The sequence below is a fragment of the Oryza brachyantha genome, chromosome 4, assembly GCF_000231095.2.
Source record: "Oryza brachyantha chromosome 4, ObraRS2, whole genome shotgun sequence".
Taxonomy (NCBI): Eukaryota; Viridiplantae; Streptophyta; class Magnoliopsida; order Poales; family Poaceae; genus Oryza; species Oryza brachyantha.
The window spans coordinates 14,897,722-15,036,217 of record NC_023166.2 but is presented as its reverse complement, the minus strand read 5'-3'; the positions used below and the strand labels follow the sequence as shown (position 1 = coordinate 15,036,217).

The 138,496-nt window shown below is 42.2% G+C and overlaps 17 protein-coding genes across 24 annotated transcripts; 8 read left to right on the top strand and 9 right to left on the bottom strand.

Moving 5' to 3' along the window:
* Window positions 1-2,564: 2,564 nt before the first annotated feature.
* Window positions 2,565-5,121, top strand: LOC102702463 (protein YABBY 5). Its single transcript, XM_015836345.1, has 7 exons — window positions 2,565-2,860; window positions 2,992-3,165; window positions 3,241-3,427; window positions 4,094-4,142; window positions 4,248-4,323; window positions 4,437-4,511; window positions 4,631-5,121. The coding sequence occupies exons 1-7, from the start codon at window positions 2,726-2,728 to the stop codon at window positions 4,745-4,747; spliced, it is 813 nt and encodes a 270-aa protein (XP_015691831.1). The 5' UTR covers window positions 2,565-2,725; the 3' UTR covers window positions 4,748-5,121.
* A 12,610-nt stretch (window positions 5,122-17,731) lies between these two features.
* Window positions 17,732-24,069, bottom strand: LOC102717150 (beta-fructofuranosidase 1). Its single transcript, XM_040523100.1, has 7 exons — window positions 23,385-24,069; window positions 23,190-23,198; window positions 22,171-23,045; window positions 18,923-19,084; window positions 18,537-18,781; window positions 18,118-18,205; window positions 17,732-18,011 (listed from the first exon to the last, which is right to left on the bottom strand). The coding sequence occupies exons 1-7, from the start codon at window positions 23,794-23,796 to the stop codon at window positions 17,817-17,819; spliced, it is 1,986 nt and encodes a 661-aa protein (XP_040379034.1). The 5' UTR covers window positions 23,797-24,069; the 3' UTR covers window positions 17,732-17,816.
* A 7,378-nt stretch (window positions 24,070-31,447) lies between these two features.
* LOC102702185 (bifunctional adenosine 5'-phosphosulfate phosphorylase/adenylylsulfatase HINT4) lies at window positions 31,448-35,646 on the top strand. Of its 2 annotated transcripts, none has more exons than XR_001550040.2 (6): window positions 31,448-31,815; window positions 31,934-31,980; window positions 33,041-33,117; window positions 33,226-33,292; window positions 35,012-35,089; window positions 35,180-35,646. XR_001550040.2 is itself a non-coding variant. In XM_006652515.3 (6 exons), the coding sequence occupies exons 1-6, from the start codon at window positions 31,673-31,675 to the stop codon at window positions 35,262-35,264; spliced, it is 492 nt and encodes a 163-aa protein (XP_006652578.1). In that variant the 5' UTR covers window positions 31,448-31,672; the 3' UTR covers window positions 35,265-35,646. The 2 variants fall into 2 exon arrangements, 1 of the variants encoding a protein (XP_006652578.1); XM_006652515.3 differs by having other exon boundaries at window positions 31,448-31,810.
* Window positions 35,647-41,505: 5,859 nt separating this feature from the next.
* LOC102716867 (probable aspartyl protease At4g16563) lies at window positions 41,506-43,234 on the top strand. The gene has a single exon (XM_015836283.2). It carries the CDS (start codon window positions 41,551-41,553, stop codon window positions 43,024-43,026), a length of 1,476 nt encoding a protein of 491 aa, XP_015691769.2. The 5' UTR covers window positions 41,506-41,550; the 3' UTR covers window positions 43,027-43,234.
* Window positions 43,235-50,067: 6,833 nt separating this feature from the next.
* LOC102701908 (peroxisomal membrane protein 11-4) lies at window positions 50,068-51,302 on the bottom strand. The gene has a single exon (XM_006652514.3). The coding sequence runs from the start codon at window positions 51,183-51,185 to the stop codon at window positions 50,517-50,519; it is 669 nt and encodes a 222-aa protein (XP_006652577.1). The 5' UTR covers window positions 51,186-51,302; the 3' UTR covers window positions 50,068-50,516.
* On the top strand, window positions 51,239-54,475 carry LOC102701628. The gene is made up of 3 exons (XM_040523227.1): window positions 51,239-51,441; window positions 51,856-51,965; window positions 53,186-54,475. Exons 1-3 carry the CDS (start codon window positions 51,239-51,241, stop codon window positions 54,208-54,210), a joined length of 1,338 nt encoding a protein of 445 aa, XP_040379161.1. The 3' UTR covers window positions 54,211-54,475.
* Window positions 54,476-55,157: 682 nt separating this feature from the next.
* Window positions 55,158-58,258, top strand: LOC102701349 (vesicle-associated protein 1-2-like). The gene is made up of 8 exons (XM_006652512.3): window positions 55,158-55,486; window positions 55,566-55,636; window positions 55,766-55,847; window positions 55,950-56,065; window positions 56,159-56,314; window positions 56,487-56,534; window positions 57,384-57,461; window positions 57,818-58,258. The coding sequence occupies exons 1-8, from the start codon at window positions 55,402-55,404 to the stop codon at window positions 57,923-57,925; spliced, it is 744 nt and encodes a 247-aa protein (XP_006652575.1). The 5' UTR covers window positions 55,158-55,401; the 3' UTR covers window positions 57,926-58,258.
* An 862-nt stretch (window positions 58,259-59,120) lies between these two features.
* LOC102701073 lies at window positions 59,121-62,932 on the bottom strand. The gene is made up of 6 exons (XM_006652511.3): window positions 62,555-62,932; window positions 61,994-62,098; window positions 61,708-61,869; window positions 61,565-61,625; window positions 60,730-60,854; window positions 59,121-59,675 (listed from the first exon to the last, which is right to left on the bottom strand). The coding sequence occupies exons 1-6, from the start codon at window positions 62,894-62,896 to the stop codon at window positions 59,610-59,612; spliced, it is 861 nt and encodes a 286-aa protein (XP_006652574.1). The 5' UTR covers window positions 62,897-62,932; the 3' UTR covers window positions 59,121-59,609.
* A 201-nt stretch (window positions 62,933-63,133) lies between these two features.
* Window positions 63,134-68,688, bottom strand: LOC102700794 (probable LRR receptor-like serine/threonine-protein kinase At1g63430). Of its 2 annotated transcripts, XM_006652510.3 has the most exons (13): window positions 68,405-68,688; window positions 68,146-68,284; window positions 67,290-67,361; window positions 67,053-67,196; window positions 66,843-66,971; window positions 66,380-66,499; window positions 66,242-66,303; window positions 64,977-65,210; window positions 64,693-64,898; window positions 64,474-64,606; window positions 64,220-64,377; window positions 63,831-64,043; window positions 63,134-63,700 (listed from the first exon to the last, which is right to left on the bottom strand). In XM_006652510.3, the coding sequence occupies exons 1-13, from the start codon at window positions 68,496-68,498 to the stop codon at window positions 63,452-63,454; spliced, it is 1,953 nt and encodes a 650-aa protein (XP_006652573.2). In that variant the 5' UTR covers window positions 68,499-68,688; the 3' UTR covers window positions 63,134-63,451. The 2 variants fall into 2 exon arrangements, with proteins under 2 accessions (XP_006652573.2, XP_015691317.1); XM_015835831.2 differs by lacking the exons at window positions 68,146-68,284; window positions 68,405-68,688 and adding an exon at window positions 67,437-67,792.
* Window positions 68,689-70,999: 2,311 nt separating this feature from the next.
* On the bottom strand, window positions 71,000-77,628 carry LOC102700517 (O-glucosyltransferase rumi homolog). Of its 5 annotated transcripts, none has more exons than XM_015836257.2 (8): window positions 77,405-77,628; window positions 74,374-75,020; window positions 73,868-74,060; window positions 73,726-73,790; window positions 73,419-73,629; window positions 71,678-72,464; window positions 71,234-71,568; window positions 71,000-71,100 (listed from the first exon to the last, which is right to left on the bottom strand). In XM_015836257.2, exons 1-6 carry the CDS (start codon window positions 77,537-77,539, stop codon window positions 72,117-72,119), a joined length of 1,599 nt encoding a protein of 532 aa, XP_015691743.2. In that variant the 5' UTR covers window positions 77,540-77,628; the 3' UTR covers window positions 71,000-71,100; window positions 71,234-71,568; window positions 71,678-72,116. The 5 variants fall into 5 exon arrangements, with proteins under 5 accessions (XP_015691743.2, XP_015691742.2, XP_040379252.1 ...); XM_015836256.2 differs by having other exon boundaries at window positions 71,000-71,289; window positions 71,481-71,568; XM_040523318.1 differs by having other exon boundaries at window positions 71,000-71,568; window positions 73,419-73,518; window positions 73,600-73,629.
* A 2,397-nt stretch (window positions 77,629-80,025) lies between these two features.
* On the bottom strand, window positions 80,026-82,784 carry LOC102700231 (O-glucosyltransferase rumi-like). 2 transcript variants are annotated; one of them, XM_015836777.2, is made up of 6 exons: window positions 82,462-82,784; window positions 81,706-82,286; window positions 81,396-81,588; window positions 81,231-81,295; window positions 80,926-81,139; window positions 80,026-80,838 (listed from the first exon to the last, which is right to left on the bottom strand). In XM_015836777.2, the coding sequence occupies exons 1-6, from the start codon at window positions 82,606-82,608 to the stop codon at window positions 80,503-80,505; spliced, it is 1,536 nt and encodes a 511-aa protein (XP_015692263.1). In that variant the 5' UTR covers window positions 82,609-82,784; the 3' UTR covers window positions 80,026-80,502. The 2 variants fall into 2 exon arrangements, with proteins under 2 accessions (XP_015692263.1, XP_006652571.1); XM_006652508.3 differs by having other exon boundaries at window positions 80,027-80,838; window positions 81,706-82,280.
* A 1,413-nt stretch (window positions 82,785-84,197) lies between these two features.
* LOC102699952 (heavy metal-associated isoprenylated plant protein 39-like) lies at window positions 84,198-85,110 on the top strand. Its single transcript, XM_006652507.3, has 3 exons — window positions 84,198-84,324; window positions 84,436-84,514; window positions 84,794-85,110. The coding sequence occupies exons 1-3, from the start codon at window positions 84,313-84,315 to the stop codon at window positions 84,961-84,963; spliced, it is 261 nt and encodes an 86-aa protein (XP_006652570.1). The 5' UTR covers window positions 84,198-84,312; the 3' UTR covers window positions 84,964-85,110.
* A 1,608-nt stretch (window positions 85,111-86,718) lies between these two features.
* On the top strand, window positions 86,719-89,270 carry LOC102699678 (probable ascorbate-specific transmembrane electron transporter 2). Its single transcript, XM_006652506.3, has 4 exons — window positions 86,719-87,201; window positions 88,086-88,134; window positions 88,223-88,425; window positions 88,755-89,270. Exons 1-4 carry the CDS (start codon window positions 87,052-87,054, stop codon window positions 89,064-89,066), a joined length of 714 nt encoding a protein of 237 aa, XP_006652569.1. The 5' UTR covers window positions 86,719-87,051; the 3' UTR covers window positions 89,067-89,270.
* A 10,872-nt stretch (window positions 89,271-100,142) lies between these two features.
* On the top strand, window positions 100,143-104,276 carry LOC102699396 (remorin-like). The gene is made up of 5 exons (XM_006652505.3): window positions 100,143-100,458; window positions 103,158-103,214; window positions 103,294-103,381; window positions 103,473-103,554; window positions 103,784-104,276. The coding sequence occupies exons 1-5, from the start codon at window positions 100,278-100,280 to the stop codon at window positions 103,982-103,984; spliced, it is 609 nt and encodes a 202-aa protein (XP_006652568.1). The 5' UTR covers window positions 100,143-100,277; the 3' UTR covers window positions 103,985-104,276.
* A 3,731-nt stretch (window positions 104,277-108,007) lies between these two features.
* On the bottom strand, window positions 108,008-109,899 carry LOC102716592 (transcription factor MYB17-like). The gene is made up of 3 exons (XM_006653558.3): window positions 109,732-109,899; window positions 109,484-109,613; window positions 108,008-109,108 (listed from the first exon to the last, which is right to left on the bottom strand). The coding sequence occupies exons 1-3, from the start codon at window positions 109,862-109,864 to the stop codon at window positions 108,466-108,468; spliced, it is 906 nt and encodes a 301-aa protein (XP_006653621.1). The 5' UTR covers window positions 109,865-109,899; the 3' UTR covers window positions 108,008-108,465.
* A 6,291-nt stretch (window positions 109,900-116,190) lies between these two features.
* LOC102722952 (DEAD-box ATP-dependent RNA helicase 6) lies at window positions 116,191-121,418 on the bottom strand. The gene is made up of 10 exons (XM_006652504.3): window positions 120,911-121,418; window positions 120,267-120,327; window positions 119,468-119,702; window positions 119,088-119,326; window positions 118,510-118,761; window positions 118,227-118,407; window positions 117,372-117,460; window positions 117,070-117,143; window positions 116,829-116,979; window positions 116,191-116,261 (listed from the first exon to the last, which is right to left on the bottom strand). The coding sequence occupies exons 1-9, from the start codon at window positions 121,204-121,206 to the stop codon at window positions 116,901-116,903; spliced, it is 1,506 nt and encodes a 501-aa protein (XP_006652567.2). The 5' UTR covers window positions 121,207-121,418; the 3' UTR covers window positions 116,191-116,261; window positions 116,829-116,900.
* Window positions 121,419-124,740: 3,322 nt separating this feature from the next.
* LOC102722668 (transcription factor LAF1-like) lies at window positions 124,741-127,353 on the bottom strand. The gene is made up of 3 exons (XM_015836429.2): window positions 127,059-127,353; window positions 126,674-126,803; window positions 124,741-125,674 (listed from the first exon to the last, which is right to left on the bottom strand). The coding sequence occupies exons 1-3, from the start codon at window positions 127,192-127,194 to the stop codon at window positions 125,047-125,049; spliced, it is 894 nt and encodes a 297-aa protein (XP_015691915.2). The 5' UTR covers window positions 127,195-127,353; the 3' UTR covers window positions 124,741-125,046.
* Window positions 127,354-138,496: the final 11,143 nt, after the last annotated feature.

Sequence of the window (138,496 nt, the reverse complement as noted above, 5' to 3'; positions counted from 1 at the left end):
AGACTTTCGGAGTACTTAACGTTTTTATCGGCTCAGGGAATCATGGTAAAGCTAGCTATAAGTTGACCTAGATAATGAGGGCGGGCTAGCTACGCATATAAGTATGTGCATGGCACATTGGCACTTGCTTTTTAGCGGATCCTCACGCATATTTCCTACCTATATCGCTATATACCTAGTAGCCCGCGTTCTACACTGCATGCGTCGACACTCGACAGCGTCGTTACCGGTCTGTAAACCATGCGGTCTTGTACGATATGAGCTTAATTATACAGGCTACAGAGAGAGAGAGAGAGAGAGAGAGAGAGAGAGAGAGAGAATTTCTGTTCACATATAACCAAAGTCCCCCACCACTGTCTTTCTCTTCGCAGGATATCTCAGGCTTAGCAGGATAGCCAGCACTAGCAGCAGCGCCACTGTATTTCCCCGACGCCAACGGCGGTATGCACATGACAAGAATGACATTAAATATAGCAGAGACGGAGACGAGCTGCAGTCCATGGCGCAGGGCAAAGCAGCTTGCTTAGCTCGGCGTAACGGGGGGCCACGCTCGCACCTGAGCTAAAGGGACGCATGCAAGCAACGCGCGCCGCTACCACATGCATGAGTGATTAGCGAGAGCTAGCTAAACCGGCGGCAAGCGACCCGCCCTGTACATTCGTGCTCCCTGACATGCGAGCAACGACACGCAGCGATAGACACTTTGGTCATTTGGATGAGCTGGTCCCGGCGGGTGTGCATGAATGATTACCTTTGCCTATCCCATTTCTCCCCTTGCGCTTTGGGGTGTTCGGCTGTGCACTGTGCTTCGTCTTTGGGTTACACCCGGCTACGGAACAGTAGGACGTCCTACTTCCTGCGCGTGGTTACGGGGACCATGCATGCAAATTTCCTCTTCTTATTTTAGGTTTTAGATGGTGGGGGGGGGGGGGGGGGCAGAGACTGAGCAATGAGGCACGCATTGACACCGACACAGGGATCGAATCTCCAAGGCGTGCAGCTTGCTCAGGCAAAGGACGACGGATTACAAACATGTTTTTACCTTGGAGAGGAGGAGGAGGAGGAAATCAATTCACCAGGTAGCTTTGCTATGTAGCCTGCCCAAGCGCAGATTCAGTTATTATGGCACGCTGAATTTTGCCTGAGCGTCCAGTCCTGAAGCCTCGCAGGCGCTAAGTAGCAACAAAACTGAAGAGGGGCTAGCTAGAGAGACGCCCCACCGGGCACCGGCCGGACACCACCGAAGCATGCAGAAGAGAGACCTCGAACAACCTAAAACAGCACGCGATCTGGATTGGTTCATTCGCCTGCGGACACGCTGTAATGACGCAGCCTGTATTTGACAGGAAAGCCCTACCATGCGGTTGACAAATTACATCCCCGTTTCAAAACAGAAGAGGGGAAACAACAGTGGCCGGGTTCTTCCAAGTTATGGGCATGGCATTAAAGAAAAGATGAGTGGCATCGAGATGGATAAGATGCCAAATAGCCAGACAGACAATAACGCTCTGATTAACAGTGCAAGCAGTTGAGGTTGAGGTCGAAAGGGATAAGGTGATCCATGACGTATTTCCGGCTACCATAAATCACAATAGTATATACGTGTCCAATCCGGTGACTATGGACGGAATGTAACGGCGGCCACACCGAGCTACAAGATTAGACAGTGATGGTCTGATGGGCAACCGATCGATCAGATGATCCCTGCGCAAAGGTTTACGCCCCATCATCCATCGCGGGTGACTGAAAATAGCACTGTGGCACTGCGCCGAACGCGTCGAATTGCGACCAGACCAGGGCCAGAGCAGACCACATCATGGAACAGGGCGCCAGGTGGGCCGGCCTACACAACACCGAGCCGGCCGGCCCACCCCCCTTCGCTCCGCTAAGCTAAGCTCTCTCGGCATCGGCCTGCCCCACAATCCCCACCACTCGTCCTGCCCCCACCCTGTCCGCTTTTCAGACGGAACAGTCCCAAGATGCTAGCTACCGGCCACTGTCGCAGCCACTGTTCCCAGCCGAGAGAGAGAGCGAGAGAGAGAGAGTCTGTGTGTGTGTACTGGACGCTTGGCTTTGTTGCCCCCATCGCGTTTCCCAATCTGCCCCGGGGCGCAGTGGAGTGTAGTGGCCTGATCAACAGTGAAGCCTGCTGCTGCGTCCATTCACCCAAGGCTCACAGATGATGGCGTTGCCTTGCTCTCTTTGTCGCTGTCACGGCTGGGGTCGCGGAGAGAAAGAAAAAAAAACGCTCTCGATCGTCCTCTCCTCGGCTGGCTGGCCGGCCGGCCATTATTTGAGTCCGGGGCTTTCAAATCAGAAGCAACAACAGATCCGAGGCTTTCTCGAATCGGGCAAGGTCCATCAAAGCATCAAATCGATCAGGAGCTACTCCTACTCCAGCAGCGAGCCACTCACTCGCGTACCCATCAAATCAAACCGACTCGATCACCTCATCACATCAACGGAAAATACTACTACCACATCCAGACCAGAGGGGACCAAGCCGCGCCACCCATATATATACCCACTTCGATCCCTCCCCCCTTCCTCCTCCCCCATCCATCCGCTTCTCCACTCCTCCTCGTCCTCCTCTTCCCTCTCCTCGTTGAACGCCGCACTATCAAATCACCCAGCAGAAAGGCCCGCTCGCTCTCCCACGCCGTGGTCTTTCGCAGCAGCGACGACCGCGCGCGCCGTCCGGGCAGGGATCACCGAGGTACGCGCCATGATGTCGTCGGCGTCGGAGACGTTCTCGCTGGACCACCTCGCGCAGCATCAGCAGCACCCGCCGCCGCCGCCGCTCGCCGAGCAGGAGCAGCTCTGCTACGTGCACTGCAACTTCTGCGACACCATCCTCGCGGTACGTATCCTACGTGCTCGCTCGCTCCCCGGGGGCCGTTGAACTTTCCGGCCGTGCTGCTAGCTCCGGCCTCCGGTACGTATTGAATAAACCCTCGTTGATCGATCCGTCCGCGTGCGCTGCGTTTGCAGGTGGGCGTGCCGTGCAGCAGCCTGTTCAAGACGGTCACCGTGCGGTGCGGCCACTGCGCCAACCTGCTCTCCGTCAACCTCCGCGGCCTCCTGCTCCCGGCTGCCGCCACCGCCGCCAACCAGCTCCCCTTCGGCCAGGCCCTCCTCTCCCCCACCTCACCCCATGGCCTCCTTGTACGTAACGTCGTCTATTTCTACTTAGTTTTTGCTCAGTGCGCCGGATGCCAGCTTAAGCATTTCATCTTGCAGGATGAGGTGCCGTCGTTCCAAGCGCCGCCGAGCCTAATGACCGAACAGGCGAGTCCCAACGTGAGCAGCATCACGAGCAGCAACAGCAGCTGTGCCAACAACGCGCCGGCGACGTCGATGGCGTCGGCGACCAAGGCTACCCAGCGAGAGCCGCAGCAGCCGAAGAACGCGTCGTCAGCCAACAGGAGTAAGTGCCTCACCTCTCCCTACATTCCTTCTTCTCCTCCGGCAACGCTGTGTAGGAGAGCTCTAGAGAGGCTGGCCAGCAAGCTGCGTGTGGCTGTGTGCGCGTGCGCTGCAGTAGTACACTGTTCTTGGTGGCACGGATACAGCATGCTCCTCTTTGAGTTTCTCCTTTTGAGAGTTCTTTTTGATGGTCAATGAAGTTTTCGAACAAGTGGAGAAAGAGTTGAATAGTTTTCTCAATAGTTCCTTGTGTCCGTGGAGGAATTCTTCCCAAATCCCAACGTTAATTATGCACAGTGCAAATATAGGAAAGATCACTTGAGTCTTGGCTAACAAAAAACAAAAAAAAAAGGAGAGAGAAATAGAGAGAAGAAGAGAAAAGGAGAATGGTTAAGAAACAAGGAACAGAACACGTACAGAATACTGGTTCAAACTCGCAGAACGTAACGTGGTAACATGTCCTAATTTCTTCTGCTAGCTCACCGGGAGCTACATCAAATGGTCAGGTTACACATCTGAAACTAATGTACCTGATCTTTCAACTGATCTGTGTCCGTGCTGCCTCGGTCTGAACTGAAGCAGTGCTGCAGTAGTGGCGTGCCTTCAAAGTACGCTGTTTTTCTGTTAACCAATTAATTACGTCCTGCTCATTCTTGTGATTCTGCAGCTTCAGAAAAACGGCAGAGGGTTCCTTCGGCGTACAACCGGTTCATCAAGTGAGTAATCATCGATGGTTCACACCGTTTAATTTGCTTTCCAGTTTTTACATCATCTGACAAAAACTAATTAATGGTGCATGACTTGGGTTGTGGCATGTATAGAGACGAGATACAACGCATCAAGGCAAGCAATCCGGACATCACCCACAGGGAGGCTTTCAGCGCAGCAGCCAAGAACGTATAAAATGTCCCCTTTAAATTCTTTACCAAACATACATGTGACGTATACAGTATAAAAACTGAATAAACCAAATTTGTATTTACTATGTCTCATCTCTGTGCATGCACCAGTGGGCCCATTTCCCACACATCCATTTTGGCCTGATGCCGGACCAGGGCCTGAAGAAGACCGGCATACAAAGCCAGGTGAAGAGCAAAGACGACCACCCTGAACTCTTAAACCCTAATCCTATTCGTCGTAGAATCGACGCAAATGCACATAAAACAGACAACTAATTAATTATAGTATCTTTGTGCTTTTGTAGGAAGGAGCGGCTGGGGAATGTATGCTCTTCAAGGACGGTCTCTACGCTGCAGCCGCCGCCGCCGCCGCTGCAGCAGCAGCCACAGCAGCATCTAGCATGGGAGTCACTCCATTCTGAAGTATCAATCAGATCAATACACGATAATATTCGATCTGGCTTCAAAAAACTCTGTGCCCCACTGTAGTTAGGGTTCTGCATGCCTCTGGATCTCGAGATATGATCTCCGGCCGGTTTCTTGTTAACTGAAATGCTCCTCTATATATGGACGATCATGGCATCGATCATGCATGGCGTCTTGGCATGCATCGATCGTATCCAAGTCCTCATCTAGCTATGTGTAATTCTAGTTTTCTCAGCTTCTTCATGTATTTTCGCCTTCAATTTTCCTATTCCTATTCGCCTGCACAGAGGCTGCTAGCTGTGCGTGCTGCCTCTTATATATCTTATGGACATAAGTAGATCAATTTGGCTTAGTTGCCGGGTGATCATTTTTAGGGTTGCAACCTTTTTCACCATGGTTTGCAATAACTGGAACCCATTGTTAGCATATGTAGTGTACGATTTGAACAATTTTACCATCCTTGAGAAGGTACCAAGGTGTACCACTGTTTTTTATATAAAATTTGATACCTCTTGGTAACTTAGGTACTAGAAGGTACCAAATTTTACATAGAAAACAGTGATACCTCATGGTACATCCTTAAAGATGGAAAAAAAAGCTTATGTTGTTTTGATCTAACTTCTAAGTGGGACCAGAAGTAAAAAATAGTTTTAAATTGTGACTATACATCCATGAAAAAAATTCGATGACTACACTATCTAGGTATCATATTTGGTTGTGTGGCTCGTGAAGTTATGGTAGATTACAAATATAAAACATTTCCATTAACGAAAGAAGCTATGTACCGCATTAATAGGAATAAGATAACGGAGTAACATATTCTTTGCCATTTTAAAACTTTTTCCATCCCTGGTCTCTGCCATGGGTTCTTTTCTGTAACTTATGCTTATATTATTCGTCGGTTTTACGCACACGTTTTTCGAACTATTATATCATGTGTGTTTTGCAAATAAAAATCTATATGGAAGTTCATTGTCTTACATTTCTAAAGTAGTTTTTTTTCTACTTTATAGTAATTATCTACATCATTTATACAATTAAATAGATATTAAAAAAATCAGATAATCTTCCATCTCTTATTTGCAAAAAGAACACAAACTAGGTACACAACCATAAAACATATTGTTGGAAACGATAAATGACTTAAAGGGATATATCCTCAGCTCTTGATCTATCTGAAGTAACAGGCTAAATTAAACGCTAAGAAAAATCACGAAAACTCTAGCAAGTATAATTCTATATATAGGCTCGTACTATGCCTCTAAAGAGTCTTACTTACCAATTCCAAAATATGCCCACAACATTAATGAACTATTCAGTCTATTTTGAACGTAGAAATATGGTACAAATCTAAATTGTTTTTGCAAATCCAAATGAACGTTTCGATGCCATCCAAAAAAAGTTAGACTGTGGCCGCGTTCGGCACTCTCACTTCTCACCCTAGATTCCCTCGTTTTCCGCGTGCACGCTCCCCGAACTATTAAACAGTGTATTTTTTACAAAAATTTTCTATAGGAAAGTTACTTTAAAATACATATTAATTTATTTTAAGATTTAATAATTAATTAATCATATACTAATCTATTACTACGTTTTTCGCGCCGGCTAACTGACCCTACCTGTACCATATGCTGAATGCGGCCTGTGTAATATTAGTACATTTGAAGAAAACATGTTAATTCTCAGTTGAACATTATTTCATTTTATGATAATTTTTTTAATAAAAAACCATAAACATTTCAATGAGACCTTACTATTCTACATGTCTATTACATGTACAGCTAGAACTAAGCTTCATGTAATAGCTAATAAGAAAAAAGGCATGCAAAAAAAAAGGGCATATATATAGGCCGTGGTCGGGGAGTTTGAGATTATCAAAAGCAGCCGGTGAGTAGACATTGTTCGCAATACAGAAATCTAGGTTTCTAGCTTCTAATTTCTAATTAAGAATATAACTGAAAATCTAAACTGTTCAGGGTGACTTCAAAAAATTGGGAGAAGTTGTATTTGTTAGAAATTTGGTGGCATCTATTAATTAATTTTGAAATTCATTCCTATTCTTTTAGGTATGGGTATAGTGAAGACTATAGTCACAAATTGAAAATTTTTAAATTAGGGGCTGCATTGTTTCGCAGATGTAACTGTTTATAAGCCAAAATTTAAATTTTAGAACTTGATTTTGGTCTTGATTTTGTGGTTTTTTTATTATGGTTTGTTTTACACATTTTGCTTTTAAGTCACTATTGTCACATATATAAAAGTTTTACTTGTAAATTATTTTTCGCTTACAAAAACGTGTTTTTCTTATTTATCTAAAAAGCGAAACGATCGAGCGTAGGACAAACTGCTATTTTGCACGACCTGCTAGGTGCGTGATCGACTCCAGGGCCCACTAATTGTGATTGATGTATTATTGGACTTGGGTATGATATTCCGGTACATTGCCCCCCGTCCATTGAAATGACTAGTGATGCAGCAGCTAGCCTGATCAACAACTCTGCCCCGGCCTGTCGCGACCTCGATCGTGCCTGCAAACGGGCCCAACATTTACACATCCGTCCGGCAACCCAACTGTTCGCTTGCGCCGACTAGCCTAGCTACCTAGGCACGTACTATACGTACGTACTTGCGTGTGCATGCTACCGTGGACACAGCAAGACACATAGGAGTAGTGCCAAATAATTGGTGGTGATACTCGTCGTAGCTCCATGCATGCCTCCATATTTACCTGTTTAGAGAGGAATGAATTTAATCCCTCAAAAATGTTTCTCGGTTTTCAATGTTATTTAAATGGTTATAAAAGGTCACCAAAATTATTTTAGATAGATTAATATGTGTGACATGTAATACTATAAACATGTAAGCTCAACTTTAACTTATACATAACAAAACAAAAAAAAAACCTCTGAGTGGTATAGACATATTCAGAATTACATTTGTTTTTTTACTTGTATGTCTGTGAAGTGATTTATCACATATTAGTCTACCGTATGATTTTTTTTTAAAAAAATGTAACTATTTAGATGATACGTAAATAATGGTCATCTGCTTAGGAGTTTAAAAAAGTTTCGCATATTTAAGATGACGCATGTGTTTGACATGAAAACTTTATAAATACATATCATTTTAAAAAAATCAAATAAATTTCTTTTTTAAGCTGTCAATTAATCATATACTGATCCTACCTCTCAGAGGAAACACAACCCTATTTGCCAAAGTAATTAGATTTGCTCGGAGGGAACACTGAAATTGCAGATTTGGAGTTGGATCAACCTTTGTCTGAAACATCCCTTGTGCTTGTTGGCTAAATGGAGGTATGGAACATTATGCATGTTTGATCCATTCACCTGGCGGGCCGGAACCGGCGTGACGAGTCTCTATCGGTAGGAAAGTACGTGCACGCATATATATGCATGCCCCACCCACGACGACAAGCAGACGGTGCTCGGCGCATGGATACAACGCCGTGCATGCAGCTAGCTAGCTAGCGCCACGCAGGCAGCGCGCGCGCATCGTTCGGCGTGCAATGGCAGGGCGCAATGCGACTGACTGTGCGAGAGGCGCGCGGCCGGGGGGGCACTGCACTGAACTGCGCTGCGCCGCGGCTGCACGCACGCAGCTACTATAGCTAGCACGCAGCTGTACGTTTCAGCGTGCGGAGCCTTAGATCCAGCGCTAGCGACGATCAGAACTGCGGCCACGCAGGAAAGACTGCCGCCGCGCATCACAGGGCCGGCCGCGGGGGAGAGACCCGCACCAAAAGCTAGGGGCGTGGTTTCGTAACACTACATATGTGTATATGTGTTTGGTTAGGGGATAAGGTAGAATGAGGTGGATCTATCCTTAGAATATAGGATTAGTTAGTTTTATTTTTCTGTTTGGTTATAGAGATAATTAGATGTGTTTTCTTTGTTTGGTTGAAAAGATGAGATGCGATGGAGTGAGCCCGTCATATGTTTAGTTCGAGGGATGGATGTGAGATGATTGGATGTGATTACCTCTCCACAATGAGTTGATAAGGTTGCCTCCATATTCAAAATAAAATATTAAATAATATGATTGATATATGAATAACTAAAATAATTAGATGTATATTTGTACAAGTAATATATTTTAAATAAATTTAATAAATGAAATGGATACTTTACAATTAATAAATGGAACGGACATTTCACTGTTAACCGGAGATGAGTCGGACTCAGATCTGTCCTAGGATGGATTGGTTTAGTTATTTTCCTGAGATGAGTTAAACCCGGGTCTGAGATGAACATGTCTTTTCAGGACCAACTTATCACACCATACACTAACAGAATCAGAAATGAGTTGGTTCTGTCGTAACCCCTTCCAACCCTAAAAACATAGGGTCTGTGTGCCTAGTGATCAAATGTCTGAAAATTTTAATTCCATCAATCAAATCTAGTCATTACCGTTAGATGATAATCTAAAGACGTACACATAAATCAAAAAGCTTATACATGTCCTCTTCCATCAATTACGTGCGTGTTTAATCGAAGAAAAAAATTCAAACGTTAGACCACTAACAAAAGTGAAAAACATATGCACCCTGCTACTGCTGCGCTGCTGGACGTACGTAGGCAGCGCAGCAGCTAGCGGGCGGATGTATGGATGGATGGATGGCACGTAGTAGTAGTCCTGGACCGAGGCAGCAGCTAGCAGAGTCATGCATGGCCGGTTGCAGATGCTGCTGCCCTCGCAATTATGGAGGGCCGGGCCGGGGAGGGGAGCTGATGTGATTGATCTATGCAGTGCGCTAGTAGCATCTACAGGGATATAACGGTGCAACCATTTCCAAATGTCTAGTGCCCCCTCCTCTTCTCTCTGTCCACGTGAGCTTTTCATCTCATCTGTCCACTCGCACGGCCGCACCACCGGCGTCAATTGGTTTGCATCGAACGGGATCGATCCATCAGGCATAGCAGCGCCTACGGGCAATTTCTTTTTTTTTTCTTTTCTCACGGGTCAATGATTGATGTTTCTCACTTGCGTTCCACAGTGCAGAAAGCTCGCATCATCTCGATCAACAGGCATGTCGGGTAGTGTTCCATCCTCAGCCCATCTCAGCAGTTCTAATTAAGCGAGATGGCGGCTGCCTGGCTACTTGTCCAGCCGGCCGCTGTTTACCATTCGACCGATTAGACGCTTGCCGGTCTGAGAATTGTATGCTCTTGATGTGACATCAAACAAAAACGTGGCATTTGTATGGCTCTAGATAAAAAAAAAAGAGTGCGCTAAAAATTTATCACTAGTAGCACTTAATTGGTGAGTCGATAAAATTATTAAATAAGATAGTGTAGCGTGTGATAAATAATTAAATGCTGCATGAAAATTGCGCATAGATACTCCGAATAAACGAGGATTAGTGCAGAATAGGCGCGCACGTTGACGTAACGTAAGAGAACGACGGGAAATGCAAGAAAGCATAACACCCATATTTTTTTCGTTTTTCTTATGTTTTAATTTTTAATTTAAAATTGGAGTAGATTTTAGAGGTTTCTTTTATTGTACTTTGTTTTCAGTCTCGTTTTTAGATCGTTAAGAACACGAATATAAAATATTTATTTATAAATTATTTTTTCTTTGTTAATAAGCTAGACTACCACCCCCCTTAGCTATTGGGTTATCATTTTGTCTCCACAAAAAATTTATGTTTCGTGGTTTTCGAGAAGCTAAAATTAAGCGTCCATTTTCGCAGTAAGCAAATTTCACAAACACCGAATTACTGTATTGATATGAAAACTGGTATGTTGAAGGTTATAGCCTTATAGGGAAGAAGATGAACAGGGAGTGAAAGACAGATATTGGGCCAAATCTGCCATAGGCCCATTTCATTGGTCCAAACACTTTATAGTGTGCCTTTTTGTGGATTCCTGGATATGAATGCAGACAGAAAATAGATGAAAAACCGGTTAATTACCCAAGTTGAGAGCAAACAAGGGGATTTCTATTTTTGGATGGAATTTTTAAATTTTAAGAATATATCTTAAATTTTGGATCCTAGACCGTCAATGATGAGAAACAATCAAGATTTTGGGAGGAAAATTTGTTAGGAAATTTGTCCTTTGAAAACAGATATCCACTTCTTTGTAATATTGCTCGTAAGAGAAATGCTTCAATTGCAGCAGCTATGAGTTTTGTTTTACTTGATGTTTCCTTCCCAGGAACTTTGGTAGGTCAAAACTGAATTGGTGGCATAATTTAGTTGCATCAGTTGTGCATATTCAGTTGAATGATGAAAATGATGTTTTTAGATGGAATAAATGGTCAATTTACATTTCACTCATGCACTGTAATTAATAATGCTTATATTGAGAGGAAAAGGTTCATATGGAAATTAAAATTGCCCATTAAAATCAAGTTTTTATATGTTATCTTTTCAAAGGAGTAATCCTAACCAAGGATAATTTAGCAAGCTGGAATTGGAATGGAAGCAAAAGATGTTGCTTTTGCATGAAAAATGAGACTATTCATCATTTATTCTTTGAGTGTCATTTTGCTAAATTTCTTACCAGAGTAGTACATATATCCTTTGGCCTAAGCCCTCCAAATACTATTCCTTGTATACATGAGAATTGGATTGGGGGTAGATTAGCTAAGAAACTTATTTTAGTAAGAGCATATGCTTCATATGTTGGGCTGCATGGTTTATCGGAATTATGCGGTTTTTGATAATTCTTCAATAAATCTTATATGCTGGTAATTTTCAGGGTAATATACTAACTCTGATTCAAGGCACAACTATAAAAGCATGAAAAGGACAAAGAAGTTGATATATACTACTTGCTGAAACTTGGACGTCACGGTATATTCACCAACTTTGAATGGAGATTTAGAAATAGGGTTGAATAATTGTTTTCTCCTTAAATGTTGGTGTTTATTAGTCTTTGCATCCTTAGTTCTTGTTTTTTTTTAGTTTCTCTTCGTTGACTCAATGATGTAATAAGAGGTTGCAATTTCTTTGATACAAAGGTCGTGATTTATTCCATTCTAAAAGAATGAATATAGGCTCGAGCAATCCGTGACCGACATAATTGTGATTAGGCACATGTCTGTGCTAATGCTACATCAATATATAGTAATTTTGTATGTGTAGGATTCCTTTTAATTTTTAATTTTAAACTAAACCATTGCAACTTTTATGTTTAAATTTATACCTTTTGGCCACGCTAACTCATCTTACGTATCCAAAAAACATTAATTGCCCCATCTGACGTAGCCATAACAAATGAATGTTGCATTACAATTTGGCTGCTTCAATTAGATTGGCATGATAAATGTTCTGTCAGTACCACGTCCACTCCTTATCGTGGCCAGAAAGGGTTGCCTATGAAGTCTACAATGCGACCGCAGACCTTACAAATAGACACATGCAGGAGCCAGAAGGGGTCTCTACTCTCTAAGAACGTTAGCTCACCCTCTTCTAGGGCCGACGAAGCTAGGCTGACCCTGGTGGCAGTGGACGTGCGTGCGTTGGCTAGCCGGTGCAGAGGAAGAAGGTGCTCGCTATTCTCATGTCTCACCGCATCAATAGGTGTCGCTCTTGGGGTGGCGTGAAGAGAGTGAAGGGGTGATGGAGGTGGCGCAAGGGCTCGGCCGGAGATGCATGACGCCATGGCTACGCGCGTGGCGAGCTCCAGAGTGTGGTGGTGTGGCCCGCGTTCCTAGTGGGGGTTGCATGAACAGAGGTAGGGTTAGGCGAGGATGCAGGGTATACCAAGAGGAGTGGAGGACGTAGGAAAAGAAGGGATGCCGATGACTCGCTAATGGTGGTGGGGGGCTCCCTTCTTGCGACCGGCGATGGGATGGGTGGGAGAATGTGGAGCAGAGCTTCCTCCCTCGACGTGCTCATGAATGGAGTGTGTTAGGAGTTGGGCGACTCTACTGGCGAGCTCCACATTCGGTGGTAAGTAACTTATCCGGCACAGAAAATATAGTATTAGATTAATATATGACTACTTAATTATTAGTTATAAAAAATTAAAAAATAGATTAATATGATTTTTAAAAGCAACTTTCCTATAGATAATTTTAGCAAAAAACACACCATTTAGCAGTTCAGAAAGTGTGCGTGTAAAAAACAAGGGAATCTGGGTTAGTAAGAAGGGGGGAAAACATGGCCTTTGAGGGCGAGAGGAGGTGAGCAGCGACAGCGCCACATACCGAACGAGTGGCAACCGCGCTTTGCAGCTGCCTGAGCTGTCCAGGGCGCCTCCCCTCGTGTTCCAGGGTGAGATAGCAACTGGGAGGGGTGGAGCGAAAAAATTAGTTCATTGGGGTCTTCGGGGGTCAAAATACACTAATCTTGCTTAATTCTTACTATGATCTTAGCTGCCCAAATAACAATGGATTCCGTCAAAGGTCATCGGGGTCGGCTGACCTTGACAATTGACTATAGCTTCGCCCTTGGTAGCTAGGGCTAGCAATAGGCAATGACAGGTGGGTCCAAAGTCGGTGTACGCTAGGTTGGCAAATAGGTCATGGTAGATAGTGCAGCAGAAGTTGATTTCCAATATTTTTCTGCAGTTTTTCTCTCACTGAGAGAAAGTAGGTGATAGAGGGGTGATAGAATTACACCAATTTGTAGGAATGAAGTCCTAGGTACCTAGATTCTATTTTTGAAAGCTGCAACCAAAATCTCCAAGTATATTAATCACATAAAAAATGTGAATCAAGCCCTGACCGGGGGCAGTCTGAATTTTATGAGGTAAGGGTTGGTAAAATTCTAGAAAATTTATATCAATTCATGGTAACTAATCTAGTATTTGAATAAAATTATTTACAATATAGTTTTCTGTAATGGTTGTTACACTTTAGATGTTGCTCAAAATTTGCCGATAAGGTTTTAATTTATTTCAGTTTGGGTTACATGAAATGATAATCCATTATTTATTTATAGGAAAAAGATGACTAAATAATTATTCAAAAAATATATATCTAACAGACGTTAATTAAAGTTGAGGATGCTACAGATATCATTGAATCCTATATAAATAAAGTGCAACTTTTAAGAAGATCTAATAACATACGTGCACCATGGCCAAATAATATTAATGTGTGACCTAAACCATGTGAATTTACAAACAAAATACTTTAATAAAATATAGATGCAAGAGGTGGTCAAGGAGGCTTGTCTTGCTTGATGCACATGCCTTCTTTCCTGAGGAACAACGTTCGAGTACTTTGCTCATTCAGTAACTAAAAATGATAAACATGACCGATAAGCAAAACATGAGGAAGAAAGGTTTAAATGGAAAACGAATAGCGTCGGGCCAAGAGCCCAAGGAGAATTTGGTATGTTTGGATTTTGGATAGAAATTTTAATTGCTAGAAGTTTTGATTCAAAGATTGTTCGATGATGACCTGGAATAGACGGGAATTGATTGATATGGGAATCATGATTTTGAGTGGCAGCCAAACATGACCTAGGGTTTTTTTATGACTAGGTGTTACACATAATAAGTTTGTCATGCGGTTAAACTAATAAACATTGCTTGATTTATCAACTATTCATTTGATAAAGCCGTCATTTGTTGTACAACAAAAGAATTAGAACGGAGCACAAACATTCCTTTTATCTAGGTGTTTTTAAATGACTGAACATAGTCAAATTAGATATTAGAGGATGCTCTATGAATAACATCTTTAGATATTGCATTAAAACATCCATACATTTCCTTCTAGCATAATATCAACAAAATACCTGGATGTTCTATTCCATGAGAGTAATAAAACCTTATCATAAAATCAACAACAACTTAGTCCATGCGTATATCTACAAATATTTCCTCTAGCTCGGACCAAGATGGTATCCCTAATTATCTTAAAGCAACAACTGCCAAGTCTGGAGCATAGTGGAAAAAATCGGACCAATAGATGACCCGGTCAACCTCTCGGTTCATTGGTTCGACGGTCTAGCCGGTGAACATGTAGTCGAACCGTGGTTCCTTAAGTTAATATACAATGTATATATGTTTATTATTTAATATAGACAATTATGAGGTAGGATGGTTAACAAACAAAGACTTTGAGTGATAAGACCACAAATCGAATCCTCACCTCATCACCTTTTCTTGCTTATTTTTCAAGGCGGCACAATGTGTTGCGGGCCTTGAGGGTTACTAGGCTAGTTGGGCCTTGATATGACCCATTTCTAGTGCTTGTCCGGTCCAAATAGACCGAATTGTTCCGGGTGTAGCAGAAAACTCGTTGATTCAAGCGTCCTGTAATAGTTTAAATGCATGTATGATCTTTGAAAAGTTCGTGGGAACCTCTAGTTCTGGTTGAACCATCGGCCCAATCCTCCTTTTTCCACTATGGTCATTGTAGGAGTATGGCACGCCTACAACATGGAAGTGTATATGCTCCTCTTGGAAGGTTTGACTAAAAGGTGAGTGAAGGTTCAATCCACTAGAACAAATGAATACAATGGATTATATCGGTTTGGGCTACACAATAGTGTAATATCCTACTCCTATGTTCTTTGGGCTAGATGGAGGTAAAGTGCATAACATATATTTTTTCTTGCCCCTGCCTTGCCTAAAGATTGACCGCTCCTTTTATACTTCAAATAGGGGCCTTACAATGTCATTATCACCTAGAGAAAAGTAACATAAAGTCTTGTCACAATCTAATGTGGTATCACTGTGAAATTACATGGTTTGCCTATCCTTGTTGTTGTTGCTAACGTACTCTAGCAGCCTAGACCAGGGGCCCTAGGGTTAGTCAATCCTTGTGCCATGACACCTGTCTGGATGTGTCCTAGGCGCTATCGACGTGTGCATAGAGCAAGAATCCCAGTTGGCTGAGGCGGGCAGCTGCACATTTCCATACTTCACCATGTTGCTAAGTTATTGACCTCTCAAGTGAGGTCGCGTCCCCGGTAGCACTAGGCATCGCCACCTCCCAACCACTTGTAGTACATCGCATTAAACTGCGGCTCCTCCTTGGGCATCTTAGTTGATGGGATATTGTTGCTCCTAAAAGGGTTATCGGGTTTACCATCTGACATGTCTCATTTGTGGTACTCCTACACCTTAACTACACATTAATCCCTTGTAGGGATTATCATAGCAACACCCTAGAGCAAAATGCATACACGTGGGCGTGGGTGGAGTGTGTGGGTCACTGGCGTTATCTCTACACCCTACCATCCATCCTTGCATCACTTTCCTTGACATCACCGTTGGTGTTATTGGGATGACGTATCAACTAAGTCCCTAGTCCCGGAGGAATGGGAACCCTTGTTTACATTTCACAACACATATGACGGACCATCAACCAAAAAGGTAGCACGACACCATTACACATCAGTAGCCGCACACCACTGGGTAAAAGTAAGAGGATCTGCTCGATGGAGAAATGGATCATGCATTAGGATCTCCCTATAGGCCTTAACCAAGATGGGCTAGAGTGAGCGGGCATAGTAAGAGATGCTCAAATTGCTAAAAATCTAATCAACGGGTGGAGGGGGTCCCGATGATGGCAAGGGGGCACGGAATGCTCGAGGCGTATGCAAGCAGAGCCTCTCACACAAAAGCTAAGAAGGTGCAGGGGGTTGAGGATACCATAGATGGTGTAGGGGTGTGGAGCACAGGAGGCATATGTGTGCATCGTCTTGATCTCCGGCATAAGCTAAGGAAGGATATTGCCCGGGAGATACCAATGACAGCGCAACACATAGCACCAGAGGTGGGCGTAGGACTCTCTCCTTTCCCACGGAAGCCGAGGTGGGATTGCAACCAGAGGTATAGTGGTTTACGATGGTTGTTGTGGTGATACCGCGGTGCGTGCACATATGGTGGTTAGATGCATGTGGCGATGCGTGACGGGTGCGACTTGGTCGACGATCTACCAATTTGAAGCGAAGTAGCACGAGGAAGGCGTGGTGGAGGTAGGGATTTGGTGGTTGTAGTTGATGATGTGAGGGAGGGGATCATATGATCCCAGGGTTGGGGGAAGGTGATCATTACGTGAGGAAGGTGGAAGCAATCTAGGGTTGTTAGATCTAAGCAGATGATTTTCAATAATTGGATTTAGCGAGGGTCACAAGGAATGACTAAAAGCAATTAGTTTATTATCAAGTAGATTGTTGTTAATTTTCGTTCAAGGTATAAAGTGTGGTATCTTAATGTTGGATTTAATATTTGTGTGATGTAGATGTATGAGATGACTAGTCTGGGTATGTCGATATGGACAGATTCAGGGCCAAGCATCCTTGCCCTAGGATCCATGGATGAATTTTCTTTAGTGCCGCAGTAGGCACAGTCACGATCTACCCAAATAAAATAAGGCCATCCAAATAAATGTGAAGGCACACGCACATATATGTTTGCTCTCTCTCTCTCTCTCACACATGCACACAATCACACATGTTAAGTATAACTCATACACACACAAATATAACACATACACACATAAATAAAAAAAGACACACGGATACAAAATGACACAAAAAGACAAATGATATAATAACCCATGTATTGTTGTAAAATGATGTGTATGAACAATTTTTAGAGGTAGTTTGAGAGAAAGATGTGAGGAAAGTAATAAATTAGCCTACAAAATACAACTGATGAGTCTAGGCAAACCAAACTACCATTGAATTTAAAAGTAATTTCATATATATATGGACCGATTGTCGATAGAGTCCAACCGCCAAATCTTTAGTAGTTTTGCAATGCACTTAGCATTTGTGTCATTGTTGAAGAGGTCTGTTATATAGATTGTTTAATTTGGTAGGATTAACCCAACACCACTGGCTTTCGACAACATTACAATCATAGTCGATAAGAACACTAGGGACAACACGATGGTACATGAGCATGCCTAAGAGGGTGCATGTGTGGGGTCGTGCCCATGCACACACAGACAATAGTATATAGTACTTTGAAAAAAACATATGGCTGATCATTATGGTGTCTTTCATTTGCATGGTTGTAAGTTATAGTTTTAATTTAAAAGAAAGAAGCAAACAAACAAAATAGCCTACACAATACAACTGATAAATATGGAAAAATCATTCATTGTTGCCATTACATTTAAAAGGATCTAGTCTACATATGGACGAATGTAAGCAGAATTCAGCTCCCAAATCTTTAGCGATTTTGCAGTGACTCCAACATTTGTGGCATTGTTGAATAGAAAGATTTTGGCGGATTCATAGATCGCTTTAGTGGGGTAAACACGCGAGGTAATGCATGTCCTCCCTCCTTGAGCAAAGCTCTCAACTATGGAGTGGTCAACCTAATGAAAGAAATGCCAGTCAATGAGTTAAATTTCAGTGTATTAGAGCATATATATATCAAGTAGCATATGAATATGGATGTAACCAGCATCAAAAAATGCTTACCAATATTCTTATTGATAGGCTTTCGCCATTCAACACAGGTACCAAGCTACCATAGACTCTGTTAACAAGATCATTTGCTTTTGATGACCTGAAAAACAAGATTTAATTAGAATGCATTAAAATTATTGCTTGGTTAAATTAATGTTGAATTTTAATCCACTTTACACACACAGAGTTTCGGTCTCGTACACACATCCTTTAGAAATTATTTTTAAAAAACACATATTTAATTCCTCACACAAATATATTCACGTGCTATCTATTTTGAAAACGGATGCCACTTCTTTAACAAATGTGCATTGTAATAAGATTTGGTTGTAAAAAGTGCTCATACTAAGAAAGATACAAACACACACACACACACACACACACACACATATATATATATATATATACCAGAAAGTGTGTAATACACATACCTGAGCTCATCTTGGCAGAAGAAGGTTGTGAGGTTGCCATCTGCTCCCTTGACCAGGTAGAAGAAGACAGCTGTCTGCTCCGTCAACTCCTGGTCAGCTAGCACAAGAAGCCCGAATGGGCCCATCAAGCCTCGACCCACCGCGCCGCCGCCTGTGCTACAGCTGTACGCTGCCGCTCCAGCGTCCACAGCGGTGACGCCATCGGTAATCAAATTGTTCACCTGGAACACAGCCTCGATGTCTAGCTGCACCACACCATAATCAATGCATGCACATGTTAGTTTTAGTATAAAAATATCGACAGTAGTTATTGTGTTTTGGGAAACACATTTTTGTAGAAGTGTACAACACATTTTGTTCGAACGCCATAGTCGCACCACACACACCTGTGTTGCTTTGCCGACATCCAATGGCACGATGGTGCCGGGAGAGATAGCAAGGCCATCAAAGCTCTTGACACGCATACGGAGGTTCTCCACCTCCACCACCGGCCACTGGAGCAGGTTGCCCCCTGTCTTCGTGTCTAGGAGAACAGTCCTCGGAATTGACTACACATGAGCCAAAAGGGATCAATGCACATGGTTAAATAACATGAAAATTTAGAACATTAGGTCATCATTTAAAGTTCTAATTGCAACATATAGTGTGAATTCACCACATAATAATCCAATTGATAGTTTAAAAGATAAAAAACTTTATAGTTTAAAAGATAAAAAAAACTTATATGATCATGAACAAACAAAAAAAGAGAAAGATGAATGCTTGTAGGAGACATGTTAAACAAAGGATACTAATCCAATCAGCAATTTAAAAGATAAAGACATAAATGATCATGAGAAAAAAATGATGAATGCTTGTAAGAGATATTTTTTAAAAGGATCTATTGTAGTTATTGTTTCTACGTTCACTCTTGAGGTAAAATATGTAATTCTAGCATGATACTTTGATGAGGGTGGGAAATGAAAAATATTTTCTAGTTAGATGAGGTGGGTAGTCATATAAAGGAAAATTTTATGACATGTTTGGTTCGATGATTAGGAAAAAAGTTTCTGGACTAATGACCAAAATACCCTTTGATACAATAAAAGCCACATTTGAGTATTATTTGATGGATGGACAATTTCATAATTTCACCTAGCACTCTATCCATTCCCTGGTCCAGCAGGAATGCACGTCCCATTCCCATCCTACCCAAACATTGGGTATCCAAAAATTGGAAATAAATCCTATTTCCCACCTTGCCTATCCCATTTCCAAACAAGCCATTTGAGAAAATGCCTCGGCATTTATTGGTTAACTTATTAACTAATTATCAGAAACCCACCTAGCGTCAATGGCAAAGACTAGAATTGTACAACTTAACGGCCCGTGTTCGAGTCATAACACACGCTCGCTCCTCACCTGAGTATTTTTTTAATACAACTCAACAATATTCCCACAACTAGCCATTTGACCAAGAAAGTGCACTTAATTTCAACCTATCAGCAATTTTTGAGAAACCCTACCTAGTGGAGTTGGCAAAGGCTAGAGTTACGCAACCTTACGGGCCATGTTGGAGTTTTAGAACGCTCACCTTTCCACCCTTATTTTTTTATCCTTTTAAAGATACGCCTCTAGCATATTTGCAACCCACCTTGCATGGCCGATGAACGGTAGAGTTTTACAACCTAAAGACCCATGCTAGATTCCTAACACACTCACCATGTTTTCATGCTAGTGTTTTTTCAACACAATTCTGAAATATTCACTTATTATATAATTGGTCACCAAGAAAGTGCATTTACTCATTAATCTAGTACCTAATTTTGACAACCCAGCTCCCAGCAGCGCAGTTGGCAAATATTAATAGTTAGGAGCACCATGTTCGAGTTTTGTAAAACACAACTCAATTATGTTTGCAACTTACGGCTGGCAAAGCCTATAGCTCTTCAGCCTAGCTGCCCAATGTTTGAGTATTGACACGTCCAAAGGTAACATGCATGGCAATATTAATTTGATAAGGACTATTAAAATAATCAATAATGAGGATTTTCTCATGGCATCCGAATTTGAATTATATTATAGTGTAGTGCAGGTAAAATGGTTGTATGCTTCTCCTTAATTTCATCTTTAGAAATAATTATAAGCGGAGTTTTTATATTCATATAAACCATTGATTTCATCAATGATTTTAATGAATTGTCGAACATTATGTTCTAAAGATAAAGGAAAAATGGTAATATGTAAAAAGAAAAAAACAAAAGCCTATTGACCTGGGGGTCGAACCCACCCATCCCTTCTTGCTTGCCAATAGAAAAAAAATGATTGCAGCGACAGATCATGCTATTGAATTTTTTTTACCCTTAAGCAAGTCATTATCCACGTGCTACTTCATTGGAACAGACCCTTTGAATAGTTCTGTTTGGAATTCGATCCGAACTAGCAAATGGAAAGTCAAATAAATCCCCCTTGCGTCAAGTAAATGTCCTAATTAATCCAGCTAAGTGCCAATGCAAAGCCACGTTATGGACGCATAAAAAACCCCTCGCAATTTGAGGATTACTTTGACCCCCAGCCTTTAGCTAAATACTACTACTTCTTCTCCGCACCAAGACGTGATGACAACAAGTTTTTGCTTAGGCGTACGGCTCTCGGCCAACCAACCGGAGACAAGTCACGGTCGGGCACCACAAAACGCCGGCTGATCCAGTCCGGTTTCATTGCGCCGCAGCAAAATCCGCGCGATTCTATTGGAAGAACGCAAATCTTGCCGGGCCCGGGCGGCCGGCTTGGGTGGTTGGGCGGTTGGGTACGTGATTTCGATGGATTAATCAAGTCAGCATCGTGAAGCTCGTTTGGATAGAAGGACTCGAGTTTGGATAGAAGGACTTGATGAGCCCGGTATAGTAGGGCCCCGCCTACACACCGTATATACATGCGAGAACATGCACGTTTTCTTTTGGATCGACCGGACGGCTCGGCAAGAAAGCTTGCACGCCTGCATGCCTCTCGTGGTGCACGGCTAAAAGACGTGTACACGTACGGTGTGATGCACGGGAGGGCAATGGTTTACATTATTTTAGTGGGCAGAATTGTGGTCTAGAATGGTGCACAAGTGTACAACTACATACTGACTGGGTCCTAGTCATCCATGGTAAGACAGATCAGAATGATCTAGCTGGCTACCTAGCTAGGGGCGTTATTTTCAGAAGGTTTTATTTTGTTGGATCTCCAAAGTTTATATCGTCCTAATCACTTTACATTTTTGCTACACTAATTCAAAATAGTATGATCTTTATGTTTCTATTAACAAAGTATCTTGTTAATGTAATTGGAAAAAATATACTAATTAATTTTGCAAAAAATATAACAAATCTATAACGCTTTTCAGATTTTATATTAGTTAGGCCTATATAAGTTTTATTTGGGATCGGATACGTATAGTATCTTCCACTATTATAGTGTATAAACTATATATAACAAAAATACTGACCGTTTTCTATCTCTATCCGGTCTCGTTCAATTCGTTGTCAAACTTAAATAAAAGAGTTTGTTTATACGTAACTACTACTAAATCCATGGCCTATCAGAAATTATTATTATAGAAATTATTAAAAACCAAAGGTTATGGGGGTTGGTGACCATTGTACGTTACCTGGACGGAGGCCCAGCCCTTGAGTATGTCAGCCCGCTCGCTGTCGGTCTCACCGATCCACCCCCACAGCACGCGCCGCCGTCCGACGGGATCGTAGAACGTCTTGGACGCGTAGAACTTGCCGTAGTCGTAGCGGAGCCCGATCCCGACGTCGATCTCGGCGTCGTCCGGCGTCCAGGTATCGGCGGCCTTGCCGTCGTAGGTGCCGATGGCGTAGTAGTCGTTCCTGTCGTCGTCGAGGCTGGCCTTAAGCACGTGCTTCACGCCGGGGCCCGGCTCGGTGGACGTCTCGAGCCCGACCTCGACGCCCGGCGTGGCGGACACCGGGTAGAAGTCCACGCACTCCCACATGCCGGTGCCCTTCACGACGTGCAGCAGCGTGGGGAGCAGGTCGTAGTGCAGGAAGTCGTCGGTCTTGTACACGAGCGCCACCCCGGCGTGGTCGCGGTTCTTGGAGCCGATGGTGATCCGCCACGCCGAGTCGGCCGGGCTGCGCCACGCCGTCGTCGGGTCACGGAAGTCGGTCAGCCCGATGCCCGGCGGCGGCACCAGCACCGGGTTCGCCTCCGCCTTGCTCCACTCCCGCAGCAGCGGGTCGTTCGGGTCGGCCGGCTCGGCCAGGTTCTGCACCTGCACCGACTCCTCCGTGGCGCCGGTGTAGAGCATGACGATCCGGCCGTCGGGCAGCTGCGTTGCCGAGCCGGTCCAGACGCCGTTGATGTCGTACCAGTGATCCGGCACCATGGCCAGAGGCAGGTGCAGCCAGTGGATGAGGTCGCGCGACACGGCATGGCCCCAGGTGATGTTCCCCCACACGGCCGAGTCCGGGTTCCATTGGTAGAACAGATGGTACCATCCCTTGTAGTATAGTGGACCTGCAGATCGATGGCCCGGTCAGTGCGTGCGAAAAAAAAAAATCCATGTCACATCCTGCGACTTCAATACGTGACAAGTACAAGATTGCGCCGTGCATTGACACGCTCGGCCATAGCAACCACCAATCAGCGCCAACAACTTACCGTTCGGATCTGGAGATGACGAGGAAACCACGAGCAGCACGGCCAGGCGCACGAGACGCCCGTGGAAAAAAGAAACGGAACAGAGAAATATTAGGGTCAGAACATAACACAATGTAAGTATGTAACCGACAAATCAGAGCCGTGCGATGGTAGATCCAACGGCATCACAGGAACGATGGCGACGTGTATACGTACCGTTCATCCAATTGTTAGGGGGCTGGAAGTGGAACGCCGTGCGCTGCCACGACAGCATCGCGTTGGTCCAGTCGTAGTCCCGGACCTTGCCGCCGCCGAGGCGGAGCGACGGGGCGTTCGACTTCTCCGACACGCCCTCCACCACGCCGCGGGACGACGACGAGGCCACAACAACCTCCACGGCGCCGGGCGCGACGACGTCGGCCCTCCCTTCATCGCGAAACCCATAGACCAGGAACAGCGCGGCGAGGCCGAGCAGGACCACGGCGGACGCGACGGCGGGGAGGACGGCGGTGATGATGGCCGGCTGCCGCTTCCTCGCCCTCGCCGGATCACGGTGCTGGCTCTCGGGGCTCGTCTCGGGAAGCAGCGGGGCGGCGCCGTCCATGATCGGGGAGATGGCCGGGATCATTGACTATCCAATCTCGCGGCCCGCTTGCGCTCTGTGCTACGTTGAGCTAATGGCGAACAAGATGCATGCGCCCCTGTGTATATATGAACGGGGGGGCTACGCCAGAGCTAGCGAGGGGACGAGGAAAATAGAAACGAACGACGTGGCTGGCAGCATTTATAGCGAGGCTGCCTTATGCGGAAGGGACAGGTGTAATCTGTCCCGGTGAAACTCTTCTCACCGGATCGCTCGCAGGCTCGCCGCCAAGCGAATCGGGAAAGGAAAAGAAGCACCGTGAATAGGGAAAGAAACAGGAAACCCTCACAAAACCGGGGGGGATTTTTATAGCGGAGCTAGCATTGGCCGCGCGAGTCGATCGGAGTCTGGGGACGGGCCCGGTTCATGTGGGCCACATAAACGACAGGTTTTGACGTAGTTAATCGTCGGCTTATATGGGTTTAATTCCGATATTTCAGGTTCCAAATTTGTGAACCGCTAATTAGCCTGCTGAATTTGCATGTTGGGGTTTAATTCACTGGTACCTGTTCACAACCGGCAAAACATGGACGATCAGTAAGGTTGAATCCTGCAAAGCTAGCTACAGCTAGAAATATTAACACTTGGCCTGTTGGCCAAATCATAAATTTTGGTTCAAGAGCGTTTCTGTCAGTAGTCCTGTCCTGGCGTCCTACTACTACAGGACAGTGTGGCACTGAAGCAATAATTTAAATTCTTGTTAACCATGAAAAATGAAGGGAGGGATGCTTAAGTTCGTTGTCCGCTTCCAGTATGTATTGGCAGCTGATTGTACAAATATATTTACATTTATTAATAAATATAGTAACTAGTTGGGGAAAACTTGAAGCTAATCTTTTGTTGGTTACAGTAATAAAAGGCAAGCTTTAAAATTGTATCCCATCAAATAACCGGTAGAGATATTCGATCAGTAACGGTGTCTCTTATATTGAGTACGACAATACGTGCGGGATGCTATTTGGCTTTTCCCTTAATGAATGTAGTAACTAGTTAGGAAAACATAGAGCTAAACTTTGGTTGGTTACCGTAAAAAAAGGAAAGCTTTAAAACAGTATCCCATCGAATTTGTTACGACATGATATAATCTATAGAGTTATTCAATCGGTAACGTTGCCTCTTATATGGATTCCGACAATGCGTGCAGGGTGATCGTTTGGTTTTTTTTCCCCTCAATGAATGAAGCAACTAGTTAGAAAAACATAGTGCTAAACTTTAGTGGTTATAGTAAGAAAAGGAAAGCTTTAAAACGGTATCCTAATGAATTTGCTCCGATGAGATATAACACGTGGAGTTATTCGACGGTAACTGTATCTCTTATATTGATTCTGACAAGACTTGGGGGTGATCGCTTGTCTTTTAGGAAAAAAGTCAAACATCATATTTGTAAATAAAAAATAGTTTATGAATAAAGCTTTCATATACGTGTTTTTAGCGATCTAAAAGCTAAAGCATAAAAATAAACTAAGATGAGAAAACTCTAAAATCAACTCCAAATCAAATGTTGAAAATTTAAATTCTGATTTATAATTATAAGCAAAAGCGAAAAGATAATGGTGATGGACTTTAGACTCTATAACAGTTCGTCGGTATCCCTAGGTCCATTCAGAGTTTTCGACAAGGTATTGACAAGGGAGCTGTAAATCTGTTGCACCAACTTTTACTATATTTTACTTTAAATTTTTCAACATTCAAGAAATATGGATTTGGAGTTTGTATCAAGCCATTTCATCCCTCGTACTTGTGCACCCCGCGAATAACTTTATTTGTTATTCTTAAATACTGCTAGGAATCTCTGCAAAAAAAAAGATGGTGATAGCCTAGGAAAAACCAAGAAAAACAAATAAATTTAATAGAAACCAAATTACATGAACAAAACGTAATAAATAAAAATAGGACTTTGCACGTTAAGAAATAGAATTAATAACAATCACAACGGACTGAAGTCCAAATCAATCGAATAAACAAAATCATCCCCATAGCCATGTTTACAAACATCCTAGTTAAAACTTAAAAGAGATTAATCAATTTGATGACATATGTGCTAATAAGTAATTTGTATCTATCTACCGATTCATGTTGTTTGAAGGAAGAGATTTACGCAACGTAGAGCTCCATGCTTCCAAGTTTCAGAGTACGTAGCTTCAGCAATCAGCATATGTACTTGTTTTTTCACGAGGATTTCACGCTTAATGCACACAAGCAATACCTATAGATCAAGTTGTTAATATATCAAAAAAAGTTGTTAATATATTTATTTCACCCATTCCAAATTGATGCATGGTGAGTTAGTGGCGTTCGGGTCCTCTACGGTAACAACAGATGGCACTGTTTGAACAGTGCTCTGAGCCTTGTGGTAACAGTGATTCGAATTAGAGAAATACGTCCTAACAGTTTGTTGGTACACTGTGTTTACTGTTTATACTGTAGCGTACTGTACTACCAAAAATATGAATAATGTAAATTAATGTAATATCTTTATATTTTGTTTTCAAATACAGAGGATCCCATTCCGAGTTAGTAACACGATCTATTAAAGCAGCCGGCAAACCGCCATCGAACAAGGGTCACAAAACATTTCCATTGTCTTAAAAAAGACATGGGCCCATCAGTAAAATAACTAAAATGTACTGCGTAAATAGCATTCTCTCCCATCATAAATATTTAACGTTTTGAATAAAATTTGATTACATTTGTAAAATTTTGACCATCAATTGTATTTTAAAACAAGTTTATAAAAAGTAATAAGTTTATAATATTATTATATCTTCTTTAAATCTAAATCCACATGTACCATTTTTAAAAACTGAGTATTTGAGAAGTGATTCATCGGTCGTTAAAGTTTCAAAAGGATTAGCTAAATTTTGTCATAATAGTTAAACATTCATAACTATAAGAATTAAAGAGATCATACAGGGAAGCAGAACCTGAGGATGCGTGTTTTTTCTTTATTTTTCCCAAAATAAAAACAGTTGGAGGTTAGCTGTTTGGCATCTCAAGTACTTCCTACGGTTTTTATAGTTGGTTGATTTTTTGACTTGGTTTAACCATATATCTTATTAAAAAATTGTGTAGATATATAAAAATTTAAGCTATTATTAAAATAACTTTAATGATAAACCAATCACAACAAATAACAAAACAAATGACAATTACGTAATTTTTCTAATAAAACAAATGATCAATCTTTTTAAAAGTTATAACAACATTATCGATTAAAAACATGAGTGGGCATTATCAATTAAAAAAAAAGAGAATATACTCCCTCTGATTTTTTTATTTGACATTGATGACTTTTAATCTATGTTTGGTTATTCATCTTATTTAATGTTTTGTGCAGATATACATTTTAAGTCATGATTAAAGTGTTTTTAGTAATAAATCAAATCACAACAAAATAATTAATAAATTACATATTTTTAAAGAAAATGAATAGTTAAACGTAGATCTATGAACTAACGTTATCAAATTTAAAAAACGGAGTATGCAGCTATATCGATACGGTTGTCCTCCTTAGTCGCTGATAGTTTCTTATATTTATTTATGCACACTAGCTTCCTCGATAGCTACCTGTTGAATTCATCTACATATGGTGTTGTTCACAAATTCGTTTGTAAGGTTAGTGTCCACCATGTTTTGGTTTTGTAATTTAATATTATATTTCCACCCGTTCAAAAAATATGTCTCCACGTGATATGCATGACGATAATTTAGGTAGATTAATTACGTTGATAATCTTGCAAGGAAAAAACGGTGTCGATGATAGAGAAATGATCCATTCATTATCTTGACTAAAAAAAGGTCCATTATTTTCCGACATAATTGACATGCTAGTGTAGGTCGTGTTCTTCCGTTGAACTGTTAACCAGCTGAATTCCTGTGCAATCGAACTAGATTACAATATCTGAAAAGTAGAATTATTGTATCTATTATACAACTCTTATGATTGTTTTCACAATGTAATTGTACTTCTCGTACTGAATGGTTGAATTGATGAATAGACGAGTGATTGTTCAGTGTAGAAATGAACAAATTAACCATTATATATTTTTAAAAGTGGATTTAAACCTGTCGTATAATACATACGCACATACAATTATATATACACACATAGGCGTATACATGTATATAAAGCACTTCATCTATTCTAAAATAGAAGCATTTAAAGGATTTAAATTGTGTAGCACAATATAACCATTTATGTATGTATTCATATTATTTCAATCATTTCAAAATGATTATATAGACAATTAAATGTTTACAAAGAGAATATAATCGATTAAAAGTTCAAAAATTTACATGGAAGTTATAAAATAGTCTTTTAACATTTTCTATGTATACTGAATAATTATTATAGTTATATTTTAGGATGAACGTAGCATTTCTTTAAAAAAAATGAAGCTCGGAAAACGTGCCTGTTATCGACTCGATCGGTTTTTGAAGAGAAAAGAGACAACGAAATTTTCACGTGTCAGATTTTGACGCAATTAAATGAATTACTGGACCAGAAAAGGACCGCCAAATACCATCTTTCCGGATCCAATGGTGTCGTCACCACCTGTGCTGTGATGCATCTCCGAGACTCCGACCCCTACTTGCTTGCTGGAACTAGCCTCTCCACCGTGGCAATTCATATAGTATTAGTCATGTGGTGTACCCGTTTGGACAAACTAACTCTGACAAATTAAGATAAATTAATCAATCCATGAGTACGTACGCACACGATCACAGACTTGCACGCACGAATCCATCGATCGAACACCTGATCGAGCATTGAACCATTCATCGCAAGAGAACCATTTACTTACCCCCTAGATCGTTTGATCGACAGAGTGGATATCGTCGAACCGGTGACTGGCAGCAGCAGCAAGCTGCCTGGCTGATCGATTGAGCTTGCACCCAATCGATCTGGACTGCCAAAATGGTAATTGAGACGTCGTCGCAGGCATACGCTAGCTACGTACGCACCTGTGTCTGCGTGGATAGACTCTGCTCCAAGCATTTTTGCAGCAGGCACAGGAGAGTTTAATACGCAGACAGAGACGCTCGCACGGACGATGTGATAGCATGCATGATGTTAGAATTAGATTATATCTCTAATATATCTCGTGTATCTCATAAATGTTTCTACTTTCTTATGCCGATCCTATCCGTATCTTTGTATCTCTCTGGGATATGACTCGTGCCTATATGTACTTCGCACCGATATCAATCTAATTATTGCGTTGAGTTCTATCGCGCTTTCACATGACACGATCCATTAATTCCGGTCGATCTCCTCTCCTCTCCTCCAACGACAGCAGACCGGCCGGTCGGTGAGCGCGAGTAACATGCGCTACCGGCACCGTTTCTGCACATACATTTGGAGCTCGGTTGATCGATCACGACCCCCATGATAGGCGCTGCACTACTTGTATTGTACGCACAGTAGTATGCTTGCTATATAGGAGTTTGACGCAGTGCATGTTACTTGCAGCTTCTCCGGGCAGGCACTGCCACATGGTTGCCGTGAATCCACGCTGCCGCCTGTTTCCTGCAATGCCTTCTTCTGCCTTTCGAGATCCGCTGAACTTTCTGGCCTGTCACAGGAAAGCCTGTACTGTTGAAGGTCAAATTTCAGGTGGTATTTACATGTAGAAAATTTTTTGGAAAAGTATCACGTCAAATGTTTGACTGGATGTCGGAAGGGGTTTTCGGACACGAATAAAAAAATGAATTTCACGGTTAGCCTAGAAACCGTGAGACGAATCTTTTGAGCTTAATTAATCCGTCATTAGCACATGTTGGTTAATGTAGCACTTATGGCTAATTATGGGCTAATTAGGCTCAAAAGATTTGTCTCAAGATTTTTTCCATAACTGTGCAATTATTTTTTAATTCATCTATGTTTAATGCTTTATTTAGATTCTAAAAATTCAATATGATGTTTTTAAAAAAAAAAATTTAAAAACTAAACACGGCCTGATCAGTTTCACTTCCATTAGGCTGTCCGAGACGCGCCTTCGAGTCTTCGAGGAAGAACATGGCAGACTGGCAGCTGCATGCGTGCGGTGTCTCGCGAGATGTCAAAGCACGTCTTTCGTGACGACGGTAATATATGTGGTGATCAGAACTAACCGGCTGTGCAGATATCGCAGGTGTTGCTTATAGGTCTTATCATCATCTGCCACTGATCGATCCTGTCCAGGGACGACGGGAGACAAAAAGCAGGGCCGTTTCCACGAATTAAAGGCCCACTAACGCTATATAAATGGAGGTTCTAAAATAGCAGCACGGTGGACGTTGGAGCGATTAAATCGCTTCAGTTATCACTTATCGGCATGGTTCAAATCTTATAAATCTAGCTCTTATTGTTTGGCTATACGTTAAAAAACCAAACAATATAGTTACAAATAAAAAATAATTTGTGAATAAAAGTTTTATATGTGTTCTTAACAATATAAAAATAAATGTTAAAAATAAACTACGATGAAAAACTCTAAACTTTTATTTACATGTTCTTGAGGTTGAAAATTTAAATTTTAACTTATAACATAAAAATAAATGAAAAAATAAGACTAGCTAACCTTATAGTAGATTTTGGGGTCCCCTAATTTAAAGGCCTAAACGGTCGCTGAGTCGGCTCATGTCCTTAGACAATCTTAGATAAAAGAGGGTGATTGTTTAGTGTTTGAAAGATAGAAATGAAACAAGATGTTTTCATATGAAAAAAAGTTGTAAGTAAAAAAATTCATGTACATGTTTAGACGCGAAAGGATGAGGGCGACGAGCAAAACCCTAGTACTCCGCTCACGTACGGATATGCACGATGCACAAGCAATAGAGGGAAACTGATTAAATAATAAAGGGAAAAAAAAACCTGATCATCCTGCGTGTGCAAGCAAGCTTGACACGAAAAAGTTCGCGGCCAAGTAACCACCCCTAGCGTGTTACGCGTGTACATGTTCGATTATCCACCACATGCTGATGTGTTTTCCGACGTGGTTGAGCCACATGTACCAACTTAAATTAACCGGCAGTCTCGCCGAGGCTCGTGCTAGACCAAACATTCAAGCAGCCTGCAGGATGTACAGTACAGCTCGGCCGGTCCAGTCAAGCGATGCTCTGGGCCTCGTGGATGGATTGCGTACGGCTCGGTTTCTTTGCGTGTCGAGCGGCCGTCGCGTTCGATCTTTGCCAGCTAAATAAAAATTCAGAATTGAATTTTACACCCACCGGCAACGTGCGTAATGGTCGAAAGAATTCCCCTTCCTCCTTTGCTTGCTTCATCACCCAGTAATCGTAATTTTTTAACAGTTGACCAATATATAAACATACCAGATAAGCTTCACTAGAAGAATTAAGTGCGCTTTTTTACCATTCCTGCAATATATCAAACTGAGGCTACGCAGGGCTGGCCTCCCATGCACGCATAAGAGGATTGTGTTGGGTTCCGATCTTTTTTTTAACAGTAGAGATAGAGATTTTGACACGGAAGAATAAGAGTGAAGCAAGAAAGGAGAAATTGCTGTGTTGAGTTGGGCTCGCGACCAAATTCATGGCCCATATAAATTTCGGGCCTGTGCTGACTTGGGCTTCTACGAGGGCCCAGTAAAACCAACGCGACCTCGCGAGATTGCGTTTGCGTTGCGTTGCGCCGTTGCCCATGGGTCGCGGAAGCGGAACCAAGCACGCGGCCATAGGCTAGTGCGCCACCGGCGGCCGGATCGATACCGGCGGCGGGGCGGCGGTATCCCGCCATTCCCACGCGCGCGCAGCAGCACGGGCTGCCGCGTCCGGGCGGAAGCGGTCCAAGTCCACGCCGCGTTGGCCCCCTCCGAATCCCAACCACCCTCAACCGCTCCACTCGGCCGCCGCGGGTGCCATGAAGAAGCTGTTCTGCTTCTGCGGCGGCACAGGCAGAGCGGCGAGGAGGCCGGAGAGGGCGTCGATGGCTGACTGGTGCGTGTTCTGCCCCATCGCCCGCCGGGACCCCGCTTGCGACACCGTCCTCCTCTACTCCGTTCTGTACCCTCCCTCCCCTCCCCTCCCCTCCCCGTCGCCGCTTCCGATCTAATCCGCGCGAGTGCGCGTTCATCTAGGTGCTGTGGTCGCTGACACTGTGTCCTTTTGGATTCGTGCTCAGGATGACAGGGTCGTCGCGTTCAGGGACATCAACCCGTCGGCGTTCAGGTACTTTGTCTTCTGTGGCTCCAGCTTGCTCACACGGCGTCGTGTTGGGGGGATTGGTCTGGATATGGCATTGCTTCTGTTACGTATAACGCCTGGATAGTTGGGTTCGTATATCGTCAAAAACACCTGGCGATAATTGGGGAGCAATACTGTTTCTAGTGAATTGGCCGTCATTCTATATTTCTATACTAATGCAAGATGGAAGGCTCTTTAACTAGATTGTGTTTGTTGTTGGAGTAATTGTTATGTTGCCCTCCTACTTACCTAATCTGTAACTAAACTAATGGTTTTTACTGTGAACAAGCTTGCTACTTAAGTGCCGGTGCAATTTTTTCGTCTTTGGGCACATTTTACCATTGTTCAAACTTCAAAGTGATCTCTTTTTCTCTGCCTCTACTCAGAGAAAGAGATTTCACCTTTTAGCAGTAACGCATTCTGTTGGCCGATCAATATTTATGATCAGCATAATAGCAGTGCTACTGATTCCTCTCTACCAATCTATTTTAACTGTTGTATGAATTTGTGTGTGTTCCTAAAACCAAAATGTAATGGAGAACCCAATCTTCTGGACCACCTATTTGGATGTTCGTGAGATGTGACTTTGCATGTACACAAGCATCATCATTATATTTTTCTATATTATGGAGGATCAGTGCAAAAACATGCTGGATATCTTCACAATTGCACATCTTCGTTCACATGTAGTGGTGCACATATGAAATATCACATAGCTTACAGTTGAAAGATATGTTGCTACCAATAATTATTTCCATATGGTTAGTTGCATCAGTCAGACAGCTTAACACCCTTGTGAACTCAATGCAAACAGAACAAGAAGTCGAGCTGAGCTAGTCATGCCGATTTATTGTTGACATGCCAGAGTGTTTTTTCGCCTGTACTCTTTTAGCACCAAGTCTCCAAATTTAATTTCAGTTTTCCACAGTGAACTATTGACCCAGAGAATGTGCTTTCAGTTTTCCAGTGAACTATTGACTCAGAGCCTGTCGGGTCTTTCTTTAAAACTTGTCTCACGGCATCCTACATTATGTTTTGTTTTTAGGCACTATCTTGTCATACCCATTGAGCATATACCTACTGTCAATGATCTCCGGAGAAACACAGAAGATCACCAGTTAGGTGGGTGATTTGTTTCTTCTTTGTTTAGTGCAACCTTGGGTCGCTACTATTCTTCATGTAATTCAAACCAACTAGTTGCTGAACTGCAGTATGTTTTGTGCTTTTCAGTTAGTCACATGGTGGCAGTAGGAAGAGATTTACTCAATCGAGATGCTCCCAATTCAGAGGAACACAGGTATTGCCAAAAAGAAATATATTTGGTATATTCATTATTTCTGTTGTACACTAGCAAAATGCTCATGCGAGTCAACAGGATAAACTATCTATGTCCTTTAAAATAATCGTATATTTATTTTGTTTTCTGAAATTGGATGCTTAGTTTATGTCCACAATATATAAATGAACACTCAGGGTTGATGAACAAAATCATCATATTCTTCACAGTTGATAGCATCACCTGCGAGATATCAGCCTTGCCCCTCATCATTCTTTAATAATCATAAGGATCCATTCCAGCAGTGCGAAAATCTGCTGCACAATGTTGAAAGAAATTATACATAATTGAGATCATTGTGTGGTACAAGATTTAATTACCATAGGGGTCAGGTAGATGATGATTTTGGGTAATGGAGCAACTTCCTGCAATCCCCTGTATACTTTGAACATTATTATGGGTAGTCAATGTCCAGTTGAGCACTTGAGCAAGCGTATGAAACAACTTGTATTTATTCTTATTTTTAGTTATAAAATTGGCTCCCATTGGTTCTCTTTTTGGAAGAAAAGACGAAACAACTTACTAGCAACTGAAAAATAATTTATGAGTAAAACTTTTATATGTGTGTTCATAGTGATTCAAAGGCAAATGATGTAAAATATACTATGATGAAAAAATCACAAAATCAACTCCAAAATTAAGTTGTAAAAATTCGAACTTTTGCTTATAGTAGAAGCGAAATGATTGGAGCCATTGTACACTTCTGTTCTGTGAGGACCTGCAACAGCAGGTTTCTGATAAGAGAAATGATGTTGACCACAAATTGTTAGTAACAACTATATACTATGATTCTTTTTTTCAGAAAATAGAAGATAGAGCATAATAAATAGTAATTAGTATTACTACTCCCTTCGTTTTATAATGCAAGACTTTCTAGTCTTGCCTAGATTTTTTATGGATACTAATGAATTTAGACACATATGAAAACGACATTGATCAATGGATGAATCTAGATAAGGTCTTACAATATGGAACCGAGTGAACATAAACCATTTTCGTCCATGTACAAGGCGTTCATATCATTGCCCTAGAGAGAAAAAATGAAGATGGCAAGAAAACTAAGCTCATTTTGTTGTGTGTGAATCTAATACACTTGATGTGTAGATCGGTATATAGATGCAATACCTTGTTGCTGCTGCTTGTTGGTTCACCATGAGGCATGAGCGGAAGAGCTGAACTGGTACCCACACCAAGCTTCCTTTCTGTCTCAAGTTAATCGAAACGCGGCCATAGTTGGATGAGTAGTAAAAAAAGAGAAAGGCATTGTCATAGTAAATTTCTCTGCTCATATGGTGATCGATCTATGGGTGCACAGCCAATATGATTTGCCTTCTCCGCTCATATGGCGATCGATCTATGGGTGCACAGCCAAATGTGATTTCCCCTGTTTTTCTCCTCGTCCGTTCGTTGATTAGTGTGTGGGACTGGGCTCCGACTCGAAGATGACCCAGAACATAAACGGGCAGGATTCCGCTTGACCGCATGCAGAAATGCAATCTCGCCAGCATGGCGTGGATTAATGATGGACGACGGAAGCACCTTTAATTATAAAAGTAGAGATGTGATTGGAAATTCTCTGATACGCTAACAGGAAGCAACATTAATTTGTTTTTCAATGTCACTAGATAGTTATTGAGCGTTATTCCTATCTGCATTCTTGTAAACTTTTGTATCTTGCAGATTTGGTTTTCACCAGCCGCCATTTAATAGTGTAGATCACCTTCATCTTCACTGCTTGGCATTGCCATTTATGCCCAGGTACTCATTTACATAGCTATGTGTTTTTCACTTCATTTGAAATGTGCATATTTTCACTTGGAAATTATTTATACCACTTCATTTTAACAGCTGGAGGCAAGTAAAATATACACCTCTTGGTCCCCTTGGAGGTTTTATTGAAGCTGAGAGTTTATTGGAAAGAATACGCCCATAGTCGACAGTTATCACAAATACCGGTACAAGCTATTCTCGCATAACTTTTTTATGGGTGCTTAACTTTTATTGTATTGTCATTTGTACGTGATCCACTGTAAACTCAACATATGGTCTGAAATTGTACCGTAAAATAATAACTCCTGCCCTTTCTGGAAGTTGAGCTGCGTTGAATTGATAGGCGCCGCTGTATAAGTTTCCTTTTAGGGCGAACAGCCTTTCCTTATAAACAAAGGAATAATTACCACCGATAGCCTTTTTATGGCATGTTGATCATCGGTGGAACATTTAGGCAGGTTCCAATCATGGTATGATATTTTTCTCGTTAGCTTTCGCTGTTGCAATTAATCATGGGGTTCATTAAGAAATGTGTTATATGGACTATCGGCTTTGGTCCCAGAGGACTAAAATATTTTATCCCAGAGCTCTTAATGATACTTTTGATAATACAACAATACAAAGTTAAAGTACCCATATAATGGCTATGACCACGGAAACCTGCGGACAGTGAACCACACGCTAGGAGAGTCGATTGCGTCATGAGCTTGTGTTTGCATCCTTTTATTATTCGTCACTTAATTATAGCTTTTTAATGCTTGTATCATCCTTCTGTTGGGGACCTGCCTGCACCGACCTGCCACAATGAATATTGTTGTGGCTTGTATGGGAATAATGCGCATCTTAGAAACAAATATATATTGGATTTGTCAAATCAAAAGTTGCTCTTGATCAAATCTCATGTACTTAGCCGTTTGCATTTGTCCCCACAACCAAGAGGCAAGCTAGCAAGAAACCGGGTCGATTGTGGTTCTTTTGCATACCAAAAAGTGACAATAAGTAGGTCACTCTCTGATTGTACGCAAACGAGTAATAATGGAATTCCTCTCGTCTTCAGTTTATTCGAAAGCATACCCAGGTCTTGCGCCTTTGTAAAATTAGTTTTGTCGCCACTCCAAACGATCAACAGTTCTGTATCATAGTGCGGATGCCATACACCAAAAAGGATCTGGCACCTGCAGACTGGAATTTATCTCGCCTGCGGCTCTTAACGCAATAGCAATGTTCCATTGCATTTGCTCGTTGCAGTGCACGCAGAGACGGGGCAATCTTTCGGTGGTCCGTCGCGTCTCTTTCCATTCGCCTCTGCCTTTGTTTCTGTTCCAGTGTAGTCCGCCCTCGTCCGCTATGGGCAAAGGCCAATCCCAGCGAGTACCTGCTCTGCACGAACCAGTAGTTCGCAGCAGCCATTTCTCATGGGGAAGTGGCGTGAAGCAACCAAGCAGCAGACGCTGGACGACAGTGATGGCTCACCCTTTAAGCCAAGACCATGCATAGAGATGCCAACGATGGTAGCAGAATCTGCCTGAACTGGAGTGCTTGCATTGCATCCACAGTACTCTTGAGCTGGGTTACGTACAGTATTTGCGACGGCCATTGGCCATTGGTCTTGACTCTTGTTAGAGTTCTTTGAGCTTCGCGTCTGCGGCTTTGTATGGACTTGTAGCCGACTAGGCGGCGCCCACCGATGGGCGGGGACCCTCGTCGCTACGGCACGTACCCGACCCCCCTCACAGCTGTTCTCCGGCCAGCCATCGTACGACGCCATGTACCTGTCAATCGTCATCACCATCATCATGACACATTCACACCAGGAGGAGTACAATAGTACATCATCATGGCGATGGAGGTTCGGATACGAGGGCACAGGAAACGCGAACGATCAATCCTTTTCACGTCTCCTCTTGTTTCTTCTGTGACTGTTCCCAAGCCAGCCGGCCAGCCTGCTGCTTCTCCCCGTTCAATTCCTGGCTGGCTGGCTGCTGCTTGCGGCTTCCACCCGTTGGCTGCGAATGGTGGTTCACTGGTGCATCATTGTGCCGCCCGTACGTAGCGTTGGCTGCTTGCACGAACAATTGTCGTGTTCCTCCCGTACCCGTAGCTAGTTTTTCCTCGCCGTTTCTCTCGGATTCATGTGGTTTGAAATTCGAATTCCTATTCACTTCCTCTCTGCAACGAGGCTCAGACCACGCATTAACCTCACGTATCGCGTAATCCCCCCGTCCCAAAAAGAATCAATTCTTCGGTTTCTGTGTCCAACGTTTGATCATTCGTTTTATTTGAAAAATTTTCAGAAAATTAGAAAAAAAATTAGTCACACGTACAGTACTATTCATGATTTATCATCTAATAAAAACAAAAATATCAATCGTAAAAAAATTTAAATAAAACAAAGAGTCAAAAATTATAGATAAAAAATAAAAAAGTTTGGTTTATTTTGGGACGAAGAGAATACGTATGAAATGGGACGCGTGAACAGAAGCTTAAAGGAAACTCTACCATTGTGGATGCCAGTGAAGCAAGAATCCCGGAACCCACAGTCAGATAGAGTAAATGTAGTAGTAACTCGCAGTCCATCAGCTAGCCCATAGTCTTTTGAGAAATTGGACTTCCAGCCAGCGGTACGTGCAAGATTGCTCACACTGGAGTGATCGCTCAGGCGTGGATGTGTGATTGCACTGATCTTCGATCACTGAACTGCATAGAAATATCGCACATAAAAAGTGCTGGGCCCTTCCCTTCTCAACGATAGTTGTTTTAGAATGCTCTCTATTGCTAATTGGACTCATCAACTATGAGTATTAAAACTCTAAATTAACTATTGAAATTCTTCCTATCACGATAATATTGATAGTGTTAGGTAGAGAGCACCGTAATCAAGCTCTATCAACAAAATGGAGCAAGTCCCTTTATGTATCTGGTTCTGTATACAGCTCACTTAACTATAGTGAGCTCATCAATCATGAATTAATGATAATGTTGCCACAGTGGCTACTGAAACTATCGTTCCCATGTTTATACCTATAATTTAAATTTAAATCTTAAATTTAGAGTTAATTTTAAATTTTTTATCGTATTTTATTTTTTAGCATTGTCTTTAAGATGGCTAAGGGCACATATAGAAAATTTGTATTCACATTTTTTTTTGTAAATATGTTATTTTTTTTCCTCAAACGATCCGCTTACGTTGAACTAACACTTCCAACAAAAAGATCTGACGAGCTAGTCCTTTTTTCATATCGCCCTTTCGGCTCTCACGGAATTATTGATCTGTTCATTTTCACGTGATTGTCTTTGCTAATGCTCCTGGCATGAACAACTCGCTGATTATCTGTACTGTTTATTGATCTATTGTTGAACGAAAAGATGGAAAAGGTAGACTAGCTAGTGTAGTGCAGTAGTAGGTTGATTTGATGATTAGTTTGATGGTGCAATCAAGAGATGGGTTCGATCATATCCACCCAGATGCAGTGATAAGCACTTTACATTTTTGTAGTGGTCCCCAACTATTGATTAGCGCGTCTTTAGTTCTTTCGTGGCAAAATAGAGTAAACCAATTTGCTTATATAAAACAAGATAAATCATTAGCATAAAAATGGGTTTATCTATGATTTTAAAACAACTTGTCTATAGAGTTTTTCTATATATACATGCTTAATCATGTGCTAATGATTTAGCTCGTTTTATGCAAATTAGTTGGTACTGATATGGGTGGTAATGGGTCCAAAGTTTTCTATATAGTCTAAAATATGGTGGCCTAAATTTTATAGGTTTTTAAGCTAAAAATATTTAAGAATTTAGTAGGGTTAATGAAAGAATCCAAGAGCTTAATATAACCCCTATGTACTGGTTTAGCTCAAAAGAAGGTTGAACAGCTATCTGCAGCTTAAATGGTGCTGTACTGAATCACAGTGGTTAATTTGCTTAATCACAGTACTTAATCTATTGATGTTTATCTTCCTAACCTAACCTATATATGGATGCAACAAGCCAAGTGCAAATTAACGAGCACACATTTTCGTGTGTATTTGGCCCAAAATGGTAAAAGTTTTGCCCGAAGCACTTTTTGGTAAAATAGATCTAAACACTAGAGTAAGAAAATGACACATTTGCATTTGGCATTTAGTAGTCTGTATTAGCAAATTTTATCAAAAAGTGCATAGGGACGCGGACGACATCTCACTTTTTTTTAAAAAAAGACAACTTTGGTATGCCTCTAAACACTAACTTGCAAAAATATAATGCTAAAACTTTTGCCACCAATACTTTTACCATTTGTCATTTGACATTTCAAATACCTCTAAACAAGGAGTGGTTTAAACAGAAGATAAAAAGGAGACGGTTATAGAAAGATGTACTGCAGTATTTTCAGGAGTAGTAGCTGTAGTTTCAGCCTTTCCTGACCATACGCGAGCCAGCCTAGCAATAGCACTTTGGGTGTTTGGTTGCTAGCTACGTCTTATCACGTCTAAATATAGGTAACTTTGATTTACTTGATAACTGTTTTTGGTTACGGTCAATAGCTGTGGCAATATTTCTTTTTAACAAACTAAATCTCACGTGTCAATGACCTAGAAAAGTATGACCCAGAAAAGTATGATAACATTCTCTTTAGACTTATCGTTGTGCGGTTGAGTCTTTAATAATCTTATAACGTATTTGGTTGACGACTAACTTTGCCATATCTAACCTTAGACAAGTTACAGTTTTAGCGGACAGTGTTTGTTTTTAAGCTATAACTTTAATTTGTCTAACTCTTAACCACTTGACCTATCATTTTTACTGTATTTCTTGCCTAAAAGTTTATCGTCTTTCTTATCATAAAAATACGACAAGACTAAAGTTGACAGACAAGATTATACGTGAATGTTAGTAGCTATCAACCACGGGGCATTTAGATTGGACTAAACTTTTTAATTCATGTCATATCGGATGTTTGAACATTTATTATAAATATCAAACATAGACTACTTATAAAACTAATTATAAATGAGAGATAATTCACGTGACAACTATTTTAAGTCTAATTAATCCATAATTAGCGCATGTTTACTGTAGCATCATATAGGCTACTCGTGAATTAATTAGGCTCAATAGATTCATCTCGTGAATTAGTCTAAGATTATGAATGAGTTTTATTAATAGTCTATGTTTAATATTTATAATAAATATCTAAATATCCGATGTGACAGGGAATAAAAAGTGTTAATCTCATCCAAACACCACCCAAGCAGGGCCTAATAAATGTAGCAACTTTTTCTCATACTCTCTCTGTCCCAAAAAAAACGAATTCTCCGGTTTCCGTGTCCAACGTTTAACTATCCGTCTTATTTAAAAAATTTTCAGGAAATTAGAAAAAAATTAGTCACACGTAAAGTATTATTCATGATTTATCATCTAATAAAAACAAAAGTATCAATCGCAAAAAATTTTGAATAAAACGAAGAGTCAAAAATTGAAGGTAAAAAGTGAAAAATTGGTTTATTTTGGGACGGAGGGAGTATTATCAAAGCAGCTAAACAGACCTTGTATATGAATGAAATTATCGGCAATTCTATTTCTATAATACTTGTTACTATATCTGTCCTAGAGAAACTTTTTTTTATTTCTGTGTTCATTATTTGACCATCTGTTTTATTTGAAAATTTTATACAAAATTTTAAAAAACTACTCACACGTAAAATATTACCCATGTTTTGTCACCTAATAAAAATAAAAATATTGATAGCTAAATACTTTCAAATAAAACAAAGAGTAAAAGATTATGTTTAAAAACTAGAAAATATACTTATTTTGGAAGGGAAGGAGTATTAACATATGGCTTTATGTACGATTATATCCGCATGTCAGTGAGCACTGATAGGACGACCTGAACCCCACGAGATGATCGATCACCGATGAACCGAAGTGCGCCTTTCGTGTTACAATCGCCGTCTCGCAAAGTCACCGGTCACCACTACCACTTTACCAGTAAAAAAACCATAGTGATCCCAAGCTCGTGGTACTTGAAAATGCAATGCAAAGCAAAAGATTAGCCATAGGCCATAGCTGTGCCGCTCTCACTCCGAGGCCACTCTCTAGCTTCCTGTGTCCCGCCTTGTCCTGCTTGGCTCTGCTACCATCTACTCCCCGTACTGCTCGTCCTCATCCTCGCCGCTCGCGGCCAAGCACTGAAGCACGCAGTAAAACTCGCCGTCCCGTGACCCCCCACAAATCCACTCGTCCTCTCGTCACGTAGCCGCGCCGCGCCCGAGCGACCGTGCGTGCGTGTCCCTCCAATCCTCCATGCGGCTCGCGGCGTCTCCCGGGTGGATTTCCGTTTTTCGTTGGACGTCCCCACGGCAGCCGGCTCGGCGCTTCAAAAACCCCTTCTAAACCCGCGGCTTGAGGCCGGCCAGAAAGAAACCCGACGATTCCATTCCACCCCGCGCAAAAGCGCCCGCGTCACCATGCGCCTCCTCTGCTTCGGCCTGCTGCTCCTCTTCGTCTCCTCCTCGCTGCGATGCCACGGGCTGCTCATCCCGCTCACCAACACCCTATCCTCGCTCCGCCCGACCGCCACCAATGACACCACCGCCATCCACCGCCTCCTCCGCTCCTCCTCCCTCCGTTCCGCCGCGCGCCACCGCGGCCGCCGCCACGGCACGCGGCGCGTGCCTCCTCCACGGCACCGCCAGCTCTCGCTGCCGCTCGCGCCGGGGAGCGACTACACGCTGTCGCTCTCGGTCGGCCCGCCTTCCACGGCCAGCTCCGTGTCGCTCTTCCTCGACACCGGCAGCGACCTCGTCTGGTTCCCCTGCGCCCCGTTCACCTGCATGCTCTGCGAAGGGAAGGCGGCGCCTGGTAACAGCTCCAGCCCGCTCCCCCCGCCGATCGACTCCCGCCGCATCTCCTGCGCGTCGCCGCTCTGCTCCGCGGCGCACTCCTCGGCGCCTACCTCCGACCTGTGCGCCGCGGCGCGGTGCCCGCTGGACGCGATCGAGACAGACTCGTGCGCGTCCCACGCGTGCCCGCCGTTTTACTATGCGTACGGGGACGGCAGCCTCGTCGCGAACCTGAGGCGCGGCCGCGTGGGTCTGGCTGCGTCCATGGCCGTGGAGAACTTCACCTTCGCCTGCGCGCACACGGCGCTCGGCGAGCCCGTCGGGGTGGCCGGGTTCGGGCGCGGCCCGCTCTCGCTCCCGGCCCAGCTCGCCCCGTCGCTCTCCGGCAGGTTCTCGTACTGCCTCGTCGCCCACTCGTTCTGCGCCGACCGGCTCATCCGGCCCAGCCCGCTGATCCTCGGCCGCAGCCCGGACGCCGCCGCGATCGGCGCCTCCGAGACGGACTTCGTGTACACGCCGCTGCTGCACAACCCGAAGCACCCTTACTTCTACTCGGTGGCGCTCGAAGCCGTCTCGGTGGGCGGGAAGAGGATCCAGGCCCAGCCGGAGCTCGGGTACGTGGACCGTGACGGCAACGGCGGGATGGTGGTGGATTCCGGCACGACGTTCACCATGCTGCCGAGCGACACGTTCGCGCGGGTGGCCGACGAGTTCGCGCGCGCGATGGCCGCGGCGCGGTTCACGCGCGCCGAGGACGCGGAGGCCCAGACAGGCCTCTCCCCGTGCTACCACTACTCCCCGACGGACCGGGCCGTGCCGCCGGTGGCGCTCCATTTCCGTGGCAACGCTACGGTGGCGCTGCCTCGGAGGAACTACTTCATGGGGTTCAAGAGCAAGGAAGGGCGGGCCGTGGGGTGCCTGATGCTGATGAACGTCGTTGGAAACGACGACGACGACGACGACGACGGAGGTGGCCCCGCAGGCACGCTTGGCAACTTCCAGCAGCAGGGGTTCGAGGTGGTGTACGACGTCGACGCGTCCCGCGTCGGCTTCGCCCGCCGGCGGTGTACGGACCTGTGGGACACGCTCTCGCGCCGGTGAGCTGGTGCGGGCCTACGTTGATCGAGTACAACTATGGTTTAACGTAGCTAGCTTGTCCCAGCTCCCAGGTGTACAGAGTACAGACCAGTAGCTGCCATGTATCTGTAGGTTTCTTCTTCTTCACGACGTTACCGATTTCTTTCTGGTGTTCTGCTTGTAAATCTTGTCTTGCTCTGCCCACATGGAAATATGTTTACCGATTAACCGATGGAAAATTGGAAACTACTCAGACGGCGAGACATGTTAATTACCGGAAGCAATACGAGCACCTATCGGCCTCACACGGGTTGCTACCATCAGAGAAACAGCAGTAAACAAACTCGAATCTTTGGCACATTTGGTGCAACGATAATATCATTGGCCGGCGGCAGCAAGCACTAATGCACGAGGGGTGCAGAGGAACTCCGGAGTTTTCAAGCTGATCCAACGAGAAATCGATGTTGTGGTGATGGGTAATCAGCTTTGCAACTGAGTTTGAGTGAGCTGTCGAGTGATGAGTGTGGCGTACAAGCGGGCCATGGGGAGCTGCGCACGTGTGGAGTGGTGAGCCGAGCATGAGCTGGCGTCTTTGTCTCCTGCAGGAAAGGCAGCGCATGGTTCAATGTGCTACAGAAATTACAGCAGTTTTGTGGTGTGGTCCACATGTGGTATAAAAACCAGGAATCATCGAGAACATGTGGTGAACATACCGTGGCTGTCGTTGTATTGCCGGATGTGTTTGGTTCGTCGGATTTTTTTAAAAAAATAATTGTTCAGTTTCTGGACATTCTTCCTGTCCTAGAAAAAAAATAATTGCTTAGTTTTTAACATGCTTTCTCTGACACTAGTAGTACCAGTGTCCATGCTAACGCTACGGTGTTAGAATATATTTAATAATAGATTATAAAATAACAATATTCAAAATATCATTTTTAAATATGAAGTGTTCAATCATAAAATATAATTTAGTATGAGTAATTGCATAGTAGTACATGATCGATTAGCAAAAGTAATATAAAGAACAATCTAGACGTGATAATAAAAAAAATAGGACCTATCATCTTTTTCAATAAAACAATATATGTCAAGAGGTGCCACAGATAATTCTCTTGCACCATATTCGATATGTCAACGATTATTACATAGTACCCACCATCGGCTCAGACTTGTTCTATAAAAATAAATGATAGCGCTTAGTTCCAAATTGATAAACAACTTTTTTTTATTATAAATTTTAAAAAATCCATTCCCAACGTACAAATAAAATCCCTAGGGGCACCCAGAAAGGGCAACAAGAAAGGGGATACAACATTGGCAGTAACTTCTTTTTCAATAATTAACATGCTAACCGAACAAAATGCTAACTGAATTTCAGGTGTACAGCTTGGATTCATCTACTTCTCTAAAACTATCTTTCATGCCAGCAAGCTCTAAGCAGAAAGAACATACTTTATATCTCTTAGGATAACAAATTAAATGAGAACTGCATTGATATTTAACACGCTGATTCATCTAATCTTAATTTAAAGTTAGCTGCCAAGAGAAAGGACAATTCAGTCAACATGCTTATCTAAGCTTAATTTGTACTAAGCTTACTTATAATCGCTAGCTGCCAAGAAAAAGAAGAGAAATAAATATGGGTAAAATGTAGATATACATGAAAAACATTACCAGCTAAATTCACTGCAACTACCTGAGTTTTCAGTCCACAGAAGGCACATATAATTGCCTACTACTGCTGACAATTTTGATAGTTCACTAAATATCTCTCTAAATTAGGACCCTCCATATATACTTCCATGATTAGATAAGGTTTGTGGTCCCTCAACAGAACTCTGATAAAATAAACCACGCCCCACATGAGAGATGGTACGAAAACTGGAAAAGGTACTGAATATACTTAGCAAAGACATTTCATATTTCAGACCTGCACTCTCCTTTACAATACAAAGCTGCCATAATTGTTCTTAAGAAACAACTTTGCAGAAACTATACAAATCATTAATAACAGGAAAAAAAGAGACACCATTCAACAAGCAATAATTGCATAGAGACTACAGAAAGCAATTTGATCCCTAGATGAACTATAGTAGAATTCAAGTTGCCTTTGGATTCTGAGATATGGTGATTTTAAGCCCGAAACAAAGATTACTTAAACAAAGTTGCAGTAGTACAAATAAATGATTTTTAATTTATTACGCCGAGCAAAGTTCAGAAAGAAGAATATGTAGTACTACTTAAAACACATGTTATATAAAAATGTTAGTAAATTGTATGCACGTAAGCAAAATAGAAAATGTGTCATGCTAACCAAACTTTTGATCCAATAAGGTTATCGTTCATATAAGATTTGTAACGTTCCTGCCCTCGAAGAATCAATGATAGGGTCATTTGATCCATTAATAATAATAAAAGAACATGCTTTAATGCAAAATCATGAAAACCACTTGTTCTTCCATGATACTTTTAAAGTTGAAAATCAATTAAACAACCAGAATGAGTGTCACCCTTGGGAAGCTAAACACAAGTGAACCTTTATCTGTCATACCATGTAGTAGTTGATAAAAGAACCACCCTTCAACTGGTCTTTGACGGATGGTTCCTCCAAATTCAGTAAACCTGAAACTTTTTTGCATATTAAAGCAATTCTATACCACTGTAAACCAACAATATATATGATGGATATGCATACAGTGATTATTTGCTTAGATCACAATGATAAGAACCACAAATCTATTATTCTGGTTAGAGCTGTTTTTCATGAAAGCTAACCTCTCCTTTGCAAAGCTCTCCATAATTCTCTCAAGGCCTTAATAATAAGGGTAAACACTGAAATCAATTCTTATTTTAATTGCTTGGGTGATTTGGAGGGAAGCAAACAAACATGCCCCTTTTTTTTCCAAATTAGGGAATCATAACTCATAAGTGATTAATCACATAATTGAAGAAATGGGGTGGTGGAGAGCAGATGTGCCAAAAATAATGCAAAATTATTGCCTTAGATCACCAGTAGTGTTGAGTGTTATATAGATATGTCCGCCCTCATCTATCATGTAGTGCACATCTTTTTTCTATTTTTAGCCTTTGGCCGTTTATTTTAATTAATCTTCTCTCATCTATCCTTTTGGGAAAAGATATATTGGGTCATAGACTTAAATAAGTTAGTAAAAAACCCCATGTGAGACAGGCCTAGCAAAGTGGCAAAATTATTTCCCCAATTATAATAATCATCTAGTTTTATGCCTTTGCATGTTTATGGGTGTTGTGTACATCGACATAGACTTAAGTAAGATTGTTTAAAAAAGCCTCAACTCATAAAAGCATAGCAAAGTGCCAAATCTTTTTATTACCTGCCACGTTTAGTTCATAGATTTTTCTCAACAAATGAAGGATATTCTGAAGATTGGTTAAGAAGTGCACTATGAAAAATACAGGTGTCAATTTGGTCATTTTAAACCTAACATCTAACAGAACAATATTACGAAGATTGGTTCATGAGCAACCAATTAATCTGTTTAAATACCCACATGTATTGCAATCACATAGATGGTGTTGAAAGTAATCATTGCAACACAAACAAATTGGACATGGTAATTAACAGATCACATACTATACAAAGGAATATACATCCGTATGACACCAACCAGTAAAAAAAAATGCACAACATCTATAGTTATAGTAACCTAGAATACAGAAAGTCAATGCACTAATTTTCAAAGAAGCAAGCAGATGGCAATTTTGTTGGTAGTTGAACAGGATTAGTAATGTACCTCAACAAATCCTGGAGGCAAGCTGAAGACGGTGGCGGGGATTCCGTAGCGACGTCACGGTGGGGATGGCGGGGGTGGCTCGCCGTTAGTGGGTATGGCCAGGCCATGTCGGGGATGGCAAGCCGACGGCGGCGGCAAGGATTCAGTGACAACGTCGCGCCGAGGATGGCGAGGAGACGGCGGTGGCGGGGATGGTGCGGCGATGGCGGTACTCACCGGTGGGGATGGCGTGGGCGATAGGCTGCGCTCGAGGGAGCACTTTCGCGACAGCGTCCGGGAGGGCGTGGGGCGATTTTGCTGGACGGCAACGTCGCTGAGGCACGATTAGGGGTGTGTCCTATTGCAAGAGAGATGTTTTGGATCATTCTGGGACATTAGATATGTACATCTAACGATAGAAAATGAATGGAGTAAATCCTGTGTACACTTATTAGTGTGGCTATAAAAAATTACAACCCCTCCTTTTTATATTAGTATAGATAAAAATTTGGGTAACTATCTAGATTTATTCTTAGGAATTGTCTTTTCAGAACGGATGGAGTAATTGACGTGTGAATAAAGCTGAATCGTCTTGATTTAAGACAAGCGTGAACTAATCATAATGGTATAATTGTTGAAAAAGGTCAAACGGTATATTTGTAAACGAAAAATAATATATAAATAAAACTTTTATGTTTGTACTTTTAGCGATCTAAAAACCGATGCCCAGCTCAGGCGCAGCTACTGCCGAGGATCCGCATATGCACTTACGGAGCACATGTATCCACACTAATTTGAAACTTCGAAAGCCCTCTTCGAATTTGAAAGGGTGAGCACCATTGCTTTTTGGATCAGCATCGGCAGCTTTGTAGCTACAGGAAACCAGCACTAGAGATGTGATGCGGGCTGCGGCCGTGCAGCCACACCCATCTGATCAGACCAGCCCTGATACTGCTGTTGAACAGTTCTCTACTTAATTCTCTCAGTGATAAGCCGTAGATTTTCACTGGGGTGCTCCACTATATACACAAATTAAATAGGGGCACTGTACAGCAATATACTATTATGAAATTGATGCCAACTTCCTTCAGGTGCACCGAACCAACTTACCAATAGTACCGAGTACCGACGTGCTCATGCGGCAGCTGTACTGGGTATGCAACATAGATTCGATGTCATTCAGTGCAGGAACGAATATCTGTCCTGGTGGCTGAAGAGTAACCAGGCACGCCGTCACTGACTTCGAAAATTATTTTACTTCAGTGATCTCGTTTCTCCATTTGCATTTAGGACTCACAAAAAAACATAAAACAGTATGTTAATCTGTTTGCGGTTTGCACAGCGCCACAGAGCTGTAGCCTAGTGCAGTTTTAATGTGTTCCTCCCATGAGCTGCAGAGGTTGGTGTTTGGATTGGATCGGCATAGATGAGTCCAGGATTCATGAGCTGTCACGGTGTACCGAAGGCCAATCAATGGAAGTACTCAGCACAGCTGCACAGTAAGGGTTGGCATAAGTGCTGAACCCTATCTCTAGCTAGGCCATTTATCACCTGACGAGTGCATAATGGTTGGATCCTGACCCCTGCTTTTCCTACTCCTGGATCCTGTCTGATGCACGCTCTCTGGATAGTTTTTTTTTTAGACGCTGGATATGTACTGTACACGTCGATGCTGTGATTGAGGAGTATTTGCAAACATGCATGCCAGCTTGGCTCTCATTTGTAGACTGTAGTACTAACAGTAGTGCATTACTCCTCGGTCCCTTTTCCGACTGCAGATTGACGCCTTGTTTAGTTTTTAAAATTTTTTTCCAAAAATATCACATTGAATTTTTGGACACCTAAATAAAACATGAAACATAGATGAACCAAAAAACTAATTGCACAGCTATATAAAAAATCTTAAGACGAATCTTTTGAGCATAATTAGTCCATGATTAGTCATAAGTGCTATAGTAACCAACATATGCTAATAACATATTAATTAGGCTCAAAAGATTCGTCTCGCGGTTTCTAGGCTAGCCATGAAATTCGTTTTTTTATTCGTGTTCGAAAACTCTTTCCGACATCCGGTCAAACATTTGATGTGACACTTATCTCATAAATTTTCTCAATCTAAACACCACCTGAACATCCGAAGTTTGAGCCCGCTGGATGGGATCCTACAGTCAACTTGGTCGAGGCAAATAAAAGTTGTAATAAAAATACGAGACTATAAAAGAGGATTGTGTTTCACATGCCAACCTATACAACAGGCATACTTGAAAATTGTGGTATATTTTTACCATCCTTAAAAAGTATCATTGAGATATTAAAAATTTTAGTGCAAATTATGGCATCTCGAGATATTAATTTTTTACACAAAAAATATAGGAAATTGATATTATTTTTTAAAGATGTTAAAAAAAGCTCATATAGATTATTGTTCATGCAGTATAACTGAGATAATAGGGTAAGTTTAATGAGCACGCACTCATACGGGTCTCTTGGGCCCGATCGCACGAATCAGCCTGCGTAGGTTTTCTGTAGCCAAACGCGAGCTAGCACGCTTGTTCTAGATCTTTATCTTTTATCTTTTAGCCTATGCTTATATCGTATAAGTTAAAATTTAATTTTTTTTAACTTTAAATTTGAAGTTAATTTTAAAATTTTTATTATAGTTTATTTTTATCCTTTGTTTTATATTACTAAGAATATATATATATATATATATTCATAAATTATTTATGGTTTACAAATATACCGTTGGCTCTTCCTGATGACCTAGGTCCCTTCTACTGTCATCTCTTCCGTTCTTGAGCATGTAACCCGAGAATGAGCTTGGTGCCATCTTTCTTCACACCGGCAAACTTTTTTTTTTGAGGGATTCACACCGGCAAACTTGAGAGTCTCGCTATGTCCTCTCCAACAAGCTCATCCACCATCAATTAGGTCAGTTGCAGCTAATCTAAATTAAGTAATTCATATTTTTATTTAGGTGATCATCTAAAATAATTTTATTCTTCATATCTATTTATACTCCAACAAATCATTCATATATAGCATCCTCTATATCTCTTCAGAGGATATAGAGAGAACACCCAAATACGGAGTTCCTCTCTTCTGATATGAATAACATCTAAAAATAGATGATGAGATAAATGTTCTATTAAAGCTTAATTTTTATCTAATCCTACGCATATTCATTTTGTTACTTCATGTAGTGGTAACATTGAACATGTATATTTATACATACATTTATATAATGATATATCACATAGTATTAATCAAGCTAACTATTTTTTTAGCTTCTTTATTATTATGTATATAGCATGCGAGAAAAAAACGATAATATCCCTGGGAAGAATTAGAATCCATTCCCGAGTCCCGACTAATGGCCTCAAGTATCGGTTTTCAAATCAAACCAATCCGTTGGGAAAATAGTAATGTAAGTACGAATGCTCATAGAGAAGTGCTTCTATTCTTCATACTGAAAAACCAGCACGAAAATTAAAATCTACACTACTAATAGGCTTTAAATTTCGTACTGGTTTTTCTACACGAAGCATAAAGCATAGAAGCACTTCTCATGGTCTTAAATTCAGACCTGACGATCATGGAAGACTGGTTTTCCCCATGGGAAGCTGTTCAGTACAGTATGAGTCTATGCAGTTATACACCGTTTGTATCTCGGCTGTAAAATTTGCGTGCCGTCATCCACGACGGATTAGCCACAGTTCAGTGCCTGCCAAAATCAACAAGATTAAAGGGGGTTGGCACAGCTCACGACGGCCAGTTTCTGTACCACCCAGCCCACGCCGACACGAGCCCACTGATCCCCAACGTGACGGCGTGGTTGCAGAACGGGTTGGGCTCGATGTCCGCGATGCCGATGATCAGGTCGGCGACGTTGGCGGCCGTCGCCATGAGCCGCATCACCCTGTCCATCCGGATCTTCTTCACCTCCTTCTCGTTGTCCTTCCCGCCGTCCCTGAGCAGCTTCCTCTCCTGCCTGAGGCCCCTCCTGATCATGATGAGGTCCATGGCGATGAAGAACACGTAGCCGACGGACTCGCCGAAGGCGGAGATGAAGCTCATGCGGCGCGCGAGCCAGGCGTCGAGGACGCCGGCGCGGGAGAGCCACGTGAAGTGGTCGAAGAAGAAGTACACCATCTCGCCGGCGTTGGCGAGCACGGCGAGCGCGCCGAACTCCCCCGGCGCGCGGCGCAGCGCGTTGAGCCCCGTGAGGAAGCGGCCCGTGCGGAAGGCCTTCCGGCTCAGCCCGGCCGACGTCTCCCAGTTCTTGGCGCGCCCGGCGAAGCCAGGGTTGGACGACTCGGCCGCCCAGTGCGCCAGCTTGGACACGTACTGGAACGTCTTGACCAGCTTGTCGATGCCATCGCGCTTCGCGAGGAAGACCACGAGCTTGTCGAGCGTGTCGCCGGCGCTCATGGTCGCTGCTGCTGCGGTGGCGGCGGCTTCGGGAAGTTCACCGGGAGAGCGGCATGGAGCGCGCGTGCATGGGAGGAAAGGGAAGAGGCGCTCTGGTTTTGGAAGCGAGAAGTGGACGCGGCGTGTGTGGCTGGCTTGGGATAAAGTGGCCGTGGCGGGTATTTGGCTGGGATGCGTTTGTCCTCTGCGCCAGAAGTGATTTTCTGGTGGTGGTGAGGATTGAGATCGAGGGCCCGGTGAGAGTTCTACCCATCTTGTTCGCTTGCTCGATTGGCTACTTGTCTTGTTCGTCTCATTTTTGGAACTCGGACTCTCCTATATTTATTTCTCCGCACAATGCATAAAATGTGTCACTCCATGAATTATCGGGAAAAAAACTAGGCAAAATCATGCCAAGTACCACGCTACACAAGGTACGAACATCGTGAACAGCTACGCAGCACTCACATCATCAAAGACATACAAGCCCCTCACTCAAATAAAAAGCAAAAAGACTCAAAAAAAGAAATAAAAAAGAGGGAAGCAAATTATCCCCTACGGAAAATGAAAAGAGACAAATTGCATGTACAATTCAAGCCCACAGATAAAATTCCGTATCTCACACGGCCCATCCATCTCATTATTGCTTATTGGGCCATGCTGCTTCTCCTCCATCTTTCCCTCGCTGAAGGCTGAAGCTGCCGTGCAGGAACAGCCGCGGCGCGACCTGCCGGCGCTGCGGGCGACTCGTTCAGAGACTCGGGGTTCCCGCCGGCGAGAGGCCGAGGGAACTCCAATCCGGTTAGCTCCCGCTCTCTCCTGTCCATGCCTCACTCGTACTCATACGCGCGCCTTAGCGGAATTGGAGTAGAGTTTCTCTTTAGTACTAGTACCTCTGGATCTGATCGGAATGGAGGCACTGGGTGTCTGGAACGCTTTTCCTACAAATGATTTTTCTATATTCTTCGCGCATGCGTCTGCGGCTCGATTTGCAGCGGTAATCGTGAGGATCAACCTGCCTTCGATGAGGGCAAAGCCTCGTGTTTGATAAAATGGACAGTTAGGGATTTGCCTAGCTAAAACTGTTTGGATAGTACAGAAAAGGCTTTTCGTAACCAAGCTGATGAATTGGCTAAGGAATTGGAACTGTTTGTGACTCTGTGGACTGTAGATTCTTTGCAAACCTTATTGGGTGTAGATTTGAGTGATTGCTTGATGTACAAACCCTGGGTAGTCTGTTGTTATGGCGATTATGTTACTATCACTCTTCTGTGTTTTTAAGCCTTTTTTTTTTAATCTTTGGTTGTCCCTTTAGCATTTTCCTAGTCTTAGCTCTAAGGATTTCGACCGCAATGGTTGTTCTGACCGGATTGTGCCTCACAATTAAAATGTTTAGTTCAATGTAAAACAACAGGTTTGCATGTTTCATTTTACAACTATTCGCGCGCTATAGTCTTGTAATGTAGAATATGCTACTTTTGCTAGGTGTACCTTAGAGGTCAGGATGAGTGTAACCTTTGTGCCAGTGTGGCCACATAATACATAGTTACAAAGCATTTGGAAGTCCGTGTTCCATTTATAACCAAGTGTCAAAGAGCTCACATAAATAGATGCACCTAGAGTCGTGATCTTGAAACTCAGTTGAATAAATATCATAAAACACTTAGTAAAGTTAACTCATCAGTTGAGTTCCTACTGTATTTTCTTCTTTTTTGCACAATTGGTTTCTGTGATGCAACTCTTTCATATATATGCATATTCATTACATGGGTTGATATCTTTGGTCCAGAGCTATCCGTCAAATGTCTGTTATATGGGAAAAACAAAACTAAGTCAATTGCTAGATTTATATGCGTCAGTTTTTTTTTTTTTGTTATTGTCAACCTTATGTCATACTGGATCTCATTTCATCGCTTCTTTTCTGTTTCTATATGACACTGTCGAGTTTTTCTTGACCAATTGTCTAGGTATTTACCATATTTGAGGCACTTGATGACTAATTTGTTTTGTTTATTTTTCAGTGTTGAAGACACAGATGTCATCTTGTACCATGGCCTCTTTGATTTGTTCACAGATAAAATTAAGTAAAGCACATATTGGGAACAGGAGGCAGATTCACAAAAATGGACAAATCAGATTGCCTAAATCTCTTAATTGGAAACCTCTACATTCGAGCCGTTTTGAAAATATTCTGCTGCAGTGCACTAAAAATTTGTCCTGGGAGGCCTCCCTTCCATATGTGTCTGCAGAGGATGATACCAGCATTATTAAGGGGACTGATGTTGTTGAACCTATTGATACAGAAGCAGCACCAGAAATTCCAATCCTCCAGAGTGATCAGGATTTTGTGGAGGTGATAAAAGAACCATCCATGCAGCTGACATCTTTTAAACTGCCAATGTGGCTTTTAGGGCCTTCGATTCTATTGGTTACGGGTATAGTTCCTACTTTATGGTTACCACTGTCTTCAGCATTTCTCGGTCCCAATATTGCCGGCCTTCTATCCCTAGTTGGACTTGACTTCATTTTTAACATGGGAGCAATGCTGTTTTTTCTTATGGCTGATGCATGTGGGCGTCTGGAGGCCAATTCATCCGACCTGATAAAGCAGATCCCGTCTTCTTACAGATTCTGGAATTTGGTTGCTAGCATAGTAGGCTTTCTTGTTCCTTTGGCCCTGTTTTTCGCATCTCGGAGGGGTACACTGCAGCCACATGTACCATTCATTCCATTCGCAGTGCTGCTTGGACCCTATCTTTTGCTCCTTTCCGTACAAGTTTTGACTGAGATGCTTACATGGCACTGGAAATCGCCAGTTTGGTTGGTGGCCCCTGTGGTTTATGAGGGTTACCGAATTCTACAGCTGATGAGGGGTCTTCAGTTGGCCGATGAGATCACTGCACCCGGATGGATGGTGCAGAGTCTTCGTGGATTGGTGTCCTGGTGGGTTCTGGTTCTGGGGATCCAACTCATGCGCGTGGCTTGGTTTGCTGGACTCAATTTTGCAAGCAATTCAAGGTATGGAGAGAATGATGATAACAAATAAATCGGACAGAATAAATGTTCAGGTGCACATCCTTTGCCCATGCTGCTGCCATCTGCATGAATTGCTCCTCTCATTTTGTTCCTTGGCTGCTGGCATCGTCTGGTCAGTTCTTCTGAGTAGATCGTATACATGAACAATTCTAGGACCTTGTGTAATCACTCTTGTACATACAAAGTTTGCTTTGAACATAGATGTTCATATCATACAGAAATATATATATGACTTTATATTTCTCGGTGAAGGTCTGAATTGTACAGATGTAACTTTCCGGTTCAAATGGTACTGTTTTTTTTTTGGGGGGGGGGGGGTTCACAATTGACAGGCGATATGCGTTTTTTTCCCCAAGCCAACACGACAGGGATGTAATACCAAATCACGCAAAAATTGTCACGCTCGACCTAACCGTGTCTCTTCACTCTCTTGATGAGAAGTTGAAATCCTTGTCATAAAATGTGACGTCTGCCTAGTGCCTACGCTCGTCAAATCTGAACGAACACCCCCCAACTGTCAGAAAGAAAAATGAGAAGTCTTAACAAGTGACCTTAGCTCATAAGACCACCAGTAAAAGCTTTATTTTAGCAAGGTTTAATAAAAAGTTCACATACAAAGCTCATATGATCATTACATCTCGTATAAATTATGATCCTCATTTGAGATGTACGTGAGATACTAAAGCTTGGTGGTAGCTACATCAACTCCAACAAGCTCCACGTTACTGTTTTGGGCCCGATCTTAATATATGTTACTGCAATTTAAGACATCACATGAGCACTTTTATTAGCGGATGTTACTGCAACTTAAGACGTCACATGGCACTCATTGCAACTCATTTCTTTTGTCTAATCTACCATGGCCTTCCACCAAACAAACATCATGTGGCCTTTTCCAGAAAAAGGAATGTAGGAGTAGTTTATACATCGCGGGGCGCACTCGTCCAGCCGTCCACCTACCCCGTCCAGCCGTGCTCTGTGCTGCTGCTGGTGGTGCTCGTCTCCGTCTCCCCCACCAAAGAATACCGGGCACACCAAAGCCCGACATTCCCTCGTGCTCCGAGAATTCACGCCCGCTCCTCCTTCGCCCGAGGCAAGCAACCACTCTCTCACCCCCCCCCCCCCAAACCCTAGCGAGCGAGCGAGCTCCTCCCTTCCCCCTGCTCCGGGCGAGCGTTCTCGGGAGGGGTTCGGGTGGCAGATGGGCTCCGACTCCAAGGAGTTGCTCGGGATCGAGCCGCTCGAGCTGCGGTTCCCCTTTGACAGCCTCTCATTCCCTGCTCGTGGTAATCAAAGTGTTCCAGAGCCACATTGCCCGCTGGTTCTGTTTGTTTTTGCTGATGTTTCCCGTTTTGGAATGAGCAGTCGAGACGAAGAAGCAGATCTCGTGCTCCATGCAGCTGACGAATAGAACAGATGACTACATCGCCTTCAAGGTAATTGGAATTTCTCGCCCTACTAAGAAATTATGTTCGTCGGGGCGTGTAGGTCTGCAGTTCTGCAGATCAATGTGGAGAGATGTGACGCACTAACGCAAATTTTGGTGAAAATGCTGAGCTTATTAGGTGAAGACAACTAGCCCAAAGAAGTACTGTGTCAGGCCGAATAGTGGCATTGTGCCGCCTCGATCCACCAGCGATGTCATCGGTAATGCTCAATTCCCATCTCCTTCGTGCAAAACATTGGGATATTTTCCCCATGTTGTTATCTTTGTGCAGAAAATTGACAGTTTTCTCTGCGCTTTCTTAGTATCAATGCAAGCCCCACGAGAGGCACCGGCAGACATGCAGTGCAAAGACAAGTTCCTCGTGCAGAGCGTTGTGGTGACTGAGAGCACAACAACCAAGGATGTGACTGCAGATATGGTAGTTCATGTTCTAATGTCTATCAGTTGGTTGATTCTTGATTATGTTGCTTGATGTCTGTTTCTATGGTGCCAACGTTTGTACCTTTTCTAGTTCAACAAAGGATCAGGCAATGTGGTGGATGAGAGGAAGCTGAAGGTTGTCTATGTGCAACCACCACGGCCACCGTCCCCCGTGCGGGAGGGATCTGAAGAAGGCTCGCCTCCTCGACCTTCATTATCAGAAGGGGGCAACTTGAATTATCAAGACGTGAGATGTCTGAATATACTGTTTCATCTTCTTGTTTTTAGATGCAGACAGCTAGAGAATATGATGAGCCACCATTGCTCTCTAAGTCTCTGTTAATATCTAACTTTTATATCCACCTACCCCTTTCTGGTCTTTTCAAAACTGAGTTAAACTGAATAGCTGTTAGTTCCAGGCTACAAGAGCACACAAGGATCCAGAAGATGTAACATCTGATTCTGAGGTGAGCTCCACCAAATAAGTTTTCTGTGTTCACCTGCAAATTTATATGGAAGTAAAGGAAACAATAGTACTTATGTTAATAGGTTTCAGTGATCTCTCAGCAAACATTGCATATTTGCATTTCAATCTTCCATTGAAGTAAATATCAAGTACCCTTGAGACTTGACTAGTGCTTTCATCAAACAACAATTGACTATTTCAACTAAAACATGCCATGGATCTGGTATTTATAATTCATTCAAAAACAATCAAACACTTGCTTTACAATTTTAAATACAAATGTTATTCAGTCAATGAGCTCAATGCAAATCTCAATGAGACCCAAGCTTGGGTAAAATTTAATTTGCACCTGTAACTTAGAAAACAAATTAGAACTGATACAGGCAAATGGAGTAAATATTGTTGTGCTGAATGATGCCTGTAAGTTGTAACTGCAGTGTGTTACTATTGTAACGTTGGTTATGTGTTTCCACAGTGGTTTGTTATCTGTATACATCTTAGATCGTTGGTCAAGCTCAACCACACACAAGATTAAAAATTCATTTCAGTTAATGTTTTTTTTTCTTTTTTGTTGTCAATTCACCTTCTTTATTTGAAATAGGACTACTCTCTATAGCAATTTTTTTTTTCTCTAGATGCAAATGCACATAAATTCCTTGTTACAGTGTTTTTCAACATTGATGTGTTCCTTTTATTGCACTAGGCTTTCAGTACATAGCAATTGGTGTGTTGTCCTTGTCAACATTTAACATGCTCAGCTTTTCAACCAAATTTACCGACAAAGCATCTTTTGCTTCCCTTGCACTATCAACCAATAATGCCTCATTAATAACTTTTATCCTATGTGTAGACATCTGCTTTGGTTTCAAGATTGACAGAAGAAAGAAACTCTGCTATTCAGCAGAACAATAAGCTTCTAGAGGAGATGGTTAGTTGATTCTCCCCATATGAGAACATTTTGTCGCATATTCTGCTATTTGATTGCATCAGTATTTTATTCATACTTTGATAAAGCTTGAGTTATTTATTAACCATTATGATTTGCTATATCATTACTGCCTTTTTTGAGAAAATATCATGCTCTCACATATATCCATACTCCTTTGTTGTTTCTCATCTTTTTTTCAATGTTGCAATTCACAAGGTTTATACTGCCTTTATGATTACAGTGTTGCTACAAGGGAAACAATTGTTATATTTTACCCCTTTTAAATGAAAATTATAGTTTACATGTGCACACAAAAAATATGTGTGTAATTAAAATTGTCTTTTAAATCTTAATAGGACCTTGTGAGGAGGGAAATCAGCAAGCAAAATGGTGGTTTCCCATTTGTGTTCGTGGTGGTCATTGCTCTTCTGGGAATTCTACTGGGGTACGTCATCAAGAGATAGACGAGCTTGTGTAGTTGTGTGTCTTCTTGTTAGGCCTTTTCCCTCTTGAATTGAGCTGCCGTCTCATTTTCTGATGCATTTGCTTACATGTTACATACTACTACCACATAGCAATTCATCCTAGGATCAGATATGTTCTGTAATTGCGTGCTTCAGATTGGCTGGCTACCATACACAGTCAATAACTGATCTCCTTAACATTTAGTTTCGAGTTAGCCTGTGCAATTAAGAAGTTTGTGCATCGATTTCTTTTGTACAACTGTGAACTTTCTTCCAATTAACTAGCGTGCCGATTGCCTGATTCTATGTTTCTGAGCAAATGAGCCCGGTTCAAGAGCTAACTTTTAAAGAAGTCAAGAGTCAGATATAGCTTTGTGCTCAACTGCTCATCAAAAGCTTGTTAGTATGTCTTGCACATAACTACATCCCCAACAACTCATCCATCCCATCCTCTATCCTAGAAACAGAGGATGAAGAGTAAAAATTAAGCTCTAGCAGAATATCTATCTTATCATCTATTTTTGGATGTCATTCATATTAGGAGAGAGAAACTCTATATTTAGATGTTCTCTCCAACTCTCATATATAGATGATCTGCTGAAGTACAAAGGGATATGAAAGTGTTTTAGATGATCATCCAAATGAAGATATGGATAACTAAATTTAGATGAGTTGTTGGAATGCTTGACAGTGTAATGTAGACAGATAATAAAATGCATCATCTTCTGCACTCGCTTTTTGATGGAACAACATGCGTGTCTCATCCAGCTTTATAACTTCATAAAGCTTGCAAGGTCCCTATCATTTTGCTTTAGCTTGTTCTTACAGACCAAAATTTAGAGTTAATTTTATTTTACCACCTTTACTTTTAGATCGTTAAGAATATATATATGAAAAAAAATTATCCTTAAACTATTTCTTAATTATTAATAAGTTAGCTCACTTATGCTTAATTTCAGTCCCAGCGAGAACATACCCACCCAGGGAGAACATACCTACGAATATATTGGTATATCCTTCAAATAGTCCTTAACAAACGTGATATTTTAGACATTCACATAGTTTCTAGCACGTTATTTTCACGATCAATTTGAATAGTATTCATGTATGCATCTAAATACTGGTATCTATACTACTATAAAAAAAGATAACGGGTAACAGTGACAACAGTGAATCTATCATTCCCCAAATATATTATATATTGTCGTATCAACTACTTTAGGTATATAAAATATTTTAAAAGTCTTATATGTTGGCTCTATGTTTTATCTCCAAAATACAAGTTCTAAATAATACTAACATGTGTATAACTCATATTTAGCTAGTAGAGCAATATTTAGAAAGGCACATCCCAAAACTATCACTCTTTCTTCACTTGAGGATGGAGTACTCAAGTAATCATCCGTCTGCACCACATGACAACGCCGAACGCAACGGTAGCTACATGTGAGAGTAAATGCGAAACAATATAAACCTTTTTAACTTGGACCTGACAAGCTCGTGCAGTTCTAAGCCACTATAAAGGATACATTCAGTCATGACACACTTTCTTTGTCCCATTTCCTTGCACATCAGCACCCCTTATAACGGCCAACTGAAGCAGCCTTCAATTGAGTTTCGGTAAAAGGCACTGTCCGCAAAAACAAAAAACACAATGGACCGATCTTGTCTCATGTTGTCATCCTCACTCCGCAGGCTCCTGCAACATGTTGCATCGTGATACAATGGCGCGGAAATCCTCGAGGTTAATCTGTTGAGAGGTAAAACAAAAATATAAGAACATGGGGATAATGAAAGATGTGGAATGGGAGCTTTGAGCTTTTCTCTACCGCTAAAAAGCGGTGTATTCCGTCCTTCGCCCCTCCTCCCACCCACCGCGCATGCAGCTTGTTCCACATCGTGTTTGTAACACCACAAGAACAAGCTAATCTTTTATCATCAACCCATTCTCCTGGTCCATCCCCAATCTTATGGGCCTAGCCCGATGCACGGGTAGATTACTATTTTTTGGCTGAAGCTCTGCCTTTCCGATTAAGAGAGAGCTGAACATAAGTGCATAGTTAATGCAGGATAAGGAGCGCTTATGAAACTTGAAAAGCCATACAAATGGTGGTGACCACCTATAATAACCTTAGGGCGTTAGGGCCCCTTTAAAATAAAACATTTTAACTATTTGTGGATAGGGCAAGACCACACGAGAGGTTCAAAAAGGTATAAGGTAATTATAGCACCTGTAAGCCATTAGCCCAAGTATTATGAACAAGCTTTTGACGAGCAGGACGAACTGGAAACCATTAAAAATGTGTGTAGGGGAGGGGGTTGTGGGACACCAATTGTAAAATGCTCACTACACTAACGATGAGATAACATGCATCCTGACACTGACAGTCACCAGTCACTCAAGTAGAGCTGGTTGACACCAGGAGGTGTATTTATATATTAACGAAATGCTGGTCCAGCAAATTCATGATGATCCAAAATAATTTCACAATACTTTGAAAGAACACACAATTTCACCTTTTATTTTTTTTTAAAAAAAAGCTATATAGCAGTGAAAAGGGTGAAAATCTGGCAGTTTTGGCTTGGCTAAAACAGGCACCAACTGAGGTTTGTCTTCATGATTGTATGATTTTGTATGTAAAATTCTCTAGATTGGGCCCAATTTCCACCATTAACTGCTTGGGAAATGCTCCCATGAGTGGACCTGAATCAGTTTTCTTCTCATTTTCCATTAAAATCAATGTTTTAAATGGTGTACGTTTCAAAGAAATGTCAATGTCTTAATTCAAGAAAAGAAGGCAAACCTTTCCATCTCTGTCACTATCAAAGCAGTGAATCATCTTTGATATCTCATAATCTGTCCAGGTGAAATCGTGCACCGTTGCCATTCGTTCAAGATCCCACGGTGTGATATATCCTTTTCCAACTTCTACAAATCAAAGTGGTAAGTAGTAACTAATTTAGAATGTTTGCAAAAGTAAAAGATAAAGAACAAAAAAATGAAGTTTTGGAAGTGAATGACACACTAGAGAATATGATAACAAACAATGGTGTAAAAATAGTTTTTCTAATACATTTTTGGTTAGTATTGCACAATTCATAGTAAATGAGGGAGAAAAGATATGAAGGCTCTGACAAAATTGCAAACAGATAATGAAGGCATAGAGAAAGTCTGCATATCTAAGGTGTATGCAGAAGCATGTCTGTATCATGGTCATAGGCTTGAGAAAAATATGCTGATGCATGCTGGGTAAGTCTTCTTGAAATAGGATGATACATGTAACTAAGAACTCTGAAAGTGCTTGCAATGCAGATGGGAACTGTGCAAATAAATTCCACGGGCAGGTAAAATAGGCATAAACTGCAAGAGGTCAGGTATAAGATTAAACAATATGTCGTGTGCACTGTAGCACGTACAGCGTTTCTACAAACATAAATAGACAAAAAAAAAACTAAGTAACCTTAACTTTAATATACTTCCTGCAAAATAAATTCTCTGAATTAACTACTGGACAAAATTGTGCAACTATAAAGATTAAAGAACCAATTTTAATGCCGTCCAAAGTTCATATGTTCTCTTTTATAAAAACTCAAGTTTTCAAATAGGCCGAAGAGAAATCCCCAACCCAGGTAGTATACCATCAAATGAGAAGAAAAATGCAATCACATCATCTTCTGTCAGTTGTATCCTGCCCTTGCCCTAAAAGTTGAGAGTGTAATTCTGTAAAACACAATTGAGATGGGGTAGGAAATTTACACAGGCCATCCTGGGAGCAACATACTTGCGTTTTTATCTTCCATGTTTTAGTTGAGTCTTGAACTGGTACACTTTTATTCTTTTTGCATGGAGTGCTATCACTTCCTTTCACTCTTGTGCCTGAAATATCTGCACTCATTGCTGGCACATAATTTTCTGAAGGCTCTGCCAAGGACAGAGCAATTGCCTGCACAATCAAGAATCAATAGCAGATAACTTATGGTGAAAAACGAGGTTAACACTTAAGAGTTTTCAAATACCATCATAGGATTACTATCAGTTTAGTGGTTGCATTTATGATCATACAATACCTGTTGCAAAGCTGCATCATCATCCACAAAATCAACGAGGGGAGCATTCTCTTTTCTAGACAAACTTTTCGAAGATTTTCCTAAGTTCAACATCTTTTTCTTTCCCTGAAAACAATTAGGAGAAAAACAAATGTGTTAATGCTAATAAAACAGCATAGCCAAAAATGCAATGCCACATTGTGATGCACGTTTCATGAGTGGATCTACAATACGTATGGAGTAAAATTTACTGAAATTATCAGTTGCGACTTGCAATGGTTTGAACTTGGGAAACACAATGAGTCATTGGTCGGATAAAGGAAAACGTTATTTTACATGAACGGATGACATGAAGTCATGAACTATGATATGCTTATTATCATTTCGCTCAATAAAAATGTCAAGGGAGATTAGTAAAATGAGAATACAAGGTCACTACAGGATGCACGTTTACACTACGTCTGACACAAAATGAGATGCCTTTCTTCCAAAAAATTTGAACCAAGGACCTCAAAAGATTCAGACCGAAAAGATGCACAATCAGTGAAGCTTGATTTCTTTCACGGGGGAGGAAAGGAGGACCTTTTTACGAGACCTAGAGGAAGACTTGAAGTCCTCCCCTTCCTCGCCATCCTGGTCGCTGGTCGACGAGCTTTCCCCGCCCTCCTCATCCTCCCCGCCGTCGGATGGGAGGTACTCCTCGTCCGCGTCGGCGGCTCGGCCCTTCCGCTTTCCCTTGCCCGCCGCCGACGGGGCCGCGCTGTGGAGGAGAGGGGAGGCGGCGAGGCGGCGGATGCCGAGGGCCTGGAGCCGCGCCTCGTTCTCCCGTATCCGCGCCAGCCGCTCCTTCTCGTAGTCGTTCATTGGCTCGCCTCGCGCGCCGCACTCGTGCTCCTCGCTCGCGCCTGTTTCTTCTCCCACCATGGCGTGGCGGCGTCCGCGACTCGGCGTGCCCCCTTCTCCTCTTCTCCTCAGAGAGAGAAACTTTCTCGGAGGTCGGGCCGCCCATGGGCCATGGGCCATGGCTGAGCAGGCCCATACATTTGGGATTTGGGCCGCCCGCGTGCCATGCGGATCCTATGGTGAAAGTGTAAAGACTGGCCAGAGGAACACGGTGTTTCTGAATTTTCTTCAGAGAAACTCAAACTTTATATTCCGTGTTTTACTCTCACCTTTATTTTATAGGAGTTGTTTCAATATGGTTTTGCCGAATAAAAAATTTTAAACAGATTTTAGAATCTTAATTACAAACTAGTAGAAGTTCGTTGGATCACATAACAAATCTGCTCTCCACAAACTATCCACAATTTTATCATGCGAACTGCGAGCTGATGGGAGAACGGGGGAGGCAAAAACGCTTGGAGGAGACGGATGGTAGTAACTAGTAAGCACGGATTAAAAAACAAAGAAGAAAAAAGCTAAGAAGCTCTTTGTCTGTGTGGTGGTTACAGTCCCAGGAGCAGCAAAGAGCGTGTCCATCTACGAGATAGCGATCTCTGACTCCGCCCATGCCAGGGAGGAGTCCCTGAGGACGGTCGCCGGCGACATGTCGATGCCTTCCTCCAGAATGGCGGTGATCATGTTCATCGAGGGTCTCCTGCACGGCTCGGCGTCGATGCAGAGGTTCACCACGTTGCAGACGATGCCCAGGTTCTCGTGGTTGGCGTTCCTCAGCTTCGGGTCGACCAGCTTGCTGAACTCTTCGGCCTGGTCCAAGTGCTTCCTCGCCTGTGACATGAACACATTTCGAGTTGGATCAACATCGCAGAGTTGAGAGTTTCAGATTAGTGTCATGGTTTTGATTTCTCTGAGAATTACATGTCTGGGATTGCTGATGTCATGATTCTAAGTCACTTACCCAGTCAACAAGGTCTCCTGTATCTTTAGAAACTGGGGCTCTTCCACTTATCAACTCCAGCAGAATCACCCCGAAAGCAAACGTGTTGGCCTGGACGTCCATGAAACGCCTGTGCCGCGAATCCGTAATGTTGTTGAGTGACCCGTTCACTATACTACCAGAGCTGAGCCCTGGTTTTGTCAGGAGAGCTCTCCATCTCTCAAAATCAATTATCTGCAAAACGCGTAATCCATTTCAGTTGCTACATGAATAGAACAATTTGTGACTGCACCGCAGCTAGGACACCATGCTCATTGCCATGCTACAAGGCACAGACAACTTTAGCGGGAAAAAAAAAACTATAGCGTTTTAGTATTTAGTAGTTTCTAGGAGTAACAGACAAGACAGACCTTTGGGGAGAAATCTTCAGTTAGATAAACTGAACTTGATGCCAATGCAGCTACTGCAAATGGGGGCTGCATCTCTGTGTGCAAGTATCTGAGGGCACGGGCGATTCTGAGGGCTATTTTCATCCGCCTGGGCCAAGATAGCTGGCATCCTTCCACATCTGCAAGAAAATAAAATACATAAGTTTTTAAGTTCTAGTCATGTGGTATCAACCTTTTAAACATAAAGGCAACAAGAAGAGAGCTCATTGGCTTACCGTGGAGATGCTCATAGAGTGTCCCATTTGGTGGGTACTGAAAGACTAGCATTCTTGAAAACGGATCAGATTCCTTGCTATATCCCACCATCTTCGCAACATTTTCATGACTCAATCTGGCCATTTCTACTACCTGAAGAATTCAAAAGTACCATGAGCTCTAACTAAAGAGCTGTAAGTTTTGAAATTTCAGGTCACGAGATGCAGAGTTGTTCTTGCCTCCTTCTGGAAGTACAGCTCAACATAGCTCGTCCAGTAATGTACTGAAGCAGATAGTGACACAACAGCAATTTCACTGCCATCATTCATAGTTCCTTTGTATACTATTGTATCGTGAGAAGATCCAATGATATTGCTGAAGTCTTCACAAGCTTCTGCAAGCTCTTGCCGACTTATTTTTGGCACATTCGCGAGCAAGTCATCATCTACACAAGCAACATTCTGTAACCAAGGAAATGCAATTTTTACTTGCCGGTAACTCGCACAAAAACGGAAATACTTACCAATTGAAATTACATTGTTTTCCTTCCAGCTTACAGCTCTTGTCCATGTACCACTGTTTCCAGAGGATCTAGCTTTGCACCTTCTGAGACCAGCTATGGTACATAGTGTTAACATAGTAAGAAATGAAATTCCTGTAATGACTTCTAGGATAAGAAGCCAAAGTGGTTGTTGAGAGCTTTTCCGCTCGTTCTTATCAACGCTGTTGTTTTCGTTTCCTCTCAGGTTGTTTTCACCTGTAATTACAGTGCATGTAAGTGCTCGCTGTTCAGTAGACTAAACCAGAATAGGGAAATAACTATAAACACTCTAGTACGATTGTTTCATAAATTATTTTGGAGGACCCATGTGATCTCATATTCCAAACATAAAAGTATGTACATGTCGTATTTGAAAATGCACAAAAACCGGTTACGGTTAAATCCTGATTAATGGCAGGGCTGTATTGAATTTAAAATATCTCACAGCACAATTCAATATTTAGAAATAAACTGCAGAGAGCACGATTCAATATTTAGAAATAAACTGCAGAGATACTGACAAAATACTAAAATGTCAGAACTAGATATCAAAACATGGAAGACAAAAGGAAGAATGTGAGAAGCAGAGTCCAAGAAGGAAGCCAACAAAGTGTCAAAGTCTAGTCTAGTTCATTATGTTAGCAAGCATAGCTGAGATTCCACTATGCCTACTAGGTCAATATGAGTTGTTTAATGAATAGAAACTAATAATGTCATTTGTAATGTGGGTCTACTTTGTTATAACCAATTAAATTGGGACTGTCTATACACCATGCCACCATATAACCCAAAAATCAACCACTGAACTTTGAATAATGAAGAATGGATGTATATCAGTTTTCATACTGGCCTAAGCAGTAATGGAAATTCCTTTACTAAGAGTCTAAGAGTTCATCTGTAATTGAGGTTGCTGTGGCTATAACCAATTAATAAGTAATACAGTACATAAATATTTTTGTTTCTTTAACATTTCAACAGCCAAAATGAACTGTTAGGTGCAGCTTACAGTATATAACATTTATATGCTCTTGTGAAATGGCAAAGAACAGCATGGCAAAAAGGCAAAAAAAAAATTGCACTAAATTTAGTGCTGAAAATAGTAAACTGTGTTAACATCTTAACAGTTAAAATGAAATTCGACATCCTGTGTCGAAAACTCCTGTAATTATCACCCCCTTTATACTTAATGATTTTGGTCGGCCATCTGCCCGACCCGGCAAAAAAGTTAAAATGAAATATAGTCATACATTGATGATCAGGACGATTCGTTGTGTCATTGTTCTTGAAACAATTTCCTACCAAGCTTGATCTGTTCAAATACTGTAAAGCAGGTAAGTTCAGAGAGACTAAAATGAAACATCCGAGCCATAGAAAGCAAGGCATACCTTTGGATTTGCTTGAAACATGTAGGAACATCTCCAACTAAATAGTTATAAGAGAGGTCCATATCAGTTAGCTGAGTTAATCGACACAATCCAATTTGGCCATCGCTGTTGGTGAATACCCTGAAAGAAGCGCGACATTGCTTATTCAAATGTCATGTCAATTGGTGTACACTAAGAATAATACTCCTATCTGACAATCGGTTGAGCATTTGGCAGCATTATAATTGGTTCCGCCTCATCAAACTTGCTTCCATATGATAATTCATAACTACCCATACTTGCTCACTGTCAATACTGCAGGATAGAGTCAATGTTGATTGATGTCGAGTTCTTAACTAAATCATTTTAATTCCTTTTAATCTATAGAAGAGAGTAATTGGTTTTTCCATGCAGTCCCAGTTTATGCATGCTGAAAACAATTATTTAACTTTGAATTTGAAGAAATCTGAAAAATATTACTTACACGCTTGAATCATTACTTCCAGGAATAGTCCCTGTAAGGCTATTATTGCTCAATCGTAACTCAGTGAGGCTTGACAATTTGCCAAGCTCGGGAGGGATAGCACCATCCAACCGATTAGCATGAAGGTCTCTAGGGCATAAGGGAACAGATGAGTTATGAATTTGAAAAAGTTCTGACAGAAAATGTTGGTCATAGCTTCTTGGTCAGTACATTTTTAACATTTTTGGCATGTCACCGATCTCACTGGGAATGGACCCTACGAGTTGATTGATGCTGAGGTCCAACACAATTAAATTTCTCAGCTTGCCGATTCCTTTCGGAATTGAACCCATGAGTGTATTTTGATCCAATATGCTGCAAGAAGTTCACCAAGATTGTTATCCATAGTTCAGTAACAGCTTGCAGGTGAAGTTTACTATTGAATTAAATGGAGACATAAGTGCATACAGTTTTTGTAAAGAACTCAGGGATTCAATCTCTAGTGCCAGGAATCCTTTGAGCGATGAATTTGACAATTCCCTGGACAATAAGACATAGTCAATAAGATACTCTTACAATAGAGAACGGGAAGTTAGATCAACAAAATGTATATACCAACTGAAATTTCTGCAATGCTGAACATTTAGTGATTTTTCGCGCTCAGAGCCTCAGACAGAACATTTCTTTTAGAAAGAGAGGCCACAACCCCTCCCATTTACACTAAAGACAGACAGAAAATGTGCGTAAATAAAACTATGTATTCATTTATTCTAATAGAAAACCGAAATTTCTTGGCTTATGTTTTGTGTTTGATTCCTGAGGGACCACAAATCCATAATCTCTTCTTTTCCTGTAGGGGCTTCTTGGGTCAACTGAACATAAGAGAACAAATAAAAGAAGGTAAAACTCTATGATAGCTTCCAGCTGGATGTCCTATGGTGAAGTCAGAGACTTTAGGCCCACTGTTCTCTGAAAGAACATGCATCATTCTGACCTGCTGTTGTTGTAGAGAGGCCTCCAGCCATTTTTTTAATTTCCATAGGAGAAAGTGCATGTTCAAGAAGCTCTGGAAGAGCCGGAATGTCGTTCAATTATTTAAACAAAAACTCTGAAAGAGGTTAACCTATGGCTGAACAACTTCTTTCATCAGAACAAGGCTTGAAGCAAAACAGGGCACAACACAAATAAGCCGCAAGAAATGACGGATTGATTGGAAACAAAAACATTAAATCTATCTCAACGGCAATCTTCTATAAGTGATGCAAAAAAGAAAAGAAAGAAAGAAAAGAACAGCAACAGGAGAACAATCGGAATCAGTGCTTACAGAGTCACCACGCGGCTGTCGAACGGTGAGCACTCCACCCCTGTCCAGCCGCAAGGATCGTCGTCCTTGGGGTTCCAGTCCGACAGCTTCGCGAGAGGGTCCTCGTAGATGGCCTTCTTGAACGCAAGAAGCGCGGACACTGCGCAGCAGCACGAGGGGGGGCAGCAGCAAGCAACTGCTCTCAAGAACTGAAACCGGGACAGCACAAAGGAGAGAAGAAAAAAAAAAGAAACACGCATGGGGCAGGGGCAATGAATACCGTCATCAGCAACCGATTCCGACGGCGCGACGAGCAGCGCGCAGCCGAGCCCGGCGACGAGGAGAGAGACCCCGACTCCGAGCAGCGGCGCCATCGTCGTGCCACCTCACCTGAAGCAGAGGCCTAGGCTTGGTCGTCGCGTCGCATGGTATACTTTTAGTTTAGTTTATGGCCGCGAGCTCGAAGAAGAAGAAGCCTGCAGGCTGCAGCGGCAGGAGTTGCACTTAACGGCCACGGCAAGCAGTGATGATGTCCTACACCATGCAAGACCAGCCAGACAACCAAACCACCGCCCGTATTAATTTAACCATCCAGTCTCTCTCCCTTTTCGTTCCACACACATGTATTAACATAATTAGTTTAATTTTAAGCTATCATCTATTTCATCTGCGTGTTCTTCTTCACCCTTTCACCTGATGGTTCGCACGTGACAGTCAGAGGATGCTTCTTCTAAAGATGTACTACTAACTACAGTGAGTAGAGACAGTAATACACTGCCATCTTCGTTAGCCATCGGTTAAAGTAAGGCTAAACTTGGAGTAGCAACTGAACTATGGTTTGTATCTGTACTGAACTGCAGACGCAGGATGCCCAACACGAAGGCACGAAAGGTACAGATCATGACACATGCCCAACTCGATACCACAGTGTACGTACTATTGTATCCGGTGCGAAGTCTTTGCCTGAAACTGCAACTTCTCATCAGAGTTTTTGCGTTTATCGTCCCTCTTATGAACTTTGACACCGTCCAAACACTAACTCAAATTGCAGGTAGCAGGCATAGTTGCGCATACTCGCTGAAAACGACTTGGTTAGACGACGAATCGAAAAATATCTGTATCAGCCTTCCAAATAAAGTTTTGTAGTTTTTGTTCAACGTCATAGCCGAATTTGCTGTTTCTTTATGCCATGGGATGTTTCCTTGCTGCTAGCTAGCTCTTTGAATCTTTGATTTGTAGCCCTGATTTTATTTAAAAAATTACGCAATAACCTTAGAAGAGTTGTTGCAACCACTATTGCAAAAAGATAGACCTATGCTAGAGTATTCAAAGAGTACACATCACCATGCCAAGGTGTGAAACATAATTTGACAGGAGAAAGGTCAAGAACAGGGCGGCGTCATCATATGTCCTAACAAACCAAAACGTTAGCTTGATAAAGAAAACCAAATAGCAATTATTGATTAACCAGGAAGCACCCCCGTGGCTGCAAACGCTATCTTTTCACATATACTTATAAGCCAAAATTTTAATTTTCAATCTTAAACTTAGGATTGATTTTGAAATTTTTTCACCAAAGTTTATTTTTCAGCCTTGATTTTTAAATCGTTAAGGATACATATATAAATTTTTATAATAAATTATTTTTTATTTATACAAATGTTGTTTGTTTTTTTTTCGTAAAACACCCAAACAATCACCGGTGTTTTTACGACCTTTGCGATGCTCAGGTTAATTTGAGCATCTGTTAATTCCTTGCAGTCCAACGGAAGTCAAGTTTGAGATATGTCCACATGGTATAACATTAGACATATGAATATTATTTAGCTTAAAGATGACCTGAAAGCGAGATAGTGATGCTTTCAAGCAAATCAAGAGGTGATTATTAATGATGATACCTATGGCTGGAAAAATGAAAGGGTAGTAGATGAATAGCCTTCAAACACAAGCTTCTGCAGAGCACTTAGAGAAGTTCTTTCGTTCTCAAAAAAAATAAAAAATAGAGAAGTTCTTTCCTCTCATTTCCTTTTCTCCTTTCTATAGTAGTTTCTTAGTTGTGCGATGGTCTTCATTATCTAGGAAAAATATACAACTGAGTTTTCCCCATATATTTGTGTAGAATATAGAAAAATATAGTTTTAGGCTCTGCTAAGAAATAGTGCCGGTTAATCGATAATTGCTTGGCCTGTGAATCTGTGATATCGATTTAAGAAACAATGATCTTCACAACCCATCTTGCTTCGTGGTGCCAAGTTTCACCGAACGAAATGAGCTGCACGACTTTTTTTTTTGTCACATCAGCACTGCGAGAGAATCATGGTTTAGCTTTTCTTTTTCTGAAAATAATTCCTGACTAGCAGATGTAGCTGTGAATGAGTTTTTGAAGGAAAATGCTTCAGACTATAGAGAGGTGTCCTTATTTTGTGGGAAGTCTATATAGAGTGGTCAATGAAGAAGGCTCGAAGAAATTGCCCTTCTGAAGTCCTCATAAAGACATCCTTTCCCTCGGTTGATTTTAGCTCCTAGCTACATCGGATGTTTGGACACTTATTATAAATAGTACACATAGTCTATTAATAAAACCCATCTATAATCTTGGACTAATTCGCGAGACGAATCTAATGAGCCTAATTAATCCATGATTAGTCTATATGATGCTACAGTAAATATCTGCTAATTATGGATTAATTAGGCTCAAAAATTCATCTCGCAGATTAGCTCTTATTTATGAAATTAGTTTTTTATTAGTCTATGTTTAATACTTCAAATTAGTGTCTAAACATCCGATGTGACATGAGGCTAAAAAGTTTAGCCCCATCTAAACAACCCCTCAGTGTTATTGTTTAATGCCAAAAAAAACTATAAATATTGACAGGGTACGTACTACAGGTTTTCATAACTCTATCCCTATTATGATTTCCACAAACTCTCCAGAGACTTTTTACCCTATGAATTTTAGGGTGCTGACTGTTCCAACTGAAAGAAAGTAGTAAAACAAAAGGGTGTCACTACAACAACCGTATCAATTATCACTGAAAGTTCCTACACTCGACTGGTGGCAAGGGCACTCCCTGGACAAAGTAGTAGTTCAGTAACTATAAGGTTTTACCTGGCACCAATGATAAGAAAGCAGTGGAGAATTGCACCCTGGAGGGGTTTCATGTCCTATCCAACAGAGAAAAATGAAGGGATGTCATTGACTCTGAATTTAAGTTGGCACAGGTCTAGCACCTCCAAATGACGCAAGCACATGGATAAGAAACACCTCATTGGCTTGCATTGCATGGAATGATGGGCTCATCAGCATGCCATTGAACCATTGATGCTTATAAGCTTCACAGCCAAAAAGAAATTACCGGTGAAATGCTTGTTAACATCGAGCTTGAGCCGTCTGCAGCAACCACAAACCTTCTTGCCAGTGGATAGGAAACACCAAAATAGCACCTGAAGTAAATCTAAGTTAAGGAGCTTATGATGCCATTAAAACGATCAAACAAACTCCGTGCACCATTTAGAAACAACCGACAATTTGTAGTAAGTGTAAAGTGCGTACCTGACTCCATTCAGCAACTTCTTGGTCCATAATGTTTTTGCCTTAGCGCTGAACAGATCCATGAGATCCTTCTCATTTATTACATCTCAACATTCTCAGTCAGGAAGCAACAACATTTGAAATTATGTTATGAATATTACATAATTTCGACATAAAAATGGCATGAAATGAGTTAATTATATCTTCTGAATAGTTCAGGTTATTATATCTGTTTGTCACTATGGCTTTACAAGAAAATACTAAATCTATCCCAGAATAAAGATAGGAAGGGAAGTAACACCATATTTTAAATTTTCCAAATATTTACATATTTGGATATTTCTACCAATTCTTGGTTTGTTAGCACCATGATGACACCAAAATAAACCAGAAACCTAAAAAAGCAGCCAATTAGCCTGTATTTGGGGGAAAATGAGGCAGAGGCTTAAAAGCATGTTAACTAAGCCCTCCCAAATCTTCTCTCCCATGTTTGAATCTGCTTGATCGAATGTTCCTTCCTTTGCTTAAGCATTGTGAGCTCTTGAGGGTTGAAAGGAGGAGGCAGATCACATGGACCAGCATCATGGGCAGACTTCACCATTGATTCCATAAAAAACTTCTTCTCAAGGCCTTCAGCTTGGCAGGCCAAAGACTCGGGACAGATCTCAACAGCTTCAGGTGGCTTAACTGGCCTGAACCTTAGGAGCCTGGCATATTCAGTTAGAAGGTGAAGCATGTAGTCATAAACATGGTCCATATTAATCTCTTCTTGGATGAAATCACTGGCTTGCTTTCCTATGCGCTGTGCCTATGACAGATTTAGAGTATGGGACTATCAAGCAAAAATAATGTGATATATGTCTCGGAAATAAAGCCAACAATTAAACAATGCAATATACTGTAACATAAAGGCATCGTTAAATGCTCAATATTCTTCTCAACAGATATGTCATTTAAGAAATTTATGAACTCCAGTGCAAGAGCTCCAAATGCTTGTTGGATTTTTTATATATTAAAAAAAACAGTTGTCTTCGAGCACCAGGAATTTTTTCAGACTTGACAGTTGCAAGTGAAGGTAAAGCACAGATTGAACAAACATTTCTAGCTAACAATGCTTAATTAAACAAATCATAGCACATCCCATTTAAAGTTATGGTCATGGTTCACAATTTACATCATGTTAAATGTTGGATAATTTACTGTGCAACAAAATAGTATCTCCGTCTCTAAATGTTTGACGCTGTTGACTTTTTTATACACGTTTGACTATTTGTCTTATTCAAAAAATTTACATAATTATTAATTATTTTATATCATTTCATTTATTATTGAATATACTTTTATGTATATATATAGCTTTACATATTTGATAAAAAAAATTGAATAAGACGAATAGTCAAACGTGTATAAAAAGTCAACGATGTCAAACATTTAGGGACGGACTGAGTATGAAAAATGTACCATAACCTTGAATTTATCGGTGCACTGTTAGCCTCTTAGAGGCAAAAAAATGTTTGCAGCATAATTTAATAGCATCATACAAGATCATTATCTGAACCAGCTTTAATTATTTTGCCTCAGTGAAATGTACATGCTCTAGAGTCCAGAAATATCTGGCAGCTTGCATTCACACATATAGCAGCTTGAGTGGATTTCTATTAGTATTGAACTGAGTTTGTTATAACAAGTTCCATCAAGACTATTAGCATGCAAAACTTGATTGCCTACATATATGTAGATTAGATAGATAAACGATAGGTACCAGTTGCTTGTGAGAGTTGCCCCAGTCAACAGCATATTTTATGGAGTCACATTTATTGTCATTCTGAACAGGCCAATAATGCTGAATCGGCATAAGTGACCTTGAAAAGAAATCGTAGTATTTTGGTGTAATCAGCAGTGTCAATGAATCGCATGCTAGAATATATTTCTGACTGACTGACCATGTTGTCCCTTCTATATAGATCTTGTACCTGTTAAATACGAACCAGATGTTATTTACTCAGACATCAAAATTAAAATTGCACGGATCCTTACTTGTTATCACCCAAGAAAAAAAGATAAGAGACCTGTGTGTGCATTGACTGCCCAAATTTGAGTCATTGTACCCTGCCTTGCTCTCTCTGAACCAATCCTACACCACAAGATAAAAGAGTTTTAATGTAAAAGGTATGACAAATTCAACAATACTCATGCACATGCAAGAGTTACCTGCTTGTAGATCCTTGCGTTCCAATCTTTTGTACTGGAGACATTACACTTAATCAATTCCTGCCGTGTCACAGCAACTGCTGGATTTCCTTTCCAGTATGCATAAGGTTCTCTATCTAACCATCTCACCCTGTTATTAGCCTCCTTCAGGTCTTTCCGCAGGGCATCCCATGGCTTTATGTTGATCTCTGGCCTACCAAACAGTCAAACACGATACTTGTTAGAGTGATTAAGCTCCATATGCACATGGCACAGACGAAGATCCTAAGGGTTTGCAATCCCCTAAGCATTTTTAATATCCTATTAACAACACTGAAAGCACTAGCTGCCAGTAATTTCCTGGTGTGGGGATTGAGCGAACAATGCACTACACGGTGGAATTTTGGGAAATCTTATACTCATCTCCGTATCATGTTCTTTAGACCCAAAAGGCCAAAAATTTTCTCATGCTATCTTCGTAACAATAACAGTAATGCAGAATATGACTATATGAGCAAACATATTACCAGCCCCAGAATGACCAATCCGGGAAGACGATATCCAGAGTCCGGTCATCCCCGCAGTATCTGAAGAGTGGCGGCATTAAGGCACCGTGCTTCCCACGGTAGAGGTGCGTGCGGACGACGGGCCAGTCGGCGCAGTCGAACATGAGATCGAGGTCGGGGACGCGTCCCGGGTAGCGGCGGAGCAGCTGGAGGACGCCCCAGATGGTGAAGAGATCGCGGGTCTGGAAGGCCGGGCGGAACCGCTGCACGAAGGCGCGGCCACCCAACACGAGTAGGCGGAAGCTGGCGGTGACGCGAGCGCGCGCCAGCATGGCGCGGGTGATCCCCCCCGCGTCGCGCCATGGGCGGAGGTCCTCGTGGATGAAGCGAAAGTAGGAGGGGCACGAGGAGGAATTGGAAGAGGAGGAGACGGAGGCGGTGGTGGACGCCGGAGCAGGGTGAGGGGAGGCGCGGCAGGAAGACGAGGAGGAGAGCGCGAGCGCGAGGGTTTGGGAGGCTTCGGGCGTTCTGGCGCCGCCGGAGAGGTTAAGCGAGCGGAGCTGCGGGGCGGAGCAGGAGATGGAGTAGATGGGACGAGGCGGCGCCGCTGGTGCTCCGACGCGGGCGGCGGTGGGAATGTCCGCCGTGGTGGGGACGTTCGCCTGCAACTGCAAAAGTGGAACGATCACGGCGAGAGAAAAAAAGAATCATTAGATATTGTCGTTATAAATTTGTCCATTTTAAATACATAGTTCCAAGATGTAAAATTGAAACCGAACCATTATTATTTTATAATTATGTTTTATGTGTAACTACTTATATCCCTTTGAAGCATTATCAATTTTTTGTGAGCAAAATGCCCCCTTATTCCTCCCCTTGTGAGCTCTGGTTTGAGGCCTAGGAGGTTGATCCCTCTACTCGTCGGAAGGATTTGACGCATCTTGCCGCAACACACAAAACAGTTGCATCGGGAGGCATTGTAGTCCGCGGACGACAACAAAGGTGAAAGGCAGCACCGAAAATAGGAGGCGAAAGTGTGCCGAAGATGATGGAGATAGAAACCGGGGGATGAAGGGCAGCGACACGATGCTCACCGACGATGGCGGGTGAAACCCTTAAGGTGAAGATAGTGGTTTGAAGATAATGCATCGTCGATAGGAGTATAAGAAAGAGAAGAAAAGGGTGGTGATGAGTGATGATGCAGCATAGGTAGAGAGAGTCTGGGAGAGTTAGGGTTAGCAGTGGCAAAGACCTTGTTTTGCGTGTCAGAAAGTCTATTTACTGAACGTTTGCGCAGAAGGTTTTCCGTGCGAATGCTCGTTATTTTCCTTTTAGCCATATAACACCTTCTTTTCTTTTTTGAAAGTTTATATATATAAAGGTTATACCATCGATGTTTATACATGTAAATTTACATATTTAACTCCAATTCAAACTAGAATTCAATTTTTATAATTTAAAATCCACATATATATATATATTAACAAAGTTGATATACTTATATTTTATACATGTAAAATTTACATACTTAAAGTTCATGTCTAAAATTTATATATGTTAGCTACATAAAGTGTTTACTAAGAAACTATTACGCGAACGTTCTCTAAATATACTTTTCCTTTGCACGTACGCCTCCAAATGAAGCCGCAAAGGAAAACAGAAAGGGAAAAGGAGACACTTTAGTTCGGAACATTTTGAAAATGCTTCAAAGGGGAAGTAATGGCACATCTTAGATACTTGTAAAATTATAATAGCATACTTTTAATTTCGCGAATTATAATGGTATTGTTTAAAACGGGTAAATCTATAAGGGACAATTGCAAATTTGTCACTGGTTTAAAATGTTATTATAAAACTGCCACTACAAAAATTACAAAAATACTACTAGAACTGTCATTCGAGTGGCATCCTTGCAATTTAAAAAAAACCAGTAGCAAATTTGCAAATGCCCCAATCTATAAAGATATGGATCCACACTTTTTTTTTGAAAAAAAAAACTTCCGAATTGATTGTTTCTATCGCAACTGTGGGCCTTAATATTGATGGGAATTCAGTATGGACGGCCCAAATACGGCCCGTAAACCTGTGAAACCGTGAAGCCCAAGAATTAAGCTCGCTAGCCCAATATTATCTCGAGAAAAGGAACCCCGCACTGAGCCACGGAAGCAAACCCATGCGTGATGCGTCACAGCTGCAGCTATGGTTCAAGTTCCAACTTCGAGCATCCAATCCGACCGCTCTCTGAATTCTCACTCGCCCCGTGAGTCGTGAGACCGCCTCCTTTTTGTCCTTCTCGTTTTTTCTGTTACACGGGCTCTCGTGAAGCTGATCGCGATCCTAGATCACCACCACACCCTCTCGAAAACTCTTTCCCAGGCCCCCAGAGAATGGCACAGCTGCACAGGCGAAGGCGATAAAAAAACACGCAATTCTATGGCGTTTGCGCTGAATGGAGGGAGAGCTAGTGCCTCTAAAATAAGCTCATAGTGTGGGTGCGGGCATGGACGAGCACCGTGACGTGAGGGGCACAACACGGAGTTTAAATTTAATTGCAGAAAATGGGAAAAGAAGAAGGCTACCTACCTACGGGCTTTCTGCAACCGGTGGGCGGTGGTCCTGGCCAGCGACGGCGAGATGGCAGATGGACCAGAAAGCCTATAAACTATCATTCACGAAGACGCCGTACGGTTTCGGCTGCCTCGCGTTTTCAGTGCTAGTTCGGAATTACAGGACCAATCATCATAATCGTGAAAACGGTTCGGTAGAGAGGGGGGAGTAAATTTGGTTACGGTGCTGCAGGGCCAAAGAACTCGAGGATGATCGTGTGTTGATGCAGGCAAGAATTACTGAATCAGCTGTAGACTCGTGTCTCGGATCAGCAACAGAAACCAGTTGCACTGTTGCAGTATGCATGGTTCCAAAGAGGAATTCTAGTGCTTTGCATCGTCCGATGGGAAGAATGGAAGATCAAAGATGATTATACGGATCACCCAAGCGGCCAAGCACGAACGAGACGCAATAACTAATAAGGAATCAGGAGGACTCAACTCACCGTTGTCCTGGCGATCCAACGAGCTGAAGAGACCAACCCCAAGACGACAACGGAGAAGAAGAGGAACGCGGAGCTCGTCCCCGACAGCGCAGCAATGAAATTTGCTGTGGGCCGCGGGGCCGCCGCCGCCGCCATCTCCGGCGACCGGAGTGTACACAGCAAATACACTTATCTTTCGCTCCTCTCCTCTGCGGCTGGTGAACTAGTACTGCTAAGCGCCTACAAGCTGGAACTGATCACTCTTCCGTGTTATGACGTTCTGCCCCAGCGGCGCAGAAGGCGACTGCTTATTTATGAGAGGTCTGGACAGGTGAAGCCATGCGCCACGCCGGCAGCGCGAGACGTGGGAGTCTGGCCGTGATCAGGACACTACTCTGGGTCCAGCTTCTTAATCAGCTTGCGAATCCACCGTTCCACTGGAGACATAAGCCTGATTTTCTTTCCCTGATTAAAATGGATGGGTCTGGTAGGAGTATATGCTTTGTATGCGATGCCCAAAAACAAGGTAATTTGATAACAGGTTTGATATAGCCGTAAAACATGTCACTAAGGGCACGTACAAAGATCTCTCATTATCGTCTCTGTAGCTGCAAGTGGTTGTTTTGTATGGAGTCACCAAAACATCGACTTTTGGCGTATAAAATAAGGAGACAACCAGAAAATCTACTTTGTACGTGTGCTGACTCTAATTAGAGACGCTGATCAGATGAAATGTGAATGGGGAATTAATTAGCACGTAATTATGAATAGTCGGTTTAAAAGATTGTCCTTTGTATGAAAAGTTTTTTCTGCTGACGTGGCTTGAGATAGAGCCCATAACCATTGAACATGCCCTAAAACAATGATGGTGTAACTAAGAGTTGACAAATTCACAATTGTATTTTTTAGAAAAAAAACATTTTACTGCGAATTTTGTCCACCGTATTTGATCCTTCCTCTGGTAAAAAATATTTGTCATTTAGTATAAAATTTGGTTGAACTTCTAAAATTCGAACCATCGATAATTTTCTGAATGTTTAGTATACAAGAGAACTAATATAGATAGATTTTCTCAAAAAAATACTAATGTCTGTGTTCTCTTTTAGATGAAAGATGAAAATTATCTGATTTTTCGGCAGTTATCTAATAGTATATACAATGGAATTAAATACTATATAGTTGAAAGTATACTTTAAAAAGATGGAATAATAAACTTCTATAAAACTTGTTTTTTTAAAAAATACATCGTTTAACAATTCAGGACGAGCGCATGTAAAATCCAAGGAATAATCTAGAGATAAACCGTAGAAAAAACACAACAAATACCATAAACTTATTGCGTTTTATAAATTTATTTTAACATAAAATTATTTATCAAAATTTTAGAAATTTGATCAAATCAAGTCGTAAACGAATATTTTTTACTAGAGGGATATATTTTTAAAGGCCAATTGTCTCAATTAAGGGATACTCCTTCTGTTTCAGAAAAAAATAATATCTAGAAACAAATCTGAACATAGACAGAATAAGCATATGTTCATATCCGTTCGCATAATTAGTTTTTTCTCACGCAGAGGGATTACTTTTCTGCATACATACAGGTAGATAAAATAAAAAAAACAAATGTATAGATAAAAACGTGTGATTAAGTAGACGTCAAAGCCTACGAACCTACCCGGCATGTATCCCTTATACTTCTACCTCCTACAGGCCACAAACATATGCAACAATAGAGTCATCATCTTAGCCTAAGAAAAATGTGTTATTCAACCGTGATCCTTGAGCCTAGGGCGGATCCAGCATGAGCGTGTAAGAGGCTCCAACATTATCATGTCCTAATCTGGTATGCACCAAACAGGGCATGCCATAGGACAACAACACGAATCGTCTCCCATGGAACCACAATATCGATGCCCATCTTAGGATATAACACTGGTATGGATAACAGTATTTATGAATCATTGCAATACTTAAGTTCCATAAAACTTACACCTAAACTTATCCTAGATTGCAGTTTCAGACTCACATAAGAGCGCAACCAACAACACATAAGAAGTAACCTGTAACCACATATTCAACGAGCTAACACCAACAACACAAACAACGGCCGGGAACTAGGACAAAACCCTAGTCTTCATTTCACTTTAACTTCACCTTGATATTCATGATGAAATAACTATATAGAGAGCAAGAGCAAGCCAGAATAACTTAAGAAGTTAATGCAAGCCTAAAGGGAAGACTGGTTGTTTTGCAAATAACTTTAATTTTAAAGTTTTGGAACATTTAAGTGTGTGTTTTTAATAACCGGAGCGATACGAGCTCTTAGCTTGACCAGGGTAAAACGTGAGTCAAATTTATTTATTCTCAAAGTTTTGTACAACTCCTCGAGTTGGTCTCCAAATTGGCTCCATATACATAAATAACTACTTCGACTCCTCGAGTCCTGTTATCTTTGACAACCTCTCTTTTATGAACTTCCGTAGTCTTAGGAGTCCAAAATGCATATTTACAAATAGAAAATAATTGTTAATAAAATATTTATAATACAGGTATTCTTAGTGATCTAAAAGTCATGGCTGGGAAATAAGAGCTTTTTTTCATCCTTAGGAGGTACCAAGAGGTACCACTGTTTTCTATATAAAATTTGATACATAGAAAACAGTGGTACCTTATGGTACTTACTCAAGGATAATAAAATTGCTCGGGAAATAAACTTCAGTGAAAAAACCATAAAATCAACTATAAATTGAAGGTTGAAATTTTAAATTTTGACTTAAAAGTATAAGTAGTAGAAACAAAATATATGGGTGCAAATGTTGTCCTAGAAAGCAACTCGTCTCAACGCCTAGATTTTACAAACCACAACACATTTCACGTGTAGCAGGGTAAAACCAAAAGGCTAAGGGTAGCGAAATGGACATATTTTGAATGTCAAGTATTTATACTTTCAAAATAGCTAAAGGGTAAAACCAAACAAAATTTGAATGTCAAGTATTTATACTTTCAAAATTCTGTATTTTACTCTTTGAACGAAACTCAACCTATGAGTTTGATATCCCTAAATTGGTGTACTCTGTACATATAGGCCATCCTTCAGCGATTCGTCACCTGTCAATCTGTTATTGCTTCTCCCACGTCTCAACATGTTTCACCGCATCCGCCTGTCTTCTCCTCAGCGTTTCCAGTTCCTCGGAGCTGAAAGGCGTCGGCAGCTCGCAGGGCTCTCCACCGCCGGAACCGTTCACCACCGTGTCCACCATGAACTGCCTTTCTCGACCCCGCCTTCCGTGCATCATGGACTCCACGGTGACCTCGACGGCCGTGTCAGGCACCGTGGGCTTGTACTTCAGCAGTTTAGCATACTCTGTCAGAAGGTGAAGCATGTAATCATAGACACGGTCCATCGTCAGATCCTCTTGCATGAACCTGGTCGCATTCCCAGCCATTTCCTGTGCCTGCAGATTGACCAGCGAAACGTCTGGTTAAGTTCGTAGTTTCTGCTGGTGGCGTGACATTCAGGACGAAATGGGCAAAAGCTATACCTTGTCGGCGTGAGCGTTGCCCCAGTCCACGGCGAACTTGATCGACCGGCACATGGCGCGCCCACCGGGGATGGGCCAGTAGTGCTGCATCGGCATCAGCCCCCTCGAGAAGAAGTCGTGGTACCTCGGCCGCACCATGAGCGCCACCGAGTCGCAGGCCAGGATGTACTTCTCGCTCACTGACCAACCCCTGCCTTCGATGTAGATCTTGTACCTGCACAGACGCACAAGCAGCTCTGTAGTTTCAGAATTCAGATATCATCTGGCCAGAAGAGAAGAACATGTGATCTCGGTAATTTTATTACCTGTGCGTGCACTGTTTTGCCAGGTCCGATTCCCTGAACCCTTCTCGCACCTCGTTCCTCCAATCCTGAAACAAAAATGCAGTCTTTGCGTGTCATCCTCTGCAAAATTGTTGCCCCTCAGTGTCAACTGGCGTGCGTATGCCTGCACGATGTAACCGCGCGTACCTGCGCATATATCCGCGCGTTCCAGTTACGCTTGCCGGACGCGTTGCACCTGAGGAGATTCCGGCGATCGGCTCCCACCGTGGGATTCCCTTTCCAGTACGCGTACGGCGCCCTGCTCGTCCAGTTCACGGCGGCGTTCCCCTCGGCGATCTCACCTCGCAGCGCTTCCCATGGCTTTATGTTAAGCTCCGGCCTTCCAAAATCGCAGCAGAAGTACACACGAGTTCACGACCGGTTCATCACCTGATAGATACGAGTATACGGCGGATCGAGTGCGTAGATGCATGACGCATGCAATGTGTGTATTTACCAACCCCAGAACGACCAGTCAGGGAAGGCGATGTCCACCGTGCTCTCGCTGCCGCAGTACCCGAACATCGGCGGCGGAGGGGTGTGGCCGCCGGCGTTGACGACCGGCGTGTCCTGGCAATCGAAGACGAGGTCGATGTCGGGGACGCGGCCCGGGTGGCGGCGGAGCAGCTGCAGGATGCCCCACATCGTGAACACGTCCCGTGTCTGGAAGCACCGGCCGTAGCGCGCGACGTAGAGGCGGCCCGCGACCACCGTGACGCGGAACTTGGGTCCGTACCTGTGGGCGGCGCCGTCCGCCGCCTCGCGTGTGATCCCCGTGGCCCGCCATGGCCTCAGGTCCTCGTGGATCCACCGGAAGTAGACCGGACAGGAGGACGGCGGCGGCGGAGGCGGTGTCGCCGCCGCGGCGGGTTCGGGAGCCGGGGCAGGTTGTGTCTGTTGCCGTGGCGGCGGCGCGGACGGCGTTCGGTTCGTGTCCGGGTCGGCGAGGCGTGGCAGAGTCGGCCCCCGTTCCGGGCTCGCGGCACCATTCTGCGCTATGGCTCGAGTGGCAACCGAAGTGATCGAAGTGACCTGGAACTGGCACGAACCGGTGAATTTCGCCGTCGTCGCTATGTACCACTAACATGCGTCAAAATTTCCCCCTTTACACGATCAAAGGATGCAGCTGATGGAATGGCATGCACGCGAAAGATACGAGCAAGAAACGCACCGCTCAGATTACACTCAGCTACTTTTAGGAGTGAGACCTTACCCTGGCACCTGCAGACATCCAGCAAGCGGAGACCAAAGCTCCGGCGACCACCGCAGCGAAGAAGACGACCACGCCGCCGTTCATAGCCGGGCAGGAAGCTGCCAGGCTGCTCCGTGTGAGCCGACCGATCTTCGCCGCTGGCTCCATGTGAAGTCGTGCCCTGTGACTGAACCCGTCAATCACACGGCACTCCCTGTTCCATCCTCGGACGGATGAGCCGAGCCGACACCGGAAGCGATGAAGACGAGCTCGTCATGACATGACTCCTTTCCCAGCCCGTTTTTCCTGCTCCGGCTTTACTAATTCCAGACTTGTTTCCGCGTGTACGCTAGGGAATGGGAGGATCAAGAACGCGATGCGGATTGTGGGGGGTGGTGCATACAAGCATATTTTGCCGGTGACGTGGACTAGCTAACCATTTTGCTCCTTTCATCCCACTTGCTACAGTGATGCCAGATATGGTAGACGAGAGGTGGAGCAGTGGAGCTCCCACTAACATGATACAGTAATATCTGACTGTTTTCCTGGTGATTTGCATCAGAGCACGTCACCGTGACCTGTGATCGCCTTTTTCTTCCTTCAAGAACTACATAACCGGCGACCACGGTAACGGCCTATTTGCAAACTAAAACGAATTTGACAATAAAAATTTTACGTAGGTAATGCTAAAAATAAGTTACGATAAAAAAACTTCAAAACTAACTTTAAATTTGATGTTAAAAATTTAAAATTTGGCTTTTAAGCGTAGCAGTAGCGAAGAAACTTAAAAAAACACACATGGTTTCTGTACTTATGGTAGTCCAGTCAAGAATATTCGGTGCCATTGACCAATGTACAGTAAAAGTATTTTAGTATAGGCATTTTGTATCATTTTTGAAAAGTATCTAAAGGTACCAAGAATTTTAGTACAATTTTTTTTTGTATTTCAAGGTATCACACTTTTTACACTGAAAAGTGATACCTTGAGATATTTTTTTAAGTATGTTAAAAATGCTCTTAAGTATAACTTTGATGAACAGTGTATTCCTGAATTCATCCGTGTGGACTGGGCCTTACGTGGAGACAAAGTTAATGCTGTTTTGGGCTTCACAATAAGGCCTGACACAGGTTTTGCGGCCCAACTTCGTAATATTCATGTGGCAGTGATTAGGCCACCAAATTTTACCCAACCCTCACTTTGCGTGCAGGGGGAGAGAAATCACTAGGATTACCATAGACAAGGAGAAATCAAATCACGTAGAATGAATTGTACAGCCAAGCAAAATAAACAGCAATACATGATGCAGAAGTTCATTTTCACAGAGCTACATGATTAAAAAAATGCATCCCTGGAGATAGGAAGCTACGAAATGATCGGTAACCAACATTGCGGTGCGCCTTGAGCCGCCAAGATTGACATGGGAACCTTCTGGCAGCATGGGATAGTGCATGGGAACGGAGCTTTTGACTGATTAGTAATGGTGATCAGCAGAATAGCAGTAGGCTACTGGTTTTCTTCTTTCCGGCCACCCGTTCACTTATTTTTTAACTACTTCTCGAGTGATACTTGTTATAGAAAAAAAAATGCATATCATTCGGCCCAAATGACTTTGGACCCAGTCACCCATCTAACACGAATTCAAAGTTTCGAACTTGCCCGAAGAAAGAAATCGGTACCAGTTGGTGACGGTGTACAAAACTGGCTTCATATGTCTTCCCCTCTGGCTCATTCTACACGCTGAAATCCAAGCAGCCTTGTCTCTCTCGCTCGCTCTCCCGCTTTTCTCGCGCGCTATACCTCTGTCTGCCGCACTCTCTATTGTCTTCAATTTTCGAATTTCTGTCGCTCGTTTTACAGTTGGTCAGTTGGTGATGGCGCCGCAGGTACGATATCCAAGCTAATTTCAAACATATGCGGATCTTTCTCTCATTCGATCAGTCTCGCGGTTTTTGCCTGGTTGGGTTCAAATTACTGAGTTCCTCACATGGTAGCAGAAGGTGATATTGAAGGTTTCTTCTATGTGTGATGCAAAGGTGAAGCAGAAAGCAATGGAAACTGTTGCAGATATCTATGGTGAGCAGTGAGCCACTTACTGCCTTGATGCTTTTCTTCAGATTCTGTCGATATGTTTGGCCTGCATGCGTCGCTTATTACTCCCTCCCAACTTTTCTTTTATGACGTTGGCTAGTTTATTTTTAGCTAGCCAACGTCAAAGATTTGCACAGGGAGGGAGGACTATATTTTGCTAGTAAACCACGGTTCTTCAGGTCCTCTGTTCTGATATTGAACTGGTCTGCGAAATTTACATCAAGCTTGTGCCCATGTTTGACTTGGTTTTGTAACCCGAAACAGGTATCGACTCCATAGCTGCCGATCATAAAGATCAGAAGATGACTGTAATAGGAGAAGTTGACACCGTCAAGATCGCCAAGAAGTTGAAGAAGTTCGGGAAGGTAGATGTCATCTCGGTTGGGCCCGCCAAAGAAGAGAAGAAGGATGATAAGAAAGGGGACAAAAAGTGATCAGACTTCGGTAGTTTCAGGCTTTTACTTCATGTGCTCTTCCGGCCGGCAGTGCGTACACTTGAGCTATAATGGGTGTTTAATTTGATTCTATATACTGTACTAATCTGAAGATATATTAGTGCTATTTGTTGTAGGAACAGAAAATTTACAGAGTTCTATTTTTTTTCCTATTAGGCAAAACATTCTCATAACTTTTCTAGGAGAAAAGGCCCAACAGAATTTAGAATACAAAATTAATCGGAACAACAGGAATGTTGAACAAGTTTGATCGTGCAATGCAGCTCAAGGTTTAAAAGTTCAACCGAGGCGGCAAGCCCCATGCAACGAGCTCTCATGAGGTCATGAGAGCTATTCGACATATATACAGAAACCACCCTTTGCTTAATTGTCAGATCGAGCATTGTCGTTGTGACCAAGTGATTATTCTCCTTTGGAAGGGTCCATGACGTGCCCGAGGAACAGGACTAGCGCCCGTTCGTGGCATGCGAGATGAAACCGTTCACCTCTGCTGCTGCTGCGTCACCCTGATATGATCTATATAACATTGTTAGTTTTTAGTTTTATGTCAGGTTAATATTTTTCCGTACATTGTTAGCTTTGAGCAGTAAGAGCAAACTAGTACTAAGGTTGTGTTCTTTTCATTAGATTATTTCTCGATTTTTATACACACATTCCGTGACTGCTAAATGATATATTTTTTTCAAAGCAAACTGAAAACCTAAGCGCTTGAAGGGGGAGAGGACGAGGGGCATAGATTCTGATAGTCTATTGTAAAAGAGGTTTGTTTCAGTCCAATAAAAAGTAAATCGTTTCGGATCGTTGGATCTAACAATACGTATCCTACTTAGTTAAATCCAATGATGAAAAATAATTTGATACCTCGAGATAATTTTTGTTGGATCGAAACAAATCTCTTTATAAAAGGAGGTGAGATGGTGCCGTGTTTATAGACGAAAGGAGACGGTAGGATTGTAACAAATATAGGAAGACCATAGAACGTCATACGTTTCAGAATAAAATAGACCTAATAAATAATATTAGGCCTGATACATATGTATATTGATATTTAGTATCAGCCTTTCATGCTCCAACGTGATGCATTTTTGTAGCATTATTGTTCTAACAAAGGCCCATATAACATGGGCTGAAAAAGACGTGTATATGTACAGTTTGTTGGGCCAGATTCACGTGAGGCCGGCCCAAAAGTGGTAGTTGTCAGGGTATGGGCCACATCGTACGGTTGGTCGATTTTGCGTAGCGATGGCCTACCTGCCGTCGCAATCCAAGAACCGGCATAATCTCATCACGGTCCTCTGCGTCCGCATCAGCATCGTGCCCCGCGAGGAGGCCACGAAGCGACGCCACACACGGCGACGACGGGAAACGCAAAGGATGTCACGCGGGCGCGTGCGTGCAGCTAGCTACCCCTCTCCGTCATGGGCCACACACCACTTGCACCGTATTCACATCGCCGGATTCGCATCCGGTGCCCGGTGTTCCTGCACGTAACAGCTCGCGAAAACGATAACCGTGCCAAATAACTACCGGAAAAATGCTATTATCACTTTGGTTTTACCTTTTTTTTTCGCTTTCTGTAAATAATGAAGAGGAGACAAGCAGCTAGGCAACGGGCAAAGCAGCTCGCGAGGATTCCGTTTGGTGGAGCACGCATGCTAACCTTCCGGTCAAACCCCATCGACCCACCTCTCCATCTCTCCAGATTAGTCGATGAACAGGGACGCCATCCCGGCCTTATCAGCACTTGGCTCCGCTCCGCACCGCACCAACCAAACCAACAACGAAGGGGAAACATGAGCGAGCATTAAACTCTGGTTCGTGCTGCGGCGCTCTCTCTCTGCCCGCTTCCCATATACTACTCGAGGCCGTGGTACGCGATCGCGCGTACGCCACGCCGCGCGCTTCTCGCTCTCCACTCGTCGTAGCTCGAGCTTCTTCTTGCAGCAGATAGAGCGAGCCCAGCTGCGTCATCGTCACCGTCGCTGCGTCTGGGCGAGAGAGGAGGAGGGAGGAAGGAGAGAGAGAGAGAGAGAGAGAGAGAGAGAGAGAGAGAGGAGGTAGGGCGAGATGGCTACCGAGCTGGGCGTCAAGGCGGCGCCGTTCACGTACGTGGCGCACGCGCTGGCCGTCGTGGCGGCGGTCATGGTGCTCGTCTGGTGCATCAGCTTCCGGGGCGGCTTGGCGTTCGAGGCGGACAACAAGAACCTCATCTTCAACGTAAGGCGTTGCTCAGTTTTCTCCTTTACTATATTTTTTTCCCCGGCCTGTTTGCTACTAGTTGTTAGTACCGAGTAGGCCAGTGATCTTGCGAATTGATTCGCTTGCGCCCGCTTTTGTTGTGCTTTGTGCTTTGTTTGTTGCAAGTCGCATCAGCTTGGATGCTTTTGTGAGGAAAGGCAGTTATTGGACATTTCTGTATGTATGTTTCACACCTAACAACTCTAACATAGTGGTTAGCGGTAGTATTGGTCTTACTGTCCCACAAATCAGGGGAATTTGAAAATCTTCAGCTTGAAGATTCGATCTTTTAGTCTTTTGCGTTTGTCTAGTCGATTTCAGCTTGCACGATGATCTTGATCTGGTGCATTAGTTATTACTACGTATACTCCTATCACTCTTTTCCAACATAGCAACATGACCTCTGCCGTTAAGGTCAGTAATTCTGGTGCATACGCTCAGTTGAGTACATGCTAATCCAATACACAATTTTGCGCAAGAAATAGCAAGTTAGACGAAGATACGGTCTGCAAACTTTATCAAGGATATTGGATTTTTTTTATCAGAGAGAATACCTTTCATTATGCCAAATCTCCATTCATCTATCGGAAAGAAAAAAAAATACTGCAGATTAGCATAGATTTCTTGTACATAAAGACCACGTCAAAATTAGTAATTCAGTGAGTCAACGTGTACTATAAAAAACCTGAATATTAACGAAGGACCTAATATTAGCAAAGTGAGATTTCAAAATCAGGCTAGCTAGCCTACCTTGTGGAGCTAGCTAGAAAACCCTAGTTGTGTTTCTCGGTCAATGTGTACTATAACATTCGCGATACAATAACATATTTTAACTTATTTTTCTGCCGTGGTGTATACTGCAGGTTCACCCTGTTCTTATGCTGATTGGGTACATTATCCTCGGTAGTGAAGGTAATCTTACAGAATCGATCAAAGCTTTTGTCTTTCGTATACGTTGAAGGATATAAAATCGGTTACCTCATCAGTACGCCCCTTGCAGCCATAATGATCTACAAGATATTCCCAAAGCTGAACCACGACACAACCAAGCTGATCCACCTGATCCTCCACGCCATCGCGATTGTTCTTGGCGCTGTCGGAATCTACTGCGCGTTCAAGTTCCACAACGAGAGTGGGATCGCCAACCTCTACAGCCTGCATTCCTGGCTTGGGATCGGGACGATCTCGCTGTACGGCATTCAGGTGACAACATATTAATGGCGCTGAAATTAAACATATACTCCGTCTCTAAATGTTTGACGTCGTTGATTTTTTTATACGCGTTTGACTATTCGTTTTATTTAAAAAATTATTAAATATGTAAAACTATATATGTGCATAAAAATATATTTAACAATACACGAAATGATATAAAAATAATTAATAATTAAGTAAAATTTTTAAATAAGACGAACGATCAAACATATATAAAAAAGTCAATGGTGTCAGACGTTTAGTGATGGAGGGAGTATATTGGGATCGGTAACCATTTTCTCCTTGGTATATGAGTTTCTGCTGCGTGTCCGTCGCAGTGGATATTTGGATTCGCGGCGTTCTTCTTCCCCGGCGCGGCGCCGCACGTCAGGCGCGGGGCGCTGCCATGGCACGTGCTGTTCGGGCTGCTCGTCTACGTCCTGACTCTGGCGACGGCGGAGCTCGGGCTCCTGGAGAAGCTGACCTTCCTCCAGAGCTCCGGCCTCGACAAGTACGGCGCGGAGGCGTTCCTGGTGAACTTCACGGGGTTGGTCGTCGTGTTGTTCGGCGCCGCTGTCGTTGTGGCCGCCGTCGCCCCGGTTCACGTCGAAGAAGAACCCGAGGGCTATGCTCCGATTCCGGTAAATTAGTTCCGTTTGCTGGCCATATAGAAATGATCGTTACTACCACGAAAATCTCAGGTGTAACAGAAGAATTTACATGTCGATTTGTGTGCATCGGATGGACGATTCTGTTTGATAATCGAACACTGTTCAGGAAATTAATTACATTTACTAGAGTGAATGTACATAGCTACCGAGTCCAATAATGATTCAACTATATATCTTGCAAAAGGGATTTCTTTACAAGTTTGATTAATAGTATATCCAAATACCAGCAGTAAAATTGCTACATTATTTATATTCAGTATAATAACATATTCATAGAATAGTTAACAGATATAAATACATGTTAAAATATTAATACCTTGACACACCACATTCTTTTATACAAAACTCGTGCTACACATGATTGCATATTTGCACTCCTCCTTTTCCTCCTCTATTCTCTCCTCCAACTCACCATGAAACTGATGTGGCAACTCTTACCGTCTACATACATGTTGTCCTATCGCACATGCACTAAGATTCATTCAAGATAGTTATGTCCTGTTCGAAATTTGGTTATTTTAGATATATTTGAATCCAGGAATACATCAAAATAATCATGGTCAGAGCGAGATTAAGTGATCCTAAAGCGGTGCTAAACATGATCATACTAACAAGCAAAATAGTATTAAGAAACACGTCTAACACTAGAGATAGGCAAACATATAGTGGATCGTTGTCATTCGTTCCAGTGTTGTTGCTGCTACCGCTCCCTCGACTGCTGTTCTTTTTCCTCCGTTGTTGCCTCAAGTGGTTGATCTATTGATACAGGAGAAATAGAGAGTTGTTGCAAAGGAATTAGTGCTGGGGGTGGAAGGGTAGATGTGGTACGATGGGAATAAATTTGAATATGATGCTATTGAATCATTGATCGAAATTCTTGACTAACCGATCACCATTTCCGTAAAGTGTTACCGCTCCTGATTATAGCCATATGTAGAATTATATTTTTCTAAATTTTTCAACATCGTATTCTAATTGCTACTAAATAGTTAAATTGGTAAGCATGGTTAATTCCAAACTGAATGAGTGTTGTTTTTGTAGACATCCTACCATTTTCAACCTTTTTTAATACATAGATGGAACATGAGGTAGTGAAGAATGCTTATATTCTTAGACAAAATTCAAATGTTTAAATTATTGGATAGAGTTAAAGAGTATATAGTGGGTCTAGCTAACAATAGTAGGGGTAGAAACCAACATCGGACCTACTAGAACCACCCCTGAGATCTAGTGTTTTTCCCGTATAGCAAGACTTGCCACTACCACCTCCACCACCCATCCATCATATTGCTCGAGGCACACTCCTACCATGATGAAACTGCGACTAACAATGGTAAGCCTCACCACCCAGCGTCTTCCTTCTCCCTAGCATCCCCTCCTTGTTGATTCCTTATCTTTGTGAAGTTGGTTATCTCCTTCTACAACTTGAGATACCCCCGTGCTAAGCCTCTCCTATCTCTAGCATCTCATGTCAATGAATCCAAGAGACTCCTCTAATTGCCTCCTAATGTCAACAACATAGCTCACCAAGCACCTGCTTCTTACCCATGGCTCTAACGGTACCACCACCACCTATTAGTTGCCATCATGTTCTTCCTCTAAACATTGGAATCCATCCCTCTTTCACTCCCGAATCCCTCGTACTCCTCTGTCCTCTCTTGTCCCTCAAGTCCACCCTAAAACCGGTCCGCTAGACCTGCCACTACTACATTGTTGCTTGAGTTGAGGAGTTCCCTAAAGAAAAAACAATTTCATTATAGGCCCAAAAGGCAAGTATTTGATTGGTGCTACAAAAATTTTCAGTTGAGTCTTGTATAGAAAATATTCAAAAGGTCGTATTTTTCCTCTCTTTTTTTTCCATTTTGGCAAGACTAACTGAATAAGGGAGAAACTTATCCCTGCCCTGGATGAGGTTCTAGATTTCAAGAAGCTCGTCCCAAACTCCCAATGGCCTAAAACGCCGTATTTTATTCTGGGCTGGACCCTAGCTCAGTTCTTTGTTGATTTGTTGGGCTCAGCCCAATACGAATGCGTGAGCAGCAAAGAGTCAGGCAGAAATAGCTTTTCTCTTTCCCTTCCAAAAGGAAAAAAAATGAGGGTTTTGCTCTTTCATTGTTCTTAGTTTACTCTCTCAGATAGCTGTTATAATTTCCTTGTCTAGAAAGACTAGAACAACGATCGTCGTCCCGTACTTGGGTTTGACAGGAATTATGTGGATTCTGAGATAAACACAACTTCGCCGTCGCAGCATGGTGAGTGGTGACCATGCAACTCCCAGGCTCAGGTACATTGTACTAGAAATCAAATCAAAAGCGAACAAGCGAATAAGCATATCGGCGGGAGAAAGAAAAAGACCATTGCTTATTTAGTGGCGATTATCTGTAAGCGCAATTGCACGAAGGTGCGTTCTTATTTAGCAGCTATATAGCCTGTAAAGCATCAGATAATTAAAATGGTAAGGAGGCACTGTAAAATCTACAACTGTTTCAGCTTGTTCAGTCTCTGACAAAATGAAATTTGGCAATGAAAGCAAATGTTTGCGAGCTCAGAAATTCAAACGGCACAAAACACCCCTTGTGAAGTTGGGATCACCCAACATCATTCATACTGTTGGATTATGACTCTAATACTAGTCTTAGCTCAATACTAATCCCACTGTAATTTGTACCTCTGAATATGTGTCATCCTTTATATGTAACATATTATTGATTTTGTCTCTCGTGGTTTTTTCCTCGACACTTTGAAGGGTATTCACCGTTAAATTTATGTATCTTTTTTGCCCTATTTTCTTAACACACACTAATCCTTGGGAATTGATTTTTTTTATTTAAGCGCTCACAGTAAGTGTGCTCGTTGCAAAGGCCATACCGACAGGGACATGAAACATTTCATATAGGGACGCGACTTATACTTCGCTAATTGTAAAGCACATAGCACTTGTCCAATTGTTGTGATAAACCCGAATGCACAATCAATAATTTTCTGTAACTCGAATGCACAATCGTGGTGGTGCGATTATTTGTTTGGTTTTCTTAATTATTTAAAGCAACAGAGAGAAGAAAGGAAGCTTTGGGGCCTGCAAATGAGACATGAAAACACTTGCTACCTAGTGACAAAGACAAATGCTAGCCATTTCAGTACTGATGCTAGTCCAGATGGTACTTCTATAGGCTCACAAAGTAAAGCTGGTTGGATCACCAAACTAAGCAGACTAGCCTCTAAGTACCTAATCAATTATTTCAGAACCATGTGTTCGCTCAAAACAAATTAGAATCATGTTTCCATCCAAATTTAGTTGCTTGCAGAGCTATCTAATTTTCCTAGCGTGCTCTAACGACTAGAATGTAATCTCCATTAGATGAGGTTAAATCCGCTCCACAGTTCTTGAACAATGCCACCTTCTGAGAATCATGTCATTGTCTGTCTCCTATTTTACGTATGTTAGCTGTACCCAGTAGAGATGAACCAACAAATAAAGCATCCTACTATAATGCAATTGTGCTAGCTTTTGGATTAGCACTCATGAAAGAATTGCCATGGGCCATGGGCTATCTTTTCCTCTTCTGCTTTAGACTACTGGGAGAACCTAATATCCTTCTTTTATTTGTGTGAACTGGTGCTTGTTGTGATCTGTGGAGTGGGGCTCCACCACTGGGTGATGCAAGTTCAGGTACTTGCCGAAGAAAAATCATGCACGACTGCAATGTAAATCTCCTGTAAGATCACAAGCAATAACTTCACACTTTTCCGGCACCTTTCGTTTACTCAACTCCAACATCAACAGATGAAACTGTGAAAATTTTACCCACAAGGAGAACTTCTGTGATTACGACTGGACATGTAAACCGTGAACATGATCCTGATACTTTTTGACTGCAAAAATCCTACCTAATCTCGTGAAGGCAAAATAAAGCAGAGAAAGGACTCTGCACCTAATTACGTTAACTGACTAACCAGTCTCAGAAACGTTTTTCAGCCGCATACTTAGCTCGTGTCACACGGCGAAGCGAACCTGAATGCCCTGGCGGACTGACAGTAATGTTAACCTGAAAACACTGTCGGTCTGTCGCCTCGTCTTTTCATTTTTTTTATTACGCTTATAACTCTAAAATTTGAATTTTTAACTTTAAATTTAGAGTTTTTTCATCATGGTCTATTTTACAACCTTAGCTTTTACATCCTAAGAATACACATAAAAGTTCTATTAATAAACTATTTTTTGTTTGCAAATATGTTGTTACCCCTGTATTCTATCATACCTTTACTTTGGCTGAGCAGTCATTTTGATGCACTGTTGCATTCTTGTCTGTCAAGATTGTTGGTGGAGATATAGTGCAAGCTAAACGAGGGAAACACCACTCCATTTTCAATTTAGAAAACCTGAAGCAACATGCCTGCTTTAGCTTACATATCTCAGTATTCATGACACGTATATTCCATCATGCAACGATAAGTTTCTGTTCATTATGCGTCCCCGTTGGCAGAATCTCCAGCAAAGCACAAAATTAAGAGAGCTGGAACCAGGTATAATGCAAATCCAGATGATAATGCCCAGAACGCATTAGTATCCAGATCATAACTGCATTTCTAAACCCTTGCCTGAACATAAAGAATGCAGACATCTTTATCAAGGAAAAGGAAGGCACAAATGCAGCTTAGCCCCCATATTGCAAGTGTACACATATCTTCCAAAGATCGGCGAGTCACAAAAACGATGGCACAATTGATAAACAAGAGGAGAAAAATCTCCAGAAGGTACCAGAGCAGAGCAGGTTGGTCCATGTGGTACGAAGCTGAAAACAACCCTCCCTTGACTCCAAAACGGCTTTTAAAGGCCAAAAAAAAAAAACCAAATATAGGTGAGAGATTGACACGGATTTGGATTGGATGCATGAACTAGAGCCTAAATCCAAATGTCAGGCTTGTGGCTGCAACTCTTACAACGCATCGCCATGAGACTTTGGCTGAAGGGATAAAAGGAAATAAAATCATCATATGCGAACATGTGCGATTTGTGCAGTGAATTTGCAAGGGAAATAGATGGAATGGAACTGGTGGCTTGCCGACATGCGTCGCTTTCGAGCTCGATTTATCGCAAGGCCACGATGCATCCAACACATCGCGGGACCCGCGGTGATGTGGGAAGAAGATTTTTAGAACCAGCCTTGAACAAGTTGCTTGGCTTTTCTGTTCAAGGGTTCAGTAGTAGAGTGTAAGTAGGATTTACATCATCTTTTTTTTTGCGGAAAATTTACATCATCGTTCTTTTCATCTGTCTCGGTTCTCAGTTTTATGTTAATTTGGCAGACTAATTCGCGAGATTTGGTTGTTGTTACCTTAAACAAGATTGCAGGAGAGGTATGGTATGATTTATTTTTTGACGTGAGGTAATGGTGATGGGTATACCTGACTGGTTCTAGACGTGCGTACCGATGACATAACAAGGAGATACTGATTATTTAAGCAAGATTCACCCATATGTCACGCATTGCCCTGTTTGGCTATGGATGTTGCCAATAATTGACAGGCATAGCTGTGGCTGGACTCACCAGCAAAGCATCTTCTGTTCTTGTCCATTTGTCCGCTAAATGATTGTCCAAAGACAGCTTGGACAGTTGCACAAGGCTCTAGTTTTATAATTGTAAGAATTAGTTCCCGACCTATTTTAATGGACCGTTCAGTTGCTGGCTACATTTTGATCCAATTCTGTGCTAAATGTTTGGCAAGCCAACTTGTGATAAAAATCTGTCTAGAAAACGAGCAAATAGCAGATGGTGTGTAATATGAAAATGATCAAGTGGAAACGAACCAAACAGAAACAGTAGCCTCAAACCGTCAAACTTATACTACTACCGTTTAACTCTTCCAAATGTTCCAACGGAAACTACTGCTAGTTGTAGTGCTACAATTCAGTCTTTCTTTTAACTCAGTTTTGGGATAGTAGCAAATGAATTTCTATGAGAGAGCAGCAGCAGGGTACACCGTACACCGCTGACGAAAAACACGCAGAGGGCTTTGATACAAGGTGAGGGTTGCGTAAGCCGATTAGCCGCACGGAAAACGATAAACGTAATTAGTATATAATTAATTAATTATTATTTATTAAAAATATAATAAATAGATTTATTCAATCTTCTAAAATAATTTTTATATAAAAATTTATACGAAATATACCATTTACTAGTTTAAAAAATATGCTAACAGAAACTGATGATAGTTTAGCCAGATAGAATGAAAAGAATGCCGCCTCTTCTGTATCAGTCTGTATTCTATCCAATGCTGTACTTTGCCTGCGTCTCAGGATACGAGGATCCCCAACAGTCCAGCTGAACGAAAAGCTACCGCCCGGGGATTTGCACGCGGACCGAACGCGGATTGGCCTGATCCAGCAGTTTAGCCAGTTACCGCCCAAAATCCGTGCCTTCTCCCGTGCAAAAAGCACTTGCCGGGTACGTTTGGTCGGCCCCCTTGCATCCGGCCAGACGCCCGCGCGCGCCCTCCGGGAGGTCCCGTCCCGGTGGTAGCATTCGTTGGATTGGATGGAATGGACGGATAAGTTGCCGTGTGGACGGCGGAAGGACGAGCGTGCGACCTGGTGGTCGGTGCGCGCGCTGCATCGGTGTTACCACCCCCCCTATGCTTAGTTTCCAAAAAAATTTTCTAAAAACATCACATCGAATCTTTAGATACCTAAATAAAACATTAAATATAGATGAACCAAAAAACTAATTGCACAGTTACGGAAGAAATCTTGAGACAAATCTTTTAAGCCTAATTAGTCCATGATTAGCCATAAGTGCTACAGTAACCAATATGTGCTAATGACAGATTAATTAGGCTCAAAAAATTTGTCTCACGGTTTATAGGCTAGCCGTGAAATTCGTTTTTTCATTCGTGTCCGAAAACCCCTTACAACATTCGGTTAAACGCTCGATGTGACCCCTTTAGTAAAAATTTTTGTCAACTAAATAACCCCTTAGGATAAAACGGAAGGAAAGAGCACGGACAAATCAGCGGCCTCACCGACGTCGCCGTCCGCAGTTGATGCCGCCCGGGGAGCACGTGTGCTGCTGCCCGACCTATCCGGTTTGTAATGGGTTGTTTAGTTTGCAAATTTTTTTAAAAAACATCGCATCAAGTTTTTAACATATATTTAAAGTATTAAACATACTTTAATTATAAAACAAATTTCAGATTCCGCTTGAAAACTACGAGACAAATCTTTTGAGTTTAATTAATTCGTCATTAACACATATTGGTTACTGTAGCACTTATGACTAATCATGTACTAATTAGTCTTAAAAAATTCGTCTCGCGATTTCTTAGTTTTTTAATTTATTTATATTTAATGTTTTATGTGATGTTTTTAAAAAACTCTTTAAAAAGTAGACAAGGCCTAAATAATGGGAACGTTTGCGCCGCTCTGCCGGCCAGCGCTGCGCGTACGTAATACTACGCCCGCCCAGGTGGTGTTTAGATTGAGAAAATTTTTGGGAGAAGTGTCACGTTAAATATTTGATCGGATGTCGGAAGGGGTTTTCGGACACGAATGAAAAAACGAATTTCACGGCTAGCCTAGAAACCGCGAGACGAATCTTTTGAGCCTAATTAATACGTCATTAGCACATAATGGTTACTGTAGCAATTATGGCTAATCATGGACTAATTAGGCTCAAAAGATTCGTCTCAAGATTTCTTCTGTAACTGCGCAATTAGTTTTTGGTTTATCTATGTTTAATGTTTTATTTAGGTGTCCAAAGATTCGATGTGAGCCACATACAAACAGAAAAATCTACTTTTTGTTTGTATGTGGCTTAGGCTCGCCTAAGGCCTTAGGCCTTGTGTAGTTTCTTTTTTTTTTTCAAAAACATCACGTCGAATCTTTGAACACCTAAATAAAGCATTAAATATAGATGAACCAAAAAACTAATTGCACAGTTACGGAAGAAATTTTGAGACAAATCTTTTGAGCCTAATTAGTCCATGATTAGCCATAAGTGTTACAGTAACCAACATGTGCTAATGACGGATTAATTAGGCTCAAAAGATTCGCCTCGCGGTTTCTAGGCTAGCCGTGAAATTCGTTTTTTCATTCGTGTCCGAAAACCCCTTTCGACATCCAGTCAAACATTTGACGTGACCCTTCTTTCAAAAATTTTCTCAATCTAAGCACCACCTTAGCCTTTGTTTAGTTACAAATTTTTTTCCAAAAACATCACATCGAATTTTTGGACACCTAAATAAAACATTAAATATAGATAAATCAAAAAACTAATTGCACAGTTATGAATGAAATCTTGAGACGAATCTTTTAAGTCTAATTAGTCTATAATTAGCCATAAGCGCTACAGTAACCAATATGTGCTAATGATGAATTAATTAGACTCAAAAGATTCACCTCGCTGTTTTTAGGCTAACCGTAAAATTCGTTTTTTTCGTTCGATGGGATGTTTTTACTTAAAAATTTAGCGAGGCTGTAAATGATGGGAACGCTGCGATTGCGATGCTCTGGTGGCGTGGCCGTGAGCGGTAGGCGCGCAGGCGACGCGGCCACAGGGCTCGCCGGTCCACGGGATCCGAGCCCCCGATTTCCAGTGCCCGCGGGGAGCGGGGGCCACCACACAGCGCGGATCCGCTGGCCGGGATCCAGTGCGGCCGCGCATCGGGCCCGCGTGTGCAGCCGAGTCGCCGTCACGTCACGTATAGGCATACTGTAGCTCCCTTGCCGGATCTTTTTTTTATACTAGTTTCGCTTGCAGCCGCACGATCTGGATATGGATGTTACTACTTGTTTGTTTACCTGCCCTTCAAAGCTCCGCGGACGGTTTGATAACACGGGGGCATCTATCAACAAAATTTTAAAAACATATTATTTTTGAATTTGAAATATAACTGTTTCCCGTATCAATCAATCTACACATAATATCCATCATGATCAACGGTATATATATTCCTCCACTTGACATGGCAGTTTCTTCGTGTACAGCACGATTGTTACCTGGCGCTTTAGATTTTTCCGGTGCTTTGTCCTAAGCAAGTAACACCTTGTCAAAATTTATGCCACTCAAGGTTAGATTATCTATTTCAAATGTTGTCATACAAAATATTGGTTAATATGATATGCAGTATTTTTTCATTATGATAATAATCTGAAAAATTATTGCAATATTATGATATATTTTTTATGACACAAAAATAAATTTATTGGATTTGTATTCAAAAGCACTTAATTATGATTATGCTTTTGTAGTTTCATACCACATAAATTGTACACGTGGGTAAATTTTTGACATATCGCAATTATATTGGCGAGATTAAGACTTTCTAGGTTTAGTCTAACATTTTGATTAAATTTGTACAACTGATGGTTATCAGACCAATTTTAATTCAAGTTATTTTATATCTTTGATTTCTCTGGATTGATTGATATGTGTTCTTCTAGGTTAGGTTACTACTTTATTGGTTTAGTGCAACATTTTGATTGAAACTTGTGTTATTGCCTATCAATCTTTATAGCTTGATCTAAATTATATTTACTTCTTGAATCATACTGAGATAAAATTAAAACTAAGAAAAATAAAATAACTTCCAAATTGGATTTGTAATACAAATCCCAAAAATCATTCAAATTTGAATATATATATATATATATATATATATATATATATATATATATATATATATATATATATATATATATATATATATATATATATATATATATATATATATATAAAAGCGTTGCATATAAATCTAACTCTGCTTAAGTTCTTAAGTTGCACAAAACTGTGCTAGGAATCCCCTAGTTCCAGTAGTGGCAGAAATGGTTGAAATCTTTATCTGGTTTTTCTCAAAAGGTGTTAAAGACAATTTAGCCAAATAGAATTGGTGGGGAATAAATTTTGTTTTTGTAACTTAGAAGAAAGAAATCAATATTTCTTCTTTGATTGTGTGGTTTCATGTTATGCATGACGGTGTATACGTACTGTTTTCAGCTTACCTCTTCCAAAGCTCCAACAAACACCACTAACATGTTTGACGTCAAATACATATGAGTTATAGCATGTGCATCCTTCTTTTCAAGAGGGTATATGTGGCTTAATTTGGTTGCTTCACTTGCTTGGTTTTACCGCGATGATTTTGTTGTTAAAAAAACTCATAATCTATTATAGGTTTTATTGATATGCACAGTTAACTCTATTTCTAGTTTAGATGCAATGTTAGGAGGATGATCGAGTTACCATGTTTATTAAAGATATACCATCGGAGTCGATCATCAAGGACTTCTTAACCATTTTAAATGTCGGTTAATAACAGGATTTTATGATTATATGATTTTGTTAGTGCATGGTACTTTACTAAAGAATTAATTCCTAGCTAAAAACTACTCCATCCGTTCCAAAATAAGTTCATTTCTCATTTATCTCACACATACCAATAAAAAACAAAAAGACTATAGCATATTCTACTTTGTTATATCTCAATACTATTATTCTCTACTTTATCTATTTCCAATGCATTTAATTTCTTATTTTTATAAACTCTAACACAATAATTACTTAGAAATGGATTTATTTTGGGAAGCTAGAGCAAGTAAAAAATGATCTTATTTTTGATTGGAGGTGGCACTATTCTATTCAATGTTATAGTTATTTCGTCGTATGTTTTGCTTATGAAGTGATTTGTCTGTTAGGGGCTATTGCTTTTTTGGAGTTAATCTAAATAATGAATGTTCAGACTTATTTTTAGAAGTTTTCAAGAGAGGCGTAGATCGCAAATGGGTGCATCCAATGTATAATCATCGTTTTTTCCTTAAAAAACGCGGAGCATAGGGTTCAACCGGGTTATAAAACCGCCCCCATCGATCGAAGGTCGACTGCTCGAGCCCCATTCCCTAATTCGGCAGAATACGAGGCCCTTCTGGCTTTCTGTCAGAAACACGCTGGCAGTCCAGCGGCAGCAGCACAGAGCAGAGCGAGCCCACCACCACTACCCACCCACCACCACCACCTCCAGCTTTTGTCCTGACACCAGCTAACAGTTAAACCGGTTGCTGTTATTAGTACGCGCCACCACGCACACGCACAGCGGCTGCACATTTGCACAAAATCCTATCAGCAGGTCCAGCAGAGCCGGCCGCGACCGCGAGAGAGGGAACGCACGACGCGAGCAGTCCATCCGTCGTTCGCCATGGCTGAGGAGGAGGCCAAGAAGGTGGAGGTGGAGGTCACCGAGGCGCCGCCCACCGCCGCCGCCGCGGAGCCGGAGCCCGCGGCCAAGGACGTCGCCGAGGAGAAGGCCGTCATCCCCGCCCCCGCCGAGGAGGAGAAGCCTCCCGTCGACGACTCCAAGGCGCTGGCCATCGTCGAGAGTGAGTGCCTCGCTCGCTCGCTCGCTCTTGCTTGGCTACTAGCTAGCGCTGTTGTTAATTTTTCCCGTTTGATTTGCTCTCTCGTCTGCTGCTTGTGATGATGGAAAGGTGGTGAGCATGTGCTGCTAGGATCTAGGAGCAACTTCTTCTCTAGCTGCACTTTTTTTTTTGTTAATAGTCGGACAGTGATACTACGAGGTACTTATGATCCTTTCCGGGCGCTTTCCATGGCCTTCCTGGTCAGTTCTTGACATGATTATTTCCTCTTCGTTTTGTGAAAACCTCTATCACAGTTCGACAGTTCTCGTCGGAGAAACATGCCTCTTTGTTCGTAGGAATTCTGTTTGCTGGTTTTGCACATATCAATTGCTTTGGAGTTTCCCTGTAGCTATCAGAGTTTCTGTGGGCACCTTTATGCCTCTGGAATTCTCTTCAAAAAATTTATTTTCAAGTTGCAACCTGCTGAGCTCTGCCTTGCATCCCAATACCTAAAAAAAAAGATTTTTTTTGATAGGATATATTGCTATTTGGGTATGGTAAGACTAAAATCGATGCTACGCATGTATAGCTTCACTGGGGTTTCCCTTTTGCAATCGATTAGCGCTGGAAGTTCAAAAGGATAGTATTTGGAACTTTCCAGAATTCTTCACTTACCCCCCTCCTTTTGCCTCTAGACTATAGCTCTCTTTTTCCTCTTTCTGTTTATCCATCCCAGTTTCCCCTCTTTTGTTAAGGAGAATCTCGAATTCCTTTTAAAGCCTGAAAAAGTGTCCAAAGGTTTGTGCTCGAAGAAAATGTTAAATATGTGATCCGAATTGTAACTGGAATTATATCCGGATTAGTTTTCTAGTAGGTTTCTCCTAGTTGTTTCCTACTAGGAGTCGGATTAGTTTCCTAATAGGATTCTTTCGCCTAATCCTACTAGGACTCTTAGATTTTCCCCATATATACTCTTGTAGTTTGCACGGGAAGATTAGAGTTCTCATTGTTTCCCCTGCATTGTAATCATATCCTCATAGTGATTATTGCCGGTTGGCGCCCGTGGTTTTTCCCGCAAGAGTTTTCCACGTTAAATTCGTGTCTCGTTTGTGCCTTTGTTTCTAACAGAAAAAGAATTAAACAGAAACAAAGCCACATAAATAACAGCCTTTGAGGAAAGTTCTTTCATATTTCTTCAACCATGTCGGCATATCATCATTTGGTTGGAACATGAAACAAATAAAATTATCTTTAACTTAACACATTTAAAAATCTTGAATTGCGAATAGTACATGTTCGAGCTGGATTGATCGTGCAGAAATCATGATGCTGTCATATTATTCTTTTGAAAGAAATAGTTCCATCATATTAAATTGACGTATACGGGCCAGTTCAGGACAGCCAGGGATGTACGATGCTCAATTGCTCATGCTGTAAACGTTTAGTACTATCAGTTCCTTGCATAGTTGGGCAATGATATGAAGTGCTTAACTTTCCTATTGTCTGAAGGCATACTGATGATAATTCAACATAGCATACTAGTTAGGATAAATTCCTGGTGGATAGACACAAAGAAAGTAACCAAAAGAAGCATTTTTTTTCTGCAGTGAGTAGCCAAATAGTAGTGTAAGCTAGCCAGCTACTACCTCCGTTTCATAATAACCTCATTTTTCGTTTTTCCGTCGTCTTATTTGAATTTTGTTTGTGATTAATATTTTTATTATTACTAGATGATAAAATATGAATAGTACTTTATACGTGATTAATTTTTTTAAATTTTTATATAAATTTTTCAAATAAAACGAATAGTTAAACGTTGGACATGAAAAAATAAAAAATAAAGTTATTATGGGACGGAGGTAGTAAGCAGCTTCCTCTGTCATCTTGTTTGACATGTAACAAGAGCTAATTACTCTGAAAAAACAACAATACTTATGGGGCTCTCTCTCTCTCTTATCTCTAGAAAAATACCTGCAGTCTGCAGATTATTTAGCTAATACTACTACAACTCTACAATGTTCCAACTCCTAACCCCGTGTCTCGCACATATCGTTAATGATTAGGCAACCAATACCAATCTGACAATCGAAATGTTTACTAGAAAATAAATTAAAGGTAATTCAAGCTATAAAAACAATTTCCTTGCAATTTTTTGTTGTAAAAAAATAGGTCCTACTTATGTAGTATAGTTACATGGAAAGGATGAGATACTCGAAGTAAGCACTTCTGGCCCTTGCTCTTAGAGCAGGTACAATAGCAGGCTATAAGCCAGCTATAAGCATATTTTAAGGAGATAAGACAAGAGAGAGAAGAGCAGCGGGCTACTAATTTGTAGTCAGCTACAGCACGAACTCCAAGACACATATGTGTATGATAGGTGGGACCGATATTAATTCTGTAGTATATGACTATTGTATGAATTGACTATTAAGTTGGCTATAGATGATTTAGAACCAACAGTTGGCTATTCTATTGAACTTGCTCTTAGCAGGTAGCCAACCTAAGAACCATTTGCACAAAGGACCTCATGAAAGAAATATATCGCATTTGGTAATATCTCATAATGGAAGCACTGCAATATAGAGAAAGTTGCTAATGAAGTTACTGCAATGTATGCACTAGATGAAAGTACTGCTATGTACAGACAGTTGCTGTTTTGCTAATACTTATGCCAAATAATACTGTTGCTCATTAAAAAATTGCCCATTTTCTGTTTGCAGAGGTTGCAGATGAACCTCCTGCCGAGAAACCAGCAAAAGGGGGATCTAATGACAGAGGTGATTATTAATAATTTGAATTATCTTCCTTTAGTCTGGGTATAAATATGCCAATAGTAACCAAAAAATTGCCATCCAGATATCGCTCTTGCAAAGGTGGAAAGTGAGAAGAGGAACTCATTGATCAAAGCATGGGAGGAAAATGAGAAGACAAAAGCTGAGAACAAGTACGTAACTGACTTCTATAGACCAGCATGCTTTTTTTTTTCATGTGAATATGTGATCAACATCATGAACGAACTGACATCGATGTCACAGGGCTTCAAAGAAGCTATCTGCTATTCTTTCATGGGAGAACACGAAGAAAGCTAACATAGAAGCTGAACTGAAGAAGATTGAGGTATACCACTGTTTCTATTATTCTTGTTTTCCTTTGAAGGATGCACTTCTAGACTGGGTATGTACACTTCTGAAAGTTTACCGGTACTTCTCATCAATGATAAATACACTACAGATCCTTGACCAGCTGGTAACAATTATAGGGAACCTGTATCTTAACCGTAGGACTACATATGTCACATTTTTATGGCATCCTTTGAACTAAAGCCTATGCATTTGCACACTTTCAGGAGCAACTGGAAAAGAAGAAGGCTGAATATGCAGAGAAGATGAAGAACAAAGTCGCGATCGTCCACAAGGAAGCTGAGGAGAAGAGAGCAATGGTCGAGGCAAAGCGTGGTGAGGAAGTTCTGAAGGCCGAGGAGATGGCAGCCAAGTACCGTGCCACTGGCCATGCTCCCAAGAAACTCATCGGGTGCTTTGGGGCCTAAAGAAATTTTCGGTTCACAACGAGCAAACGTGAAGTGTTCATCAGTGGTTGCTTTGCTTCTCTCACCCTCCCAAGTGCGTAGTGTGTTTGTTGGTGCAAGAAAGGTCGTGCCTGGTGTGTAAAGTCTGGTGTTGCTGTATATACATATTGCTCCCAAGACAGATACGTTGGTGCTGTACATGTTTGATGCTTGACAGGCAACATTCTTATGTGTAGTTAAGGAGTCACATTGTTATTGTTATTGACAGTAAGCTGTTTGTTCTTTTCCTTGTCTCTGAATTTTATCTTCTTTTCACTGGCCTTCACTGGACTCACTAGTAACTGACTTTATGTCTTTATCTCTGTGCATGTTATGTTATTTTCATCTGAATTTCATAAGAACCTGAAGAATTCCCATAACTGAATATTGGTTCTGGACGGGTTAAGTTTGACCCGAATTGTACCAATTAAATAAAAACGTTAAGAGAAAATCTAACAAATATCATTGACAAACATTCAATTCTAAGAAATGTTATCGACGAGTGAGAGTTTTACAAAATATCATCGTATAAACGAATTTGTCTAAGAAATATCATTGTCTTTAGGGTTCCGTCCGTATTTCGTAGTATTTAAAGGTAAAAATGGACAGAATCTTAACAGCGATAGTATTTCTCAGACAAAATCATCTATACGGTGGTATTTCGTAGAACTCGTATTCATCAATGATATTTATTAGATTTAGACGTTTGTCAATGTATTTTCTAGATTTTCTCAAAGGGGTAAATGTGCATTTAAAATCCAAAATCCTAACCCAAAGGTCTAACCTTTTGAAAAGGGAGCGGCTAACAAAATTGGAAGCAACAAACGTCCCCTTGCTGTCCTCCAGTCGGCTTCCTTGCGGAACCGCCGGTTCTGATCTGTGAGGCTGACACTAGAGGAAGATACATATCTCTTATCCCCTCATCACCTGGCAGTTCTGGAAAAGATTGCAATGGATTTGGGGGTGACTTGTTGCGTGAGAGGACTATTTTAGCGGGTACTTAATGTTTTTCTAGGGTAGATTCGATATCTCCAGGGATAGAAAAGGCTTGGCACGGATTTTTTTTATTTTTTAAACCTCATTTATTTTTAAAAGTTTTAGAACTAAATCCTCTTAAATTTTATTTCCAAATCAGAACATTTTGCATGCGCCAATCTTAATAGCGGAGCAAATAACACCGTCACGCCGATCTTGCTTGCATTCAACATTATTTGTTCTGAATAGGGTAGACTTGTGTGGTGAAAGAATACTACCGTGCCAAGCAACTTTTGATGGCGTGTCAGTATTATTTAGTCATATTAGACGGAGTGACGAGGCTAAAAAGGTTCATGTTCAAAAATAAGTTTATGCGAAGTTTAGTTTCTTAAGTTATAAAATAAAAAAAGGTTAAAAAATAATAAAAAAATTCCTGGCAGGAGTAAGTGGGCCTCAAACAGTGTGCAAAAGACTATTAATCGGGCCGGTGCAGGAGTAACCTTAACTACTCGTGTGTGTTACATAGCCTGTTATGATCTGGGTTGTTCTGGGCTCCTCTGGGCTAGATGGTGTTTCGTAGCACTGCTTCTTCGCCAGCACACACAAATGGCAAGAATATCGGAAACCCGCACTACACACATCTAAAGACGCAAATCTCTAGGTCTCGTAAAGAAAAAAAAAAGAAAGGATATATTTATAGAAGTTAAAACTGAAAAATAAATTTTAATAAAAACCTTAATACTAACTCTAAATTTAAATTTAAAAATATAAATTAACCCGAACCAAAATACGACGGTGCACGTCGCCATTGCCGTGAACTCAAGGAACAGTACTCCCTGGTGAGTTCAACTGTTGACCCCTGCCACGGCATTTAAGATTGCGGTGGTGTGAGAATCATTGGGCGGAGAGGGTGGTCGGATGGAGCAGAGCGGATGCAGTGATCAGTGATGTCCCTTTTTCGCGTTCTTTTTCCTGACGACGAAAACACAGGAGGAGCAGAGAGACTGCCTCACTGGCGAAACGGCAAAGAAGTGCTCTGTTTTACCCCTTATCGGAAGCGTGAAATAAATGTTCTCCTCCCGGCGACGGCCCCGGCTATCCGGCGCAATCATGGATATAATGGAGGGCTCAGGTAACTTGAGCGTTTGACCTTGGTTTATGCTCGTTTCACCGCAACCAAGCTAACCTTTCTTCCTTGTGTTTCCTACAGCGGCAGATGCTGCTGCGAGATGAAGTTGAAATTTGAATTTTTAATTTTTAATTTAAAAGTTGATTTTAAGATTTTTTTTACTAAAATTTATTTTTTATTTTAGCTTTTAGATATCTAAGACAACGTATATAAAAATTTTATTAATAAATTATTTTTCATTTGCAAATATATTGTACTGTTTTCATAAAAAAGACCAAACAATCACCCTAATCATGCTACCGAATTGAACCAGAACCGGTTCACCAACGGTTTCTCTATGTTTAACAAAAAAACGGTTACAACTGTTCACTAGTGTACTAAAACTACCTTTGTAAAAAAAAAACATCATCTTTAGCTCTTCTTGTTTCACTCCACAAAAACAACATTTTCAATCAATTAGTGCATTAAAGCTTGGAAAAGAATGAGACAAATATATTAAGATTTAAAAAAGTGGGGGATAAGTAGGAGTATTACATTGGGATATTGAAAAGTGAAAGACATTCTATCATTTATACAAGCTTTGGATGGATATATGTGATGTAGATTAACAATAAAATTCTTTTAGGACGGAGTAGTTTTTATTGGTATTCTAATTAAACCCGGACAACAATTTAATTACATTGGACTTATGCATTCCCTAAGATTTACTCGGTAAAATTTGTGTTGGATATTCCTTTATAAACTTTTGGTCTGACTACCTACTCACACTTCAAATTTTGCAAAATGGTTTGGGAAGCAAAAGCTATCGTTCAACAGTAGGGTGGTAAATCACGGTTACTATCAAAACTATCGCAAATTTATAGAACAAACATTTAAATTAAAAATTTTGGACTCCGCAGTGTCAGAACCAAGGTAAGTCGCTGTAGCCTGTAGGGATGGTTTTGTTGTAATTTTATCGTCATACAAGTATGGTTTGTAGTGAAAAATACCTTTGTCAAACTAATTTTTTAAAAAAATTTAGATAGTTTTGTTCGAATGAAACAGTCAGTTATCCCTGTCACGCTCGCGCCGTCGTGGGTAACCCCGTTACCGCGACGGTAACCGACGACCTTGCATCAATCATAATCATGCATGGCCGTACGACGAAAACGTGGGAAGACTTGCTACACTAGTGTAACCTTTTTTTTTTTCAATTCGAATAGACCATTCACGGATTAACCGTTACTCTTCGTGTCAAATCTCAGCATAAAGAAACTATTTTAAAACCAGAGAAAGAGGAGATCTCGAGAAATAAGTTTAGGTTACGCATTTAGCCTGGTACAGCGGTCGGGACCCTCTCTCAAAGGAGACATCCAGGCATGGACGCATAGTAGTAGTGCATGCGACGGGCGTACGTAAACGTACCGGTCCAAGGCAAGCAACGGCGTCGTCGGGATCGACGGACGTACCACGTACGGGACGACGCAACCCGCTGAATCGCCGGATGGACCAGGGGGGTTGATCGGCACCGGCTGTGTCGTCGCTCGAACGTATCGTGGTGTGTTTTTCCTCCGTCCTTTTTTCACGCACGGCGCAAAAAAAACCGACCACCCATGCACCCAGACGTGAATTGGACCGACCTTACGCGTCTGTGCCTGCCTCTGGTGCAACACGCTGCAGTAGATTGGTCCCGTATGTATGCTGGGCCGGCCGGCCAGCATGCTTATGTTTTTCACCGGCAGGTGAAAAACACGCCTTTGATAGAAAAAAAAAAAAGATATGGCTCTGCGATGTATAATCCGATCTGTGAATGTTCTCCTCTACCGTTCGTTGTTCTCAGTGCGTGGCAATTAATGAAGCCGTATGATGAGGTGATTTCGCACTGCGCGTTCTGCAGCCGATGGATCGATCATGTACACAATCTTTGCTGCAGGCACAGTGAAACATGACGACATGCAGCACGGTACGCTACTCTGCGCGTACGCATACTTGAAAATACAACACCAAATGGTGGCACACTTCACAACGCGCCGATTACTTGTCTAATCAACAAAACACGGAAGACGCTGATCTGTTTGCACAAAATGAAAAAAAAAAGAGAGAAGAGTTTGACAAGTCTACATCATCGTCGTCGTCACCACCACGCTGGTATACTTGCTCTAGGGCAGTCGCAAAAAAAAAACTCCAGCTGCCCTAGCTAGAGGCGTACGGTCATGCACGCGTCATCACGGTACACCTACGTACATACGCCACGGCGACACAAGACACGCAGGCAAAGCTGGCGCCTGTGTGTCTTGTGTACGTATGTACGTACACGTACGCATGAATTAGCGCGGCACGCACGTACACGTACGTTAGCCATTTGATCTGATCATGAGCTTTAGTCGAACGCGGTGTAGAGGGAGGCGTCGCCGAGCATGTCGGCCGAGGGGAAGAGCGGGAACCCGCCGTGCCGGCCATGGAACGACGACAGCTCGAGCTCCTCGGCCGCCAGGTCCAGGAACACCTGGTACTCGTCCGCACCCGCGGACGCGGTCACGTTGGACACTGCCGAGGAGTCGTCGCCGGGCGGCGCGAACGCGGACACCGGCACCGCTTCGTCGGATGCGTTCACCGGCTCTTCCTCGCGCCCCGCCGAGAGTGCGGACTTGCGGAAGGAGTCCCCGACCTCGGAGTTCCAGAGGCGAAGGTAGATGTCCGGCGGCGCCTCCGTGACGTGGTCGGCACCGGCCGCAACTGTCGACGAGGAGGACGAGGAGGCGGCGAAGCTGGCGGTCGCGGCGGAGGTAGTGCTGGACAGGAGGGAGAGGCGCGCCTCGGCCTCGAGGCGTGCAGTCTCCCACTGGGCCATGTGGCGAGCCGCGGGGCAGCTGGTTGCGCCGCCGCCGAGGCTCGCTAGTGCGGCCTGCTCGCCGACGGCGGCCGAATGGCCCTGACGGAGCTGCTTCTTGACGTTGGTGTTCCAGTAGTTCTTGATCTCGTTGTCCGTCCGGCCAGGCAGCTGCGCCGCGATCATGGACCACCTGATATCCACCGAATGCAACTCGTCATTAGCGCCGGCGCATGACATTCTCTACGCACGCATGTCTACGGTCTACGCAGTACCCCGTTTCGAAGTGCGTAAGCAAGAGACCAACAATTTTGGAAGTTTTCCCCTGAATGCAGAAGATAACGTAAAAGGCAGCATTGACCCTTGGAATACAGCCATACAATCACAAAGATATAGTAGAGCATGCAGCAACTGAAGAATTGATTAGAGTAGCACTTTGGTGGCCGCAGGTAGTACATTGGGACATACTACTATGCATGTTGCGCTTGAATGCATGCATCAATGTGCAGGAATGAAAGCGGGCAGTTCATTAATGGGTAGCGTGGCCGGTATAGTAGTGGCGACTCACTTGTTGCCGACGATGGCGTGGAGCTGGAGGATGGACTTGTGCTCCTCGGGGGTGAAAGGCCCGCGCTTGATGTCCGGCCGCAGGTAGTTCGTCCACCGGAGCCTGCAGCTCTTGCCGCACCGGTTCAGCCCTGCACGAATCGATCGCGCACCTCACCTCAGCGAAATACTAGGAAGCGCCGCACGCACGCGCGCGCGCGACGCGGCCGGCACGGAAGAAGAAGAACACGCGCGTGCGTACGTACGTACCGGCGAGCTTGGGGAGCATGCGCCAGTTGCCGGAGCCGTTGGCCTGGACGTAGTCGACGAGGAGCTTGTCCTCGTCCGGCGTCCACGGCCCTTTCTTGAGCGCCTTGCTGTCGCAGCAGGGAGTCCTCCCCATGGCCGCCTCTCGTCGTTCCCTTCCCCCCCTCCTAATCAACAGCAGCTCGCAGCCTCGCACACGCATGCACGCTCGCACCAGAGGCGTCGGCGACACGAACGAACGAACGAACGAACGAGCGATTAAAGCGAGACGGGACGGGATTTATATAAGCCTAGCAGCAGGAGGAGGAGGGGGATCCAGGGGAGGCCATAAATGCACCGGATGACCGGATTTTCACCTGCTGCAACGACGAGCGGGGAAGGCGAGCGCAGTGCGGTACTAACACTACGACGCCGGAAAGGAGGCAATAATAGCAAGTGGTCGACGGGGCGGAGGATGCATTTAAGAGGGGGCGGGGAGCTTTCTTGCAAGTACGCCGGACGGGGCCAGAGACTTGAATGCGTGGGGGACTACCGGTTGTCTGTTGTTGCACATGTGCAACTGCCTGCGGACTGTCAAAGGAGTCGAGTTTATGCGTAGAGAGTGCAATTTTGACTGGGGGTTTGGCGCCCGATGACGATGATTTAAATTGATCCTATTTCTCTCTGATTTCTGTCTACAGGGGATTACTTTCTGCGTTTTATTAATTTTATGAAGCGTTCCCCCGTGATGTTTTAAACCATCTCTCCGTTCCAAAAAGAATTCAATTTTAGTCTTCCTCGCATAACCTATACAATGTTATAAAACCTTTCAAATATCAATATATTTATTCTATATTTCTTCAAATCTCAGTATAATTGTTCCAACTTTATTAAGATCACAATATAATTATTGTATACTTTATTAAACTTCAATACAACAATTGCTTAAAAATAATGTCCACGGAGGAACAAAGAAAATAGTAAGCTAAAAATAATTTTTATGTAGCATGATCAAACTAATCTAGAGCAATTGGTGTCTCATCATCGCATCATCTCATGGGCGTGCTACACTAACTTTACATACTGTGCAGCCTTTAGATGGCATCAGGAGCGGGCCGAGGCAATGAACAACTGGGCTAGGCCTGGGGTCCACGGGAAAATTCCAATTCCAATAGCTCCAGTGTTCTGAAATGTAGTAATAGACCAAATTACTTAGGTTGGACCGGTTAGCCCAAAGTTGGTCTCGGATGACCTTGCGAAGCCTACAACGGCATCATACATGGTAGGTAAGTCTTTTTCTGATTGTAGGTCACTCGTCCGTGGAGCAGCGACATATTACTACGTTCGTTTAAAAATGTAATCATGTATAGATTGTTTAGCATATATTAAAAATATGTCAAGATATTTATTTTAGTCACTTTAGTAGTTGATTTTTGAATTTTAAATTGATTAGATTAACTTTCTAATCATATGATTGACTCTTGAATAATTGGAGTGACTGAAATTATTGAGTTCAGTGCAAACATTATTATGGTATAAAATTTGAATCATACAAATACTTCTATTTTAAAATAGATAGAATATATATGTTCTTAAAAAAATCAGGCGATTGCATTGACTAGCTTTTTTTGAAACCGAGGCGGAAAATGTTCCGCTTTTATATTAAGAAGAAGAGAATTGACCTAGTTTATAGGTAAACCGGACCCAAAAACCTTATAAATGCACGGTTAATTAAGGAGAACCGGCAAAACCTCCACACAGAAGACACGAGGCCTACTACACAACCAATCACAACAACGGAGCCCAACATAGGATGCCTCAACCGCGCTAAGCACAAGACGACAAAAAAACTCCAACCTCGCAAAAGAGGTATTATCGTTGCCGAGCTAGCCGCCCAAACGACCCAGCAGCGCCGACTTCACAGCCACAAACGACATTGTTGCCAGTATGCCGACCAAGCAAATAGCAGCTTCAACAACCTACAAAAGACATCAGCCAAGCCACCAAAGAGCCACTTCCTTCACACAGCTAGCACTAGACCCCTGTGGAGAGAGGTTGCAAACAACATGTCATTGTTGCTAAGCGTCGCCACACCCTCAGTGAGCAGCTCCGACTTGATCGAGCAAAACCACAAAGGAGTAAGTTGCCTGCTGCAAGAACGAAGCGGGTCCAAGAAGACAAAGGCCTCGCCGAAACACAAGGAACGAAGGCTATAGAACTGAAAAATAGACCGCCAATGGTTGTTGATACACAGAGTGGCTTCCCCGAAGCGACGCCCCCAAGAGCGATACGACGCGGAACGCCGCCACCGCTCGTCCGAAGGTTGAAACAAGGTTTTCACCTGGGGAATTATGGGACATGGGAGAGAACGCCATGAAAACGCCTCCAGTGAGAGAAACGACGCCCGCAGGCGTCATCGTTGTCAAGCCGGCCTAAGGCACAACAAGGCTTTCGCCAGCGTCTCCGCACCACCCATAGAAGTATCCTTCACACTGACGCCCAAAGAACAATCTAAATCACTTCACAAGCAATCGGACCTCAGCCAAACCTACGGCAGTGCCAACAAACAGCTGCCATCTCCTAGCACAGGCCGGAGACCCAGCCCACCCTCGAATGTTCCCCACAACCAGAGCAAGGTCCGGCCATAGATGGGAGGGAAATTCGAAAAGAGGGAGAGAGCCCGGCCGGCAGCGAGGAAGATAGATTGCCATGGACGCCTGTTCCGTTCTGCTCCACGCCAACAGCTGCCGTCAGCAGACCACCGCCGCCACCACCACGCCGAGGACAGCTAGATCCGGGCACGCCGGCCACGGATCCAGTGACCCCGGCCGTGGAACCCAGCCACGCACAGATGCCATGCACCGTCGGTCACGCTACAGCGTCGCCGCCCTACGAACGACGCATGCAACGGACGCTTACGCTCCGCCGCCACTGAGGCCGCCACAGTTGCCCCACCTGCACGGCCGTCGTCGTACGTCCTGCCGTCTCCAAAGCACCCGGCGCCGCAGCAGCACGCCGGAGGTTGCGCGCCGCCGACGTGGCCAACTGCTGCTGCTGTTGTGCCGCTTACGGGGCGGGATGAAGCAACCTTCACTGCGACGACGCCCCCGCCGAGCGCCGGCCAAGCCGACGCAGCCAACCCTCACCTCACCCCGCCTCGCCCCTCGCCGGCCGAGCGGACGCAGCCACCGCCACAACCCTTGCCTTGCAGCCTCCTCCGCGACACAGATCTGGGCACCGGGGCACCGGATCCAGCCCCAGCGGCGCCGGCCATGGCCGCCGACGTCCGTGCCGTCGCAGCCCGCCTCCGCTCGGTTTTGACGCACCCCCGACGAACGGCACGAGCGGAGAGAAGAGATGGCCCTGCCGCCGTCGTCCTGGCAGCCGGCCGGCTTTGCTGGTGGCCGCTCGAGCGGCGGCAAGGCTAGAGGGAGGAGGGAAGCGGTTAGCCCCGGCGAGCCTGTCGCCGTCCATGCCGCCCCGGGGGTGAGCAACACGAGCGCCCCTCACTTCCATTGACTAGCTATTACAAGAAAGCCGATCGAAAACAAGCAAGAGGGCAAGTAAGAGGACAGGGCAAATAGAATTTGTAGGATACTCCCTCAGGGCAATTTGGTAAACTCGCTAGACAATAAAGAGTAAAAACATTTTCTTTTGCACCAAATAAAATAAAATGATATTTTAGTGTGTTGTCCTAGTTTGATAATAGTATTTTAGGGAAGCTAAATATTAGAAGTGACGTGGTAGTGAAACCACAATTTTTTACATTGGCAAACTAGCATTCTCCTCGAGGCTGGCAGTCTAGGACTCGACTCGAATACCCAAAAACCGACACGACCACGGTTCAAGAACCGCTAATCCAAGACACGGTAAAACAATCGAGCAGGTAGAACGCAAAACATTCTCGCCGGTGAAGCCACGATACAAATTAAGCAGATGCCCGCAAGGTCGAACAGTGACCAGAGGGAGGAGGCTCAGTATGAGTCCGACTGGTTTCTTTCGTCGCCGCGCCGCTGCTAGCTCCTGTTCGGCGTAGCGCACATAGCGCTGGCGGCCATGCATGCACAGCAGCTCCACGCCACCAACGCACAGGATCAGTGATGGGCAGGACTGCAGTTAATAAGCTTGGCCGGAGGGAGGGAAGGCCGATGCCGGTGATGATGAGATGGAGACGTGAAGCGGAGGTTGTAGCCATAAATGAGTGGTGGCCTGGGCTCGTCCTGCCACACGGGCGTGGCTCGGATTTTAGCGCAGGCGGTCGTACGGGAAGTAAACTGGCAAAAGACAGCAGCAGCAAGCAGGCAGGCAGCCGCCCCGGCCTGTGCGTGGGGTGGGGGCGGAGCGTAGGAGTAAATGCGGTGGTGGAGCGGCGAAGGCGAGCCGGAGCATCTGGCTCGCCGCGCTGTCCCCGCGCGCGAGCAGTGCCGGTGCCCCAGTGGTGTGTAGCGGTAGCGCTGCCGCTCGGCGCGGCGAGAGAAGGGCAATCGATCGAAGCGGGCAGCGGGACGGCACGGCAAGGCACGGTGATTGAACGGGACAGAGAATTGTGGGCGCTCTGGGAGTTTGGGACACCCGACGACGAGACCTCCCGCGTTTTCCCTTTTGTCTTGTCTGCGGCATCGATCGCTCGGGTCAGGTCGCGATGCTTGCTTTGCTTTGCTTGGCTCGGGACGTCCCCTGTCCCGTGATCCGGCGAGATACGGGACGCAATTTTTTTACGCGTGTGCCGTGACAGCTGACAAGACGATGCCAATTCATTAGCAACCGCGAGCGGTGCGGCAGCCGTGCATCCTGCGGTTGCGACGTGTCTGGTTGCACTCCATGGGTGAAGCCACAAAACGGAGAGGGCGCCGGCCGCCCTTATTAGGCTGCGTGGAGTCCTGGAGGAGATTTGAGCGTTTTCTTGCGCGAGTGCCCTCGCTCCAGTGATCTGCTACGGAGCGTCTGCGCCAATATTACCAGACCGATCTTAGTCTTGCTTTCCAGATGGTAATCTGGTGCGCCCGCGAGGCCAGAGAGCTCGGTCCTGTCTGGGCCGTCAAGACGGGCTTGCAGTCCTAAAGCTGTGGCTAGGTTGAGGCAAAACGGCCTGCGCTGCGTACAGGCCGAGCATAGCGATGGCAGCCAGCCCCAGCTCCGGCTAGCCATCTTAGTTAAGGGCCCGTTTAGTTCCCCAAAAATTATTTCCAAAAATATCACATTAAATCTTTAGACACCTAGATAAAACATTAAATATAGATTAAAAACTAATTAAGACGAATATTTTAAGCCCAATTAGTCAATTAGTCATAAATACTACAGTAACCCACATATGCTAATAACGAATTAATAAAACTTAAAAATTCGTCTAGCGGTTTCTAGGCAAGCTATGAATTATTCATATCCAAAAACCCCTTTCAACATTCGAAAAAAAAGCCTAACTTTCATTTACACTAAATTAGAAAATGCAGCATCGGCGGTCTTGACGTTCCTAGAGTCATTAACCTTGTATCCGTATAAACGGAAGATATGTACGACCTAACTGGCTGTTTGGAAATCCATGGATTTTTTTTTTGTCTCTTGTTACATCGGATATTTCGGATATTTGAACGTTAATTAAACTGATAACAAAACTAGTTACAAAAATAAAGCCTATTTCATTACACAAACTTTTAAGCCTAATTAAGCCACAATTAGCAAATGTTTACTGAAGCATCACATTAGCTAATCATAGACTAAGGACTAATTAGGCTCAATAGATTTATCTCACGAAATAATCCAGAGTATGAGTAGGTTTTATTAATAGCCTATATTTAATACTTCTAATAGTATTCAAACATTTAAAAAAAAAGTTTGAGTAGAAACAAACAACGAAATCTCTTCATTGGAGTATTAGTTAAGACTTAAGAGACCGTAAAGAGGTCAAAGTGTGATCCATAAGTTTCTAGGTGATGTAACCATAAATTTCTAGGTGATGTAAGATCAATTCTACAATTTTTTTGGGCCTCATGTGCACAGGTAACGACACAAACCCCCCAAAAGGAGGGAACAATAACATCTCAATTCTCAAGGTAACACAAAAAAAAAAACGAAAACACAGTTTTACATAAAATACTCCTAGAACACCCAGTCAAGACAATACATTACAAAGTGACCATTCATATCAGAACGCATGAAAAACAGAATATGGAAAGTGAAACGCTAAAAAGTACTATCCTTGATGCTGATTCGCACTACCGACACACGGTGATAGCATCGCCCAGGTGGAATAAACCATCTGTGTGCGGAGAGGCCACAACACAGACAGACGGTACCAGGGTTAAAAAGTCCTGTAGAACAAGCTAGCAGATACAATGTTGGATGACAACAGGTCAGACGAGTTTAGGACAAACAACTGGGGACAAACCTTATCAGAAAATTCGATATTGTCTGATTAAGAGCTTACGGCTAATAAGCCACACATGGTCCGCGGGAATTTAGATGAGCTTGACACAACGTCATTTGCTACTGAGTGTCCCCCCCCCCCCCCACACAACTTCGATTAAGATACACCATGTGAGATCATGAAATGATACCTGCATCAATAAATAGAATTGAGTCAAGCACATTGCAAATATGAAACTAGTGTGTAGATGTAACATAGAGAATATAGTGATAAATTTAGCATGACGCTGATGCATATGAATACACATGCAGAGGTCATGGTACATTGAAAGCCAGCTAACATCCCTAGTACTCTGGCTGAATATGCAATGATGTTACGAAATACAACTGTGTAAAGCATTCCTGTAAAATGCATGACCTCAACGAATCAGGAGAAATCTGGAGTATTCAGCTTGACACAGGCTTTTATAACAATAGCACATGGATGCCAATGTAAGTTATATTATTTTTTATAATGGCATTACCGGTTTTACCCTAAAGATGATAGGATATCAAGCCCTTTATGACAGACCCCGATATTCTCAATACCAATGTGAAAAAAAAATTAAATAATGTTACAAGTCCCAAGTCCTGTTCTTCCATGATTGCATGAAATTCAACGATGATGGACAGCAGACCTTTAATAAGAGAAAAATAATGAAGAAGCACATAACAGAGGATGAGATATCTACTACAAGCAGAATGATTAGCACTTGTACCTGATGAGCTGATATTTACACAGGTTATCTTATTAATTCCAGAGTAGCATACAAGATCATCCTGTCAGATAACTATTGGCAATATATTGCTCGGTCTATCTGAGGTGGTATTGGTTTTATCTCAGTTCCAAGCTCCTGTTCAATGCGATACCTGTGCGACACACGCACACACCCCAAAAGAAATGATCAACTAAACAGAGACATAGAGAGTAGCTTAGCACTGATGATTAGAATTACATACAGGTTAAACCGATCCTCATAGGTGATCAAATTCACGGCCAAACCAAGGTGGCCAAATCGGCCAGATCTACCAACCTACAATGGAAAGTGTCAATGAAACTGTAAGCACAAAATAAGATGTTACAATTCGATTTGCCATAGCCCATAGGCATGGGCCATGGTCAAACAAGTAACATAGCAACAATGTTAAGCATTCAATCCTAAATGCCTGTCATTAAAAATGCAATCTTACAAGCCTATTCAGCAAGCTATGCATCTAACAGTTTTTTTTGGGAAAAGTATCCCAGTTCTCTCAGTGCATACCCTATGGAGATATGTTTCTGCGTTCTTGGGGAAATCAAAATTGATAACAACATTAACCGCTTGGATATCTATTCCCCTTGTAAAAAGATCTGCAAAGGGAAATACAATAGATTAGACCAAAGTGATAACAGATTTAGTTGGTACTTAGAGCACGGCATTAATTGATAAAACTACAAACTGTAATGCTAATTTGTAGCAGCTAATTAAGATAAGAAAAATACCACAATCATAACTTTGCAATGAGTAGAACATCAGCACAAAATACATAGCCATGTAACAAAATACAAACTTGTGGTCAAGGTCTAACATAACCGTTAACAACAAAGACTGTGCAAGAACGAAACAACCACCTCTCACGGCAGACCTTTCAAATGCCCCTCCTTTAAAAGAGAAAGCGAATATTTGATAATTAGACTTAAATTGGGAATCTATAAGAAAGAAGTAAAGTATTTTTATAGTATTTAACAAACAGGGACATACGGGTTACATGTCTAGAACATGTAGCAAAAGCAAAAACTAACTGGAAACATAAACCTATTGGCATTTTAACTAGCTACAAAAGGAATTCAATGGGGGAATTTTATATATTTCTAATGTCCTTGTAAACAGAGCATAGAATTAGTAACACAATAATGTATTTTAAATACATTCAGTGTGCTTCTTTCTTTAGTTTGGAAGATTAAATCAAGCAAGGTTTCAAAACCTAAATCCCTTATTTCTAGAATTTTAAAAAACAAATATATATTCCAAAACCTTGAACATGTAATAATAAATAGTCAGAACCAATAGTTAACTAGCTATGGAGTAATGTTCTTTAATAGGGAAAAAAGGAAACAAAAAAATTAAAAGGAATACCTGTACAAACTAAGTTCCTGCATGCACCATTGCGAAAATCATGGAAAACCCTGTTCCGATGGTCTTGCAACATTTTAGCATGTATATAGAAGCAAGAATAACCAAGCTCTGTGATCTTCTTCGCCAGTAGTTCAACACGATTTACCGAGTTACAGAATATTATTGATTGATTAATTTGCAGCTGTATTGAATTGGAATTGAATGTATTGAGTAAACATTATGGTGATGTCAAAAAGGAAAAATCATGGTTAATGCCAGGTAGAGTAAAAGGCTAATGGGAAACCTTGGAAAAAAGAGTATTAAGACAGTGGACTTTCTGCCTCTCTTCAACAAAAGCATAAAATTGTGTAATTCCCTTCAATGTAAGTTCATCCATAAGGTTAATGACATAGGGCTTAGGGAGATATTTGTCCTTGAAATCCTTGACAGTCACAGGGAATGTTGCAGAGAACATTAAAATCTGCCGATTCGACGGAAGATACCGAATCAATTGTTCCACAGAAGGTTGGAACTCAGGAGAAAGCAGCTTATCTGCCTGCAAGAAAAGGCAACATTGCTCATAAGCAGGAATGCCCATTTATCAGCAAATCTACCATTGCACATCAAATTCAAACATATTTTTAAAGTTCTCCTTTTTTAGCGTGTCCATTATTGTACCTATTATTAGTGCCCTCGACCAAACATCCTAGCTGGTTGTGTCAAATTTTAGACAAACACACAATCAAAGTAGAGAAAGACTTAACAATTGTTAAGATAATAAGGTTTGCTGTTTAATGTTCAAATGCCATTTAGAAAAGATCTTTGAGCATCTTACTTAAGAACTGGAGCAATGACACATAAAAACAAGGGAGAACAAAATACCTCATCCATAACAAGCATTGAACAGTTCTTCAGGATGCAGACACCTTTCTTTGTAAGGTCTAAAATACGGCCAGGAGTTCCAACAAGTAAATGAACAGGTTGATAAAGACGGACAATATCATCCTTTAGGCTGGTCCCTCCAGTAGTGACCATCACTTGAATCTTCAAGTGTTTCCCAAGTTCCTTGCAAACTTGTGATGTTTGTAGAGCTAATTCCCTTGTGGGAACCAATATCACAACTGAATATAAGATGAGATTTGATAAAATCAGATATGATGAAAGTGTCTTTCTTTGATCACCATACAATCTAGGAACTTAATGTAGGAAAAAAACAAGTGCTAGTCTAGGAAAAAAACAGGTGCTAGTCTAGAAAAAATAACCTTGGATAGCATTTTTGTCTTGATCAATCTTTTCTAGCGCAGGTATACAAAATGCAGCAGTCTTGCCAGTTCCGTTTTTGGCTCTTGCAAGAATGTCACTACCAGTTAATGCAATAGGAATACTTTCTTCTTGTATAGGAGAAGGTCTTTCAAATCCTTTCTCATATATGCCCATAAGAAGTTCTCGCTTCAGAAAATAGTCTTCAAATTCATTTCCCTTGGTTGCAGTAACATCCTGCACATTGTTCAATGACACTACCTTAGCAGGAGATTGAGAACATGTGAATCAAACAAGCGCAACAGGAACGACATAAACTAAGTACAACACTTAACTTACCCAACTGGTCATTTTTTCATTAAAAAGGACAGTAGAGGAATAACCAGTTAAACATTCTGAATATATTAATGTTGGCACAATCAAAACATAACCTACCTATGGTGTACTGTGTACTGACAGTCATATAATGTGTTCAATGCAATGCCAGCATAACATATTTCTCTAAGAGTATCATAGAATATTTAATCCTGTGAAATACTGAAATCTGGCTATTTGTAATTAAGATGAGGTACAAGTGATGGGCATGAAAAGATGTGCTATCAGAACCTAGGCCTCCAAGCTTCTAAAATTAAAATGACAGTTATATTTGGCACATCAAAAGCTCATGTAGGAAAAACAAAACTTGCCCTGATGGAATGAGGGGTGGCAATTATGTCAATTTGCAAACATATTTACTAGCTCATAGCAATCATTGCCTCCCAGCACTACCATGATAAAAGAAAAATATTGCTTTCATAGTACCTCTGTCCTGTAGCGTGTATCTTGAGGTGGGAGCTTTAGTTGGGCCTTCCAGTCTTGTGAACTGCACAAAATTAAAATTTATTTATTTTACTTATATTGGTGATGTTAATCATATGCAGATGAAGAGGAATTAATTAAAGTATTCATAGTGTGTTCCATAGTTAAACAGCAGAAGCTACATGTATTATCCATAATGTATGCTGAATGCATGGTACGGAGTCAATTGCTCAGCAGTCATAAGAAGGCTGTCTGTCTCACTGACTGCTTGACAACATTAGTTCACTCCAACCAATTTCTGGATTAATTTGCAAAAGTTTAAGAGTCAATACAGCGTGCTCAAAAGGCGGAGACGTACAATCATGCTGACCAGAAAACTAAACCTTGCACTCTGTAATTTCCCATATAGCACCATTTGCGTCGCCCTAAAAATACAAACGCTCACAAGTTGCAGCCAATCGCCAAAACAGCATAAATTTTTACTCCGAATTTTTGTAACTTCACCTATCTAATACCTATTGATCGACCTCAAAGAGGTAGGATTCGCCCCTCGCAGCAAACCAAAATCCAGCCAGTCCAAAATAACGTGAACACCGAACCTTAATCTAACATTACCAAACGGCGATCCTTTGAATCGTCTCCCTCACCTCGAATCTATGCCGTCCGGGACAGGCGGTGCCTTCTGCTCGCTGGCACCCGCGGCCTCGTTAGTGATCTGGTTCCGCCGAAGCCACTGCTGGTGCTGGCTGTTGTTCTGCGTTTGCTGCGGCTGCGGCTGCGGCTGCCGCTGCACGTACTGGTGGTGGTGCGGCTGCGGTGGCTGCTGATGCTGATGCTGATGCTGATGCTGCTGCTGCGGCGGCGGCGGGCCACGGCCGTAGTAGTTAGGGTTCCCACCGCGGCCGTTGCCGATGCCGGGAGGGTACCTCGCCAGCGGATCCATCACCACAAGGGGAGCGGCGCCGGCGTGCCTCCGCAGAGCTCAGATCCGGCCGGGGGCTTGGCTGGGAGGGATGAATCGAGGCGCTGGTCGCTCGAATTGGGGGATTTCTAGGGGAGCGTTTCCCCCCTTCCAGGCGAGTTCGTGGGGTGGGGGAGGGGAGGCTGGGGGGCGTCGCGGAAGCGAGAGCCGAGCTAGGGCAACGCCGGGGTGGGCATTCGGAGCGACTAATTACGGGAGTGCCCTTGCTTCCTTCTTTTCGGCCTCCAAGCTCGGCCTTTGCTCGTACAACTAGGAATTTAGGCCCAAATTCTAGCGGGCTGAAACAAGTTTAGGCCCGTTTAGTTGGCAAAATTAAAATTTTTAGGTGCCACGTCGAAACGTTTGATCGAACGTTGGATTGGGTTTTCGGACACGAATGTAAAACGAATTTTTAACTCACCTGGAAACCTCAAGACGAATCTTTTAAGCCTAATTACTCTATCATTAGCATATGTAGGTTACCGTAGCACTTATGACTAATCATGTACTAATTAAGCTCAAAATATCCGTCTCATGATTTTTCCTAAATATGCAATTAGTTTTTTGTTTCATTTAAATTTAATGTTTTATTTTGGTGTCCAAAGATTTGATGTGATATTTTTGGAGAAAAACAGATTTGGGACCTAAACGGTGCCGTCGCCTTCTCAAAATATGACCTTGTTTAGTTCCTAAAATGTTTTTCAAAAACATTACATCAAATATTGGACATCTAAATGTAGCATTAAACATAGATAAAAAAACTAATTACACAGTTAGGGAACATGCCCGTCACATGCCTGATCCTAAATAAACCCAAGCTTGAACAAGATTCAACTAGTATTAGTTAAGTGTCGCTCCTTGTGCATGGCATGAGCAGAGGTGCAGGCGAAGCAATGCGGAATGCGCGAATTGAACGACACTAGCCACAATGGCGAGCTTGAGCTCGAGCGGGACGAGGATTATGGTGAGTGGCAGTCAAGCTTGAGATGAAAGATGCATGGCTCGAGCTCGTGTTCTCTTGCACAATGTCATGCTCATAAATCTTATATCCACCCGCGTTGCCCTAGATCCAAGCACTATGATCCCGTCAGTGGAGCAATTTGAGGGGTCCGACAGTGACTACAGGGAGAAGAAGAAATCGTTGGTGTTGTGGCAGCAACAAGGATAGCAGCAATAACTAAGGAGAAAGACCACTCTTTGGTACTGATGTCTAGACCACAGATCCAAAATGCAAGGTTTAATTGATAATGAAACCCAATCCAAAGTGAAAATATTTGTTGATGTTTGGTCCAATATGTAAATTTATGTAACAAAACCTGTTATAAAGTACAATTCAAACAATAAACAATCAAAACCATATATTGTCGGCTAAAATTGAATTTGTTACAACTAGGTGCAATCACACAGATTCCATGCCACTTAAATAGTTATAGGAAATTGAAAAAATGGTAACAATGATTTGGATGACATAAGATAAGACTATACACAAACATCTAAAACGAAATTTGTTCTACATAAACAGAAATAAAAACAATAAAGTCAGACAACGATTAGCGCCGTACACTGCAAATTGAATATGTGTTGTTTATGTCTATCCATGTATAGATCAAATTTAAATTTGCATGGTCAATTAGTTGGTTTTTATCATCCTAATCTATCTTATTAATATTTATGATTTTGTGCGCAATTATCTAGACACGTACTCGCGTAGGTGCGATTACGCTGATTAAAAAATTACTTTCTACATACAGCAGTGCATTGCGATGACATGTCTTTTTCTTAAATAATTTGGGGCTACAGTGTTTCTTTTACCAACACTAGCTACAAGGTGATTAGCTGACTAAACTATGCAAGTGATCTTTGACATATCACAGGTGATTGCGTTTTCAGATATGCATCATTGCAAAAGAGAAAGAAAAAAGATTTTCAGATAAGTAGAACATCACGAGCACTCTTATCTTTTGACTTACGTTTATACTTATAAGTCAAATTTGAGGTTTTTATCGCTATTTATTTTCTAGCGTTAACTATTAAATCGTTATGAACACGTATATAAATATTTTATTCGTAAATTATTTCCATTTACAAATATATCATTTGACTTTTTCCAATAAACAACCAAGAGATGATCCCGAGAAGTCCAATCGGTCAGGACTAAAGACCGTTAGTATGTCATGGGTAGAGGTGGCAACGGACCCGATACACGATCCCATGTGGTGAATTCACCCATTAGGGGATGGTGATGGTTGAGATATGCCACCTATGGGAATCAAATGAGCTCGATTTAATCCCCGTCGGGGATGAAGGAGATGGGGACGGTGCACTACATGTTCCGTGCGGTGACCCATTTGCACCGTGGAGAGACGTAATTTGGACTTTGGATATGGATTGGCCTAAAAAATAAAGGCCACAAGACATGGTATATAAGCCTAAATCAGCTAACTCTAACCGTCCTCTCCACTCGCCCGGCTCCCCCTCCCCTCCCTCCCCCCTCCCCGTCGTGGCCACGCCACCTGCCCGTGGCGCTGACGCGCCGCTTGTCCACTGGAGCAGCTCCCGCACCTCTCAGTTAGCCCGCCTTCCTACCGGTGCACCGCCCGTCCACCGAACTGTAGCTGGAGCTGCTCCCGCACCTCTCCGCCCACCCACTTTCCTGCCAGCACACCACCTCCTCTTCGCCCGACCGCCGCTCCGCTGATGCTTCGACTCCCGCTGTCTCGCCCCTCTTCGCCCGTCTAGCTCCCTGCCGATGTGCTGCCCCTCTCCACCCGTTCACCGGACAGCGACAGGCCGCCTCCTCTTTGCACGATCGCTGACCCGCCGACATGCTGTCGCCCGCCTCCTCGTGCCACCATGTCCCTCTCCGCTCGTCTGCCGACGCACCGTCTCATGAGGCCGGAAAAACCAAGGTGAAAAAATCACCGTGGTGATCGGTGATGAGTTAACTATAAGTCCTGTCGTGGTTGGCGGGGATGGAGACGGGGACGGGGGACGCGATAGTAATCCCCGATGATGAATTCTCCGTTGCCATCTCTAGTCATGGGCAGGCTTCTGTTTCTGTAACCTAGTTTCATGATTTCATCCATAGTCCATCACCCATGATTATATTGTTTTTTTACTTAAGAGCAAATTGCGATCGGCGCATGAACATACAAAGAGGATGCCATTTAACATGAACTTATAAATCATCCGCTTCTGTGTATAAATTTACCTAGCGTGTGCAAACCAAAGCCAAAAAGAGTCATGAGTAATTTCATTAAGTTAGACACCGATTAGAATCTCGTATAGGCTCGTAATGATTTGCCACGTTACGTTATTTTGGACTTTGTTTCGCACCCCAAAACAAGTTCGTAAGTCATGATAAGCATTTTACCATTTTGTATACTAAATTGCAACGCCCCCAGTTTGTGTATCACCAACATAATTTACTGTTTGAAAAAAAAAATTCTTTATCACTTACTCCATAGGCTGTGTCCGCGACAATCCATAGGCCATAAGAGAAAAAAGAATGCGCCTTTTAATAGCAACTGCTTGTACAATCGTACCCACCCAAGAGCTAGCGTGAGGTGTTCTTCAGACGAGAACAGAATACTGAAAGCCAGGTCGAACTACACGAAACATGTGAAGAGAAGGACTCCATTTCGAGGTTCAAACTCACCACTAACAAACCAGTAAGTTTAACTATTGCACATCCACGGTACGATTTACAACTCTGAAAAAAAAGAGGAAAAAACCGAGGAATTTACACTTTCTTGACGAACTGTACGAAAGAAATTCTCTACTTTCTGCACTGCCACCTTCGGGATGAGTGTCCGTTCCCGCCTAGTTGATGCCGAGGAACTCGCTCATGGAGAGCAGGTCGCTGAGCCCTCCTCCTTGCATGTGATCGGCCGCGTCGTCGAAATCCCAGCAGAAACCGCCGTCGCCCAGCCCGTGCAGGGAGTCCACGGCGCCGCACGGTCCGTCGACCTGCACCGACGACGAGCACTGATGGCTCAGGCCCTGCGCGGGGCTGCCGCCGCCGCCGCCGCTGGCGTCGAAGGCGGCACTGCCCGTGGCGTCCAGGCCAGCCGGTGCCGTCCCGGGGAGGCTAGTGCCGTAGTCCATGTCGAACCAGTCGGCGAACATGACCTTGGGGATCACGGGCGCGTGCGGGCGGACGGCGGCGAACCCCGCCCCCGCCCCCGCCGCGGGCTCGGTGAGGCAGCTCGAGTCGTCGGCCGACGACGACTCCACCGGCTCGGACGAATCGGAGCTAGCCGGCTGCTCAGCGACGGCGCGTTCTTGCCCGGTCTCGCTGCTGTTCGGGCTGCCGGTGACGTCGGCCGGCTCGGCGGATTTTCTTGCCGGCGCCTGCGTGCCCTCGACTCGCTTCTTGAGGTACGAGTTCCAGTAGTTCTTCACCTCGTTGTCCGTCCTGCCAGGCAGATGCCGCGCTATCTGTGACCACCTGCAACCACAGTTTTCCACCACCATTTTTAGATGTCGGTTCTACACTTCTACTCATAGTTAGAAGTCCTTATCTATAGCTATTAAACTGCCTGATGACATTGTTCATGGACAGCATAATTAATCACCCTATTCTATTCATTTTTAGCGAAATACTGTTGCACAGCCAGTCTAATAAAGGATCTTTTATTGTTGTCGCAGTACTACACGTCGTCTTTTGTAGGTTTCGTCAAAGCAGAAGTTTTCATAATTAATTCCCAATGAACTGTGCGATTAGTCTGAAGAGGTGACTGTAGTACAGTACTGGTACGTTCGTGTTCATAAAAATGAGGTTGTACAGACTGTTGGCATCATAGGACGGTGTTAAGATTTTTGACATGGACTGTGACTAAAGAAGAGTGCAAAACAAGATGACAACTTGCACTTGCACCAGTAATTAAGCAACTATACTAGTAACATCACATCCAGAAAGGCACTAGTATTTTCTCAAAAAAATGGGGGGAGCAGACAGTACTGAGTTTTTTTTCCATTTCATTCTTTTACCTAGTATGCTAAGAAAAAGTCCAGTTTTTTTTTGCCATTTTGTTTGTTATCTTTTATGCTAAGAAAAAGTTCGTCATGACTAAGCACACCTTTCAGTAAATTAATTAATGAAAGGAAGATGGTTGTTCACAATCATCAAATGTGCACTGCAAAAAGAAGCAATTGATTGCCTCAATATGGAGCGTAGATGTCAGCATCAACTACACCACTCAAAAGCGGTGTAGATGGCCAGCATCAGCATTTCCTTTTGTTCTTACTTAACTAGGCCTTTTTCTACACTGAAACTGATTTTTGCCAAGCTGACACAAGCAAAGTAGTGATAAAAGAATAAAAAAGGTAGAAGGTAGGATGCCCGAAATTACTCTCTGATGGTCTAGTAGTAACTTTTGCTAATTAACGTGTTACTTTGCCAGAAATCTTCTGGTTGTAAAGGTGAGATGAAAAGTGTGACACTTACTTGTTGCCCATTGTGGCGTGCAGGTTCATTACGGTTTCCTCTTCCTCCCGAGAGAACATGCCGTGCTTCAGCCCCGGCCTCAGGTAATTGATCCATCTCAGCCTGCAACTCTTGCCGTTACGCTCCAGCCCTGCATGGAAGGCAAATTCAGACAACAATTCAGCTACCAGACAAGGTACATTTGACAAAAATCACCAAAAACATTCAAACAAGCTTCATCGGTCGTTCAAAAGCTGAGCAAACAGGGGAGAAAAATTATGAAGCAGGAGACCGGTTGCAAATTGCAATGCAACCAGGCATGCTGCAGGTTTGCAAAGCTCGCCGTGAATTCCTCGGGGGGTGGAAACCGTTGGACGGCGGGCGCGCTCGTCTCGTGGTGTCTTACCGGCCTTGACGGGGACGGCGCTCCAGCAGCCGTGGCCGTAGCGGAGGATGTAGTCGCGGAGCTTCTGGTCCTCCTCCGGCGACCACAGGCCCTTCCGGTAGTGCACCTTGGGCTTCTGGCACGCCTTGCACCCCATCAATGGCGGATGAGAGGAGCAACAGGCACCGTCGCGGGGAGAGAGAGAGAGGATGGCACCACGAGCAGCACGAGAGGAGAGCCAAAGCAGAGTAGAAATTGGCTCGGAAAGGAGGAGGAGACTTGGACGGCCGAGATTGCTGCCTCCACTGTTGTGTCGGTCTGCGTTGGCGTGAGAGATGGGCGCGGGGCTTTATAGGCCTCGTCCAATCATCGGCGTTGGTCCTGGCTTACCACGGGGAATAAACAAGTGGTTAGGTCGCCGATTGTTTTTTTCCTCTCTCTCTCTCTTTTCGTTCTGAGGAAGAAAATTAAATGATTTCTCGTCCGACCAAAACCATACATGGCACCAGTAGTCTAGTACTGCTACACTGCAGTACATCCATCCCTTCGCTTTCTGTAATTCTCACAAGTAACAATGCAAGTTCCATTTCAATGGCTTGGCACTTGCAAGACAGAGGGTTACCGTAACACCAGTGACAACTGACAATCAATGTGCTCATGCCGCTGAAAACCTGACGGGAAGAAATCAAGGAGGATTGTTCGCCACAGGTGTCCACACACACGGACACACCACGGCCGGTCCGCATCCGCATGCGTGCTCACGTAGTCACTCGCTCTCCCGCGGATGCTGTTGATGCACAATGGCGCCCTGGCGTGCTGCCACCGCTGTTCACGGCACACGTTCGTGTCACCAGTCACCGCTGCATATTGACACATGTTGCCGCTTGTTATTCGGTGCCATCGTTTTGTGCACATTCACGCCCAAAAGATGGAAAAAAGAAAAGGTACGGAGGCTTACGTTTTGGGCATCGCTGGAGTCAAATGGATGAGGTGCTGTACTGTACTGCCGCTCCATCCGTGCTCAAATAGATGACTTTTTCGAGAGTCGCATATGATCTAGTTGTACAGTCGTGGGTTCATCGCTTATTCATCGGGATTTAAATATTGCTGCACGTAAATTTTGCACATATATATGTTTTTAATTGGAATTTTAGTGAGATTACGAATATGCTGTTGTTTTTCATCTCTCTGAGTTTGTGTTAAGGAACACGTACTGGTGTGTATGTGTGTCTATCTTGTGACGTGGAGATAATATTATTTAAAAGGTTTGTTTTAGTCCAATAAATATTAACAAAAGTATCTCGAGATATCGGTACCTCACAGTACCAAATCGTTTATGATCGTTAGATCTAACAGGGCACGTCCTACTCAGCTAGATCCAATGGTAAAAAACGATTTGGTACCTCGAGATACCGGCAAAGTATTTTTTGTTGGACCGGAGTAAATCTCTATTATTTATACTTTTTAAAAAGAGAAGTATTAAACTGCTTGAGGGTAAATCTGTTATCATATTTTTATTAACTTTCCAAAATTCCAATTTGTGGTTAAGCTGTCCACGGACTCTTCAAACCAAACATACCGTAGAAATTATGCCAGATACTCCAGCTCTCAATATTCCCATTTCTACATGCTAATAATAGATGGAACCTTTTTTACTGGAGGGAAAACTTAGCAAGAAAATCATCTGCAGCTCTATATCTAAAATTTAAAATGGATTTCCTCTTTAGAATGTACCGATGTTATTTTTTTAATTACATAACAACGTGCATTTTGTTAATTAGTACTTCAAAAAAGAAAAACAGAAGACATCTAGATGTGAAATGGCCAACCTCAAAATCTTATATTATTAATATATGCAAAAGTACTTTAATTTAATATCTGAATACAGTTTCTGTTGGCAATTATTTTATAGTTCTTACCATTAGCAATATATTCAAGTCTGTGTTATATACTTCCTCTGTCAAAAATATTTATCGATTAGGACATGATTTAGTCAAACATCTAAAATTTCAACCATCGATAATTTTTAAATGCTTATCTTAAATACAATACATATGACACACATATATTATTCTAGAATGTATTATCATAATATCATAAACTTATTAGATTTTATAACTCTATTGTAACACAAAATTTATTATCGAAAGTTTAGAAGTTTAAGTTTGATCAAATCATGTCCTAAATGATAAATCTTTTGACTAGAGAAAGAGTATTAAACATCAAATAAAAAATTGTAAATTTCACTTCACCGGGAGCATACCTTCTCTCACTTGTCAGTTCGCACTAGGTAGGAGTACTATGTTACACCATATAGTTAAAGGGTAATCTTGTAAACTGTGAGTAGAACTCACTATAAAACTTCTTGATTTTAGCACATGTTCCACAAAGTTGTATTTATATTTTATAACATTTTAATGTATACTTGTATTGAGTGAAACTTATCAATACAACTTGGTGCAAACTGAAAAAATATCTGGTAAATTTTGGTACTTAATGAAGCAATGCACAATATTTATATTTTAATTTTTTTTGATGTATAGTGTTAGCTGAAACTTATCAATACAACTTGGTGCAAACTGAAAAAATGTGGTAAATTTGGTGCTTAATGAAGCAATATACAATATGATATGCGCAAAGTACAATTTACTTGAGATATATAAAATAAACGAGATAATATATCGTTATGTACTAAACACCAAGGGAAAAAAAAGAAAAAGGTATGACTTTCTCCACACACCTGTTGGCATAGAGTTGAAATGAGTATATGAGTATTTTATTTACTAGTAGTCATTTAGTAAAGGTAGTGCTTTATTGCAATAATACTTTCGGTTTCAAAATATGCCACATTGTTTACTTCCTTTACCGTATTGAAAAAATTGGATGTGCACACCTATACCCTGCAAAATTCTCATTCTGTACGACGATGCGCTATTTTGTTAAGAAGCGTTGATTTCAACTACGGTTTTTGGCGACTTATAATACTATTGAATTGTTCAAATTGCACAAGTCAAACTGCCAGTTTGTAGAGTTACGGGCCGAATATTTTAATCCCAAACAGGAAGAAATAAATTGCTTGTGACGGAAGCTACAGAAACTATACGTGCAGATGTCCTCCCATTTACACGTATGCATATACAATCCAGCGAGAAAAAGTAAGAAAAGAGTAGTTTATACACCGGAGCGCCATGGTTGAATCGGACCATGAAACCACCCTGTACGCTTATTCCCGTTTCATCGCTATATATAATATATTTTCCGTGCTTAGGTAGCAATGCAAATATTCGGGTCGATCGTTTACTTATTCCATTATATCACTACTTGTTTATATGTTTTCGGTGGACATAACCAAATACTTTTTTGGATATTCGGTGCGTCGTGTCGGGAACGGCTCAAAACTCATTTGACGCCTCACAAAAAGTCAAGACACATCTTGGCAACCTGCGGGCTAGTAGCTCGGAAGCTGAGGTCTGAAGTTACAGCTACTGGTACCTCCGGACAGCGGGATCTGAGCTTTTCTTTGGAAGGATCGGCAAAAGTTTCGTCGGGTCTCAAAAGGACTACCGAGTATTCTAAAACCTCGAGAAGATGTCTCTCGTCTATTAAATGCTATCTAAATAGTCATAAAAAAATTAAAAAATTATAGAGATAGATTAATATAAGATATATCACTACACAAATATGTAGGTTCAAATATGACTTCTACAGTCCATAACCAAAATAATAAATATGACTGTGAGTATACTTATATTATTCATAATTCAATTTGTTATTTTTGTTATGGATTGTAGAAGTTATATTTGAACTTGCATGCTTGTGTAGTGATATATCTTATGTTAATCTATCTTCACGATTTTTTTAAAATATTTTAATAAATATTTAGATAACATACAATAGACGAGGAGACATTCCCGAAGGGTTTAAATTCCACTCCCAAGGACTACAGCCTTTCGTACCAGCTCCGTCGAATCGAGACGTTTTAATTGCACGAGGAGCATGTTGTTCTTCCTCGTCGTCGCCGTCTTGCTTTTCTGCTCGGACGATCTGCAACTGGACGAGTATCAACGCTGTTTTGGGGCTGGATCATGGACTGTTGCGTCGTGTACAAGAGATGGGGTGGGTGAATTCGCCGGCGTTCTGGCGTGCCGCGGGGCAGAACCGCAGGGCGATTTCTTCGTCGGCTGCGCCAAAGGCGGGGTCAATGGGAACAGTGCCGGGGGCGAGATCGCGCGCGGGCGCGGCCGGCCGCGTGGTCGTAGCGGCCTCCGTGTGTGTGTGTGCACGCCCCAGGCGTGCGCCTTGTTAAATCTCGCCGGTTTCGTGGCCAAGCTCGGTGTCTTCCTCCACGGGTTCTCTAATAAGAATCATATCTGTTGGTTGATCCGTCTAGATGCTTGCGATATAAGCACGCACATGTCCCGTTGATTTGACGTTGATGAGCTGTGTAAAACTCCGTTGATAAATCGAGTGTTGGACCGTAAACTTTTAGAACAATTTTATCGTCTTTTAAGAAAATACCATAATGTATTATTTTTTCTATATAAATTTTAATATCTTTTGTACCATTTAAGGATGTACAATTGCTCAAAACATTTTATCGGTCGTGCGTGTATATTACAGTGCAGATGTAGCGGAGGGCCAGGAGGCCAATTTTTGTTGCCCTCTCATGCAAGACGGCGAGACAGAGATGTGAAGTTGTGAACTATGCCCTGATGAACGCATAGCTAAAGTGCTAAACAGAAGAAAAACGCGAGATGTGGGGATGCAAAGTGTCCTGAAAAACAGCGACGCACTGTGCAGCATGTAGATGCTGTAGCAGCAGCAGCAGCACTGCCACTGGTAGAAGCTGTTGCGACAGCGCGCGGCGATGAAGGGAAAAGAAAGATGGAAAAGCTTTTACGATCTTTATCTTTTCGTTTTTACTTATATTTATTAAATTAAAAATAAATTTTAATATTTATTTATCGTGATTTATTTTTTGACCTTAGCTTTTAAATCACTAAAATTTATATATAAAAATTTTGTTAATAGACTATTTTTTGTTTATATCATTCTCTAAAAAAACCAAGCAATCACCCTGTCATAGCTCGTGCATGGAGAGAGCGTTTGTACAGAAACGTAGAGCCGTCCATAAGCAAGTGTGACCGCATGTGGTCCCAAAATTCATAGGCCCCGCCTTACATCCCTTAACCTAATACTAAGTGATAGTTAGAAGTGGAAATGACAGTATCGCCTCAAGTGGCGAGCTTCGAGTCGTATCATCGCGACCTCTCGTATTTATCTTGCATCATCGCGTTCTCTCGTATCGGTCCCGTGTCGTCGCCGACAACAGCAGCAGGCCAACAACACGAACGTGTCACCGGCAACAACAACTAATGTTTTTTTATATTTTTACATATTGTATATTTGTATTGAAGAATATATATTTAAGTTATCAATTTAATGAGTAAAATTAGTTTCACCGGTCATTTATTGAAGAGTCCCAATTAGCGTTTCGAACCGGAGCCCTGGTTTCTCGAGAGGGCCCTGCAGATGCGTCGTCATGCATTTGTTCGCTGCTACCGCCATGCTCTTGTTGGTTTCCGTTGATGCGTGACCCATGCTCGCCTCTCGCGCGTTTTGCACGCCGTTTTGTTTTTCTTCCACGGCGCGGAAGATTCCGGTCGACGCATAGATCATCGGTTAAGTTCTGCTCCAGCCAGCCATGGATCTGATGAATGACGACGACGGATTTCCCTTGTTCTTTTTTCGCCGTAGACTGAGAACGTGACATGCATACATAAGAGACAAGAGTGCGCAGCAGTAAACATACACTACACTACTCCTCAGAGTATGATTCTGAGAGATGTGGCTTCATTCAGTGCTATTCAACAATTTTTCATTGTTAATTACTAACTACTCCTGACACGATGTACCGAAGCAAATAGTGACAAACCTCACTAACAAGGACAGCCTTGGGGAATTTTCTCCAAGGACAACTTTTTAAAACAAGTTGGTGATGGTTAACGCCAATTTGGAATTTGCTTACAGTCTAAGCCGACAAAAAAATTTAGACTCCTTCTTAACGAAATAATGAAGGGTTTGACACAACTGGCAGCATGCATGTATTGTACGTGGTTGACTAGATTTCCATCTGTTAGATTATTAAAATTATATATATCGAAGGAAAAAAACACTCCATGTTTTGTTCCGCAAAAAGAGAGATGTACAATGCTAACCAAATGAAGAAAGATAGATATATTGTCAGATTGTGCATCAAAATTGTTATAGTGTAGATTTATCACGTCCATTAAATTCACCGTTAATTACTATGGCTCATTAAGATTATAACATGTGCTAACGCAACGACTTAATTTAGTAATGTAAATAAGACATCATAAATTCTTTCAAATGTGATCATAGAAACCAAACATTCAAAATTGTTTATCTATCAAGTATTTGATAATCTAATTCTTAGCCAACAAACTAACAAAATAACACCAAACCACCAGTTAATAATAACTATTATATATTTGCATAATAATAAATTATAGGTTGACACACGTTGCAATTGTCTGCTTCCAAGTTTGGATGGTAATTTCAGAACTTGCAAGACCAAGTTTATACACTAATTGCAAAAACATTGCAACAACAAATTAAAACAGTAATTTCAGAATACTACAAGATCAAGTTCACACATTACCAAGATAAATTTAATTAAATAATTTATTTGTATGATCTAATATTAACATAAAATTTAAACTATATTAAGCTAAATTTAACGAGAACTACTATATACAAACATGTTTTGCATCTGATATAACCTTTTATCTTGTTATAGCAAATAAAAATTTATTGATGTTTGTATATATCGATGAACACAACAATTGTGTAACTTTTAAATAACACGTAGTTTAAAGTCTAAATTTTTGTGAGTTTAAAAATAAAATTACGTTGTGCATTCTTATATTACATAGGACCCGTTCGTTGGTGAGATGGATAAGATAACTTATCCGGCGCAAAAAATGTAGCGATAGATTAGTATATGATTAATTAATTATTAATTATTAAAAAATGAAATGTTCTAATATGATTTTTTAAAACAACTTTTCTATAGAAAATTTTTGCAAAACATACATCGTTTAACAGATTGGAAAGCGTGCGTGCGGAAAACAAGAGTGATAAGATAACTTATCCAACTCCCGAACACGGCCACAGAAAGACATATAAATCAAATATTCAGTGATCATATAATACCTAAAAATATTTATTGCACGGGTTCTTTTCAGTTTATTAAAAAAATATACGACAACTTTAGAAAAAATAAAATTACTAATGATGTTTTCATGGGTTGTGTCCCCCCATTTTTTATTATTATCAGGAGGTGCGCATAATCTTTCATTGACTTAAAAAATATTTTTCAGTGATGCATTATTTGACATATTAAGAAATTTACTTATTCCATATAAAAAGATTGTGCCAACAAAATATTTCTAAAATCCTAAATACTCTTTTTTGATTTAGCAGAGATTTATTTCTGATTTTATTGTTAGCAATTTGGCTATTTGGATGTTCTACCAGAGCGGTCTAGAGCCTCCATCGATTTTATGATTAGCGCAACTGGGATATGGTATTGAACATAAACTTTATTGTCAATGCTCTAATGACGTCTCGTGCCGGCTTATGGTACTGCGCATGTTGCGCCGATACTGTATATATTGCATATTTATAGAAATTTTATGATTAAAATTCTATATTTATCTTTATATAAAATCTAATATATAGAAAATGTTTGACTTGTTTCTAATTGGAAACATAATTTATAATATAGGGAAACTCTATAACAGGTAATACAATTTCTAATTTAAAAGTCTTTAATATATAAAGTTTACGTGAGAAGATGTGGAGTATATCCTAGCCGTCCGATCTTATGAAGATGATTATAGCCATCGAATCTAATGAATGGTGAATGAAGGACGCAGCATGAGTCAAACTGGTTGGTGCTCTATAGGCTAGATTGTAGATTTACTTAGCTTTTCTTAAAGTCGTTCCTAGTGTATAAAAACTACAAGTAATAGTTAACAAAGGTACGTGACATACATGTTGAACAAAAATGTCAACATCTCCTGTGAATCGTCTTCTTCCTCTGAAAGTAACATAGCATCCCGCTCAAATGATGAAGTCGCGTATGACCATGGCTGAGGAGAAGAAGAAAGGTACCAAAAACATAACTAAAACACAAGGGTCCTAATAGTATAAAACTATACGTAGATGTGCACAGTTGGCAACAATGTCTAACTCGAAGCCCTACACGAGATCAAGTCATGTGGGCAGGATAAGGTGCAGTTCCACGGAGCAAAATATGGTCAAGGAGGGGTCATACAGATGGGATTGCAAAGTTTAGAGTGCCCATATTTGAACCTTTGATTCCTAGGCAGACCTCACGTCAAGTGAAATTTTATGATTCTTCTAAGATATCAACAAGTTTAAGTATAATTTAGTCTCTTATGTTATCTCTTAAGGATCATAAATTTGTGGTCACACCAACATCCAAGGGATAAATAAGTTGTGTGTGGCTCATTCATGGGTATGACTAGTAACATGAACGATTGGATTAGTTGTGGTCTAGGAAGACCAAGAGAACCTGAATGCATACTATTTGTTGAGGTTGTCCTATAAATCCTACATGTCACCTCGCCATGGACCGTACACCCGCAGAGGCACGTGAGCCCTGCAGAGGCCATGGATGGCCTTGTCAAAAAGTGGGAGGGAGGAGAGAAAGACGCTGGAGAAAGGCACAGGGTTGGCCACCGCAGCCAAAGTCGGCCCGTCGCCGCTGAGGTCGCCCATCGTCTGCCAAAGGTCGCCCATCGTCTACCAAAGGTCGCTTGCTGCCGCCCAAGCTCCATCATCGAGGAGAGAGGGGGAAGATGGGAGGAGACTGGAGAGATTTGAGAGGGGGAGAGAAGATGATGACTTGGTAAAAAAAATGAAGGACTGAAATTTTAAGAGGTAGGTGATAGTTTGTATTGTGGAGATAGTAGTCTCGTAGCACCCTTATCCTATGTGGCATCGTGAGATCACTTATAGGAGTGGTAAGTGTCGTATATGCTCTAATGTATTCCTATGGAGTCTAAATAAGGCAGGATCTTTTCCTGTTCTATGCAGCACAATTCAGAGGCGACAGTATAATCAGGCTTTTCGTACATATCAAATATTCAAGCATCCATTTGTTTCCAGTAAGCAGTCGAAGAACAAGCCTGGTATTCTTTTTGAGAGCTTCGATTAAAATGGCACAAATGAGATTAAGTCATGTGAAACACAATGGAATTTTTATTTACTTATGTCAGAGTTCGCACTGGAATATTATTTTCTATGTCCATTGGGCCGTCATGTCTTCTATATAATTTTGTTGACGAATTTAAAAACTGAGTCAGGCTCTTTATAATTGTTCGTTGCATGTAAGGTTTCGCCTTCTTTTAAATCCTTCCGTGCGCAGCTCAATTGTATATATGCAACCACAAATAAAATATATCATAATTCTCAGCTTAAATTAGTCGGCCGGCCAGAACCAGATCATTTCAAACTCATAGTTAATGCTATGGTTTGTACTCTCTAAAGAAACTGCATTGTGCTGAAATACTATCATCAATTACTCGTCATTCCTGTTTAATCACGATTATTGTTACTTTAGGAGCATTGAAACGGCTAAATCTGTAGAACTTAACATTATAAGATGCCAAGATGGAAGCAAAAATCGATTTGAAACTTTCCATGAAGCACAGGACCAGTGCCTTTCAGAAGCAGGGACGATTGGAAGTTCATTCCATGAGCCAATGATGAAGCCTTTGTTAATTTCGCGGTTGGTAGAATGAACCACAGAAAATGATTCCGTCCAATGGTTCATGAACTAATATCATTTTACTTAGAAGTGGCAATTTAACTAAACGAAGGTCGTGGACTTCTATGATGCCACCAATACCGACAAGACAGCATATATATGTCTAGTAGTACTGAATCTAATGCGTTATTTCTAAGGCAGCGTGCATAATAACTTTCCAGAATGTGACTTGTTGTGAAAGTGATACGAAAATATACTTGTAGAGGACAACGTAATCTGTATAAATTATAGCATATCTCCGGGGAAATCCGGACAAAGAGTTTGGTAGGGAAATTTAGAAAACGCAACTTTCAGTAGGCTCCTTTCAGAGCTGCATCAATGTGTCAAGCCAGGACAACACTAGGTAGCTTTGGTCTTTACTTCTGCTTCCTGTGAAGCTTAAGCTGATTGCCATCAACTTTACAACTTTTGATTCACAGATGCTATTGTTGCTTCTGGTCTGCTAATTTTGTAGGTTCCAGCATTTTTTTTCTGACGTGGCTGCGTGCATCCTTAATCAGAAAAGTCCAGACCAGATCCTATTTATAAGAACTGTTTGGAAGAGCTTTAAAATTTGAGAAGCGGCTAGAAAAGCTTTAAACCCAGCTTCTGTATTCTTAGTTTATTTTTCAGAATCTATAACTCATAAACTATAAACCGTTTGGGGCAGCTTTTAGTAGAAACAGTTTTTGAGAAAAACTGTAGCCGAGAGAAACTTCCCCAATCAAGCCTATAGTCGGAATGCCCTCGTGAGTTTTTTTTAAGATAATGGACGCCTTCGTGAGTTACGAGCCATTCATAAACATGCAAATGATGAGTACTTAATCATTTCAGGGTTTTATTGTGCAGTTACAACTTACAAGTGCAAATATGCTTGTTTTGATTCTCCTCGCTCCTGCTACCTTTTGTCATGCAGAAACAAACAGGGAACAAGCTTGGAATGCGTCTATTGACTTAAATTCTTTAGGACCTCAGTGTTACCTGCCAGATCAGCTGCACATATATTCGAGCAATTTTACCATACAAAACAATGGTATTTCTTGGTATCTTCTCAAGGATAAGAAAAAAGCTCTTGTAATAGATCAGGGACTTGATTAGCAGCTACTACCTTCGTCAGATCATTTTTCATTTTTTTATATAGTGTTTTGACTTTTCGTCTTATTTAAAATTCTTTTACGATTAATATTTTTATTTTTACTAAATGATAAAACATGAATAGTTTTTTATACGTGACTAATTTTTTTAGTTTCTGTATAAAATTTTTAAATAAGACGAATGGTCAAACGTTGGATACAGAAAAACGAAAAATAAAGTTATTATGAGATGGATGTAGGATAGTTTTAAACAGTGTTTCTTCTATACTGTCATCCTGTCATGCAGTGAAATGTAATGACGGCATTGTTCCGGCAGCAGTTCCCTTGCTGATATCAGCATCGGTATTTTAATCCTAAGGGCAGCCGGACCCTAACTGCAGTGCGGGGTCTGAACTGCAGGGAATTAACTTACAGTATCATACGCTAGCTGTCTTGCAAGTACAGCCAATCATGCAGATCAACGTCCTTGAAAATCTTATCACGCGGAATAGTAGCAGCATAAAAAT

Excerpts from the sequence above, each read along its gene's own strand:
- LOC102702185 (XM_006652515.3), top strand. The coding sequence starts at position 31,673 with ATGAAGAAGCTGTTCTGCTTCTGCGGCGGCACAGGCAGAGCGGCGAGG. Across the intron at positions 33,118-33,225 it reads CACAGAAGATCACCAGTTAG|TTAGTCACATGGTGGCAGTA; the intron begins GTGGGTGATTTG and ends TGTGCTTTTCAG. Across the intron at positions 35,090-35,179 it reads GCATTGCCATTTATGCCCAG|CTGGAGGCAAGTAAAATATA; the intron begins GTACTCATTTAC and ends TCATTTTAACAG.
- LOC102699678 (XM_006652506.3), top strand. The coding sequence starts at position 87,052 with ATGGCTACCGAGCTGGGCGTCAAGGCGGCGCCGTTCACGTACGTGGCG. Across the intron at positions 87,202-88,085 it reads ACAAGAACCTCATCTTCAAC|GTTCACCCTGTTCTTATGCT; the intron begins GTAAGGCGTTGC and ends TGTATACTGCAG. Across the intron at positions 88,135-88,222 it reads CATTATCCTCGGTAGTGAAG|CCATAATGATCTACAAGATA; the intron begins GTAATCTTACAG and ends CGCCCCTTGCAG.
- LOC102702463 (XM_015836345.1), top strand. The coding sequence starts at position 2,726 with ATGATGTCGTCGGCGTCGGAGACGTTCTCGCTGGACCACCTCGCGCAG. Across the intron at positions 3,428-4,093 it reads CGCGTCGTCAGCCAACAGGA|CTTCAGAAAAACGGCAGAGG; the intron begins GTAAGTGCCTCA and ends GTGATTCTGCAG. Across the intron at positions 4,143-4,247 it reads GCGTACAACCGGTTCATCAA|AGACGAGATACAACGCATCA; the intron begins GTGAGTAATCAT and ends TGGCATGTATAG.
- LOC102717150 (XM_040523100.1), bottom strand. The coding sequence starts at position 23,796 with ATGATCCCGGCCATCTCCCCGATCATGGACGGCGCCGCCCCGCTGCTT. Across the intron at positions 19,085-22,170 it reads AGGGCTGGGCCTCCGTCCAG|TCAATTCCGAGGACTGTTCT; the intron begins GTAACGTACAAT and ends GCTCATGTGTAG. Across the intron at positions 18,782-18,922 it reads ATGTCGGCAAAGCAACACAG|CTAGACATCGAGGCTGTGTT; the intron begins GTGTGTGTGGTG and ends GGTGTGGTGCAG.
- LOC102700517 (XM_015836255.2), bottom strand. The coding sequence starts at position 77,539 with ATGGCGGCGGCGGCGGCCCCGCGGCCCACAGCAAATTTCATTGCTGCG. Across the intron at positions 75,021-77,404 it reads GTTGGATCGCCAGGACAACG|TTGCAGGCGAACGTCCCCAC; the intron begins GTGAGTTGAGTC and ends CCACTTTTGCAG. Across the intron at positions 72,465-73,418 it reads GCAACTCTCACAAGCAACTG|GCACAGCGCATAGGAAAGCA; the intron begins GTACCTATCGTT and ends AATCTGTCATAG.
- LOC102699396 (XM_006652505.3), top strand. The coding sequence starts at position 100,278 with ATGGCTGAGGAGGAGGCCAAGAAGGTGGAGGTGGAGGTCACCGAGGCG. Across the intron at positions 100,459-103,157 it reads GGCGCTGGCCATCGTCGAGA|AGGTTGCAGATGAACCTCCT; the intron begins GTGAGTGCCTCG and ends TTCTGTTTGCAG. Across the intron at positions 103,215-103,293 it reads AGGGGGATCTAATGACAGAG|ATATCGCTCTTGCAAAGGTG; the intron begins GTGATTATTAAT and ends ATTGCCATCCAG.
- LOC102700794 (XM_006652510.3), bottom strand. The coding sequence starts at position 68,498 with ATGGCGCCGCTGCTCGGAGTCGGGGTCTCTCTCCTCGTCGCCGGGCTC. Across the intron at positions 65,211-66,241 it reads GAATCGTCCTGATCATCAAT|GTGAAAACAACCTGAGAGGA; the intron begins GTATGACTATAT and ends CTGTAATTACAG. Across the intron at positions 64,378-64,473 it reads ACTCTATGAGCATCTCCACG|ATGTGGAAGGATGCCAGCTA; the intron begins GTAAGCCAATGA and ends ATTTTCTTGCAG.
- LOC102701628 (XM_040523227.1), top strand. The coding sequence starts at position 51,239 with ATGGAGCGCGCGTGCATGGGAGGAAAGGGAAGAGGCGCTCTGGTTTTG. Across the intron at positions 51,442-51,855 it reads GTGAGAGTTCTACCCATCTT|GCTGAAGCTGCCGTGCAGGA; the intron begins GTTCGCTTGCTC and ends CCCTCGCTGAAG. Across the intron at positions 51,966-53,185 it reads GCCGAGGGAACTCCAATCCG|TGTTGAAGACACAGATGTCA; the intron begins GTTAGCTCCCGC and ends TTTATTTTTCAG.
- LOC102701908 (XM_006652514.3), bottom strand. The coding sequence starts at position 51,185 with ATGAGCGCCGGCGACACGCTCGACAAGCTCGTGGTCTTCCTCGCGAAG.
- LOC102699952 (XM_006652507.3), top strand. Across the intron at positions 84,515-84,793 it reads AACTGTTGCAGATATCTATG|GTATCGACTCCATAGCTGCC; the intron begins GTGAGCAGTGAG and ends AACCCGAAACAG.
- LOC102701073 (XM_006652511.3), bottom strand. The coding sequence starts at position 62,896 with ATGGTGGGAGAAGAAACAGGCGCGAGCGAGGAGCACGAGTGCGGCGCG. Across the intron at positions 61,870-61,993 it reads ATGATGCAGCTTTGCAACAG|GCAATTGCTCTGTCCTTGGC; the intron begins GTATTGTATGAT and ends TTGATTGTGCAG. Across the intron at positions 61,626-61,707 it reads CATGGAAGATAAAAACGCAA|GGCAAGGGCAGGATACAACT; the intron begins GTATGTTGCTCC and ends CTCAACTTTTAG.
- LOC102716867 (XM_015836283.2), top strand. The coding sequence starts at position 41,551 with ATGCGCCTCCTCTGCTTCGGCCTGCTGCTCCTCTTCGTCTCCTCCTCG.
- LOC102716592 (XM_006653558.3), bottom strand. The coding sequence starts at position 109,864 with ATGGGGAGGACTCCCTGCTGCGACAGCAAGGCGCTCAAGAAAGGGCCG. Across the intron at positions 109,614-109,731 it reads CATGCTCCCCAAGCTCGCCG|GGCTGAACCGGTGCGGCAAG; the intron begins GTACGTACGTAC and ends CGATTCGTGCAG. Across the intron at positions 109,109-109,483 it reads CACGCCATCGTCGGCAACAA|GTGGTCCATGATCGCGGCGC; the intron begins GTGAGTCGCCAC and ends GGTGGATATCAG.
- LOC102722668 (XM_015836429.2), bottom strand. The coding sequence starts at position 127,194 with ATGGGGTGCAAGGCGTGCCAGAAGCCCAAGGTGCACTACCGGAAGGGC. Across the intron at positions 126,804-127,058 it reads CGCCGTCCCCGTCAAGGCCG|GGCTGGAGCGTAACGGCAAG; the intron begins GTAAGACACCAC and ends CCTTCCATGCAG. Across the intron at positions 125,675-126,673 it reads CACGCCACAATGGGCAACAA|GTGGTCACAGATAGCGCGGC; the intron begins GTAAGTGTCACA and ends CTGTGGTTGCAG.
- LOC102722952 (XM_006652504.3), bottom strand. The coding sequence starts at position 121,206 with ATGGATCCGCTGGCGAGGTACCCTCCCGGCATCGGCAACGGCCGCGGT. Across the intron at positions 117,461-118,226 it reads CAGGAACTTAGTTTGTACAG|ATCTTTTTACAAGGGGAATA; the intron begins GTATTCCTTTTA and ends TTCCCTTTGCAG. Across the intron at positions 116,980-117,069 it reads TATGAGGATCGGTTTAACCT|GTATCGCATTGAACAGGAGC; the intron begins GTATGTAATTCT and ends TGTGTCGCACAG.
- LOC102701349 (XM_006652512.3), top strand. The coding sequence starts at position 55,402 with ATGGGCTCCGACTCCAAGGAGTTGCTCGGGATCGAGCCGCTCGAGCTG. Across the intron at positions 55,637-55,765 it reads ATGACTACATCGCCTTCAAG|GTGAAGACAACTAGCCCAAA; the intron begins GTAATTGGAATT and ends TGAGCTTATTAG. Across the intron at positions 55,848-55,949 it reads ATCCACCAGCGATGTCATCG|TATCAATGCAAGCCCCACGA; the intron begins GTAATGCTCAAT and ends GCGCTTTCTTAG.
- LOC102700231 (XM_015836777.2), bottom strand. The coding sequence starts at position 82,608 with ATGGAGCCAGCGGCGAAGATCGGTCGGCTCACACGGAGCAGCCTGGCA. Across the intron at positions 81,589-81,705 it reads GACTGGTCGTTCTGGGGTTG|GCCGGAGCTTAACATAAAGC; the intron begins GTAAATACACAC and ends CGATTTTGGAAG. Across the intron at positions 80,839-80,925 it reads GCAACGCTCACGCCGACAAG|GCACAGGAAATGGCTGGGAA; the intron begins GTATAGCTTTTG and ends GTCAATCTGCAG.